This window comes from Pteropus vampyrus, unplaced genomic scaffold (genome assembly GCF_000151845.1).
Source record: "Pteropus vampyrus isolate Shadow unplaced genomic scaffold, Pvam_2.0 Scaffold357, whole genome shotgun sequence".
NCBI lineage: Eukaryota > Metazoa > Chordata > Mammalia > Chiroptera > Pteropodidae > Pteropus > Pteropus vampyrus.
The window spans coordinates 1,378,173-1,512,111 of NW_011889138.1; the positions used below are offsets into that span (position 1 = coordinate 1,378,173).

Consider the following 133,939-nt stretch of genomic DNA (forward strand, 5'->3'; position numbering starts at 1 on the left):
CTGGGGTTCCGGGGTCCCAACTAATCTGGCTGGGAAGTCGTTTTTCCTGGGCTGGGACCCCCGAGACTCAGAAACGAGGAGCACCCCCGACGGAGCCACAATCACTGACGAACCAGTGAGGCGCTGACATCAGCTCGGTGAGGACAGAATGGTGGGATCAGGGGCTGGGTTTCGGGGTAAGGGTCAGCAGCCGGGCGCTGATCCGAGCGAGGGGCATCCCCTGGGCCCCACGGAGGCCCTCCTCCCCGCAGGAACTGCCGCCTCAGAGGATGTTCGACAGTGAGAAATCCCCCAGGGGACGATGGCCCACACCGCCCTTCGACCCGCGTTTCCCCAACCAAAACCAGACCCGCAACTGCTACCAAAACTTCCTGGGTGAGCCCTCGCGGGCAGGGCAGGGGGAGTGGAGTGAGACGGTGGAGGCAAGGAAGGCCGCACCTCCAACTCTTGAGGACGCTTAGTGGGGACCGTTGGGGTGGAAGGCCGAGCGGGCTGGAATGGAAAGGGGCGGAGCCTTGCCTGGAGGGGGCGGGACAGGAGGGATAGGCCCGGGGTGGGCGGGACAGAGGCGGTAGAGATTAGCTAGTGAAGGAGAGATGGGGCCTGGCTGGAAGGAAAGTGGGACCTTTCACGGACAGGCGCGGCCCGGTCATCAGTGGGCGAGGACTGTGTCTAGAGGGACGTGATAGTCTTGGACGAAACGGGTGAGGGAGGGCGGGGGCGGGGCCTAGTCTGGAGAAGGAAGCGCCTACAGCGGAAAGGCGGGGCCTGGCCCAGGTCCGAGCCTGCCAGGGGCGGGCCTGGGACGAGACCACGCCCACCACCCGCCCCGCCCTGCAGACTACCACCGCTGCATGAAGAACATGAACCGCCGCGGGAAGAGCACGAATCCCTGCGACTATTACTTTCGCGTGTTCCACTCGCTGTGCCCCATGAGCTGGGTGAGCGGGCAAGAGGGCGCCGGCCGGCCGGATCGGCAAGGAGGGCGGGCTTGGCTGAGCTGAGCTGAGCTGGCGCACCTGCCTCCCTCCCGCCCCCTTCCAGGTGCAGCGCTGGACTGAGCAGATCAAGGACGGGACCTTCGCGGGCAAAATCTGACGGCCTGAGCGCTGCTCCTCCGGGGGACAGGCCTGAGTGGCCCCAATCCACTCGTTTCTCAGAGACCCGGCCCCGGGCTCCCACCCCCAGCCTCTAAGCCGCAGATAAAGCGATGTTGTTGCCGCTGTTTCTTCTTCTTTTTAAAATTAATTTATTTTAATTAGTTTCAAGTATTGCTGTTTTTTTCTTAATGCCTGTCAAGTGTGGCTTGGGGGCGCGAGTAGATCCTCCCTGTGTCTGCACCCTGGAGCAACACCACTGTTCTGCTGATGAGGGAGGGGCGGGGGAGGACTGTGCTCCATTAGGGCTGGGAGGAGGGAGGACTCTGGGATCTCCAGATTAGGAGCAAGCCAGCTCCTCCCCACCCTCCAGCAGGTAGCGGCTGCCAGCCCAAGGCCCCCTTTGGCTCTCTGGATGTGAACACTTGCCCACCAGGATGGCTCCAGGATGCTCCTGCCTCTCAGTCCCACACCTAGCTGTCACCTCAATCCTCCCTCCATCTTCTGCATCTGGATCCTCTTCCCCTCCTACCTGGACCACCTGCCACACTCTTCCTGGGCCTCCTGCCCCTCCCTCCCTGTCCAGACCATCTCGAGTCCTGAGGGTGATCACTGACTCCCATTTCTCCCTCCCTGCTAAGAACCCTTTCCCAGCTCTCTGCCACTCCCATACCCCCCTGTGACTGCACTCCCCTCCCTGTACAACCCCGCCCCACCTTGGGAGCCCTCCCAACAGTGCCCTCTGCACTCCACCCTTCGCCACCCCACCCTCAGCCTGGAGCAGCCTTCTCTGTTCTCTAAGGAAACATCCCCGTGCCTGGCCCGCCCGCAGACCACTCCCTGACTGAGCTTGTGGAGACTCAGAGGTCCATCTGAATTATTCTTTGCTCCCACCCCACCCCACCCAGCGCTGGGCCCGCCCCCAACCTGGCTCCAAGGCAGCGATGCTGAGATTTGTTTGATTCCAGAAAGATTTCGAAACGTCATCTCTCCAGCCACTTCCACCCCACTCCCTAGACTGAGGATGACCCTTGACAGAGTGTGGAGCCCTGGGACCTAGCGTGTTCCTGCCCCAAATGACCCTGGGCATAGGAGAGTTGGATTCACCATTTGTGCCTTGAGCCCCAGACTCTGCCTGAAGCTGTCTCCCCAGGCCCTGATCCACCCCAGGCTTAAAGGTGGCTGTCACTGATCATGACAGCATGCTGGGTGACCATGGATAAGCCTCTTGACCTGCCTACAACTCAGTTTCCCTAGCTGTAAACAAGACTGTGCACAGTCCCATGATGAGGTGGGGCCATGGGAGGGGCTGGGTGAGCTTAGGGAAGGGCTGGCTCCATTCCACTCACCCATGTGCCCTCATTACCCCACCCAAGGCACACCCAGAACCCAGACTGCCATCTTGGATGGCTTCACCCTGAGGTACCTTTCTTAGCTCCTGGGGTACCTTTCTCAGACTACTACCTGAGAGGCAAAGGAATGAATAAGGGAGGGCATAGGATATGCACTAGCCAATCAGTCCTGGAAGCTACTGGAGGGGACATCTCCAGCCTGGCCTGCACAGAGGCGGTTGCTGCAGGAAGAAAGCAATGGTGCCTTGTGGGCATGGCAGCTCTGAGTCACAGATGTGGACTGACAGCTCAGTGAGGTCACCCAGGTAGTGTCCGAGCACAAGGCCTGACACCTGTGCAGCCACGGCCAGCCTCGATTCACTGGCACAACAGCATTTTTGCCCCTTGGCCAGTAGCCTCTCTCAGCCTTCTTCCCTCCCCTCTTGGGCCTGAGGTCTACAGCCATCATCTTCGACCACTTCTGGGATATTCTTACACTGCCGGTCTCCCTGAAGCCATGAATGTCCTGTGGATTGCCATTTGCTCCATGAAACCTTGTGCACCCCTTCCCCACTCCTCCCGCCCCCCCCCACCCCACCCCCGCCCCATGGAAGCCACTGCTATACATTGGTCTCCAGGGAGCACAGCTCTGGCTTCTTCCCCACCCCCAAGGACCCCAGAGCCTGGATGAGCTCTGGGAGTGAGTTTGAGTCCCAGCCCAGCAGCCTATCAACCACACAGAGCTACAGTGCCCAAGCCCCAGTCCTGTGGTCCATTCATCTAAAATTCAGTGATAACAACTTCCAGGGGCTGGGGAAGACGTCTAGCCCCACAGGGTGTGTGCAGTATGTCTACATAAACAATTCAAGTCACTCAGCATCAGTAGGACCCCATTCTGGTGCCTGATGGCACACTGGACAGTGGCAGTGACCTGCATGGGCAGCCCCAGGGTGGCCAACCCCATCAATAGCATGCTGGGGCTCCTGGACCCCATGTTTAGTATGAAAGGGTCAGAGAGCACCCCCAAGGGGAAGAATGGGGTCCAGGCTTAGGGTGCCCCACCTGGACAGCACAGAGCACCCAGTTGCTGTTAATTATTTCCGTTTCTTTCAGCTCTCTTTCCCTTACCTCCCAGCCACCTTCCCCGTTTCCCTGGTTCTGGCCCCTACGTGTATGATGGGGTTCTCACCGGCCTTGACCTGAACCCCAGACATATACCTTGCCTTGGGCTTGAGCCCCCCCGCAAGTAGGGTCCTGATGACAAGCCCAGCGCCACCTGAATGTCCCCAGTTCATGAGTCCAACACAAACGCCTGGCACTTCCCTATAGTGCTTGGGGTGCCATCCCCCCAGTGGACACACCAGCTGTGTGGCTCTGGGAAGACATGCTTCCTGCCCTGGCTGTTTGTAAGAGGGGTGATCTTGGTCATACTGTCACGAAAGCTGATGCCAGGATGCACATGGCCAATGATTGCTGTCAGCTGTGACGACTGTCCTGGAGACCTTCCCTCCCATCATCCTGTCACTCTAGCCCAGTGCTGCTCAACTAGGGGCTGCTTTGGGTCTCCAGGGGGATATTGGGCAATGTCTGGAGACATTTTTGTCACAACTGAGAGAGTGCTACTGGGCACCAAGTGGATGGAAGCCAGGCCAGGCTGCTCCTCATCCCACGAGAATTAGCTGTTCAAGGAAAGGGTGACAGCAGTGCCGAGAGTGGGAGGCCCTCCCCGCTGATTTCTAACTTGTTTGGGGGATTCTAGACACTTTAGAGAATTGGATACAGGCTCTATACCCTCTCTTCCTGGAAGAACATGCATGTGAACATGCAGTTATTAGGATATTTAAATAGGATTTCAGGGGTTCTTGGAATCATCACCTCCATCTGGGCCAAGAATCCTCACTGTTATCCGTCTAGAAGCCATAGTGATGGCACTTGAATTTCAGTTTGTTCAGACAGACAAGTGACTTGTTCTTTAGTGATTGCCATGTCAGCCATCTTCCCTCTTGCTGACCAGAAAGCCCCCTCGCCTTTTTAACATGACGGGAGAAAATTAACAGGATTCAGTAGGATTTGCACAGAAGACACATTTTACCATTCTGAAAGGAATGAAAACAAGCTGTACGTAAATGAAACAAATTTTAAAGTGAAAAAAGGTACCAGCTGACCACCTGGGTCTCCCTGCCTGTTCACTCCCTGTCCTCAGGGCCCCCAGCCCCTTGTGCACATGGCCTGGCCTCTCAACCTCCAAGGTACACTTTTCCAAGGCTGCCAGCACGGAGATGGACAGGATCTGCAGCCACCCTCTCCCTCATCTGATTTCAGAAGACTTTGGCCCTCTGTGAGGCCTCAATGAACAAGGAGAAAATGTCTACCAGACGCTTGGCGGGTGGCTGGTAGCAGGAAGCCTCGCTAATTGTTAGCTATTAGTATTTCCTTCTGTAAAATGGGGTTGAGATGAGAATTAAGAGACAAGGGCAAATTCAAGATACTGAACTGGATCTGAAGACATTCAAGATGATTTGCCTGTCTTAGAGCCAAGCTGAGGAAAATGACACAGGTGAGGTGTGGGAGGGGCATCTAACTCAAAGGGTGACCCAGCCCACATGACTTGTCAGCTGGACTTGTCATTTCCAGACTGTTCTTCCTCAGCGTGATTTGCAGGATGATGTGATTCTGGTCTCTGTGCTCCGCCTTCCTGAGTCGTCCCCCTCCCCTCCCAAAGCTCTCAGGGCCCAGGGCCCAGGCTGCCACCTCTAGCTCTGGCCTCCTCAGCAAGGCTGAGTCTCACCCTTCTGACATCCTTCCCTCAAAAAGATCAATATAAATGAAAAGCTTCCAAGGGTGCTGCTCATAACAAGGTTTTAATAAAATAAAAAGTTCAAGTGCTTCCAATCCCCCAACATACCCCATTCTGGTGTGGGGGAGGGGAGGGTGCCCCCACACCCCAGTAGCACCAGGGATAGCACCATGAGAAAGACGAGGTCGCACCTGGCCTCCCTGAGACCCACAGGGGTGGTGGAGACATGCAGCCACCCCTACCTCAGACAGTCACAGAACTGAGAGCAAACCCCTCTCCTCCAAGGGGCAGTCTCCAGAAAGTGCCACCCCTACGTCAGTTCCCCTCCTCCTGAGGCCTGGGTTTTTGAGGAGATGCCAGGGGTGGCCCCCACCCCTTATGGCTTTGCTCCCTGGGCAGGAGAAGGTGGGCGGGGAGGGTATGCTCCTTTAATCCTGAGGCTTGGGGAAGGGGGCAGCAACGGCCAGGGCTCCCTGCTAGGTGGGGATGGCTCAGGGGTCAGCAGTCACAAAGGGTCAGGGGTCCAGTCCCTGGGGGTGTCTAGAGCACACCCACCCCCAGGTCAGCGCTGTGCTGGGGTGGAGGGCCAGCTCCCTCCCAGAGGTCCAGGAAGTCTTGGAGGGTCAGTGAGTACCCAAGAACTCGGGAACGGGGGACTAGGAGAGCTATGCTGCCTGGCCCATCACGACCCATCACTGTTGACATCCAGGTCAATGGAGCCGTGGCTGACCACCAGCCGCAGGCGCTTGGGTGGGGAGAAGGGTGCGAAGGCGAGGGCCTGCTTGGGGATGGGGATGGGACCTGGGGTCCCAGTGGGGATGGGGGTGGCAGTGGTGGGGGCAGTGGCAGTTGGGGCGGGGGCCACACGACTCAGGTCCACACGCACAACGTGAGGCAGCCCATAGCGCCGGGCCCAGTGCCAGTCCTGCTGGGGGGCCCAGCGAGCACGAGGGGCTGGGCTCAGGGCTACCCGGGCCTCCGCCTGCAGGCAGCAGTGGGGGCCACAGCCTCCCCACTGGTGCAGGGAAACGCGGGCAGTGCGGAGAGCTGGGGGCGCAGGGGCCTGGCGGAGCTGGGGGCGTCGTCGTCTGCGGGGGCGTACGCGGAGCTGGGGCTGTGGCAGCCACTGGAGCCAAAGGGGCACCGCATCAGGCCGGGGACCACAGGGCGGGGGCCTCAGGGGCTGGCAGGCAGCTGTAGGGCCGGGAGGTGAACAGGGTGACCACATGCTCTGGCCACCCCCACCCCACCCTACCCTAACCCACCCCGCCCAAGACAGAGGGCAGAGAAAGAAGAGTTGAGGTGGAGAAGGGCTGACAGGATGGGGTCCCCAACCATGCTCACCACAGAAGGGGTCCCTATGCAGAGAGGATGGGTGGGCACAGGCCCAGGGGCCCAGTGGGTGTTGTCGGCCACCGACCAGGCCCTGCATCAGCCTCCGCTTGGTCTCCCGGAGCTGGTACTTGTCCAGGGGCCTTGGGGGCAGGGGATCCCTGGGCCGCAGGCGGAAAGCTCCTTCCCCTTTCCTGGTGGGGAAAGGGCCCTGAGGTTGCACTTCCGGTTCATGGGATTTCCCACCTCCTGCCCCGTGTGCCCACCTCTCGCAGGTATAGCATTCACAGTGCTCGTTCTTTTCACCAAAGAAGCCTTCGCCATAGAAGCAGGTCACCTCATCCCCAGGCTCGATGTCCCGGAGCACCTTCACACAGGCTGCGTTCCCATCTGCAGGCACAAACTGGGGGCCAGACTGCTCAGTGTCCAGGCCTGCTGGCTACCTCTATCTAGCCTGGCCATCATCTGGGCCCCAAGGGCCCTCTCCCTTGGGAGGGGCAGTGGCTGAGAGCCTTGGGGAAGCACTACTGGGAGGCACCTGACCTGCCCAGGGCCCGCCCCCTCCTGCACTCCCTGACCACCCCTTTGGTGGCCTCCACACCTCCTATAGGAGGGTGCTCCAATCTGTCCTGGTGGTACACAGGGATGCTCCCTCCACACACTTCTCCAGCTTCTGTGGCCAAGTCTCCGCTCCTCAGGTGCCCTAACTGAATCCTCACTCCCTGCCAGCCTGTACCTTGGTAGCCACCCCTTCCTGGAGGCCTGTGTTCACTTCACAGCCCCAATCTGAAATTGCTGCCCCACAGTCCCTAACCTGCTTGCTCCTGCTTCCACAGTCCCTGACTGGGAGAGGAGACTCCCATCTGTTGGTCTCTCTGTCTGTCCGTCCATCCGTCCATCCATCCACTCTAGGCTGATACAAGCCTGGGAGTGGCCTTCACCACCAGCCTGATCCCAGACCAACTGGCTGGCACTTCCCGAGTGCACAGTACCTTGTGTCCCTGCCCTCTCCATCCCCAAGGCCCTATTTGGAGCCAGCCCCTTATCCTCTCACTTAGTTCCACGCCAGCCTCTTCGCCAGCCACCCTGCCTCGTCTCTTCCCTTCCTGCCAAGCATCCAGCACACCAGCCAGGGAATCTTGAAACCAAGCTCCCTTATGCACCAGCTGGGCATGCCCACAGGGCAGACCAGAACTTCTAGTGGCACCACATCTGTCACACACCTCCTGACCCTCCAGTGTGACGTGTCCCATCTGGGGCACCCTAACATGCCTCCGTTTTCCTTCAACACCGGGCTCCTGTGCCCCCGGTGGCTGTCACCTGCTTTGGCACACAGACTCTCATGGAGCCTAGCCTTGTTTTTTGTCCTACCAAGTATCTGCACACAGGGCCAGACCAGGGCTGCACTTAATCGCCCTGAAATCCACGTGAGGGGCATGCAGAATCACAGGAGCACCAACAGACATCAGTGTGTACTGTGCACCTGACCTTCACAACTGGCCCAGGTAGCAGGTTCTCACCATTTCCCAACTGAGAAACCAGGGCTGGACTGATAGAGCCAGGACTCAAACCCAGCTCTAACTCCAGAGCCTGGGACTCTGTCATGGCTCAGGGCTCCCGCAGATGCAGGACGAGGCCCATGGCTGGCACATGGCACTTACCAGCTGTCTCCCCTCCACTCCCCACTCTCATCCGGGCTCCACCACAGAACCTGTGGCCAGGTGGCCATCACTGCCACCTGGCTCCTTCTCTCAACCTCCCTACCAGGAGCCTTACCTCTCAGAGGTCCCTGGCCTCACCCCAGGGGCATGACCCTGCAGGCTCCTGCCACTCAGCCCCCTGCTGCCACTCACATCTCCACAGCTGTGGCCCATTGGCATCTCCCTGAAAGGTCAGAGCTACCTGCATAGGGTCACCTTCTGTTTCTCCATCACCACACACTCTCTCAAACCAGCTCTGCCCTCAGCTCAGTTCAGAGAAAAGAACTCCGCCAGGCCACCTGGGCTCCAGTGTGACTCTAGCCAAAGCCCTTTCTTCTGTCTTGTGCCTGAGAGCCACAAGCACAGACACCTCCTACAGTGAGGAAGACCCTTTGTCAAGGGGAGTGCAGTTTTAGGTATTCACTAACCACGAAGCCCTCCCCCACCCTCATTCTCCAGGTGCCAACTCCTCCGGGGGTCCCCAGGTCTCACCTTGCAGTTGGGTTTGCAGTCTGGAGCCAGTGGAAAGTGCGGATGAGGGAGAGAAGAGACTCATGTAAACCCAGGAGCTAGAAGGCAGCATGCCACCCCTCCCTTCCCCTTGCCCCTCCTCCCCCTACCTCCCGGGGCCCTTAGCACTGCACCGTGGTTGATGAAGGCAGCAGGGCCAAGCCACAGCTGGGCACTGCGCTTGCGGGTGGAGTACATGATGCTGAAGTCGTTCTCACCGGCCCTCAGCAGCCCCTCATCCGCCTCCCGCAGCTCTGCAATGCAGCCCACCAGCAGCTCCAGCTTCTCGTTCTTCTTCCTGCCAAGAGGTCAGGTCCAGGCCTATGAGCAGGTCCTCCCTGGACTACTGTCCCCTGGAAAGAGCCGGCACCGGGCTCCACTTACTAAGTCTCTCAAGCCCAACCCAAGTGCCTCTACCCCTGCCCCACCAGGCAAGCACACCATACCTCTGCCTGCTGAAAGCCATCTCAAAGGCACCCTACCCTGTGGACAGCACCCTGCATCCTCTCCCCTTGTATTTTGCTCCTCCAGGACCCCTCCTGCCTCAGGCCTCCCACAGCCTGGTCTTTCTGCTGGACTCAACTTCCACCGCCACGGACAGCCCCTTCACCAGGCCTTGGGGCTCATCCCATGGGTCGCAGCCAAGGCCTGGCTCCTCTAAACACTCAACACTCTCTGGCCAGCTCCTAAAGTTCGAGCAGCTGCGGTCAGTGCCTGTGTGTCCACTTGGCTACCTCCCACCGCCCCACCATGCTGCGTGCAAGAAGGGCCCATGGTGCTGGCTGTCCTGCCCCGCACCTGCCCAGCAGTGCCTGCTACCTGACAGGGCTTGGGTCAGGGTGAAGAAAGAATGGCACCATCCTGGGCCCAAGGCCAGGCTTTTGGGGGCCACTGCAGGAACTGTGGGGGGGTGGTCTCATCCCCCAGCAGAGCTGCGGTGAGCAAGGGTGAGGAAGATCTTCAGGAGCAGGCCACGGCTTCCTTCTCAGCAAGAAGGGACAGGTCTTGACCAGCAGACAGGGGTGGGGTGGGGTCATCAGGAGTCCTGACCTCTTACCAAGCTCGGGTAGACACAATCTTGGCTCCATTAGTCTCCATGGAATAGCGGGTACAGGGCAGGATGGTAAAGCCGCTTTCAGGCAGGAAGGCACGGAGGTAGCGATAGATCTGGGGGAGGTGAGGGGGTGGGCGGGGTGAGGTGGTAGGGCAGGGTCGTCCTCGGCCCTCTCTCTCCTGGGCTCTATTTCTGCTCTGCCACTGACTCGCTGTGTGGTCTCAGGGACTCACTTTCCCTCTCGGGGCCTCAGTTTCCTCATCTGTCAAATGAAGAGGTTGGACTCCATCTCAGAGGGCCCTCCAACTCTCCTCTCCTAGGATTCTCTGGGCCCCGCCTCATGGTCCCAGTGACTAGGAAGTCAGGGAGTCCCGGGGGCTGTGCTGAGGGGCACAGGGTCTGGGGCTCCGTGGTTACTGGGGAGAACAGGTGCGCAGGGCGGGTAGGGGGAGAGGGGTCGCCCTCACGTGGATCTTGAGGGCTGCCTCCTGCCGCGGGCCCCGGCTCTGGAAGTAGTGGGTCATCCAGCCTCCCAGCGTCAGGGCCCGGTATGCAGCCTCCAGGTCCCGCTGTCTCAGGAAAGCCTCCAGTGCTGAGCGCAGGTGGTGCTGTCGCCGCAGGGGGGGCACAGGGCTGGGGGAGAGGGCATGCCTGGGTCCCAGGGCCTTGGCCTATTCCCTCCTGGCCTTCCCGGGCCCCGCCCCCACCCCCACTGGGGCTGCTAGTGGAAGGGATCCGGTCCCCAGCCCTTAGTCTGTGTGCCTCCTGCAGGCTGCCTCACCTGACATTCATCTTATGGGTGCGGAAGCCCAGGTAGGGGTCCAGAACTAGGCTGGTGGCAAGGTCATCGTTCTCACATAGTTCTCTGGCTGTCACTCTGTCGGGCCCCATGGTGCCCCATGGACCATGCTGCCTCCGGTCCAGAGTGGGGAGCACAAAGCAGGGGCTGGGGCGGCGCCCCGGGCGTATGCTTGCTCCCCGCCACTTATAAGCTGTGAGGGACTTTGTTGGGCCCTTCCGTCTCATCTGTAAATGGGGAAGAAAAGCAACACTGACTTCACAGGGTCCTCAGTGCAGGTGAAATTCAACAAGTGGCTCTGACATTGGGGAAGCCCCCACACAAGTACCAATCTCCCTCATTAAGACCTCCTTCTGCTCTGGAGCAGACACAAAGCCCCCAGCACACACACAGACACACACAGACACACAGACACACACACAGATGTGTCCCAGGGAAGGCTGATTAACTGGCAGTCTGGAATGACCCTGAAGGCTTAGCCCTGCCAGAGCTGGGAGTCAGGGGGCCCAGCCTCACCTCTGTCCCTCACTAAGGAAAAAGCCAAGGCCTCCACCCCCCAGGACAAATAGTCCCTCCGCCCACTTGCAGTCTCCACCTCCCCTCCCCAGCAACCCAGGGAGTAGTTAGGAGGCCCTGGATGAAGCCCCAGGCAGCCTGGAGTGGGGTAGGGGAGGGTGAGCAGAGCACGGATCCTAGCACCTGCTCCCTCTCCAAGGATTCCCGGGGAGGAGGGCTCGGAGGACAAAGCGGGGGCGGGGAGGGGGGTGGGAGAGAAAAAGAACAGTAAGGAGAGGCAGAACAGGTCCACAAAAAGGGAAGAAGGGGATTCGCAAAACGAAACAAAAACAAGACCCCTAACTCTGCCCGTGCAGGACCTGCTGGGCACCCAAACCACAGGGCTTCGGGGAGAGTCGATGGGAGACGGCAAAGGGGTAACTGAAGAGGGCACGGGGGCCAGAGCGGCTGGGAAAGGGGATCTGGAAGACAGGAAGGCTGGGGATTAATAAAGAGGCGGCGCTGCGGGAGGGCGCTGGGACAGGGCGGAAGCTGCAGAAGGGAAAGTGAGTGAAGACAAAATAGAGGCCGCACGGAGGGGAGGTGGGGTAGAAAGAAGAGGGGACAGAGAGGGCTGCGGGAAGGCTTGGAGACCCAAGGAGGTGCCCAGGAAAGCCAGACCAGAGACCTGGGGTGCAAGGAAAGAAAGCAGAGAAGGGCCTGCGGGTCCAGGGAGGGTCTTGAGAAGATCTAAGCGGAACTAGAGCCCAGACGCGGCTTGGAGAGACAGAGGAGCAGAGCAAGTCCTGGGGACCCAAGGAGGCGCGTAGGAAAGCCGCGAGAGCCTGGGGTCTAGGGAGAGCCCCGGATAGGCAGGGAGGGTCCGGGAGGAAATTGCGGGAAGCAGAGAGCGGCCTGGGGATGCAGCGAGTGTAGGGGAAGGGCCTGGGGTCCAAAGAAGGGAGTGAGTCCCCGGGCACGCTGAGGGTGCAGGGAAGGGCCTGGAGAGAGGGGCCCCGAGGGAGGCCGGGTTTCGGGAGCGGCCTGGTGAGGAAGCACGGGGACGGCTGCACGCCGAGGGGCCAGGAGACGAGGTCGCCTGGACACGAGGAAGGGCCGCGAGCGGCAGGGGTCAGTCGGGGGTGGGGGCGACCGGGAGCCAAGGCGGCGTGGGGCGGGGGCCGAAGGGGCTTGGAGGTCAGACCCGCGCTGCCCCTCACCCGCTGCTCCTCCTCCTCCTCCTCCTTCTCAGGCGCCCGCAACGCCGCCGCCACTACCTCCCACTGCCTCTTCCAGCTCTCGTCAGACACCCGTCGCCACGCCTCCACCTGCTCCGCCCCGCCACGGCCACCGCGGCCTCCCGTTGGTTCACATTGCCGCCACTCCTCAGTTGCTGTGGCGCTCATGCTTCTCTTATTGGCCGAGCCCACTCTGCCCCGCCCCTCCAGCCTCCCGGCAGTGCCCCCACAAAGCCCCGCCACACCCGCGCTGCCCTCCCGCGCCGCCAACCGCTGCCATTGGCTTCCGCCACTGTCTTTCGGCCGCTGCCATGGAGACGTATCCCTGCCCACGACCCGAAGTCGGCGCCCTCATTGGCCAAAAGCGCGGTACCTTGGGTTCGGGTCGGGTTATTCCGGTCCAAGTGGAAAGAGGGCGGGCTCTGCCGGCTCCAGAACCTATGTGTGTTTGGCTGGACTTGGAGTAGCTCATCTTTCCATTGGCGAAGGTCTCCGCCTGTCACCACGGAGTCGCGACCTCCGTATTCCTTTTCTCCAGTGAAACCTTCAGTAGCCCGAGGGCGAAAGCGGGAGTGGGCGGGAGGGGTAGGTGCGCACGCACCTCCTCGCACCACCCCCCCCGAACTCCCGCCATGGGAGGCCTGCGGTTGCCTAGGCGACAAAACTTTTTTGACAACCTTGCCCAGGTACAAAGGGCTCTCACTCGCCCTCTTGGGTCACCTTCTCTCTCCCAAAGACCCCATTTAATTTTGGGAGGACTCAATTTGTGGGTGAACAGATCGAAAAGAGAAGTAAGGGCCTTGGAGAAAGCCCTGACTCATGGGACCCTCCATGAGGCACCCCCTCCCCAGTAGGCATCACCCCTCCCTCCAATCCTAGAAACAAACATAATTAGCAATTCGTCATATTATGCCCAGAATAATAAACTCCGCACTTGGTGCAGGCAGTCTTTGTTTGACTGCTATTTATCTTGCCCGGAGTAGGTGGTGTCTCTGTGACATCCCTCTGTGAGGGCTGGGGAAGGAGGTGACTCTGGGCCTCTCTGGGCCTCAGGCTTGCATCTGTAAAACAAGGACCACACTGCTCCTGCTCTGAGGGGTCCTCTTTAACACTCTCCCAGGTGTCCTCCATCCCCGCTTTCAGCCTCTTACCCTCTATTCATACTGTTTCTTCCCCAGATGGGACCGCCCCCCAGCTCTGAGACACTTTACCGCCACCCCCAGATAAGACGCCAGAGAAAGGGAGCCTGCAAGCAGAAAGGACGGTGCTTAGCTGTCTGGAAAAGTCCTATTGGCATGACTGAATCTTGAGATTACAACTTCCATTCATGGGTGTATATCCTAGAGAAGCTCTCACAAACGTGAACGAAAAGATAAGCACAAGAATGCTCGCGACAGCAGTGTCTGTAACGACGAAAAACTGGAACCGGGCTTAAACGTCCACCACATGAAGAATGGATCCATGGATTGTGGCATTCATAGGAGGGACAGGATGCTGCTATACAGCGGTGAAAGAGGCTGCACGAGCCACTCCATACAGCAAACTAGACAACTTACATCGTATGCTTCTAGTTGTAGAATGCAGCAAGTTTTAAAACATAGAAAACAAAGACTGTGTGGATACATGCAAATGTGCACAAATATGCAAGTGTGTGATAGGGGTCTGACAAGGGTGGGGGATACTAGTGGTGACCCCTCAGGGGTCGGGCAGAAGGCATGTGATCAGGAAAATGACATTGTTACTTGCCCTTTCTATTTTTTTAAGCTGGGAAAAAGAAACTTCACTATATTCACTATCTGTTCTTTTTCTACATGTCAGAAATGTTTCATCATACAGCTGAATGTTTGACCCACTAAAACTACTTCCAGGCTTTTATTCTAAAGAAATCACTGGAGAAGTGTTAAAATATTTATATATAAAGATGTGTGTCTTAGCATTGTTTAAAAAACAGAAAAATAGGAAAAGCCTGAATGCCAACAGTAATAATTGCTTGGATCAATTACAGCATATCCACCATGTGCAATCACAATAACTAACAGATACCGAGCTCTTCGCACACGCCTGTCACTTTGCAAACAGCCCTGCGAGGGAGGGGCTGTTACCCCCTTTTTACACAGGAGCAAAGAGAGGCTGACAGATAGAATGTGATTGGCCATCAGACTCACAACCTCTGGGCGACATCATCCATACAGGCTCCAGCTGGTTCTCAAGCTTCAAAGGCACCTCAGAGGAGTAAAGTGCTGATACATGCCACAACACGGGTGAGCCTAGAAGAGTTCACATTAAGTAAAAGGAGCCAAAAGTCACATACGAAATGATTCCATTTCTAAAAAATATCCAGAATAGGCAAATCCATAGAGACAGCAGATTTGTGATTGCCAGGGGCTGGGGGGGAGGCGAGAATGGGGAATGATGGATAATGGGTACAGGGTTTCCCTTCCGAATGAAGTTCTGGAGCTAGAGAGTGCATGTATACTTTAAAATGGTTAAAATGGTAAATGTAACATTACCACCAAAGAGAGAGAGAGAAATTGAAGAAACACCTTGGGAATGTATTGAAAATATAGATTCCAAGACTCAGCACTCAGAGAGCATGGTCAGAGATTTAATAATAAATCATTTCAGGATGATGCTACCTCAAGTGTGTCTGTGGACCGGCAGCATCTAGCAGGTCACATAGGTACTGGGTAGGAATGCAGAATCTCGGGCCACAGCCCAGACGTAAATCAGAATCACCCAGTCCGGTAACTGGAATGCCCTGGAATGTTTGAGAAGGATGCCTTAGCAGACGCCTTTGCAGGAGGCTTCCTCAGACCACACACACATTCACAAGCTGCAGGGACACTGTAGGCCCAGTAACTCTCAAGGTGGTGCGTGGCTTACTATTGAGAAGAAAAGCTTGTTATAAAACAGTAAATTCAGGATGGTCATATTTTGAGAGGAAAGGGATATCTATATATATATAAATTAAATGATGGGGGGGAAGATATCGAGAAAAGGGAATCTTTGAGCACTGTTGGTGGGAATGTAAATTGGTGTGGCCACTGTGGAAAACAGTATGCAGTGTCTTCAAAAAATTAAAACTAGAACAACCATATGATCCAGCAATCCCACTTCAGATATATATACTCAAAGGAAATGAACTCACTATCACAAAGAGATATCTGCACTCCCATATTGCAGCATTATTCACAGTAGCTAAAACATGGGAACAACCTAAGTATCCCTCAGTGGATGACTAGATGAAGGAGATGTGATGCAGATATACAGTGGAATATTATTCAGCTACGAGGAGGGGGGACATACTGCCATTTGCAACAACGTGGAGGAACCTGGAGGACATCATGCTAAGTGAGATAAGTCAGACTGAGAAAGACCAATACTGTATGATACCACTCATGTGTGGAATCTAAAAAATACTTTGAAATTGTAGAAACAAGGAGTGGAATGGTGGTGACCAGGGGCTGGGAATGGGGGACATGGGAGATGCTGGTCACAGGGCACAAACTTCCAGCCACAAGATGAATAAGTTCTGGGGGTATAATGTGCAGCACAGTGACATATTATTAGTTAATAATAATATGTATTTGAAATTTACTAAGAGAGTAGATCTCCAGGGTTCTCACCACACGCACAAAAAGGATAATTGTGTGAGGTGATGGATGTGTTAATTAACTGGATTGTGGTGATCATTTCACAGTGTATACATATATCAAAACACCACATTGTACAATATATACAATTTTTGCATGTCAATCATACCTCAAAAAAACTGGAAAAAAATCCAGCTTTGGGGGGAGTTGTCTCTCTGTTTTCATGTATTACTTGTGTAATAACCAAGTATATACAATAATTGAATAAAACATATAATCTATATTAATTGATATACGTACACCTACATGTATATATGCATATGCATACATACACATGTCTATCTGTCTGTCCATCCATCTGTCCATTCATCTATCTATCTGTCATCATCATCATGATACTCAAAATGCTGCATTGTATTTACACTTTAGTAGCCAGCCTCCAAGATGATGCCCAGCCACCACCTCCTGTCCTGGGATTCATACCCTCCTGTAGCTTCTTCCACTCTGAATGGGGCTGAGCTGTGCAACCAAAAAGATATTGCAAAAACGAGGGTGTGTCCAAGGCTGGTTCATCAAAGACACTGTGGCATCTGCCTTGCTCTCTCTGGGATCACTCCTCTGAGGGAACTGAGAGCTGCAATGAGAAGCCATTGAAGCCACCCCAAGGAGTAGTCCATGAGTCAAGGAACTGAGGCCCCTGTGCTAACAGCTAGAGAGGACCTGAAATTTCCTGCTAACAGTTTGACAGTCATATGAGTGAGCCAACCAACCTGGACACAATCCTCCTGTCTCTGCCAAGCCTTTGGAAGACTATGCCCCAATTGGTTACCCCAAGCCAGAACCACCCAGTTTCAGCCACTTCCAAATTTCTGACCCAAAAGCCCCAAGTGAGACATATATATTTATTGTTGTTTTAGGCTGCTAGAGTTAATCAAAAGTAGATTAAAATCTGATGTCCTTACAGCGGGCCCACTATTATTTCTCTGATCTTATCATTAACTACTCTCCTCTGATACAGTCCCACAGGCCTCCTTGCTGGAAGTCAAACTTTCCTCATCTCAAGGTCTTTTCCTGTTGTTATTTCTGCTGGGAAAGCCCCACCCACAGATCTCTGCAGGGCTCATCTTGTCACCAGCTTCAGTTCTCTGCTGGAATGTCACCTCCTTGGGGAAGACCTTCCCTGATAGCCCTGGGCAGGAGGAGAGCTCAACTGCCCCAGCCATCCCCCTACTCTGCTATTGTGTGGCGGCCCCAGGACTGGCTACATAATAATTTGTGGGTCCCAGAACAAAATGGAAATTCAAAGCCCCTTGGTCAAAAATTATTAAGAATTTCAAGATGGTGACAGCAGAGCATTAAACAAGTATGGGGCCCTTGTCGACTGCACAGGTCACATGCCTACAAGGCAGGCATCACACAGTATGTATCCCAGCCCGATGTCATATACCTCTTGGTTTATTTGTTCACTGTCCTCCCTAGCTAGACCATGCACTCTGGTAGGGCAGGGACCTTTGTTTTGTTCACAGCTGAGTCTCCAATATCAAGGGCAGTGCCTGGCACATCCTTGGAATTTGATAAAGATTTGCTGAATGATTGAATGAATAACAACAACTAAAGAAGTCTGATCCTGGAGCCTTGGGGGCCTAGGCAAAAAAGGTGAAGGGTTAAGAAGTACAAATTGCTAGTTATGAAAACAGTGACAGGGATGTGAAATACAGCACAGGGAATAGAGTCAATAATATTGTAATAACTATGTATGGTGCCAGGTGGGGACTAGACTTATCAAGGGGATCACTTCGTAAATTATATGTGCTGTACAACTGAAACTAACATAATATTATATGTCAACTGGAATTGGAAAAAAAAAGTTGCATACTAAAGAATGGGGAAAATTTTTGCAAAGCATATATCTGATATTTATCAAAGGACTGGTAATCCAAAAATATAAACAATACTTATATCTTAGTAACAAAAAGACAAACAACCCAATCAAAACATGGCCATTGGATCAGCATAGACATTTCTCCAAAGGAGATATATAAATAGCCAACAAGCACATGAAAAGATGCTCAATATCATCAGTCATTAAGGAAATGAAAATCGAAACCACAATGAGATATTGCTTCACACCGACTAAGATAGCTATAATCAAAAAGACATAATATCCAAGCCCTGTTGAGGATGTTGAGACATTGAATGTTCCTGAACTGCTGGTGGGATGTAAATCGGGGCAGGCACTGTGGAAAACAATCTGGCAGTCCCTGAAAACATTTCAATATGACCCAGCAATTCCCTTCCCAAGAGAAATGAAAACACATGTCCACACAAAATCTTGTACATGAGTGTTCATTGCAGCATTGTTTACAAGAGCCCAAAGGTCAGATTAACCCAAATATCCATCAACTTAACAGTGAATAAGCAAAATGTGGAAAGGAAATTCTAACACAGACTACAATATAGATGGACCTTGAAGACATTATGCTCAGTGAAATAATCCAGACTCAAAAAGACAAATACTATATGATTCCACATGTATGAGGTACCTAGAATAGTCAAATGCATAGAGAAACAAAGTAGAATGGTGGTTGCCAGGGGCTGAGAGGAAGGGGGAATGGGGAGTTATTATTTAACAGGCACATAGTTTCTGTTTAGGAAGATGAAAAAGTTCTGGAGGCGTATGGTGGTGATGGTTACACAATAATGTGAATGTGCTTAATGTCACTGCATTCTACACTTAAAAATGGTTAAAGGGGCAAAATTTATGTTATATGTATTTTACCACAATAAAAATTTGAGAAAAAAATTCATATTTAATGGTGAAAAATTGAAAGCTTTTCCTTTGAAACCTTGAACAAGACAGGGATGCCCCCTTACCACTGCTTTCAGCGCCATACTGAAGACATAGCCACTGCAGTAAGGCAAGAAAAATAAATGCAAGGCATAAAAAATTTAAAAGAAACAAAACCATCATGAGTCATAGATATGATTATGTATCTAGAAAATCCCAAAGAAGCTCCCGATAAAATATCAGAATTGATAGAATTCAGCAAAATTGCTGGATACAAAAATCAATATATGAATGTCAATTGTATTTCTTTTTATCTCTGTGTTAGGCATGTTTGCAAATTCTCTAGGAAGATGTATAGGACTCAGCACAGACTTGTATTCATGGCTAAGATTTACTGCAGTGCTGTAGGATCATAAGGCAGAGACCGAAGGAATCTATGTGCAGGTTTCCTTGTGCTTTCTCTCTCCCATGAGGGTCACACAGAACTCACTCTTTCCCTAGAGACAAAAATGCAGCGACATGTGTGTATGGTTTCTGCCCAAGTGAGACTCAGAGCCCTAAGTTTTTACTGGCAACTTATCACATAGGTCATGCTCTGCCTAGCACGTACCAAAATTCTAGACTGCAGGAAGAAAGGCAGGAATTCAGCATAAATCACATAGTTTGCACAAACAATCCAGGCACAGTGAGCTACTTGGAACGTTTGACAACCAAATCCCCAGACATCAACCAAAGTTCAATCTTGTATGTAGGATAGCAGACTCAGGTCGATTACATGAACACTTTCTGTACAACCATCAACAAAATTCTAAAACAAAAATATGAACAAATATGGATTACAATAACATTTATAAATATTCAGCACCAAGGAATAAATCTATCAAAATATGGGCAAGAGCTCTTCAAGAAAAACCTGTAAAATCTTGAGAGATCTTAACGCAGACCTTAAAAAAATAAATATATATATATTCATATATATATGTATATATACCATGTTCATGGATAGGGAGTGAGAAGGGTGGTGGTGGGATGGAAGATTTAAGGAGAATGAAAATGTTTGGGCCATTCTCTTCCCATCTTCCTTTCCTTCCCCAATGTGGAGGTGGTGGAGGGGAACACAGAGATGGTGGGTAGCAGAGAGAGCCAGCTCAATATATTTATTTATTTGGTCAATGTAACTGATCTCAACCATGCCAGCCGTAGTAACTGTCTCCTTACAGGTTTGCTTGCTCGAGATCGAAACCTCTTGAGGGCTCAATTGTGCATTTTTAGCTCCCAGAATTTGTATGGATGGAGACACACACACACACACACCCCTCTGTGTGTGTGTGTGTGTGTGTACAGTTGGGTGACATGGTAGACAGAACAAAATAACCCTCAAAGAGATGCTTTACAACCCCTGGACACATGACTATGACTTTATGTGGCAAAGTTGTGATTAAGGTAAGGACTTGGTAGGGGGACTTATCCTAGATTACCCCAGTGAGTCCTAAGTGGCATCACCTGTACCTTAGCAGAGAGAGGTAGAAGGCAACTGGACACTGGACACATAGGAGAATGAGGACAGACTGGAGTGATGTGGCCACAAGCCAAGAAATGCTGGCAGCCAACAGAAGCTGGAAGAGGCAGCAGGGACCTTCTCTTAGAGCCACCAGAGGGAGCAGGGCCCTGCCGCCATCTTGGTTTCAGCACAGCACAACCGATGTTGAAATATGGGTTGCCAGAACTGTAAGGGAACAAATTTCCATTGTTTTTCAGTCACAAGGTTTGCGGGAATTTGTCATAGCAGCTATAAGAAGCTAACACAGGTGGTCAATTATGTGGATTGGATCAATGGGGAAATGGAAGGTTGAACTGACAGACAAATAGATTGTAGGGTAAATGGGAAGAGGGAACTGATAGAATGGATTACACAATGAAGGAACATGGGTGGATGAGTGGATAGCTGAAAGGATGGCTAGAGCTTTGGAGAGCTAGAAGATCTGAACAAGTGATGGTTGGGTAGATAGGCAGATGGGTGAATGGGTAGATGGAAACTAGTCAGATGAATGCATCAGAGCGAGAACATATGCACAGATGAATGGATGGGTAGATGGGAGGTTGGGCAGGTGGATATATGGATGGCTATTTGAGGAGGAAGCATGGCACATTGGAAAGAACCAATGTTTTTTTTTTTTGACGGCTACAGCACTTGGTCTTCCTAGGTGGTCTCCCATCCAAGTACTAAACAGGCCTGATCCTGCTTAGCTTCCGAGATCAGACGAGATCAGGCATGTTCAAGGTGGCATGGCTGCAGTCAGAAAGAACCAAATTTTATAATCAGACAGACCTCAGCTTCTCCACTAAGTAACTGAGCCACACTGGCCAAGTATGGTTGCCCTGGGGCTATTTCTTTCAAGAAAGAACATCGATTAGGAAGACTGCGTTTGACCCACAGCCTTCTGCAACTATTTTTTTTTTTTTTTTTTGGATGGTCGTTTCCCACAGCCCCCAAACAATGACTAAGCATGGTGGTGGTGGTGTGGTTATGGCCTGGCCATTTCCACCCAATGTGAGACTCTTCTAAGGGTGATCATTTAAAAAATAATAATTGAGGTCAATTCACATAACACATACCATTTCAATCATTTGAAGGTGTATAATTTAGTAGCCTGTAGTACAGTCATACTGTTGTGCAACCATCATCGCTATCTAGTTCTAAAACATTTTCATCTCCCCAAAAGGAAGTGATTAAGCAATCACACCCCACCTCCCCCATCCCCTGGCAAACCACCAACCTACTTTCTGTTTCTGTGGATTTGCCAATATGGGAAACCTTTGCGCTTCATCTGCTTGTAGGGCTGGATGGGCTTTCTCAGTGCTGAGCCACAGTTTGAAGCTCTCTGTTGACCCATGCCTTCCTCCTCCATCTCCTGTCAGTTCCAGCCTGAAGGCTTTCACTGTCCACCCCTGTTCCCTCTTCCCTTTATCGTTCACTGGCATCACTCCCCCAAGATTCCTTGCATTTCTGACGCCATGACAGTACTTGCTTCCTGGAGGACCTAATGACACATCAAGATCGTGAGGCACAGGTATGTACTCTACAAAGCAGCGTGACCTCTAGGCCGGCAGGTGGCTCTTTAGAAATACTCTGCGTCACCTGGAGGAGTCCACGATGCCAATACCAAGCTTTACATGGCATTTCCTATGGTTCAGGCACTGTTCTAAGTCGTCATATGAACTCACTCTCAAACTCTGGCACCATTATGATCCTTGTTTTTACAGATGAGAAAACCAAGCTCCCTGGATGCCTACACCCCCTGCCTGGGCAGATTCCTCACTCCAAGGCAAAAAAACGGTCCCCACCCCCAACTGGAAGCGGTTTCCTAAACATGAAATTGCAACATCATCTCACACAGATGGAGACCACAAGCCTCTTCCCCTTGGCTGAGCCAGGCCAGTGGCCCCAGTTTCTGGAAGGATCCAGAAAATCCATGCCCTCAGCCTACAAGTGGATAGTGGGTGGAGCCTAATTCTCAAACTGAAAGTAGGGCATCAGTCTTGAGCCTCTCAGGAGGGGACAAGAAGGAAAAGCATTTGTGGCTGGAGGGGTGGGGTGAGGGTGAAAGGCGTGGGAGGGTAGAATAGTCGAGGGGAGAGGGATGAGAACTTACTAGAGCCTCACTCTATCAGGGCACTTCTTGTCTGCTTGTTCCCTGTTTTGTCTCCAGGATCTAGAACAATGTTGGCACGCAGTGGGTCCTTGGTCAATATTTTCTAAATGGAACACACATACACACGTAGCCCAAGAGCTCTAATCTCCCTCCTGTCACCAGCAGCTAACATACACCACCTAGAGAGAGACAGTCTCCTCTATTGAGCACTGACCATGTGCCAGGAATGCAACCAAGGTGGATGGTGATTGTTTTTTTTTTTTTTTCCCACTTGATTCTTTCCACAAACCCCCACGTAAAGGGATTGACTCATAAGTTCCATACCATGGCCTTCTGTGGTAGTTACTCTTCTCATCCTCATTTCACAGATGAGGAAACTGAGGTGCAGACAGATGAAGCTATTTGCCCCAGGTCACACAGCCAGCAAGAGGCAGAGGTGGACACACAAATTCATCAGCCTGTCCCCACAGTGACACTATGCACTGTTATCTACAGACTGAAGAAACCGATGCCCCCTACCCAAGGGGACTGTAGAGGCAGAATACTGGACCCCTGACGATGTCCACGTCCTAATATCCGGGACTGGTGATGATGGCACCTCACATGGCAAAAGAGACTTTCCAGATGTGATTAAATTAAGGATCTTTAGATGGGGAGGGCAATCTGGGTGAGGTTTAATGTCATTATAGGGTCTTTATGAGTGAAAGAAGGGGTCATCATCAGAGACAGAGGAGGGGGCGTGATGACAGAAGCAGACCTTGGAGTGAGGCACTCTGCACACGGAGGAAGGGGCCACACACCAAGGGACACAGGCGTTTCTGGAAGCTGGAAAAGGTGAGGGACAGATTCTCCCCTGGAGCCTCCAGAAGGAACCAGCCCCAGCGACATCTTCATTTCAGTCCCTAAGACCCATTTGGGACTCCAACTTCCAGAACTGTGAGATACTAAATGTGTGGTCTTAAGCCACTAAATTTGTGGTCTTTTGTTATAGCAGCCATAGGAAACTCATACAGGCACCTAGCTCTTGAGTGGCAGAGATGGGGTTCGAACTCAAGTCTCACTGAATTGAAAACGCCAAGCCTTCCGGGCTACCTCTTGCATGTATGAAGTTTGGAACTATTTCCAGGTGCTTTTTAGTCAAGAAACTAGGACTTTTACTTCTATAAGGATTAAGGAATCTAGTTCATAAAGATGCCGATGACACTTCAGGGCTGTCATGAGAATCAGTGAGTTAGCTCATGTGGAATACGTAGCACAGTGCCTGGCACTGCAGACGTCTTGGAGGTTATTGTCACTATGTCTCTTTCCTGTCTACATACCATTGGTGTCAGCTCCTGTCTGTCTTCTCTGCTCAAGAACCTTCCATGGCTCCCCAGTACCCTCAGGAGAACATCCAAACCCTTTGTGGCAATCGAGAGCTTTGAGTCCTGGCTCATTTCTCCTAGAGGGGCTATGCTTTGTAACCCACCAGACAAAGGCATTAGATCCTGACGAGCCAGATTTCAGGGACCATCAGGACTTCACTGAGAAAGCCTTCCTGCAGCTTGCAAATTCACACCCATTTTCCTTTCCTGATCATCCCCCACAACCACACACATGCTGGCTACCATTGCTAGTCAGCCACTTCCTCTTCTGGGGGTCACCATGCCCACTGCTGCATTCGTTATAACACTTGTATTCTAGTTTTCAGATATATGTGTGCTCTCCAGCCTGAAAACCCATTGAGGACAGGGACGACATCGCATTCTTGATTGATTGCTGGGCCTCAGACACTTGAGTGCCAAAAGGAGTGTGGCCCACGGAATATGATTCACCCACAAAAACAGATGGAGCCCCTATCCATGCTACCCCGTGAATGGAACTCAAAAACCTGATGCTCAGTGAGAGAAACTAGACACAAAAGGTCAGAGTGTGTGATTCAGTTTATATAAAATGTCTGGAATAGACAAATCCATAGTAACAGAAAGCAGATTGGTTGTGGCCCAGGACTGGGGGGTGGGGGAAGGAATGGGAAGGGTGCTTAATGGATATGAGGTTGCTTTCTGGGGTGATGAAATGTTTTGGAACTAGATAGAGGTGGCAGTTACACACATTGTAAGTGTGCTAAATGTCACTGAATTGTATATTTTAAAATGGTTAAATATACGTTTTGTGAGTTAACATCAATTAAAAAATAAGAGAGATACTGCAGGAGGAGGCTGGGGACCCGGACCTCCAGGTTTGAGGGAGAAGGCTGCGGGCCGGGAATCCTGAGTCCTGGGGAAGCAGGAGGAGGATGGGGCCCACACACCCAGATACCCTGAGGGGAAGCCATAAAGTGGAGGGCTACTGTGTAAAGAGGGCGGAAATGGTCCTGGCAGTGCAAGTCAAAGCTTTTGAGAGGAAGTGTCAGCACCAAGGTCTCCCTTTCACCCACACCCTGCCTGCTGGGGAACTCCAGCATGGTAGAGGAAGGGAGACGGGGAGGCAAGTTGCGGGGAGGAATCAGGGTCACGGGGGCCCCACACCCAGCAGGCTAAGGATAAAAGTGCACCCAGAAAGGATCTGGACCACAAGCCTGGATTCTGGGTGCTGAAGGAGGTAAGAACTAGAGGTTGGACCCCAGGGGCTCAAAAGCAATACAAGTGTTTTAGAAGGGCCTGGGGGCCTGACTGGGTCTCACAGGGAGAAAGGGCGGGGAGAGCCCGAGGCTCTGATTTCTGTGTCCTAGGGAGGATAAGCTAGGAGTTGGCCCATTGAACCTACAAAGCAGGTGGAAGGAAGGGGTGGGGCACCAGAAGTGGCAGTTTGGGGGTGAGGTCCCTAGAAAGCAGTGGGTCAGACTCCTGGCCCGACACTGAGCTGCAAGTGTTCCGGTGTGGACTTTGGCTCCGCGGAGCTGATGTTGGCCCAGCCCCACCCCACATCACAGCCCTTCTTCCCTGCACCTCTCATGTAGCCCCAGTCCTGAGATTGAGAGGGCTGGAGAGAAGGACAGGTGAGCATCCCCAGGGAGCCCAGAGGCTAGTAGTGTAGGGGAGGGATGGGGTGCGGGGATGGCAGCTGGAGAAAGTTCAAGATCAGGCTTGGCTTGAAGGTCAGTTGAAAAATAGGGAAAGTGCCCCAGGCTGACAACACCGGGACCCTTAGGGCTGGTTCCTCAACTCATACAGAGAGGGGAGGAGGGGAATTGGGGGGGAGAGAATGAGACTAGGGGGACAGAGACACATACAGATATTGGTGGCCCCACCCTTTCCTTGCAGAGCCCAAGCCCGGCATGTGGGGCTACCTGTCCCTGTTGCCTGTTTTCCTGGCCTTCTGGGCTGTCGCTAGCATCTGGACTGTGTGAGTGTTAGAAGAAAGAAATGCCTGGGTCTGAGGGAGGAGTCTGGGGGCCTGGACTCCTGGGTCTGAGGGAAGAGGTGGAGGGGCCTGGAGGGAGCTAGCAGTCCCCATTTCTGTGGGTTAAGTTGTCACTGAAAGCGGCTGCTCATTTGACGACTTCCCCTCCTTCAGTTTTGCCATTGCAGTGGCCAACAGGGCTGTGAACCTCACCGAGGGCATCCCCTATATCAGGTAGTTATGGCGCTTGGGGGGTCCAGAGGGAGGAAAGGGGGTCCTGGCTGTGAGGAGCCACAGGACAACCCTTCATCTTCCCCAGTCTCTGTGGATCGTACCCTCCTCAGAGCTGCATCTTCAGCCAGTTGCTCAACATGGGAGCTGCTATGGGTAACTACACCAACGCGTCTCCTTCAGTGCTGGCCCCCAGCTAAGGGGACCGCAGGCCCCAGCCCCTCTACCCTCAGACCAGGAGTCTAGGTCCCTCCTCTTCCCCTAAAACCAGGAGTTTGGCCCCTACCCCTGGACCCCAAGCCTCTTCCAGCCCATCGCCTCCCCATCCCGGGGCCTGGGTCTCTCGCCCACTTCCGTCTCCTCCCAGCCGCCTGGGTCTGCATTCTCCGTTACCACCAGCTCCGGGACTGGGGCGTCAGAAGGTGGCCTAACCAGCTGATCCTGTGGTCGGGGCTCCTCTGTGCCCTGGGAACCTCCGTGGTGGGCAACTTCCAGGTGAGACGTAGCAGCCTCGCGGAGCCTGCCCAGGGCCCTGGCCCGCCAGATCTGGACTACAATTCCCAGCATTCTCCAGGGCCGCCGGCTCTTGATTTTGGGGGCTGGACCACGCGTGGCCTCCTGGGACTTGTATTTCTCTGCGGTTCTCGGGCCGTGGCAGGTGGTGCCGAGTTTTTCTGCTCTTCAAATCGAGCGCCGCGTGGGAGGCTCTCTATAATGATTTAATTGCACCCTAAGAGGTTGAGGTGATTCCTTGCCACCGCCTCCCACAGTGAAGAAATGGCTGAGACTCACTCAATCTTAGCGTTTGCCACACTGGTTGAGTGTTTTTAGGTTTTACCTTCTGTACTATTTTACCCATCAGCACGAGAACTCCAGGTACGTCCTTCCTGGTCAAATCTCACCGATAACATTTTTTATCAGCTGGTCCGTGGTGGTCAGAAATGAACCCAGATTCATAGATTTTAGAACTCGTGTTCTCAGCCACGGAGCTCAGCAGATCTTTGTCGCATACATGAATGGAGAAATCTTACTGAGTTATTTTGTGTCATCATGCTCCTTTACTACGATGGCTCTGATTCCAAAGGCTGGCAAAACCACAGGGGTTCAGACTAGAGGTGAAGCAGCCTCCAGCTTGTTGATAAAAATCCCCCATCACCTTTGTGTAGGCATTCATTTGCTCATTCACTTATTCCTATGTTCCACAACCTATCTTTTTCTTCAGTTCTGACATCAGTCCCCTAAGGAGGCTTTTTAGACATTTTCCCCTAATCACCTCTTTTCCCCCATGAAATTTTTAATACTTAAAAACTTTAACGTAAAATATACCATAGATTGGGAAGTCAGAAACCATTGTGATACATAAGAAATTTTTGCCCTCCAAGAACCAGTTTTTACCTGCTTGGTGGCAATATCTGCTTTTCCCTACCCTGGTTGAGAATGAAAGATTTATTGCACTGATATTTAGGAGCATCTGCTATGTTCCAGGCAGTGTTTTGGGGACCGAGGCTAATCAATGAACCAATCACAGGGCATGGCAGTTGTCAGTCACATCTCGAGTTGGTCAGGGTCCCCTCCCCTCCTCATGGCCCTGGCCTCCCCACAGTTCTTCCCTCTTCCCCTCAACTCTACCCCTCCTCCTTCCAGCAAAAGAACCAGCGGGTCACACACCTGACCGGGGCCTTCTTCGCCTTTTTTGTGGGCCACCTCTACTTTTGGCTGCAGCTCCTTCTCTCCTGGAGGATGAAAGGCCTGCCCCAGCCCGGGCCTCCCTGGATCAGGCCACTCCGCCTGGTCCTCTGCAGCCTCTGCACCATCCTCATGGTGGCCAGTATCCTTCTGGGGGCCAGGGGCAGGGGTTGAGGTGGTTTTTCATTGGGGTAGTTCTGCTGTGCTAATGTAGTTGCCCCCCTCCTTTCTCGGCTCTGCTATGGCACAGTCGAGACTTCTGATCTGGGGTCACGCTGCCTGGGTTGTAAACCCACCATGTCCACATGCTAGCTGGCGGAAGGTCCGCTGCCTTCTTAACTTCTGCATAAAGTTTCCACGTCTATCAAATGTGGATGATAATAGGGCCATTCCGGGGTTGTAGTGAAGGTGATACAGGTGAGGTGCTTAGACTGGTGCCTGGCACACAGCGAGTGACCAATAAATATCGGGAGGATGATAAAACAATCGTTTTGGGTACCCGCAGTCCATTGGGGTATCTGCTGTGTGCCATGCATCATGCTGGCTAAGACTGGACACAGGTTCAGACAGGGGGAGTCACTTGGCCGAGACTTGCCATGAAGTTCAGCAGTGGACATAGTGGTGGGCTGCGGCCGCTCATGCCGGCTCTCAAGGGCAGGCTTTGTGTTTTTCTTCCCAACTCCATATTGGGTGACCTCCCGTTAGCAGCTTGAAACAGCCACGGTGGGAATATTTACACCACAGGAAGTGGCAAATACTACAAATTGGAGCTGGTTGTTAAATGTTTACCAGCACAACACTGAGTGGCACCTTGACTCTAACCCATTTCTGAGTCACCCCAGAACCCAGCTCAGCACACCTCTCTGGGCGAGTCAAATCACTCTCTGAGCCTCAGTTTCCATGTCTGCAAAATGGAGTTGCTTTTTATTATACTGATGGTTATCACTGCTAGGTAGAGTGCTCTGAGTGCTCTGAGAGAGTAAGGGCTGCAGACTCAGCTTTGGAGACCACCTGCTCCTGTGGGGAGGACGGAAGGGAGGCCAAGAGGACGCTGGCATTCCCAAGAGGCTGGAAGGAGCCCAGCCGAGGCCTGTGCTGGCCACATTTGGTAGACCTCGTTCACTTCCCAGAGTGGCAAACCGAACTGCATGAATGTGGCCAGAAGGGCTACGTCAGCTGTAAACCAGCACATCTTCACTGCTGGGTGCAGCTGCTGATCAGATCCAGCCCAGCCCCTTTCAAAGTCTCCACTGGGCTGATTATCAGTTTGGTTACAGGGTCCTTATTCTGTGGGGCTCAAATATCCCTTGGATGCAGGGAGAGGGGGGAGGGACCATAGAGATGGCCATTTGAGTGTAGTAGGCCTGGATGTCTGCAAAGATGGGTCTTAGACCTGGTAGATTCTAAACTTGTCCTGCAGAACCAGCTGCTTTGGGCCTGGCTTGGGAGGTTGGGGGACAGTGCAGGTGCATGCGTAAAGAGGGTGAAATGATGAGCTGGGGGAGGAGATAAGGCTGCAGGCAAGGCCAGAATACTTTTGGGTGCTCAGGTGAGAGGTTAGAGGCTCAGGCTCCTGCCTGGGGCAGTAGGGAGCCATGGAAAGCTTGTGAGCAAGCAAGGAACAAGGTCAGTCCTGAGAGCAAGCGGATTGTTTGGGTGCTCACACCTCTCGCTCAAAGATCCATGGAGCCAGGGATGGCGTCGGATTTATTGACAGCCTCAAAATCCTTAAATGAATGAAATAATATCTAGTATGGTCTAGGAGGAGGGAGTCAAAGCTAATTTGGCAGAGAGGAGGAGGAAGGGTGCTCAAGTGAGGGGGTCCCAAAAAACAAGAGGGGTCTCAGCTAAGCTGGAGCTTGGAGTATGTGTGCACCATGGTCATAAAAAGATTTTAAGGAGCTGGGACTGGGGAGCCAGAGAAGGGACAGGGCAGACTAGTAGAGAGATGCAAGGCCAGAGACAGTAAGGCAGATAGGATAAGTGTTGGGGTGACCAGCCGGACACTGGGCATGAGGAGGGAAGTGGTGAGGGTGATTTTGGGCACATGAGTGGATAGTGGGACTATTATGGAGGTGGGGGCACCTAGAAAGAGGAAGATATTTTGGGAGAAGATTCAATTATGTTTGGGAGTGAGCAGGAGGGACTTGTGGGCCTTGGGTGAACAGGCACCTTTAGGAAGCCTGGGTATTTGGAGGTAGAAGCAAGGTGTGTGGTTGTCTGGGGAGATGGCGGAACCTTCACAGGATCTGGAGAGGCTGATGGGAGGCTAAGAACCTTGTTCTCAGATATTGGGAATGAGATACGAACAGGAGGGATGTGTAGGGGAAACAATGTGGGAAACAGGCTGAGATGGAGACAGGGTTGGAGAGAGTGTCCTGGAGCTGCCAAGGAGGGTGGCCAGCCAGAGGGGTTATTTTAGCCAGGGCAGGGCGAGCATGTCACAGGATGGTACCAAGATAGACTTACCTGTCCACAGTTATAGGGCAACCCGGTTGGGCTCCCGGGTAGTTAGTTCTCTGGTGGTGTGCCCTTGACCTGGTGTAAAGTGGTTGTCCTCTACACCTGGCCGCTGCGCTCCGCCTCTGCTGCCTGCGAGTGGGCTGTTGCCATGCTGCTCTTCACACTCTTTGGCCTCTTGGCTGTCGACTTCTCCAGCCTGAACAGCTGCACTTTGTGTCTCCAGCCAGGCCCAGCCTCAACCTTCAGCCCACCGCCAGCCTCCCCGATCTCTTTGCAGGCCCAGGCGCTCTGACCCAGGCCTTGTCCTCACTGGCACAGGAAAAAGAGGCCAATGCCCGGACCCTACCACGCTCCCAGATGAACTGCTAGGGACGAACTGTCAGAGGTTAAGTTTCGACAGTATGCCATCTATGTTCCATCTGACACCTAGTAGGTACACGTGTGGCAGAGCTGTAAACGACTGGTCAGCTGGCATCTTTGCATACCCTTCTGTCCCTGCCATCTGTCCCACCCCTGCAATCAGGGCCACCCAGGAAGTGAGAGGCCAAGGCCAGCCAGCCATCCCTGATCAAGGCTATTTATTATTGTTATTATTTTTGTTTTTTGCCGCTGGCGGAATCAGAGACACAGACGCAGGCAGGATCACGCAAAACCAGAATTCCTTCCAGAGAGCAAATCCGTACAGAAGGTTGTGGGGGGAGGGGGCGGATCAGGGGACTGGAGTCCAGGAAGTGGGGGTGGGGGGGTTGGGGATGACATAAGGACAGATGGCCCTGTTGTCCGGATCTGCTAAGCCACCCCAACCAGCCCCTGTTCCTCCCCCACCCCACCCCGCAGAGAGATCGATCAATAAATAAAATAATAAATTAATCAATAAATAAAATAGAAACAGCTCCCCACCCCCAGTCCCCCCTAGAACCAACCCCCACTGGGCACGGCCGTTGAGCCCCATCCCTGCAGGGCAAGGCCAGGTTTGTGTCCCCCCCTCCCTATGTACTCCATGGGCCCTATTTACAGATTCACAGTTGGGGGGCAGGGAAGGGGGGTGGAGGGGGCTCCCCTCCTTCCCTGGCCCCCTGGGGTCAGGGCAGAGGAGTCCCATTGGTGGCCAGGAGCTTCTTGTCCTTGGGGGGACCTCGGCGTGGGGAGCTGGTCAGCTCTGGGTCTGGGCGGCCAGGCGGGGGCTGCAGGCTCCGGGGTGGGGTGCTGGCAGGCTGGATCTGGGCCCCGTTCTTCTCATCTGTGGGGAGGAAGTGGTTTGTCACAGGCCCTAGGGAGTTTGGCGTGGAGGCTCCTGCTATCAACTGCCCTCAGTGACCCCAAAGCTGCCAAACCCCAGGGAACATGCTCCAATGACACCGTGCTGAGGCCCGAGCCCCCAACACAGGGTTGGGGGCCTGGGGAGATGGTTGCCAGAGGGTTACATGCCAGCAACCAGGCCTGGCAACCCTAGGACAACAGGCCGTGCTTCCTAGGCCCCCTCTGATCCTTGTGGCCTTTGGAAATCAGGTCAAGTTTGTCCAAGTGAGACCCAGTTGCCCAACTAGGGGAGACATTCTCAGAGCCTCTGGTTATAGCGCTATTTGCTAAGGGACCGCTTATGTGGCAGCAAGTAAGATCTGAATCTCCCAGATTACAGCAAGAGGGTCCCCCTTACCTCCCACTACCCTTGCTGTGGAGCTGGGGTCCCCGCCCTCCCAGTTGGGTCTGCCTGACTGGGATCACCTTTTTGTAGGGTCTCAATCCCCCAGACTAGGGAACTGTGGTAGCAGCAATGGTTGCCAGTGGTCACCTAGCAATTTCTATGGGGCCCAAAACAGCACCTAAGGTCCTCTGGCAGAGAATGGCCCCCTTAGGAGACACTGATTGCTGGAGACCTCGTTTTCATGACAACCAATAAGGCGCTCCCTGTTCCTGGGTCAGACTGGAGGTTGCCCCCTGCCCTATTCCCCTTTATAAGACATGTGGCTAAGGCCCCAAGGGTGCCCGTTGATCCTACATCTTTGAGGGTGTCCCCTTTTGGGAACCCTGGTTGCTAAGGCCAGCTTTCCTTGGCAACTGGGTCTAGAAAGGTTCAGGGAGCCTAGCTCGCTTTCTTGTTGCCCCAGGCAACTAGGCCCAGTGGAGACTAATAAAGCAGGGTTTCCCCACTCCCCACTAGTGGCGCTTGGGGCCAGGTAACTCCTTGCTGTGAGGGCATCCTGTGCACTATGGGATATTCTGTAGCATCCTTAGCCTCCACCCATGAGATGCCAGGAGCACCCCTTTCCCCCCAAATTAAGACAATCAAAAATGTCTCCAGACGTCCCCTGGGGGGCTGAGGTAGGCCAAATCATGCCCCGCTCCAAAGATGTCTCCCTCCGAAAACTGAGAGCTGTGACTGGGTTACTTTATAAGGCAAAAAGGACTCTGCAGTTGTGACCAAGGTTAGAACCCCGAAGTGGGACAATTGTTTTGGATTATCTGGGTGGGTCCTTAAAAGAACTTTTCTCAGCTGAGGTCAGGGTCACAAGGAAATGTGACCACAGGATGACCTTCAAGGAGATGAAATGTCACCAGCTGTGAAGATAAGTGATAAGCAAAGGAATGTGGGCCTGTGGCCTCTGAGGACAGAACCAGATCCCTGTCCCCAGCCTGAAAGGAGGGAGTGTAGTCTGGGACACCTTGATGTCAGCCCTGTCAATTCTGACCTTGTCAAAATGGGCCCCCAGTCTGGAACCACTGCTCCCAAGCAGATCTGACCCTGGGACTTGGCGTTCTCCCGTGACAAGGCCACCCAGGCTCCTGCCCTCCTGGATGGGGTCCTGTTTGCCTGCTCCCTTTCACTGTGGTGCCTAGGGAACCCCTATGCCAAGGGGAGGAGCCTTCGTATCTCAAGAGTGGGGCTGAGCCAACAAGTCACCCCCTGGGGCACAGAGCGCATGCTCCCAGATGAGGCTGAGTCTTTGAAAGGCAACTCAACAGGGCCAGAAAGGTCCCAGTTTCTGCAAGAACCTGCTCACAGCTCTGCAGGTGAGGCCTTGACAAAATAAAATAATAGTGACAACGCAAGAACAGGTAAGCCTTGCGTCCCCACAGCTAGAGCCTCGCCTGCAGACCCCTCCACCTCACGGGACAGAAAAAGGAGACAGCCCCTCATCCCCTGCCTCCCACCTGCCAGGGCCTGCACAGAAGGCTGGTCATGAGTGCTTAGAAGCTGTGCCTGGATCGTCTCCACAACTCGCTTGAACCGACGGCTGGGACCTGGAAAAAGCAGGTAAACATACTGACTTGGGGACAGGTGGGGACAAGGAAGGCCCTCCCACCCTCTGCCCAGCAAAGGGGTCACAATTTCTTCCCCTGTTAGGGCTAGGCATAAATCCATGGAGCTAAGAAACATTGGATTTAAAATAACAATGGTTATTGTTTTCTATATAAATGGGTTTTATTGCTTGTTATTTTCTAGTGGAGACCATGAAAAGCCAGATATGTAAGAAAAATCAATAGAAGGAAAAAAATGTTAAAACTAAGAACATTCTGCATATTAGTCTTTAAGGAAGAAAAAAAGAGCCATAATTCATTGAAGTGATGTAACACCCCAGTGTTTCTTAACAGCCTGGTTTAGAAACTCTGGGAGAAAGCTCATCTCCTAGTCGTGACATATTAACGTTGGTGACAAGGAGAGCAAATAGGTATCCCTCATTCCCCAAACTCTTCTTATCAGGACTCAGGGAAAAAGTATAATTGGAAACAAGGCATTTCTGTGGTTGTCATCTCTTGTGCCAGCTCTTGATTGGTTGTGGCTGCCTGGAGTTTGAGGCTGTCCTGAGCTCAGCAGGAAGAAGTGCTGTGATTGATAGATTGGTAATGTCTGCTCTGGGTGCAGGAATGGCCTGAAAAAAAGAAGCACCCCATGTCTTTGCTCTTCTGATGAACGGTCTTAAAGTAGAGCTTTGCACTGCAAGGTCAGGAGGCCTAGGTTGAGCCCCAGCTCGGTCACAGAGTGCAGTTTGACTCTGGTTGAGTCAGTTTAGGACTCAGTTTTTTTCTCTGTCAAGCAGGCGATTACTAACACCTCAAAGGCTGCTGGGAAGCTTTGAGAAACTAGTACGTATAAAGCACTAGGCATGTTGTAAGTAAATATGACATTACATTAAATGCTGATGAGAAAAGGGGGAAAGAGAGAATGTGGGGGTCTGAGTGAGGAAGGGAGCACACGGTCAGTACCAGCTGAGCACTATGTCCTCTTCCCTGGTGGTGCTGCCCTCCTGGGCGGCTATCCTACCTCAGCTGTCTTGAGCATCCCAAACACTGGGCTGGGGGCAGTCCACTTGAGGGAAACTTACCGGAGATGAGCGTAAAGGTGACAGAGTAGATACCGCCACCACCACCACTGCCATCCCTTCGAGGGGAGGGCTCTGGCCCCTCAGAGGAGCTGATGTCCACCTGGAAGCGAACGGGCTTCTGGAAGACGGAGGGGCCACCACTGGCCTTATATTCAGCCCTGAAGCTGGTCTGTGACAGCACACTGTGACTCAGGCTGGGGATCTGAGGGAGGTGGGGGACACATGGAGGATTGATTCCAGTGACCTGATTCTAGGGAAAGGATAACTAACCCAACTACCATGGCTATCCAAGGAACTACAAGTCCCATCAGCCACAGGTGCAAAATAACAGAAAAGCCATTGGGAGGCCCCATTGCCTGTTGTGACTTGTAGTTTTCTCTGTCCTACGAAAAACAAGGTATAGGAGGAAGGGCTGAGCAACTGAAGCCCAATGTAATGGTAGGGAAATGGCAAATCATCAATCCTTAAGGGACACTAATTTGTGGTAACTGTAATTCAGGATCCTATTTACCACTTCCAGGCCCCAGGGCACAATAAACCTCTCCTGCCTCCTTGTTCCCACAATGACTAAACCCAATTCTGACTGAAAAACTACAAATCCCATGAGGCACAGGAGGAAGGCAGGCCAGTCTTAAGGGGGTAAACCCCAGGGGCTGCTGGGATTTGTAGTTCTATGGTGGCCAGGATACTAGGGACCCAGGCCCCTCACCGATAGGAAGGCATGGACAATGTCCGCTTTGATGCTGCTGAGAGGTTTGTCCTTTAGCACGAGAAATATTTGTTCTTCTTTGTCCAAAGAGATGAAGTTACCGAACCAGGAGCGTTTTGCCAGCCTGAGTGGGAGGGGATGGTTGGAAGAGGTTCAGGAAGGGGCTGAGGGAATGAATTTCCCCTCCCCGCCTCCACCCGGTCTCTTCTCTTCCCCGTCACACTCACTCTGGAGAGGACTCTGGCGTCAAACTGGACATCTCCTCAGCGGTGGGGACTGGGGGAGAGTGGGGAGAAGGGGTGAGCATGGTCAACACTCGTTCACCATCTTCGTGTCCAGCAGTTCCCTTTAACTAGGGGGTCCAGACCCAGTGCCTCTTCATCTCCCGGTAACTAAACCTCAAATAGCATGCTGACCCGTTAGGCCATGCCCCCTATGGGTGGGGCTTGCTTGCCATGAGCCAATGGGAAGGTGAACCAGAGCTCCAAGGGCCGCATCCTTCGGAGGCGGAGGCCGAGGCCCCATCTCCTCCTCCTCTCCCTACCACCTGCAACTGTGCTCGCAACCCGCTCTTCTAGGATGTGGGAATCTGGGTCCCCAGCCCCCTCCTGAGCGGACTAGGATGTTAGCCCCCAGCCCCTGTTCTCCTAGGGACCCCGTACCCTGCATCTTGCGCCGGTGAAAACGAGGGGAACCCAGGAAGCTGTTGCGGATAGAGTTAAGACGACTCCTCCAGGCGGCTCCCCCGACGCCACCACCGGGGCTTGGGGGTGGTGTCGTTCCTGGGGTCCCGGTGGGGCTGGCCCGGGGCGTGTGCAGGGGCGAGTGCAAGGGGGTCCCCCCAGAGGAGCGCGGGGAGCCTGGGGGACCAGGCAGGGGAGTGGAGCGAGCACTGGGGGGCGGGGGCTGCTCCCCGGCGCCTCCACCCCTGGGGCCCCGAGAAGGCAGAGTCTGCGTTTTGGAAGTCGGGGAGCCCCCGCCCCGAGCCTCATCTCCAGCTCCGGGCTCCGGTGAGAAGGAAAATACCGGACTCTGCGGAGGAGTGGAGGTGGGTGAGAGGATGAACTACAACTGCCGGGAGGCTCTAGGGGTCCCCCACACGCACTTGGGCAAGCGGACCCCAATGCATTCTGGAACTTGTAGTCCAACTAGTCCCCTACTTCCCCAAAACAAAACAAAACAAAACAAAACAAAACAAAACAAAACAAAACAAAACAAAACAAAAAACCATTGTCGGGGCAGGAAGTAAACCCAGCAGTGACTGGCATACAGTAACCACTCAATTAGTTAATGTTAGATGAGTAAATGAACCCCTCAGACACACTGAGAACCCAGCCCTATGGAGGTGGAAATGGCCAGTGGCCTAAAATACTACCAAGGCCTTGGGTCCTAGGCCCTTTAAGGTCAAGGAGGCAATGTCTCTAGACTTTACGGGAACTGTAGTTTCTGCTGTTCAATCTCTGCTCCACAGTGTCTTTACCCGCCTTACCCCTTCTCCATTCACTGGAGACTTGGCCTTACCCTGGGGCTGCTCAGAGGGCTGGAGGACAGACCGGTGGAGGCTCCACTGACACTACGGGATCTGTTTCCAGGATAGATTAAGAAAATCAGGAGGGAGGGTTCCAAAAGGCTCAGCTGTCCTCTCCCTTCTACACTCCTTCAAGATGGAGATATTGGGCCCACAGAGGGCAGGTGACTTGTCCCAATCACACAGTACCTTGGAGGTGGGGATGGGGTTAGAATTCTGAACTCCCTCCCCACCCAGGACTAGGTATCCCGTCCAAGGAGCAGGGTCCCCACCTCTGGCTGTGTTGGGCCATTTCCAGGGCCCGTCGGGTGGGCACCGGGGAGCCGCCACCTCCGGCATCTGTGATGCTGAGGACTTCCATGGACTTCCGCTCTGGCCGCCGCTTCCCGTGACGGCTCAGCATAGGGGAGTCCACACGCTTCCGAGGGGGGTCTGAGGGCCAGTCAAGAGACTGATTTGTCCAGCTGTACATGGTGCTCAGACAGATGGGGAAACTGAGGCCCAGAGTGGGGAGGGTTTTGACAAAGCAAGTCAAGGAGTCTGCACCCTGAGGCTCAGGTCCTGTAGCTCTATCCTCCCTCAGGAACCTGGGGCCTGGACTCCCAGCCCTGCCTGCTCACCAACATCATTCCGGGGAGGCAGGTCCTGGTCCTCACAGCTGGGATACCGCTCTTTCCGATCCAAAAGCAGATAATATATCATCTTTTCTTGGTTTTCCCTGTGGGTGGGTAGCAGAGGATTGAGGCTAGAGGTCAAGTCCCAGAGGTGGTCTTGTCCCGTCCCTGCAGCTGTGGCTCTCTGGGGGCTCAGTCCACCCAGTATCTCTGTATATGGTTCCAATTTCCTGGTATCAAAGTGGTTCATTCCTTTGTCTTGGTGTACATCTCAGCCTACCTCAATAATAACAATAATAATAATAGTGATAATAATATTTAAAATTTGATCACTTACTCTACGTAAATGTTTTAGGAGGCACACTGTCTAAGTCAGCCTCAGTATCTATTCATATTTTTTGTAATTGTTTATCTTTTTCCCGTTGGTCCCAAGGCCCATTGTAGTCATGGTTCCTCTAGGAACAGGTCCCCGGGGAAGTTTTAAGCCATGCCCCATCTGGAGGCCTGGCTTGTCCCTGCCAGTGGTCTTGAGAACCTAGACCCCAATCACCACCTCTCAGAGGGATACACTTCTGGCAATTTTGATTATGGACAATTTCAAATATGCCCCTGCTGTCTACATGTATTTCCGCGGGGGTCTTACTCATCACTGCGCAGCTCACGGTGCAGCCGCTCCCGGTCCCTGAAGCAGCCCAGTGAAGCCATGCTCTCCAGGACGTCGGGGTCCAGCTCTCCATTTGATGGCAGGCTCCGCATGGCCACCCGGCGGCCTGGGGCTGGCTCCAGGCATGGGTCTGGCTCGTGTTTCCCACCTCTGGGGAGAGAGAGAAACATCACAGAGAACCTGGCATTTGGGACTCTAGCCCTCTCTTTCATCTCCGACTCAGGGGTCCTGGGTCTCAGCCTGTCCCTCTCTTAGGAACCCAAGAGTCCAGGCCCCATCCTCTCCTCCACCTGTGCCCTCTTCCCCTAGAACTCAGAAGTCTGAGTCCTTAGCCCCTCCTCACTCAGGGACCTGGGCCTCCCAGCCCCTAGCCGGCTCTCCTGCTTTGGAAGCCCTTGATATTTGAGCCCCTGTCCCTTTTCCCCCAGGGGACCCCTGTGTCCAGTTCCCCCATACTCACAGGTACCAGGGATGTTTTTGAATTTGCTCCAGCTGTGAGGGGAGTGGGTCATAGAGAAGCAGAAGTGAGGTCGTATGATTCACAATTGGCCGTAAGGAAAGCTGATGAGGTGGTGTTAGGGGTCCCTAACTGCGCCCCCTACCCTCCCTGTAAACACATGCAGGACGACGGCTAAGGTCTCCCCCTAGTGGCGGCCGTGTGCATTGCCCTGCGTACGCGCAGCAGTCTGACTACTCTGGACCGGCCTGGCTACATTTTCCACACGCTCAGTGGCATCCAGCCCCTGCCCGCGCTGCCTCCGGAGGGCCGGTTTGTGCATGATCCCTCCGCTTAAGGGGTCCCCCGTCCCCTTTTGGAGTGGCATGTTTGCAGGACTTGGGGCTGAGACTCAGGCAGCGACTCCCCCATGACTCCCCTCGGGATTTTACCTCATCACCCACTGTCCCCATCCTTGTCCTGGTCCCTCCAACTCACACTAAGCCTCTTCTCGGGCTCTACTTCAATCATCCCCCTCAGGAGGCTCTGGCAGTCTGGAGGAATGAAGTGGGGCATGTGGAAGACGCCCCGTTTCACCTTCTCCAGCAGCTGGCGGAGGTTGTCATCATCGAAGGGTAGAGCCCCCTGGTGACAAATGACCAGCCACTGTCCCAAGTCCTCCAAGGGCTCCTGGCAGCCTCATTCCTTTCAGGGATCCCCCCTATCCCTGGGGACTATCCCACAATTGTGTGACTGAATGCTCACCTCCAGGATCACCCCCCACCTTCCTGTTACCAGTTAAATATTTGGCAGACAATTTTTGGAGTGAGGATGGAACTTCACATTCCAGGCTCCTACCAGGCAGGATTGTTCTAGAAATGGAGCAGGAGGGGTGAGGGGCACCTTACCACAAGCAGGGCAAAGAGGATGACACCACAGCTCCACATGTCAGCCCGGCGGCCATCATACTTTTCCCCCTACAAGGATGTAGGGCCAGCCATGAAGCTCCCCGCTCAGCCAGGCTCTCTCCACTCCTTTCCCCTCCACCTGCTCCTCACTCACCTTAATCACCTCTGGACACGCATAGTGGGGGGACCTGGGGGAGAGATGTGGCATGAGCCTCTGACCAGCTTCTGGCCCTCTCCCTGAGACTCAGGAGGCTAGGCCCCCGACTCACCCACAGCTGGTCTCCAGCAGGCTGTCCCCCACCTGCAGGGATGCCATGCCAAAGTCTGCAATGCGAATGTTGTTCTTCTCATCCAGAAGCAGGTTCTCGGGCTTCAGGTCTCTGTGGCTGAGACAGATAGCTGGGGCTCAGGCCTCTGCCCTTCTCCTAGAGGCCTAGACCCCATTCACCATCTCTCAGAGGGGACACTTCTGGCAACTTTGATTATGGACAATTTCAAACACGCCCCAAAGTAGAGAGAAGAATATAGGGAAGTACTCGGTACCCATCTCCCGGCTTGATCGATTATCAGCCCAGGGCACATCTTCTCTCACTGATGCTCCTACATATGCTCTCTCTCCCCCACTAAATTATTTTGCAGGAGACCCCAGACGTTGTATCATTTTATCCACAAACATTTGAACATGGAGGAAATGAGATATTTTGGGGTGAGCAGGGCTGATATTGATCAGGCTCTTTAAATACTGAAATATTTCTATACTGAATAATAAAAATAATATTGCCACCACCCCAAGCTTGCTACTGGTCCCTCCCTCAGGAACCCCTTCCCCTGGGGCCAAACTCCTCATGGAGAGTGGGAAGTGGAGCCAGGAGATTCTATAGTTTCTGTTGAAAGTGGTCAGAACCAGGTTGCACCGGTTGTTAAATATGTTGACTATCGCCCCCTGGAGGTCAGTATTTTTAATGTCAGGGGTTTGACACTGTCTTTCCAATACGGGGGTGCTGACGATTTAAAGGGGCTGCCTTTTTATCACCCAGTTTTAGTCCCAAGTCTGAGTGCTTCCACCCTGATCCCTACCCACCCCCAATCCCCATCCCAGAGAGAGAGGGGTGCAAATTGATGAGGTTGGAAGATGAACCAAAGGCATCTATTTTGCACTGTACTCATAAAAATGCTGCCTATTTAATAGCTTTCTTTGAGAGCTGAAGGCAATTCAGAGAGCAAAAGACAATGTTTTCCTATGGGCGTTCAAATGCAAAAAATGAACCTCAAACCACACATCCCACCAAATACAAACATTAATTTGAAATGGATCCTAGGCCTAAATGCAAGAACTGGGCAAAGATTTCTTAAATGGGACAGATAAAGCATGGACTGTAAAAGCAAAAAAAATCAACAAAATGGAGTTAATTAAAATGTAAACTTCTGCTTGTCACAAGACATTGTCATAAAAATGCAAAAGCATGTCACAGACTGGAAAAAAAATACTTGAAAAATATACATCTGATGAAAGATTTGTTCCTAGAATAAATAACTCTTGCAACTTAATAAAGTAAACAACTAATTCAATTAAAAATGGGTAGAAGATCTGCATAGACATTTCTCCAAAAAAGATATATAAATGGTCAGTAAGCACATGAAAAGATCTTCTGTGTCATTAGCCATCAGGGAAGTGTAAGTCAAAACTGCAATTAGATCCCACTTCACACCCAAAGATGGCTATAATCAAAAAGTCAGATAATAACAAGTGCTGACGAGGATGTAGAGAGATCTGGACCCTCACAGAGTGCTGGTGAGGATGTCCAATGATACAGCCACTTTGAAAAATGGTCCAATACTTCCTCAAAAGGCTAAACATAGAGCTCCCATTGGACCCAACAATTCCACTCCTAGGTATGTACCTAAGAGAACTGAAAACAAAGATACACACCAAAACCTGTACAGGGATGATCATATTTCCACATTATCCATAATAACCAAAAGGAGAAAGAACTAAAATGTCCATCAACTGGTGAATGGATTAACAAACATTGTCCATCCATACGATGGAGTATTACTCAGCCATGAAGAAGAATGAAGCACTGACACCGGATAAACCCTAAAAACGTTCTGCTAAAGTGAAAGAAGCCAGTCATGAGAGACCACATATAGTTAGGTTCTATGTCTAAGAAATGTCCATATTGGTAAATTCACACAGACAGGAAGCCGATCAGTGGTTATGCCCTCACCAGATAGAGTAGCTGTGGCAGAAGTCCAGTGCCGATACGATCTGGCGGAAGAACTTCCGGGCCTCCTTGGGAGTCAGTCTTCCCTTCTTTACTAGGTAGTCGAACAGTTCACCTCCAGAGACATGCTCCAGAACCAGGTACCTAAGGGACATGGAGGGGGCAGAGGGCTGGACGGGGCATGTGGGGGCCCAAAGACCTGGTCTCCCTCTTCCATCCGTGCCTCGACCCTAGCACAAGATCTCAATCCCACTGGCTCTGGAGGCAGAGAATCCTAATTCCCATGAGTCCCTGGGAAGAGGAGACTCCAATTCCCATGACTCTCCTGGAGGAAGAGATTCCAATACCCATCATTCTCTGGTAGAGACTCCAATTCCTATCAGCCATTGGGAAGTGGAAACTTAATCCCCATCAGCCCTGGGCAGAGACACCCCTGTCAACTTCAGGGGTCAGCATTTTGACTAATAGTTGTCATCAGGACATAAGGTAACTTCATTAGAAGCTGGAGGACAGAGATCCCAATTCTCCTAGGCCCCTAGGAGGTAAAGCCGCCCGTTTCCATCGGCTTCTGGAAAGCCATAGTTTCTGAGCTGCAGATAATGGAATTCTCATCTGTTCTTAGGCAATGACATTGCAGTGTACACTACTTCAACTTCAGGGAAATAGACTCCAATCCCCATCAGCCCCTGAGAGGGAGAGACCCTAATTCCCTTCAGCCTTCGAGAAGCCAAAATTCAACTCCCATCAGCCCTGGGCAGCAGAGACTTGTAGGCCAACTTCAGGAGTATTAACACTTCGACTCTTAGTTGTTTCAGGAGATAAGGCAACTCCTTTAGCACCTGGAGGACAGACACTCCCAATTGTCACAGGATTCTGGGAAATAAAGATAACCCATAAACATACACCCAATGGCCCCTGGAAAGCCAAGCCTCTTATTCCTATAAGCCTTTAAGATGAATAAACACAAATCCCACTAATTCTTGGCAATAATGAAGGCTACGTGCACCAATCTAAGCCAACATCTGTGAAGCAAAGGACTACAACTCCCATCAGCCACCTGGATTTTTTCTTTTTAGGACTCTAAATCCCATGAAGCTCTGGGAGGTTAAAATTCTCACTCCCAGAAGCCCCCAGGGCCCCTGGCGTGGGAGCTGTAGCTACTGCCACCACACCTGGGAGCTCTTGGGGACTACAATTCCCACTAGCTCCTGGGTCTAGGGCAGCTTCCCGCCTGGGGACACCTGCCTGAGCATCTGATAGGTGTTGGAGTCAGTTAATCCTGGGGACTGTGTGGTGGGGGCAGCAAGGCCATCGCCTCTCCTGCTGGCCAGCCCAGCTGTCCCTTGGGTCACCAGAGTGCAGACAAAAGCCTATTGTCTGAAGCCTGGACAGCTGGACCCCACCCCCGGCCTTCATGGGGGGTAACTGACTCTGAGATAGGGACTCAGAACTCCTAAGGAGTCTCATTGTTGGGGTGTCCAGTCATAACGCCCAGAGTTATATTGGGGGAGCAGGCGGTCCCTAGTGCTTCAGATTGGGGGTGTGGTAGGAGGCAGGAGTCCCTGGGCCTTGGGCTTGGCTAGGCCCCATTGTCTTAGCAAACAGGGACAGGGCAGATGGGGGAGTTGGGTCTGGCCGAGGCACCCAGATTATCCAGTACAGAGTGTTCCTTTGGTGTAGTGGGGTGCACGACTGGGGCTAGGGAGTAAGGGGAAGGATCAGCCTCTGCTCACTCTTGGGGAGGCTCAGGCTTGGCCATCCTGTTGCTGGGGCACGTTCAACCATCAGCATCAGGTCAGGTCAGGGTAATGTGTGTGTAAGGGGTGTCCCTGTGCGGTAGGGAGGGGACCGGGCCTTCGGTGGCCTAGCAGGGAGACATCAAGTTTTCCCACAACCCCCCACCCCCCACCTTGTTTCCGGAAAGGTCCCGCTCTAGGAAGTTTGGGAGGGCACATGGAGGGGCTGGGTGTCTATAAATACCTACAAATATTTCTTGTTCTCGTAGACGTCATGGAGCTTGAGGACGTGGGGGTGCTCGATGAGCTTCAGGATGGCGATCTCCCGCTCCACCTGGGGCAGTGAGGTGACAAAGGAAGGCAGGGCAGCACCGCCTCTCCCCCCCATTCCCAAAGGTCCCCCTTCCCCTGAAACACACACACACACACACACACACACACACCTTCATCAGTACCGATTCTGACAGCTTCTCCCGGTTCACGATCTTGATGGCGACTTTCTGGCCCGTGATGCAGTGTACCCCGAGTTTTACCAGCCCTGGGGGAGCACGATTGAAAGGTGGGGTGTGCTGTCAGACCACCCTTCCCCACTCTGGCCAACTCTCCCTTGCCACCTTGTTTCCTCCTCCTTCTGGTGGCTGTTTCACAGGGGCCTGAATCACCCTGACCTGAACTCCTGGGGGCCAACAGCTGCCATGCCCACAAGACACAGTTCTCTCCCTGCTCCCTATTGCCTGATTCTGCCCCTCTCGATTGTCCATCTACCCACTAGTCTTTGTCTCCACTGCCACCCTGATTCTCACCCTAATTCTGTCCTTCCCCGGTGGCTGTGTAGGTTCATCTCCCCACAGTCTTTCCTCACTGTCTCTCCATGGTTTTGTCTCCCCCAAGATGCCTCCTTCAAACCTCTCTCTGTCCTTCAATCCATCACTTCCTTGAGTTTTTTGCACTTCAATCTTCTGGAGACTCCATGTCTCCCAAGGAATATAATGCCATGTTTGCCCCCTTCCCAGACCATCCCATCCGTCTCCTCCCAAACCCTGACCTTCCAATCCCTTTCTTTGATTGGCTTTTAATACCAGCTGTAGCTCAGAGCATGCAAACCGCAAATATATGCCGACTCTCCAAGAGAAACCCCAAAGCCACAGATCCAGGAGTCCAGGCCCCCAGCCTCCTCCCTCAGACTCCAGCTCCTCCTCCCTCAGACTCGGGGTTCAGCCCCTCCTCCCTCAGACTCGGGGTTCAGGCCTCGTCCTCCCCATAACTCAGGAATTCAGGCCAGCAACACCTGCACATCTGGAGGTCTGACTCTCTCCCCTCCTACCTCAGGCCCTGGCCCTCAGTTTCATAGAGACCCTGGGTCTGTCCCTGGACCTCTTGCTCAGGACACCCCTCACCCGGCAGGAAAGAGGCCATGTCTGGTGGCAAGTGTTTAGCAACAGCAAAGGATGATCCCCTCCACAGCCACTGCTGGGGGATTTGCCTCTTGCATCTTCCACCTCTCTGTTCCTAGTACCCACACTGAGCGAGCATGCTTGGAAGGGGGAAAATGCTACAGACCCCATTGCCCCGGCCTCACTCCCTGTCACCCCAACAGACAACCCTCCAAGGCCTGAGGACAGTGCAGAGGGAAGCCGCTCCCTGGGCTCACCCCTGTTTGTCCGGCGCCTCACCTCAGCCTGCGGCTGTACTGCACCAAGGACCTCTGTTCCCCTGCCACCATCCCATGCCACTGTCTCCGCTGCAGGCTGGCCTCCCTTCCCCACTGCTGCCAAGCCCCTCCAACCTCTGCCAGGAACCAGGTGGCAGCCCTTGGCCCCAGCATTCTCCAGGAGTCCAGGCCCCCAGCCTCCTCATCTCAAGGACCTCAGAGTCTGAGCCTTCTCCCCCTTCCATTCTGGAGATGGGGCAGTCTAGACCCCAAGTCCCTTTTCCAGTGCCAGATCCAGGGCTCTGGGCAGCCAGCCCCTGCCCTTTGAATACCTGTGAGTTCCGCCCTCTGCCCCCAGCTCCCCCTGCCCACGCCCCAAGTGTCCCCTCCTCTGGCTCACCTGTCTGTCCTTTGCCCAGCGTCTTCTCCAGCCGATAGGGGCCCACATACTGGGCGTGTTGGGGTGGGTGTGGGTGCGGGTGCGGGAGGTGGTAGGCCGGGGAGCCCCCGCCTCCCTCCTTGGCCCCAGACGACATGGTGCCCTTGGTCCCGGCCCGACCGGTCCCTCGGCCGGCCCCCCTGCGGCCGGTCGCCCCGTCTCTCCGGTGGGGGCCGGCGACTGCTCCGTCCCGGCCCCCCCGGCTGCCCCCCACCTCTCCGGGGGTCCCCAGGGGGCTGGGCTGGGCCCCCCAGTCGGCGGGCCGCGGAGCTGGGGAGGGGGGGCGGGCCCGGGGGGGGTGTCAAGCCCCGGGAGTCAGCATGGCCCAGGGGGGCTGCGCGGCCCCCCCTCCCCAGCCTGTCCCTGGCCGGCCCCCCCTTCCTGCGCCTCCCCCCGCCGGGGGGGTCCGAGGTGCAGGCTAGCGGATGCTGCAGGCCGAGGTCCCCCCCGCCCCCCCCACGCGCCCTCTCTCCTCCGCCTCCTCCTCCTCTCCGCCTCCCCCCGCCACCTCGTCCTTTCTCTTCGGCACGCTGACATCACCATCCGGGGACTCCCGGCCCTTCCCCAAAGTTAACCCTTTCAGAGGGAGGGGGAGTGGGGCAGGGGGCGGGCCTGCGAGCTGGAGGGATGGCGAGGAGGTGGGAGGATGCCGGGAGGGAGGGATGCAGGACGCGAGAGGATGGAGGGAGAAGGATGAGGAGCAGACAGACCCGGCAAGGATGGAGCTGCACAAAGGGAGATGGAGTCCCACACAGAGATGGAGGTGGCAACAAGAGAGGTGGAGGCGACCAGATCCGGGGCTGGGGCAGGTAGGAGAGGCAGAGGCAGGATACGGAGACGATGGAGATGGGCAGAGACAGAGGGAAGGAAGGAATGGAGAGCAGAGAAACAGGAGATGGGGAAGGAATTGCAGGAAAACAGAAAAGGAGAGGAAGTGGAAAGACGGAGAGGTGGGAAAGGAGCAAAGAGCCAGTCTGAGAAGGGGCAGAAAAATGGACAAGTGACGGGGGGAGGTTCAGAAAACAGCTGGAGAGAAACAGGGAAGTGTAGAGAAAGCTACAGAGAGAGAGGGGCAGAGACAGGGATAGAAGGGGAGTACACATAGGTGGAAGGCTAGATGCTGAGGAAGATGGGGACAGATTGGAGGGGCACAGAAAGATGGAGACAGAGGCAGAGGGAAGGAAGGAAGTTTGGGATTGCCGACCCTGCTCACCTGTTTCCTCTGGCCCCCAAGCCCACCCACCTGGGACTTCTTTCTCTACCAGCATCCTTTCTCTACCCATATCCACCCACAGCCTAGGACACATGTTTTCAGATCAGCTTGGTTCCATATCTCCATTTAGGGTCCTCAGTGCTCTTATGGAGAAACTTCCAAAACCCCTTGAGGTCCCTGGACATTTTATTAGACCCCTGTGTATTCTCTGTGCCTAGATCCACACGTGGGCCTCGATATAATTATATGTACCCACTATAGCACATTCATGGATCTGTGCTCAGCTAGATTTTCACACCATCCAGGACTCAACTATATCAGGTACTCAAAGGTGTGAGGCATCAGTCTAACCCCCAAATCCCCTACAGAGTGTACACATGAGCCTCTAGTCTCTTGGTCAGCCACCTTCATTCCATGAACCTCTATTGAGTGCCAAGTCTGACCTAGGCACTGCTGCAAGTGGTAAGGGCATAGAGGTGAACCAAACCAACAAAGATTCCTGCACTATGGAGCTCCCATCCTAGTGGATGAAGCAAATGATCAAACAAGATAAACAGGCAAAATGTGTGGTCTATTATATAGTTGTAATCAATGTTAAAGAGGAGACAAGCAGGGAAGGGGGACAGGAAGTGTTTGTTGAGCAAAGTATTTTAGATACAGTGCCAAGAGGGAACAGGAAGCATGAAGTCTCTGTGTGGGAGGGTGACTGGTAGGTTTTAGGAACACTGAAGGGGTCATTGTGGCTGGTGGGGAGTTAGGATGTAGACTGAGATGAAAAGAGGTGATGAAGCAGATTTCACTGGGCCTTAGAAGTCTTGGTTTATGCCTGGTATTCGTAATTATTAATAGGGTCCGTTTTCACTCTCAAGTGTCTTGCTCTAAATGGAAAATATGTGATTACCCTACATACAGATCATTGTAAAGGTTATGGTTTTTGTAGAGTACCTGGGACCACCATGTAGGCTACTATCATATTACACATATGTTCACAAACACTATGTGATATACGGTTACATGTTATATGTACATATATTATATGGTATTATGTATAATTAAGTATGTATATATTAGACAGATAAAATAGACTTGTGCCTACATGTGCATAGATATAATAGGCTGAACAAGAGGCCCCAAAGATGTCACATCTTAATTCCCGGAACCTGTGAATTTGACATCTTACATGGCAAAAAGGTCTTTGCAGATGTGATTGAGTTAAGGATCTTGAGATGGAGAGATGATCTTCGGTTGTGTGGGTGGGTCCTAGATGTAATCACCAGGGTCCTTGAGAGAGGGAAGTAGGAGGTTCAGAGTCAGAGGAGATGGGACGATAGAGGCTGAAGTCAAAGTGATGTGGCCACAATCTAAGGAATGCAAGTGGTCTCTACAAGCTGGACATGGCAAGGAAACAGATTCTCTGCTGTAGCCTTCAGAAGGAACGTAGTCCTACTGGCACCTTGATTCTAGTCCAGCACAAGTCCACAAGTCCGCAACCCATTTTGGACTTCTGACCTCCAGAACCATAAGATAATAAATCTGTGTTGTTTTAAGCCACTAAGTTTTTTTTTTTGTAATATGTTAAATGCAGACATAGGAAACATACAATAGAGTACCAATGGGCCCAGACCCCTATCTGATAGCTATCCTCCACAGTACTACAAACACCACACACTCACACACTCGCACATATAGCCTGTTTGTCTTTCCATCTCTGCCCAAAATATCACCTTGCACATCCAGGCCTAGCAGCTCAATACATCTGAGACTGTGGGCCCCACCTGAAGCTCACTACCTTTTTCTAGAGGGGGACAGCCTTTAATGGAAGACTAGAGCCAGGATATCCTTAAGCCCAGCCCAAAGCAAACACCTCTGCAGACCAAGTCTGCAGAGGCTCATCCCAGCCCTGAGCCCCAAATCTGGTGCATGGAGGCAGCAAACTTCCCAAACAACATCACCTGTGCATTTTGCTTCAAGAATCCCTTCCCTAAGCCTGGCAAGACTGAGGGAAGTTTCCACGAGGAAGAAGGGAGTGATAAGAGAGGTCTGCACAGAAACTGCAGGGTGGAGAACAGGAAGCCCCTGTTGACGAATGTGGAAACTGAGGCCAAGAGGAGGGGTGGGGTGGGTCAAAGGTTGCTCAGGCCATATATTAGGGGTGAAAACCCTGGGCTCGTGTAAAAGATGGGGTGGGGGCTCAGGTGGAGGGTAAAAGGTCTGGAGGTGAGGGACCCGCACAACCCACGACGACGGAGTGTGACCAAGAAGGGGTGTGGTGACATAAAGGGCGGGGCCATGTTAGGGGCGGGGTCTAACCGGGAGCGGCTGGCGCACCGGCACAGAGGCGGATTTAATAGGGAGAGGCCGAAAGCCCAGGGGCAGAGCCTGAAGTGGCGGGGTGGGGCAGAGTTTATAGGGGGCAGGTAACATGGATGTGGGTGGGGCCCACCTGAGGCGGAGTCAGACCTGGGAGGAGCAGGGCGTACACCAGGAAGGGTGGAGCTTGCAAGGTGAATTAGGAGGCGGGGCTCATTGAGGTGTAGGACCCGGAAAAGGGGCGGGGCCTAGACTGAGCAGCCGTCGGGGGCGGAGCCTACGTGATGGGCGTGACCGAGGGCCGTATACGGACAGGTGGGAAGGGCTTAAGTGCAAGGCAAGAGCCTCAGCCCAAGCTACGGCCCGAAATCGGAACTTCCGGGCGAGACCCTGCGTATTTCCGGTCAAGATGGCGGCGCCCACCAGAGGCAGGTGCGGGCGACTCTGTCTTTAGTATCGGCGGCGACTCGAGGTCTGGAGAGGTGAGGTTCGCCCCGTCTGACTCCTCTCTTAGGAGTGGAGGGAGGAGATTCGTTGGTTAGACGACCTAAGGCGGGCTAGTTGCCCTGGAGGCAGGGCAATGGGGTTGCTAAGAAACGGGGAGGCATGCAGTGGAGATGGGGGGGTGCAAGGTTGCTACGGAGAGTGGGTGGGGCCTGTTGCTAGCGAGGAAGGCGGGGCTTGTGACTTTGGGCAAGGGTTCGGTTGGTATGAAGGAAGGAAAGGGGACCGTGGTTAGGGAGGGTATGGGCAAAGCGGTTCGGTGTCACGGGGGACCGCTGAGCTCCCCTAAAACGCCACCTTCCCAGCAGACCCCCCCAGGAGTCTATCCACCAGCACGCCAGAGCTACCTCAGCGGTGGCCACCCTTACCCCAACATATTCTTCTCTTCACAAACAGCTCATGGCGGACCAAGGCTCGGGGGGCAGTCGCCTCCCGCTGGCGCTGCCCCCAGCCTCCCAGGGTTGCTCATCAGGCGGCAGCGGCTCCTCGGCGGCGGGCACGGGCAATCACCCGCCCCCACGCAGCCTCCAAGGCCTGCTGCAGATGGCTATCACGGCGGGCTCTGAGGAGCCAGATCCCCCTCCAGAACCCATGAGTGAGGAGGTAAAAGGTGGGGGCTCAAGAAGCTAGGGTGAGGGTTGTGGGGACAGATATATCTTGGGAAGTGTGGCTTGGGGAGCTAGAAGCTGGAGTTTTTCTATCTGGGTGGGAGGGAGTTGGGGTGTGAAGGCACAGTAGGCTATATTTGTGCTAGACGGGGTTATTGTAGACTGAATGAAGGTCACATCTCAGAAGTATCTGGAGGGCCAGATCCCTGGGTCCCAGCACTGTGCTGGGAAGCAGAATGGCCTCGTGGTCAAAAGCAGGAGCTCTCTAGAGTCAGCATCATCCAGATGCGTGACCTTGGGTATATCAGTGTCTCTGAGCCTCAAGTTCTTCATTTGCAAATTGGTGATGATATTAAGAATAATAACTGTACTTCCTAGGGTAGATCTGAGGTTACAGTTGAGGTAGACCTCCACACAGCGCCAGGCACATAGGCAGCGCTCGTGAAGATGGCAGCATGTTCTCATTAGGAGCACAGGCTCTGTGGAAAGACTGCTTTGTTTAGACTTCAGGCTTTGCAGATGGCCGACTGTGTGATCTTGGGCAAGTCACGACCTTTCTGTGCCTCAATTTTCTCATCTGTGAAGTGGGGAAAATAATGCTTCCTTCATAGCATTGCTTTGGAGATTAATAGCAATATTTATTATATATGACATTTAGTTGGTAGTGGTGATGACCACAGGCATACCTAGTTTTATTGTGCTTCATGGGTGTTGCATTATTTACAAATTGAAGACCCCCCTCACCCCCAATCAGCAAAAAGATCATGACTTGCTTTATTGTGAGACTCGCTTTATTGCGGTGGTCTAGAGCTGAACCTGCAGTACCTCCAAGGTCTGCCTGTATAAGAAACTTTATACTAATCCAGTTACATCCATGATATCTTTGAAACTTTAGGATAATGAGGTAGGAAACAGGCACAGAAATATTAGCATCTTGCCCACATCTATCCATGACTGTGACTACAGAGACCTCATACGAGCACTAAACATGGGGCCTGGCAAAAAAAAGAATTCTGGTGGCCAGTTCTCAGCTCTCACCTTATTTGACTGAATAGCAGCATTGATTACTGCCCTCTCTTTGATCTCTTTTTTCATTTGGCTTCTAGAATGACATAGTGTCCTGGTTTTCATCCTACTCACTGGCTGTTCTTCCCCATCTCCTCTGTTGGTTCTTCCTCATTCCCCAGTTTCTTAGTGATGGAGGTCCCTGGGCTCTTATCTGCGCTCACTTTCTGTGTGACCTCATGTGTTGAGGCTTTACTCTGATGACTCTCAAATGTATATCTCTAGGCCAGTGGTTCTCTACTGGGGGAGATTTTATCTGCCAGGGGACATTTGGCAATGTGTGAAGACATTCTTGGTTGTCACAAATAGGGGGGCCAGTGCTACTGGCATCTAATGGGTGAAGGCTGGGGATGCTGCTGTGCACAGGACGGCACCCACCCCAGAACTATCAGCTCAAAGTGTTAGTAGAGCCAAGGCTGAGAAACCTAAGTCCAGGCTGGACCTCCTCCCTGAACCATAGGAAGCCTATTTAATACTTTACTGTGGATGTTTAATAGATCCCTCAAACTTAACATGTTCAAAAATGAGCTCTAATCTACTTCTGCCCCACATCTGCTTCTCCCACTGTCTTCCCCATCTCCTTCTAGTTGCTCAGGACAAAACCTAGGAGTCATGCCCTCTCTGTCTTCCACCCCATAGTCCATCTCTCCGTAGATCTGGTGTCAGGAAAAGAAGCTTGGTAGATATCTGTTGATTGAAGAACAGTCAGCTCTCAGACGTTGGCAGTTATTATTAACGACTGTTATTCATGAATTATTGATAGAGGTTTGCCTCTTTCCTTCACCCTCCTGCTCTACCTCATCCCCCACCCCAGAGGCGCCAGTGGTTGCAGGAGGCCATGTCGGCCGCCTGCCGGGGCCAGAGGGAGGAGGTGGAGCAAATGAAGAACTGCCTCCGAGTGCTATCCCAGCCCATGCCTCCCTCGGCTGGGGAGGCTGAACTGGCCACTGACCAGCAGGAACGCGAGGGGGCCCTAGAGCTGCTGGCCGACCTGTGTGAAAACATGGACAACGCTGCAGGTACACCCCGGCCTGCCCCTCAGCCACCAGGGTCTTTCCACTTCCGCCTCCTGGTCTCCCTCTGTGTCTTGCCTCTTCAGCACGTCCTGAGGTGGCTCAGCCCTTGTCCTTTGTCTTGGCCTCCTCCCTGACTTCCTGGCCTCCAGGCTTCCTTCCTCCAAGCTGGCTCTGACTCCGGCCCCTCATGCCCTGTCCCTTGCTGCTTGGTCCCCTTGCCATCAAGAACAATGATGGTACTTTCTCTCACCCCACACACAGCTAGCCTGGTAGCAGGGTCAATCCACTACCTCCCTGATATACCCACAAACTGGCCATTTTGCCTTAGTCTGGTGGGATTTCACTATCACTCCCTAGAGTAACAGAGGAAGCAGTTCTGGGGAGGGTGGTCACAGAAGACCTCCCTGAGGGGCAGTATTTGATCAGAGACCTGAAGCAAGTGTATGTCTTGGGATTCGCTCTGGAAGAAGCATTCCAGGGTGAGGGAATGGCCAGTGCAAAGGTCGAGGCAGGAAACATGCCTGGCCTGCGCAGGAGCAGCATTAAGGCAGCACGGAGTGAGTGAGGGCAGTGATGCTGGGTGTGCAGGGCCTCGCAGGGTGAGGTGAGTGCCGCGGGGCTTATTCTAAATGCTGTGGAGCTGATAGGAAGGCTGAATGAGCGAGTGACAATATGCCACTTCCATCTGTAGGGGTGCGGATTTGTGTGTCTGTGTCCTGGTCTCTTCTATAAGGACACCAATCAGATTGAATTGGAACCTGTCATATGACATCGTTTCACCTTAATTACCTATTAAAGGCCCCATCTCCAGATACAGCACATTCTGAAGCACTGGGGGTTTAATGTGTAACTTCTGGGGAGACACAGCTCAGCAGATAACACTTGGCCTCTCTCCTCTCCTCTCTGTGCACAGACTTCTGCCAGCTGTCGGGCATGCACCTGCTGGTGGGCCGGTACCTGGAGGCAGGGCCCGCGGGGCTGCGGTGGCGGGCAGCACAGCTTATCGGCACGTGCAGCCAGAACATGGCAGCCATCCAGGAGCAGGTGTTGGGCCTGGGTGCCCTGCGCAAGCTGCTGCGGCTGCTGGACCGAGACCCCTGTGATTCGGTGCGCGTTAAGGCCCTCTTCGCCATTTCCTGTGAGTGTCCCGGGGTCTGCCGGGAAGGGCCACGGTCCCCAAGGACAGGAGCTGGTAGTAGAGATGGGCCTGCAGGGATCTGCTTGGGGGCAGAGGGAGAGGGGCCTCATTTGTTCATCTCTTCCCTGTACCTGTCAGGATCCTGTGCTAGGGACAGGGTGGTGAGCTTGCCAACCCCCTGCCAGTCATGGCCATGTCCTAATGACACAGGAACATCATAAGGTTAAGTGCTTTGTGCCCATCAGGGTTCTCAGCCTCGGCCCTGTTGACAAGCATGATGCTGACTTCTGTGGGCGCTTGCCTGTGCCCGGCCCAGCATGCTGTTAACTTGTTTTGTCCTCATGCCCACCCTCTGAGATAGGGATGATTGAATCCACGTTTTGGAGAGGCCAGGTCAGGGAGCCTAAGTGACAGCCCAGGGCCCCCTGTGAGAACACATGGAGCTGGAGTTCGAGCCAAGGCCACGCCAGCCATGTGCTGGGCCGTCTGTCTGCGTGCACCATGCTGAGGGCCCCCATTCGACTGTATCCTTTTCTTTTAAAAAACAGCTTTATAGAGATATAATTCACAGGCCATATCATTCATCCTTGTTGAGTATACAATATAATGCTTTTAGTATATCTACAAGGTTATGCATCTGCCACCACTGCCTAACTCCAGGACACTTTCATCACCCTCAGAAGAAACCTTGTACGATTAGCAGTCTCTCCCCGTTCCCCTTCTTCCCAACCCCTGGCAACCACCAGTCTACTTATTGTCTCTGGATTTGCCCATTCTGGACACTTCTTGTAAATGGAATCATATACGTGGCCTTTGTGTCTGGCTTCTTTCACTTAGCCCCATGTTTTCATCCATGTTTATAGCATGTATCAGTGCTTCATTCCTTTTTATGGCCCAAGTAATATTCCATATATGGATAGACCACATTTTGTTTATCCTTTCACCAGTTAGACATCAGGGCTGTTTCTACCCTTTGGTTACTGTGATTAATACTGCTGTGAACATGTGTGGACAAGTTTTTTTGTGGACATTTGTTTTGATTTCTTTTGGGTAGTTAGTTATATCTAGAGGTGTGATTGCTAGGTCACATGACAGCTCTGTGTTTCTTTGAAGTTAGATGAAAACCCATTTCCTTTACTCACAATACTGCAACACTAATCATGGAGGCAGTTTCCACAACAATCAATTCTCTAGTCTCTGGACAGCCACTGGGTGTCTTGCTATTCCATTCTGACACTAACTACCCCAAGGGAGTCCACACCCCTCAGGTGAAGGGCTCAGTCCCATGAGACTTCAGATGGCAGTTGAAAGTCGGGGTCTCCCACACGTCTGAGTGACTGGCTATAAATTCCCACAACCCTTCTCCTCAGGTTTTATAATTTGCTAGAATGGCTCCCAGAACTCTGGAAAATATTGACTTAATGTTTAGTGGTTTATTATAAAGTATGTGATAAAGGACACAGATGAACAGCCAGATGAAGAGGTACATAGAGCAAGGTCTGGAAGAGTCCTGAGCACAGGAACTTCTGTCCCTGTGGAGTTGGGGCGCACCACCCTTCTCGTACATGGATGTGTTCACCAACCTGGAAGCTATCTGATCTCCATACTCTGGGGATTTTATGTAGGGTTCATGTAGGCATGATGGATCATTAACTCCATTTCCAGCCCCTCCCCTCTCTGGAGGATAGAGGGTGGGGCTGAAAAGTTCAAGCTTCTAATCAGGGTGTAGGCTTTCTGGTCATCAGCCCCCATCCAGGAACCACCCAGAGTGGCCTCATTAGGACAAAAGATGCTTCTATTACCCAGAAAATTCCAAGGGTGTTAGGAGCTTGGTGTCAGAAATCAGGGACAGAGACCTATATGTTATGTCACAATGGCCCCAGGAGAACAATAGAGAGGGTTTGGATAGGAGATTAGGTGAAGGAGGAATGAATTCTGGCAAGGGTGAGAGAAGGAGTTTTGGAGAAGGTGGCATTTGGAAAGTCACGTCCAAAATTGGGGAGACAGGTGGACGAACAGACAAGGGGTGACTTGGCCACAAAGGGCAGACAGAGGAACTTGGTGCCCCAGTGGTATCAAGAGCCAGAGCAGAGTGAGGGAGGGATGGGGCCAGTTTTCTTCTAATAGCTTGCATTAATTGTATCTCAATTAAAAAAACTCGAAAAAGGTAATGCTTGTGAAGTGCAGGCCCATAAAAATTGATGATGATGATGGTAATGATGGTGGTGATGATATTGATGGTGATGGTGATATGATGGTGATGATGGTGATGAAGATGATGATGAAGATGATGGTTATGATAGTGATGATGGTGATGGTGACGATGGTGACCATGACTTTTGAGGCCTATCCTTTCTCCTCTCCCCCTAGGCTTGGTCCGGGAGCAGGAGGCTGGGCTGCTGCAGTTCCTCCGCCTGGATGGCTTCTCTGTGTTGATGCGGGCCATGCAGCAGCATGTGCAAAAGCTCAAGGTCAAGTCGGCATTTCTGCTGCAGAACCTGCTGGTGGGCCACCCGGAGCACAAAGGTGGGGTGGCTGGGGCAGGGGACCTGGGGTGGTCCCTGTGGGAGGTTGGGTGGGAGGTGGGGTGGTCCCTGTGGGAGGTTGGGTGAGGAGGGGTGGGGACTGCCCTTCTGACCCTAAGGCCCTTCCCTCAGGGACCCTGTGCTCCATGGGGATGGTCCAGCAGCTGGTGGCCCTCATCCGGACAGAACACAGCCCCTTCCATGAGCACGTGCTTGGAGCCCTGTGCAGGTGTGCTGGGTCCCTGAGGGAGTGTGGCCTGGCATGGGCACCCCCACCTCCCAGGATGGCAATAATGGGCTCTGGCCTACCAGCCCGCGGAGGCGGAAGCAGCTTTCTTAAACCTCTTCCATCCCTTGCAACACAGTACAAGCAGATTAATATCTAAAGAGATAACAGGGTGGAGCAGCTGAGCAATCGGGGAGCAGCTCCCATATGTGGAGTTGGCTTCAGGCCACTATGTTTTGTACAGGTGCCTGGGGTGGGGTGGGGGCAGAATGAGGTCCATGGTACAGATGGGGGAACTGAGGCCCAATGTGGGGAACTGTCTTGCCCAGGCTCCTGTGGGAGTGCTCTACAGAGGGAGGTCCCAAGGACTGCTTTCTTGTTCCCACAGCCTGGTGACAGACTTCCCCCAGGGTGTGCGGGAGTGTCGGGAGCCGGAGCTGGGCCTGGAGGAGCTGCTCCGCCACCGCTGTCAGCTGCTGCAGCAGCATGAGGAGTACCAGGTGGGGCTAGCTGAGGGGATCCGTGCTGGAGTTAGCAGCGGGGAGCCCTGTTCCTGCCCTTGGGGCCTCTGCGGCCTGTTCTCCATGTTTTCTTTATGTTCCATTCATGTGTTTCTCTTGTCACCCATTTAGCAAACATTACTGCTACCTCCCATGTACCCTGTGCTGTGTTAGTACCGGGGACAGAAGGGAGAACAAGAAGCTGAGTTTCTTAAAGGGTTAATGACGTCTTTTAATTATTAACATAATTAAATATTTATTAGATAGATAAATAACAAGTAAATGATAAATAGGAACCAATTAAATATTTAATTAATAGATAAGTAACAAATACATGATAAATAACTCATTAGATATTATATAAGTGGTAAAATTTCCTAGTCAAATAGATAAGTAACAAATTAGTGATAACTCATTAGATATTTATATAGATATTAAGAAAGAAGTTATAAATCACAGATATTTAAATAGATGACAAACAACAAATAAGTGATAAAAGAACAACCTGACTTTAGCCACCCAGTACCTCTCCCAGTTCGTGTAGCCTTCCTGAGATAATCTGCACAAACAAACAACTGTGCGTGCACGTGCTTTTCCTCTTCTTTCCATTCTGTGCCAAATCAGCCTATCCTAACCTCTGTCCTGCTCCTCGCTTCACTCCTTTTCACAACATCTCTGGGAGTGTGTTAGGTTCAGGCTCTTTCTTCTTTCCTTGTACAGCTGCGTGGTAGGGTCACCTCTCTCATGCCCCTCTTGAGGGACATGGATGTTGTTCCCACTCCCTCTCTACTGCCAACTCTGCTAAAAGAATAACAGTTTACTTATGTTACTTTATATGTGTTAGTATGTCTACAGAACAAATTTCTAGAAAGAGAAAGACCCGGTTATGGTGAGTTAAAGGTGAGGTTACAGAGTTGTAGGCCATTTTGTTACCTATTGCCAAGTTGTGCTTTGTAGAGGTTGAACTGGTCCACACGCCAGTCATGAGGGTGTCCAGCCTCCGACATCCTGGCTAGAACAGTGTGGCTCAAACCATTTGACCTTCTTTCAAGCCGATTGGCGAATCCAGTTTACACTTGCATTTATTCCATGGGTGAAGTTGGGCATCTTTTTCCTTTCTTGTGAACAACTCATTCGTCTTCTTTGCCCATTTAACCACTGGGTGGTGGTTTCTGCAGCTGATTTTTGAAAGCTCTTTAATGATTAACTGTGTTAGCCTTTGTGATGAGTTGCAGTTTTTTCCCCATCAACTTTTCTTTCATTTTTGTTTTGAGCATCTTTTTGCCATGCAGATCCCTTTTATGTTTATGTAGTCCAACTGGTCAGTGCTTTTATTCTTGGTTTCTGGGGTTTGTATCCATGGAAGGGGTTTTAAGTAGGGATAAGTAGGGGTCAGTTGTAGCTGGGAGTTAGAAAGAGCCCAAGGGGGCGGATGTGAGGACAGATCAGTGGGGTGTGACCAGAGGCTGGGAGACTCTGGAGTCTTGTAAAGTAGTCCAGACATGGGTGAGAATAGAAACAATGAGTCATGGATTTAAGCAGAGATCAGAGAATCCTGGGAAGGTTCTGGGGCAGGCAGGTATTGGGGAGGGAAGAGGAGCTGTCCCTGGGTGCAGGGTGTGCTGCTGTAGGCAGCAACTGGCCTCTGCATTCAGGGCTCCAGCTCTTGTTCCCCACCCCCAAATCTAGGAGGAGCTGGAGTTCTGTGAAAAGCTGCTACAGACCTGCTTCTCCAGCCCAACGGATGACAGCATGGATCGGTGAAATCTGCTTGCTTCTGGCCCCTCTGTGGGAACTCCAGGCCTCCTGCCTCCCTCCCACCCATAAGGCCCTCTCCCAAGGGAGAGCAGGGCCTTGTTGGTGCTGGGCCAGGGCGTGCCAGCCTGTTTCTGCTCAGCCTCTAGGAGTGGAGCTGAGAAAGGCACCAGCTCCTGGACCCCACCTCACGTTCTCACTCCATTCCCCCTTCTGTGTCCACCCTGTCTTCAATAAAGGCGTTTCTCCTCCTCCTTCACTGCCGTCTTTGTCACCTTCTCTGTAGATTGCCGGGGGTGGGGGGGGTGGGCTCAGTCTTATGGAACATGGGGAACCACTGGAGGGGCAGCAGTAGGCGGAACCTGGTAATAAAAGTGCTCTCAAATCTAGAGCTGTTGTCTCCTTTCACCTTCCTGGTCTCTCAAGAGGGAGTCTGGTGGACATTCATTTTTGGCCACCCATCGTCTCGTTTCTGCTCCATTTGTAGAATCCCCCCCCCTCCAGCCCACCCCCGTTAGATGTCCTCACCCACCTCCCCCAGACAGGAGCCATGTACTTTTCCAGCATTCTGTGTGGGAGCGGGGACACCATGTGACTTCAGCCCTACCAATCAGAGCCCGCTGCACTGCCTGCTGGGGAGCTAGTGTCTGAAAGGCAGAATGTAGGTACCTTGAGGTCTGGTGGGGCTCTCTGCTCCGGTGTTGTAGGTCGGTCTGGGTGCATGGGACAGGCCTGTGGTTGGGCGCGGGGTTCATTCCGAACTGCAAAGCACCAAGCCTTCTCACTGGTCTTCTCAGAGATTTGGGGGGAGGGGGAGAGAGACTGCCTCACCTCCTTTAATGAGTTGCTTTTCAGTTTAGCTAAAGTAGGTTTCGTCATTTGCATCCAAGAGCCCTGACCATTGTCGTTTTCCAGACGAGAAGCTGAGCCCAATGTGGTTAATGCGTGGCTAAATTCATACAGTCAGGATTCAGACCTGGCCTAATTCCAAAGCTGTGCTCCTCTTCCCCGTATCCTTGTGTTCTAGCTCAGTGATGCCAGACTAATTCCTCTTGTGTGGAATTTACTCATACTCTTGGAATTTTTGAGGGACCAATTATTTTCACTCCTCTCAAATTCAGGATAACTCAAAAGGTAGCTACAGGATCAGAGAATTGGAGATCAACTGCCACCCTTATTATTAGAGCCAATCAGAGAAAGTGGCTTCAGGCTTGCTGCTATTTCATCCCAGCATTAGACACTCTTGCTCATCTGGTCCCAGACAGTCCTGGGCAAACACAGGCGTCCACTTCCCAGGCTTCACACCTGCAGCTCCAAATTGCGAACGTGACACATGCCACTGAGGTGGTATGTCATCACCTGATACAAGGATCAAAAAGTGTCACATGCAACAAATATACTAGAAATAGCAAGGACCAGAAGAGACATGGCCGAAAAATCAAATTACGGACATATAGTAATCAGTGAATGCTGGAGGAAATGAGAAAGATTAAAGCAATTAGAAGCTAAGAGATGTAAAGGACAAATGCATAATTGGCATCCCCGAAATAGAGAACATCTATAACAGGAAAATGTATTCAAACATGATTCGAGTGTCCCTGAAATGAAGAAGGTAACAACACTGCAGGTTGAAAATACAAGTTGAATCTTTACATCCATTTACTTGTATCCTTACAGTGAGTGGGGCTGTAACATGGGCAAAGGGAGCTATGAGCCAGATGGGACTTTAATGAATATTGATACAAGGTCTGGCAGAACCCTTCCAGTCGATGTTGTTAGAGGCGTCTTTGTGCAGCAAATGGCAACAGTAAAGACACTGCCTGGGCAAAGGCCTGGTGGGACTGAAGCCACCCCGAGGCACAGAGCTGTCGCGAAGAAACCAAATTGGACCTAGCGCCTTGCCCTAGAGAGGAACCCGGCACAGATTATCCAGGAGCTCGACCCTGGAGAGAGCTTGAATACGATTGGAGGAGACAAATAGCGATTGATTCCACAAGAAGCGAGTGGGAGGAGAAATCCTGGAGCAAGGTTTCCTCTGGAGTTTGGAACGGAGTAGTAGAGAAAAGCCCCTGGGTGTGCAGTGGCGCCTGCGTACTGGGTTGTCTGGGTTTATTCCGGGAGAGACCGTTGGCACCAACGGGCGCAAGCGCGTCGGAGGTGGAGGTAGTTTCAGTGGGCGGGATGGGGGGCGCCCGGGTTCCTGTGCACGCGCACTTCCGGGAGGGAGAGCAGCCTCCGCGCAGAGAGTCGCGGCTGGAGGGCGGGGCCTCCTGCGTGCCTCTGGCTAGGGGGTTGTGGGATAGTGGCGGACGGATCCGGGCGTAGGAGGCTCTGAGCCGACTGCAAAGCCGGGAGGCGAAACGAACTGCAAAGCCGGGAGAACGAGCCGGCGTGGGGAAGGGGCGGTGCAGGAAGTGAGCCTCAGCCTCCGTCGGCTGCCTCTTACCACTGCGGCCCGTTTGGACAGTGGAGGACGTCTTACCCGACCGGCCTGAGCTTTGCCGCAGGGCGGGGGAAACCGGGGCGGCTTCCCCACTGAAGGCCTGCGCGAGCCTCGTGACCCCGCTGACTTCCCCCAGTCCCCGGTCCGGACTCGCGTCCACCTCGCCGGCGACCCCAGCGCCCTCCCCGCACCCAGCCGGCGCTGAGCCCCCGAACTCCGGAACTCGGCGTGCGAGGGCCCCCCGTAGGCCCGAGGGCGCGTGCACGAGCCCGGACCCCAGCGCCTGCGCCCGCGCGAGACCCGGTCGCCCCCCGCCCCCACGTACCGGGTCCCTGAGCAGGGCCGGAGCCGCCGGCGGCGGGGCGGGGGGTGGGGGCGCCCCGATGAGCCCCGAGTGCGAGGAGCCGCCGCCCCCCAGCGCAGGTGAGCGGCCTCCCCGGTGCTCCTCCAGGCTTGGCTCCCCGAGTCCCCGGCAGCGCCGCCTCAGTACTCGTCAGTCTCCTCAGCCCTTCTCCTTCGGACCTTTTCCCTCCCTCCTGGGGCTCCCAGGATCTCTCCCTCAGCCCCCAAGTCTTAGTCTCCTCTTCAGCCCCCCAAGTCTATTAAGTCTTCCCCCTGAGTCCCCCAAATCTTTTAGTCTCCTTAGCTCCCCCAAGTCTCTTACTCTCTTCCCTCAGCCCCCCAAGTCTCTTACTCTCTACTCTCAGCTCCCTAAGTCTCTTAGTCTTTTCCCCTGTCCCCTCAGCCCCGCAAGTCTCTTAGTCTCTTCCCTCAGTGCCCCGTTAGTCCCAGGGCATTGTACTTGGCCTGCCCCTCTCCCTCACCTCCCCCTGCCCCTTGGACTCAACCCCACTCTCTTACTCTTCCCTCGCCCCACACACCCTCATCTTTTCCTCCTCAGGCCCAGTCCCTTGGACACCCCTTCCCCTCCGCCCCTGTCACCTGCCATCATAGATCCATGGCCTCAGACTTACGTTGGCCTCAGGACGACTGGAGGAGGGGAACTTCTCCTCACCCTGACAGGCTCTCTTGCCCCGTGGCCCTGGCTTCTTGTGAGCTGTCTCCGGGAGGTACTTCTGTAGAGTAGTCACCACTGGGTCCCATCCTATGAGATGAGGCTGAGGGCAGGGCAGGCAGACTGGTGCTGGGCACGAGGGAGGGAGGGACCAGGCCTGGGAGACAAAGGCAGAGCCGGACAGTCACAATTACTGCTGGTCCCACAGAGTTAACTCAGGATGCTGGAGGCCCAGAGCCAGGGACTGGTGAGACTGGCTTGGCGGGTGGCGCTTTCTGTCTAGGAAGGATGAGGAGGTGACTGATGGACGGTGGGAAGAAGGGCCTCCCAGCTGGAAGGAACAGCACATGCAGATATGTGAAGGTGGGGGACCAGAGTGGTCTGTGCCTGGCTTGCAGATGTGTTGGGAGGAAGTGGTTGCAGTTCCCCAGAGGGCCCCTTGTCCAGGCCCTGAAGGGTAACCTTCTGGTTGGGTCTTTTCTTGCTTGCTCTTTGACATGTCTGTGCTGAGGATGCAGATGTCACCATTAACATCACCCTAAAAGGTGAGGTGTTTCTGCATAGGAAGATGAGTTGTCAGGTGTGGTACAGGGCTCAGAGTTGTAAAGAAACATCAGGGGTGTGTAAGGTGGCGCCGATGTCAGGGCTCCCCTCATAGGCTGGTTCTGGGAGTTCTGTGTACTGTTTACAGAAGCCTGGAGCATAATGCCGGGTGCAGGAAGTGCTTCAGAATCAGTAGCTTTTAGGGTTACTTTTGGTTGGGAATTCTCCCTTGTAGAGTATTTCAACTGGGAGTGATTGTGTCCCCCAGGGGAAACTCAACAATGGCTGGAGACGTTTTTTTGTCACAACTTGGGTATGCTACTGGCATTTGTTGGGTAGAGGCCAGGGATGCTGCTCAGCATCCTCCAGTGCACGGGACAGTCCTCACACAGTGTCAGATTGTGTCAGGGCTGCAGTGGGCACGCCCTCCCCTCTTGCTTGGGTGTGGTACAGTTTGGGCTCATCTCTGTTGCTACCTGCTAGTGGCCAGTGTTGTGTGTTTTGATGTGCTTGCGTGTTTGTGGTACTCTTCGTTGGGTCCTTTATGGTTTCCATAGCAAAAGAATGCTCATTCCCTCCCACAACTTTTTGTCAGGGCCTGTGTCCAAGTGGCCTTCAGTTTCATTCATTCAGCAAGCACCTCTAGCTGTGGGCTTGGCCTTGTGCTAGGTCCTGGGAATTGGGGATCTGGTGAGGGAGGCAGGTGACAAACAGGCAAATGCTATCACAGAGCCCTTAGGTGCTGTCACAGGGTGACCACGGAAGCTGTGGAGCAGGCCCCTAACACAGTCAAGGGAGGCTTCCTGGAGGAAGTGGTGTCTGTGCAGATGCCTGAAGGACCCAAGAGGAGCTAGTCAGGCTCCTTGAGCTGGAGGAAGGCAGAGGGAGCAGCTGAGCCAGGGCAGAGGAGCAGTCAGGTGTGGCAGGAGTGTTGAGCACCATGCGGGTGGCAGCAAGAGATGAGGTGAGAGAGTCCTAGAAGAAATGGTGAGAATGAGAAGCTCTCCTGGCATCCGGGCTTCTGGGCAGGCTCGGCACTGGTGGTGGGGACACACCCTCCTTTTGAGGCCAAGCTGTGGTTTTCTCTTTGAAGGCTGGTCTTATGGATCTTACCATGGGAAGTGTGGTCTTACCGTTACTGTGAGGTGTCTCACGGGTGAGGAGTGTAGGGGCTAAGGCCACCGAGATTTCACTTTGGACAGGCAGGACTGGAGCCCAGGCCTTGTGACTCCATCACCTGTAACACTGACTGTGCCCCTCTCTGTTTCCAAGGGTTGTTTCAAAATCTACTCATTATTCTTTTCCTTTGAACCTATGACCCATCTAGGAGACCATCCTGAACGTGAGCTTTTGGGTCCCTCCTCAATCCTCGGCCAGGTGTCTCTGATCTCTTGTTTCCTGATTACTCCATTCCCTGGGGTTGGACCAACCTGGTCACTTCCCTTAGGAGAGGGTGGTCTGGGGTTAGAGGGAGAGGCACCTGGGGTGCCTCTAATAGGGGACCCCCCCCAGGCTTTCCCGAGCCACAGTGAGGTCCCAGCCCATCTTTCTGTGTGGCCTTGGCCAGGCCCCTCTATGGCCTCAGTGGCCCCCTTTTCCAAATAGGTGTCCCGCCACCTACCTTGCTGGGTCTGTGTTGGGTTTTATGGCAGCACACATACACAGGGTCCTACTGGTGGTACCTAGTCTTCCCATCCTTGGAATCAAAAGTCCCCCACCCACTTTCCAGATTTGGCTAAGAGCTGACAGTGAGTTGGAGGGACGTGGTCTCAACATCCTCTGGCCCGCTGGGTCCTGCAAGGGACTGGGAGTTGGCCACCAGCAGTGGGTTCTCTCTCTTCCAGGAGTTCACCTTGCCTGTGTCTCATTAGAGTGGCTGGTGGCCTGTGATGGCTGAGGGTGGCAGCAGTCAGCAGGCTCCAGATGGCCTCTCCCACTGCAAGAGCCTCTGCTGAGCCTTAAGGCAGCTCAGGTGCCTGCGCTGGAAGCCCTCCCAGAGGCCTCCGCGCCCTTGACCTCCACTTCCTGGTGCTTTGGGGCCAAGGCAGGCAAGGAAGGGGTGGCAGATAAAGGACCTGACCCAGGGCTCCCTGGCAGGCAGAGCTGTTTGGACGGATGGTAGCAGCAGCAGCAACAGTGGGGGGGACAGCTGCGTGGGAGCTGTAGTCAGGCTGGCTGAGCCCAGGCAGGAGGCCTGAGAACAACACAGCAGCGCCAGAACCTGAGGCAATGGTGCGGAGCTGGCAAGGGACAGGTGCTTTTCTTTTTAATGGCTTCCTTTCTCATTTAGTTTCCCCTTCCGTTGGCAGCCAGAATCTTGGTTTTCAAACGGTTGCTAAAAACCAGTGGTAGTCACTTCCGTTTTCTTGAAGTTTACTAAAAGTTGCAAAGAGTGGGGGTGGCGGGTGTGTGGCGCCCGCCAGAGTGTTTTATGACCTGGGTCACTCAGGCAAACAAGCTGTCTTTCTCCCACATTGCTCTTCTGTTTTTAGCGCCATCACCTCTGAGGGTATGGGGTTACCTTCTCTCCTCCTAAAAGTGTCCCAGCTTCAGCATGGTTTCAGGGACAGACAGGAAGGGGCCAACACCGCTGAGCACGCTCCTTTCACCTGCCTGACTTGGCTGTCCTCACAGCATGGGCCTTTCTGGCGCCTGTGCCCCCATTTCACAGACTGGAAACTAGGTGCCTGGCCCAGGCTCGTGCCGTTAGAGAGTGAGAAAGGAACCCACCTCTCCTGCCCGATTCCCGGGGCTTCCAGCAAATTCCATTAAGAGAAGATGGGGTGACAGGCAGGACTTGGAGCTCGAGTGAATTGAGAATTTGTGGCGGAGGAAGTCTTTTTCTCTTTTCCTCTTTTCCGTGTGTTCTCTTTTCTAGATCTACATGTGCATCTTCGTTCAGTGCAGAGCTGGGGAATGATGTGTGTAGGGTACCGACGACCACTTAGTTACATCTGAGCCTTGTAGCCTCCTGCTTTTCGGAGGGGCAACCTGAGGTTCTGAGAGTTTAAGGGGTCACGTGGGTTGTGAGGTCCCTGGAATCCACGCTCTATGCCACCTAGCCCCCTCCTGTCTTGTTGTGGCGGCCCCCATCCTGGGTCTCTGGAAAGCCAGCTTTGGGAGAGAAGTCTGTCCTGTCTGAATTAGGTGCGGATCTTGTAAGGGAGAGGGTGTGGGGATTTGGGGCTGGGGCCATAGCCTGCATCCTCTGACCACATGCTTCAGAAATGAGTGGGCCTCTGGTCAGGAGAGCAGGATACTTTGCTGAGTCCTGTGGGCTCCCACCCATGCGTCTGTCAAATGGGAATAAGAACCATGCTTCGCCTTGTCATCTCAATGAGACATATGAGGCACCCGATATGGTGCATGGGTTTTCTGCACATGTTGGCTGGGCCTTGCCCTCCACCTGGGGGTGCATATACTTAGCTCAGGGACAATAATGTTGTGTAGTGGGGAGGGGAACCTGGGCAGGCTCCCCAGGGTGGAGCCTACACGTGCTTCAGCTCTGCAGGCAGCTGGCATCTTGTCAGCTCGGGGTGACTGGGACATGGAGTGAGGCCTGAGCCTGGCCCTCGCACTCGGGCAGCCTCGTTTTGTTTGTTTTGGTAACGGTATTTGTCAAGATATAATTCATACGTGTACGATTCTCCCATTCACAGCGCACGAGTCAGTGGTTTCTAGTATTGTCACAGAGCTGTACAGCCATCACCACAAAGGATTTTTTAGTTGAGGTATAACTGACAAGCAAAATTGTGTATAACCGATTTTAGAGCTTTTTTTTTGTGGGGGGGCTTTCTTAGAATATCCTTTTCCCAAAAGGAAACCTTTCATCCCCAGCCCCCCACCTAAATCTCTCCCAGCTCCTGAAAACTACTAATCTACTTTCTGTGGATTTGCCTCTCCTGGACATTCCATGTAAATAATGTCACATGGCATGTGATCCTTGATGACTACTTCGCTCACGCCACTTGGGTGGCCTTTTTGCCCCTCTGGTCTCTTTACTGCTGCCAGAAAGTGATGTAGAAACAGGTGGTATTCTCACCACATCGAGATCCCTGCCTCTTGATGATTCTGGTCCTAGGTCCTCCCAGCTCAGGAAGTCTGCCTACACACCCCCAACCCCCACCTATTAGTGCCCATCTGTGGAGCCTTAGTTTTCTCACCTGTGACGTGGGCCTTGTTGCAGACTCTCATCAAGTGAGATAGGATGGTGAAAGAGTGCCTCAAGGAGGTCTAGGCTCTGGGCACAAGTGGGGTTGTCTGTGTCCAAGGAAGGTGGCCAAGCACTCCCAGAGTTGGCACTGGTTGGTTTCTGTCTAAAGCAGTAGTTTCCACTCTGCCCCTGGTGCAGCCTTTTCAAGCCTACTACTCTGATGGTCCAACCCCACCCCTGCCTTATGGTTGTGGTTTAGGGGGCCCCTAAGTGGGGGATGAGGTGGGCGCCACTCCCCTTTTCCCTGACAGGTGAATGCAGAGGGGTCATGCCCTGAGACATGTGAGACATGTTCTGCAGACAGGGGTTTCTCTCATAATATTTCTGAGCCAGCGTGAGTCTGGTCAGGGTGGTTGTGGAATTAGAGCCCCTTGCACCTGGCCACAGCCAGGAGGCCACATGGCTGAGGTGAAAGTCCCCTGTGCATGCTGAAAAGGGGAGCTGGGTGCCATGATGTCTTAGAGGGACCCAGGCTCAGAAGGCTAGTCACCTGTGCTTGCTGGCTCCACCTTGGCTCAGCCCTGCTGCTTCCTGAGTCAGCCTCTCTTCTCAGGCTGGGGCTGCATCTGCTTCCTGTGGCTGGAGCAGTGTGGGGCAGAGAGGACCCAGAGGGCTTCACAGGAGAGGGTCTGGCATCTGCTGACCTAGGAAGTGCCCAGGAGGGTATGGTGATCTCTCAGTCTGCCGGTGCGGGGCTCTGCCTCAGGTAGTCTGCATGAGGCAGGTGGCAAGCCTGAGCTCTGGTCGGTGCCCGCGCAGTGCTGCTGAGTCCCAGCAGGTTGCCTGCTGTGTGATGGAGTGACAAGAGCCCCTTGGAGGGGGCCGTGGGCATAGCACCAGTGCATAGTGGATGCACAGGGTGGGGACCAGTGGCCTGGGTGCCTGGCGTGAGCACAGGGCAGGTCTGCAGCTGGCAGTCTGGCCTGGGGGACCTGCAGGCTCCTGAGAGGGGCAGCCAAGTCTGTGCAGCTCGGGCCCTACTGGCCCCTAGCGAGCATTCCATCGAGATGCTGCTGATGCTGGGCACCTACTCGTGTTGGGCAGGCTGGGCCGCAGCCAGGCATGCAAGGTCTTCAGAGTCAGCCTCAGAGCCAGGACGCCATCTGGAGCCAGCCTGTCCTCCCCGCTGAACCGGTTACCCTGTCTGTCCTGGTTCTTTGGGACCTGGTCAGTGACTGTTCTGAGAGCCACCCCCATTTCCCTCTTCCCTATCCTCGGCCTTGGGTGGTTGAGGGGGTTGGGTGTGTTTGTGTGTGTGTATATGTGCGGCATCCAGGCAACGGCAGACTTCCCTCTACTTGCCACTGCCCCACACCCTGCACCACATGGTGACTTGCTGGGCTGGATGGCAGTCGCGTGCTGCCCATCATGGGGCACTTGAATTTGTTCAGCAAATATAGATTGAAGTGAGTTTGTTGGAGGTTCCAGGATGAGCTTGGCTCCAGCCTTGCCCTGGGCGGGGGTCCCTGCCCAGGTGTGGGGACAGATGAGTGGTGGCAGGGGAGGGGACCATGGTAACTTTGTGCATAGCATTGGGGCTCTCCCTCTCAGGCCCTGAGCCCAGTTCATACCCAAGGGCCTTTTCTGGACCTTGGGGCCAAGGGTTGGGCAGGGCAGTTGGCCTCAGGTATGAAATGGCCCCCTGGACCTCAGGGGTCTGGATGAGAGGTGGCTAGGGAAGACACTGGGGTCTGCTACTTGCTGGGTAGGGCTGGTGGGGCCAGTGTATGACAGCTCCTTGCCCACAGGGCGCCATGTTTTGGAAGTTTGACCTTCACACGAGCTCACACCTCGACACGCTGCTGGAACGGGAGGACCTGAGCCTGCCTGAGCTGCTGGACGAGGAGGACGTGCTGCAGGAGTGCAAGGTTGTTAACCGCAAGCTGCTGGACTTCCTGCTGCAGCCACCGCACCTGCAGGCCATGGTGGCCTGGGTGACCCAGGAGCCACCAGCCAGCGGGGAGGAACGGCTGCGCTACAAGTGAGCCTCCCCTGTTCTGTCCTAGCTCCGACCTGACTCCCTCTTGTCACCATTGGTGCCTTTGTAGGGAGGAGGCAACCCAGGCAGGCAGAGAGGACCCCTGGGTGCAGACCTACAGCTTGCACTCCAAACCACTTCTGATATAGCTTTTTAACAGCATCTTTGTCACTATGGGGTTTCCCAGACAACATCCAGTGGAAGGGTGGGAGGATGAGCCCCGTGGGCCTTCCACCCGGCCCTAAAGGAGCAGCACCTGGGTAGTCTTGTTTTAGTGCCTACACCCCACCCCCACTTTCTTTTTCTTGGTGTTTTTTTCAATTGGATATTTGTTGAGAGAACTGTAGAATCACATGCAATTGTGAGAGTTCCCTGTACATTGCCTGGTTTCCCCCAGTGGTGACATTTTGCAAGGTATAGTACAGTGTCATAGCCAGGATGATACCATGGGATGGTCTGCAGGCCCTGGTGTGGACTGAAGCAAGTCCCACAATTACAGTGTTTCTTATAAGTTTCTCTTTTTGGAGAATGAGTGGTGAGCGGTCCACCTGTTCCCAGCGGTCCGAAGTGCACAGGGCAGGGCAGCCCTCAGGAGAAAGAGGCAAGGGGCGAGGGAGAGGTTTAGAGAGAGTACGCAGGTGGACGGACTGAGAAGGGGAAGCTCTGATGGTGACCTGGGTGGGAGGCAAGGCCATAGGAATAGGCAGGTGATGTCCTGGTGATAGAGGAACTGGCTTGGTGGTGGGCGTCTAGGCTCAGAAGGGTGGACATTGCTGTGGGCATGGTTCTGATAAAGCGTAAGGGGATGTGAGGATGGCCCTGGAGCTGAGAGCCGCCCCCCACCCTCTCCCTCAGGTACCCCAGTGTGGCTTGTGAGATCCTGACTTCAGACGTGCCCCAGATCAACGATGCCTTGGGAGCGGATGAGTCCCTGCTGAACCGGCTCTATGGCTTCCTGCAGAGCAATGGCTGCCTCAACCCTTTGCTGGCCAGCTTCTTCAGCAAGGTCATGGGCATCCTCATCAACCGCAAGACAGACCAGGTGCCTGCCACCCCAGGCTCTCGGGCGGGTGGGAGGGCACAGCCGGGTCCTGCCTCCTGACGCACTAGTGCCCCCAGCTCGTGTCCTTCCTGCGGAAGAAGGATGACTTTGTGGACCTGCTGCTGCAGCACATCGGCACCTCGGCCATCATGGACCTGCTGCTGCGCCTCCTCACTTGTGTGGAGCGGCCCCAGCTGAGGCAGGACGTGGTCAATGTGAGTCTGCGCGGGTGGGCCAAGGTGGGCCAGAGTGGGGCAGGCCGGGCTGGGCGGCGGCCAGTGAGCAGAGTCCTGCTGCCTTTCTTACCCCTAGTGGCTCAACGAGGAGAAAATAGTCCAGCGGCTCATAGAGCAGATCCACCCGCTGAAAGATGACAATGTGAGTATCCCTACCACCTGCTGCTCCCAGCCACACTGGGCCTCCTCCCTGCAAAGAGGAACTGATGAGAAAAGGAGGCATTAGGTGGAGTTTTTACACACATGAGCCAGGAAGTTGGCCCACCCTCCCTTGAAGGGTCGGGGTCTGGTGAGCATTTTCTGATACCAGGTTCTTCCTGATGCCCTTGCTGACACCTTTCCTGGGCTTCTAGCCCTCTTTCCCTCCCGTGTTGGCTCTGTGGCCTGCGGTGCCTTCCATCTCTTGTGCCTGGACAAGCCCTGTTTGTCCTTCAGAGAACCCACCTGGAGGCCCCGCTTCTTCACCAACAGCTCATGGGGCCTCGGCTGTCCTCCAGCCACAGGCACAGGTCATCAGCGCCCAGCCAGCACCCGTCCCGGATTGGTGATGACCATCTAGGCCTTTGTGGCAGAGGGGCAAGAGCACCCACCTGTGACGAGCTCTGAAATGAAGCCACGGCCTGGATGGGTTCTATGTCTGTGTGGGGGCCCTTGGCAGCTGCCTCTTGGGTTAGGCTCAGCACCCTGCTCCTCCTCTGTTTTTCTTTTTTGGTTAATAGATTTATTGAAGTTAAATCACGTACCACGTAGTCCACCCATTTATAATGTAGGATTCAGTGGTTTTTACTATATATATAGAGTTGTGCAGCCATTACCGCATCACTTTTGGGCTATTTTCCATCTCTCTGGAAAGGAAACCCTGTGCCCGTTAGTTGTCTCTCTGCTTTCCTCAGGGCCCTGCAGCCCCTGGCAGCCACCAGTCTGCTTTCTGTCTTTGGGTTTGCCTCTTCTGGGCATTTTGTTTACATGTACATGGTTCTGGGGCTGGTCTCTGCCTTAGCGCTGTATCCTGTGTACATCCATGTTGTGGTTTGTGGGTGCCCCATTCTTCTAAGGCTGGGAAACGTTCTGCTTGTGGTCAAAACGTGGTTGCTTGTCTGTTTATCAGTGACTGGATGTCCCTTCTTTGGCTGCTGTGAATGCACCAAATGCATGATTTCTGTGGGTCTTTTACAGGGAGCCTGCCTTCGTTTTCCCTTTCTGTCTTCCATCTTTCTTCTCCCAGTGTTTGGTACCTTGAGCTCCCTCCTTTGGCATTTGTGTCCCTGTGTCTCTTGACCCTCTGCGCCTGTCCTTAAGGGCTGGGGCCAGGTGCTTAGTTTATGGGACGAGTCCCTATACCAAGCTGTGGAGGACCCAGCTGCTGGCCTGGGGTCCTCAGCTTGCTCTCCACCTCCGCAGCAACATTCCAACGCGTCCCAGTCCCTGTGCGACATCATCCGCCTGAGCCGGGAGCAGATGATCCAAGTTCAGGACAGCCCGGAGCCTGACCAGCTGTTGGCAACCCTGGAGAAGTGGGTTTGTGGGTGGCACCCCAGTCCAGGGTGGGCAGCTGTCCTGGGGGCCCCAGGTCCCAGGCTCTTCACCCTAATGCCCTTTGTCCCAGGCAGGAGACGATCGAGCAGCTCCTGAGCAACATGCTGGAAGGGGATCCCAGCCCATCTGTTCTTGTCAGCGGGATCCAGGTGCTGCTGACTCTGCTGGAGCCCAGGAGGCCACGGTGAGGGGCCGCCTCCCTGGGCGCCTCTGTTCAGTTCAGGGGGTGGAAGTTACAGGGATTTGGCCTCCACAAGTGGTGTCTCCTTCATGGTGGTCGTCATGGTCCTGGAGAGAAGTTCTGTTCCTGACAGCCAAGGCAACGGAGGCCAAGTCAGCCACCCAAAGCTGTCGGAATCTGGGGCCCCTGAGGCAGGTTACTGCCCACAGCACAGTGGGGCCACTACCCCAGGGTCCCCAGGCTCCCACCCTGCCTAGATGCTTCCCGTCTCATTCCCTACCCCTGATGTTTTGCCTGGAAGGGTTCCCTCTGGGAGCAGCTTCTCACTCCCTTCCAGGTGTCCCCCACACATGCATGTGTGTACATGCAGGCCATCTGGGCAGCTCACCCTGCTCTCCATCCTGCCTCTGCTGCAGATCCGAATCTGCGACCATGAACAACTTCTTCAGCAGTGTGGATGGGCAGCTGGAGCTCCTGGCCCAGGCAACCTTGGACAGTACCGTGTCTAGCATGGGCGCCCTGCACGCCCTGCGTCCTCGGCTCAGCCACTTCCACCAGATCCTGCTCACACCACCCGAGGTAGGCCAGGGGGGATGTGGCCAGTGGGGTGTGGGGGTGTTGGTCCTTGGTTCCCAGCAGTGCTGGGTTGGGAATCAAGCTTCTCCTGTGCCTGCAGCTGGAGCCACTGTGCACAACGTGGGGCAGCCTGTCCCCGCCTCTGGGCAACACACGGCTGCATGTGGTCAAGCTGCTGGCCAGTGCCCTGAGTGCCAACGATGCGGCCCTGACACAGGAGCTCCTGGCGCTGGATGTGCCCAACACCATGCTGGTGCGGTGGGCGGGATGGGGTGGGGTGGGGGAGGGCCAGTGGGACAGGTCTCTCAGTGCCAGCCTGCGTCCCCTTCCAGGACCTCTTTTTCCACTACGTGTTCAACAACTTCCTTCACACTCAAGTGGAGGTATGTGTGAGCGCCATGCTGAGCGCTGGGCCCCCTTCTGATGGCAGCCTTGAGATGCCCACCCCGAACCCCGGCGTGAAACACGTGAGCTGTGGCTCCCGGGTCTCCCCTCCATTTATTTGGGGGTGGGCTCTTCCCTAGCTATTTCTGTCACCTGTCCTGCTGACCAGTACTTGGTGGGTGACTTCATATCTTGGGAGCTTGGGGCTTGGCCTTGTTCTTAGGTTATGTGTGGGAGAAATAGATATGGGTGATGTGTGGGGAGGTGAGTGGACACAGTGATTTCAGGAGGTAGCATGTGTCCCTAGGGCACAGAGGAAAGGACTCTCCTGGGGTGACAGCCACTACGGGAGGTGGAACACTACCTGGGAATAGCCTAAGGCTTCAGGGAGGAACTGTTCAGTGGGGAGGGTCAGCTTTGGAGTGGGCGACAGGCAGGGTACCTTTGGGGTTTGTTGTTTCGACTGAGCAGATCAGACAGGCTGAGGACTTTTCTCGGGGAGCAGAGTGGGAAGCACAGTGGGGGCTGGCATGTGTGAGTATACAGCTGTGTGTGTGTGAGGGTATTGCATGCTCGTGGAAAGACCAGAGGTTTGGGTGCCAGGCCAAGATGGTGGGGCCCCATCATTCTCTCACCTGTAGGTGACTGAGTCTGGGGCCTGGCTAGTTGTAGCAGTGACACCCTGGCTGGCCCCCGTGCCCATGCATCCCCCTTCTCCCACAGCTGCTGCAGCAGTGCCGCCTGGTGGAGCGCATCCTGACGTCTTGGGAGGAGAATGATCGTGTGCAGTGAGTGTGCCCTGGCCTTCCTGCCTGGGCAGCGGGGAGGGAGACACGGTGTCCGCCTGTGTCCGCCTGTGTCCAGCCGTGGCCTCCACTTTCACCCAGGTCTGCCGGGGGCCCTCGGAAAGGCTACATGGGCCACCTGACCAGAGTGGCCAACGCCCTGGTGCAGAACACAGAGAAGGGGCCCAACGCTGAGCAGCTAGGGCAGCTGCTGAAGGGTGAGGCAGAGGCTTGCCGGATGGTGGGGTGATGGAGGCAGAGTTGGGGGGTATCTCATATCCTCGTCCCCTCCCGCTGAGCAGAGCTGCCAGGTGAGCAGCAGGAACAGTGGGAAGCCTTCGTGTCGGGACCCTTGGCTGAGACCAACAGGAAGAACATGGTGGACCTGGTGAGCCCCGGCTGCTGTACCTCTGCTGCCTCATTCCTCTTCATCGAGCCTTGGCCTTTCTGTCCCCACATCCCGTCCTTGCCCCCATCCTTGCCTGGGGGCCCCGCAGGCCCTGATGCCCTGCCACCTGCCCACCCAGGTGAGCAGCCACCACCTGCACTCCTCCAGTGACGACGAGGACGACAGGCTAAAGGAGCTCAGCTTCCCTGAGGAGGCTGTGCTGCAGCAGGTAGGCTACGCTGGTGGGTCCTGCCCCACCTGGCCTCACCCACCACCCTGACTGCACACTCTCCTCCCCGTAGGCCTTCATGGACTTCCAGATGCAGCGCATGACCTCGGCCTTCATTGACCACTTCGGCTTCAATGATGAGGAGTTTGGGGAGCAGGAAGAAAGCGTGAAGTGAGTGTGTGCCTGTGCGAGGCCGTCTGTCATATGGCTCCTCCTGCCCTCCTTCCTGTGTCCTCCCTGGTGTCCCCTCTACCCTGCCCCGAGACCCAGTCGGGCTCATGAGATGAGCTCTCACAGAGTCAGGATGGCTCCAGAGGCCGGGGTCACCTCTCGCCCCTTGACAGGCTGTGGGGAGATGAGATCTCTTTTCCAGTGACCAGTTCTGTACCCTTGTATTTGTTGGGTGACAGTATTTTAGCATCACCATCCCTGGTGTTGTAGTCACGGGCTTCTTTCTTTATTTTATGAATTTTCTGTCACAAGCGTCTGTTGCGTTTGTGGTCAGAAAAAAATTAAAATTTACTAACGTTTTGTAGATTGTACAAGTAACCTTGTGACAGACAGTACCAGGTAGACAGTGAAGAGAAGGGCAGGTGGCCAAGTGAGTGCAGGGGATACTGTAGCAGGGGCAGGAGTGGAGTGGCTGGCTACGGCCTGTGGAGGGCAGTGAGTGGCTCATCACCCACCTGCCCAGGGGCCTCCTTTCTGAGCCAGGTTGTGCCTCCACTGGTCCTGGGTCTCGTGTGTACCTCAGGGCTTCCGGAGCCTGCCCTCGGGGCCCCTGAGAGAAGCGCTATGAACAGCAAGGTGTGCCGCTGCCCCATGGGCGGAAGAGGCTCCTTTTGAGGAACGAGCCCATGATGCTCTGAGGTGGACCGTAGGGAAGCAGATGGAGAGAGGTCCGCTGGGGTCCAGGGACACGCAGGAGGGGCCATAGCTGTGCCTGGGTTTTTGGGAAACAACTGAGACGGGGTCACTACCCTTGTCCTTTTTGTCACCTGGCAGCATGCCAGGCACCTTTCAGTGTTACCCACGACTACTCTCTGCTTAGGGTTTGAGAGCCACTTTACAGCTGGGGAGACTGGGGCACCTGCTGGTCAGCGACCCTGTGCAGCAACAGTGTGAGGGTCAGCTTTGGTCTGTAGTGCCCACAGCCGGACAGTGGTCCCTTGGATGCAGGTGTGAGAGCGTGTTTGCTGCTGCTCTCCCTGCACAGTACCGGGCACTAGGAGTCCTCAGGAGCGCCCATCACTTTGAGAGGCCTAGGACACCTGGGGAAGACACTGCCCAAGGGAGGACCCAGCCCTATCCTGCTCAGTGAATGGCGTTAGGCTGGCCAGCTGTCCTTTTGGACAAAACTGTTACTCCGTCAAGATAAATTCCCGTGGGGTCAAAAACTAAAAGAGCAAAGTCATGGAATGTTCTGGAATGAAAAACAGTGGATATCTTGATACCTTCTGCTGAAGATGCTGCCCTGTAGGAGAGATAACCCCTGACCCACTGTGCCAGTGCTCAGCCTGGCCCCGCCCGGCCCTGCCTCACTTCTGCGTGTTTCAGAGGAGAGAGGAATGCCTGTCGTACGAGGGGTGGTGAGAAGAAAGCATAGGAAGAGTGGTGCCCAGTCAGCACTCAGGAGCTGCTGACTCACATGAGTCCACTGACCTTTGTGGCAGAATGTTTGCTGACTTGGAGAGAGAGCTTCCCAGATAACCTAGGAGGTCTCCCTGCCACAGGGGCAGAGCGTGGGCCCTTGGGTAGACAGTGCTTTCACCACAAACAGGACTGACACTTAGAAGGATGCCAACGAAACAAGTACAAGGCTCTTGAAATTGCTTATTTCGCTGATAGCAGAAGTAACAAACCGTTTTTAGCAGTTTGTGTCAGTATTTGAAATGCATGGTTTTAATTCCTTCAGGAATTACACTTCTGTGAGGCTTTCTGAAAGTGCAGAGAATGGAGCAAAAGTGGGTATAGGAGGAAGATGTTGACTCGGCCTTGACAGCAGTGACACACTGCAGATGGGGCTAGGTTAGCTGTGTCCTTAGGAAAATTAGCTTCAGCTGGGTCCCACATTCCATTTTCACTTCTTGCTGTGGCTGCATTAAGGTCGCTGTGAACGCGAACTGCACTCCTGGGGAAGTTCAGGCCTGTCACCCAGGTTACAATCTTAAATCCTCAGCTGCTGCCTGTGTGCCTCCCCTCACTGCTCTTGTGCTCTCTCCTAGTGCCCCTTTTGACAAGACGGCCAACATCACCTTCTCCCTCAATGCCGATGACGAGAACGTGAGTACTGCCCCATCCTCTGGTGGTAGCAGGGGGCCATGGGCAGTGCAGCCCAGCCCACTCTCCCGCCGCTACACCCTGCAGCCCAATGCCAACCTGCTCGAGATCTGCTACAAAGACCGGATCCAGCAGTTCGATGATGACGAGGAGGAGGAGGATGGCCAGGGTTCCGGGGAGTCTGACGGGGAGGATGGCGCCTGGCAGGGCAGCTCATTGGCCAGGGGACCCCGCTTGGGTGTGCCCCCAGGCATGCGGTGAGTCCCCTCCCACCTCCTTTCCCAGGCTACTCAGCATGGGGTCTGTAGGTCCCACATGAAATAGTTTTTGTCATCTGAGTAAAGGGGAACCACACAGAGGATGCAGTTTGTGTGTGTTGGGCTGCTTGCAGTTTTGAGTGATGGAAACCCCGTTCAGACAAGTTAAAGAGAACAAGGTAACTGCCTATGTATGGCTGGAAAACTCAGCGGCTCCTTCAGGTGCGGCCTGTTCCAGCATGCCTATGATCGGTATGGCGCCTACCCCTGACTGCACTCCCTGGTTTGATAGTCCTGTCAGCTCTCTTTCCCCTGATTTCAGTAAGATGAGAGGTGACCATTGTCCCTTTTTCTCTTTATGAATGTCAATACTGTCTGGCCCCAGCATCACTGACCAAATGAGTTTGTGTAGCATTGGTTTGCCAAGGCCGACTACAGCTCAGGGCCTACAGCTCTGAGCCTTTGCCTTGTGGCTTCTGATTTGAGAATTAGTATTTTAACTTTCTGAGTGACATGTAACAAACATACAGATGAGATTTGGACTCCTGAGTATACGGCCATGTGGACACTCCTTTGCCAGGTGAAGAGTGGAACATCCCTGCTAGCCACTGTCCCCTCCCAACCACTGTCCGCCCTCCTGGGGCTGATATTGCCCCGACATTTTGCCCCAGAGATGGGTTTCGCCTCTTCGGCTTGAGAGGTGCAGCCTTCTGGTGTGTATGGGTGTGTTCACTTGCCATCTGTGAGTGTACCCAAAGAATGAACTAGCCAAGTTCATTTGCGCTTAGTGTGCCATTGCCAAGTTCAAGGTCATGACTCACCCCTGTGTTTTCTTCTAAGAGTTTATGGTGTTAGCTTTTATATTAGGTTTTGGTTCATTCTGAGATAATTTTGTGTATGAGATATGAGGCGGAGTCCAGCTTCATTTTTGGACTGTCCTTTCCTCACTATCCCAGCATCATTTGTGGACTGTCCTTTCCTCACTGAATGGGCATGGCACCCTTGTCGGTTGTGTGTGTGTGGAGCATTTATTTCTGTCTTCTCTCTCCTGGTCCTCTGGTCCGATGTCTATTCTGAGACCACTCGGTCTGGACCACTATTGCATTACAGTAAGTTTTAAAATTGGGAAGTGCGAGTCCTGACACTTCGTTAAAGATTGCGTTGACTTTTTGGGGTCCCTTGAGATTCTGCATGAATTTTAGGATCAGCTTGTCGGTTTCACCAAGGAAGCATCTGGGATTGTGAGAAGGTTGTCTTTGAACCTGTAGGTCAGGTTGGGGAATGTTGCTGCTTTAACAATATCCCATTTCCTGATCTGTGAATGCAGGATATGTTTTCATGAATTTAGGTCTTTCTCCTTCTCATCGCTGTGTCAACAATGGACGTTGGGGGTCTTGGCCACTGAGTGTGGTGTCGGTAGTGGTTCTGGAGCATGGGTTTGAGGAGTGACCCCTCCGTTTCCCTTTTATCGAATGTCTTAGTTTATTTTCAATGATAAGCAGAGGTATTCCTTCCCACTCTGGAGATGGTAGTGTGCATTCAGGACTTGTTCAAGCGTCCCCTAGCGGTGGACATGTAGGCCAATCAGACTTTGTCCAAGGTCTCTAGTCGCGTGTCAGTGCTCAGCAGTGTTTTGGAGCAGCTGCATGTACCAGTGTTGCTCTCAGTCGAGGACATAGTGGTGACAGAAGTCCCCCTGAGTTTGTAGTTGAGAAGAGCGTCAAGTTGGCCTCCCCGAGTGAGCAGTCAGGTGTTGGGAGGGTCTGTGAGGGAGACAAGAATCTTTCTGCCCTTGATACCAGTGCTGGCGCTCTTGTCCCCACCTGCCTGCCCCTTGTGGAACGCAGGACTCGCTCCTGGTGTCTTGGCACATCCCAGGCCTAGGGAGGCCCTGACCTGTCCTCCCGGGGCTGTCTGTGGCCCCACCCCACCATCCCTTTTTGACTGTTGATTCCTTCACAGCTGGTACTCTGGGGCCAGCGCTAAGGGGTCTGGAGGTGGGACCAGGGGGCCTCCCCACTCAGTCCCTGCCTCAGCATGGTGGCTGATGGCTGGCTTCTGGGGCAGGAGTGGAGGCAGCACAGATAGCGAAGAGGACGAGGAGGACGAGGAGGACGTCGAAGAGGAAGGCCGGGCAGTCTGCGGAGGGGCCGGGCCCCCCTCTCACTCTGGCATCAGCCCTCAGTCTCTGGGTGGGTGAGCATGCTGGTGGGCGTGGTTGGGGTGGGCAGGGGTCTGCCTGCCATGCTCACTGCTGCCCCTACCCCAGGCCCCAACTGGACAGCCACCTTTGACCCAGTGCCTACTGACTTCCCGACCAGCCTCCAAGACTCCAGGGAGAAGGATCTGTGCCCTGAGCATCCTGCCCCACAGGGACCCCTTGGCTTGTGCCAGGACCTCCCCACCCCAAGCCTGGCCAGCCCTGTGGCCCCTGACGCCATGCAGCTCAGGTGAGGCTGGGAGGTGTGGCCAGGCAGTGGTGCCAGGTCCTGGTTCCCTTAGGCTCCAGGGTCAACCCCGGCCGCCCCCTTGGGCTACTCCTCTTGCCTCCCAGGTCTCAGGACCCCACACCCCCTTCAGCACCTCAGGAAGCCACAGATGGCGGCAAAGTAGCGGAGCCTTTGGGTGAGCCACTGCCCACTGCCTGCCTAACACTGCCCATCTACCTGCCCACTGTGCCCCGCGGCCCTGCTTCTGCTGTCCCCTGGCCTTCCAGTTTGGAGCAACTTGCTGTTTCATGTGTCTGGGCTTCTCTCCTTCGCACAGCCCCCTGTCAGGTTTTGGTCAGTGTCGGGGACTTCCAGGCCACCCTCAGAGGGACAAGCTGTGCCCCCAACTCTTTGGACAGGTGACCAACTGGGGAGCAACTTCTGGGCGGCTGTGTGGGGGAGATGAATAGAGCCTGGCCCTTGGGTTGTTCCTGCCCCAGAGCTGCTGCGAGGGGCCCTTGCGAGACCCCCCCAGGGCTGTGCATGTGTTGTCCATACATGGGTGCCCTACAGAGTCCTGGACCCTAGGGACCCCTACCTAGCCCCAGAGGTGAAAAGGAGGCTTTCAGAAGGGCCAGGAGTGTGCAGAGCCCATGTCCCAGCTGACCTTGAGCTCCTGCTGGTGACAGCTTCCAGAGGTCTTTGGCCAGGAGGCCCTGGGCTATGTGCTCCTTCTGTGGTCACATTAGCCCCTGGAGGCAACAGCGTCCAGCAGGGCGGTACTGATGGTAACCCTCCTGACTCTACCACCGCCAGTGCAACCAGAGACCCTGCTACCTCTGTCCCAGCCCCTGTGGCCCACCGGCCCCCCCAGACCACGGAGGAGGAGAAGAGCTCAGAGCTTGCAGGGCTATCCCAAAGCCAGAGGTGAGCACAGCGTGGCCTCATGCTGGTGGGTGGTGGTGGTGTGGGCTGAGGCACTGACCCGTCCCATCCCTTCCTCTGGACAGTGCCCAGGCCCTGGAGCCGCTTCCAGTGCCCAATGGCTCTGCCCTGGGAGGGCCCGCATCCCCAGGCTCCCAGTGAGTGGCAGAGGCCGGGGGGCAGGGGCTAGGGGTGGCGAGTGGGTAGGCTGGCTCCTCACCCAGATTTTCCTCTCGGTTCCCAGGTAACTGCCTGGTCCCGGTGGTGGCAGCCAAATCCTCAACCTGCGCATGGACCCTGCCCGGGTGGGAGCAGGGTGGGTCCCACGGTGGCCCGTTGCCCCATCACTCCATCCCCATCCCACCGCCCACGCTCTCTCCTCTGGAGTCCCAGGAGGCTGCTGCCAGGGAGACAGCCCCCGCCATTTGCACTGAGGAAAGAAATGATGGAGTTTTGTCTCCTAGAATAAAAATATAGAGAGTTGAGTAGAGAGAAGAGAGAGAGAAACATATATTATATATTATATATATATTGAGGGAGGAGAGTGGGTGGGAAGAGAGCGGAAGAAAACCAGGTCTCAGGAGGGGTGGCAGGGTGGGTTGGACCTTTATCCCCTCCCAGCGGGGGCTGTGTTGGGATTCTCAAGGCACCGTCCACCCTCCCCTCCCACCATCCCCCACTTCGGTGCAGACGTCCACACCCACACTTGGCCTTTTAGCTCAGGCCCACCTAGAGGGGCCGAGTGGGGGCTGTGCCTTTGCCCAGCCCCTTGCCCCGGGCTGGGAGCTGAAGGGCCTTCTGCCTGGCCTGGTGGCTCTCTAGGGGCTGGGGGCTCATGGTCCAAGGGGGCCTTCCTGGTGACATTCCCATGGGGCCCTGACACTCATGAGACCCCTGTGCCTCCCATGGACCCCAGGGTGGGGGTTTGGCAGGGGTCTGGCTGGGGTCCCCTCCCACACCTGAGGGTCTGGGGTCCAGCCCAGCTGCCAAGTGACCTTGTCCCAGCTCCCTCTCCCCAGGCTGGCGTGAGTGCGTGTGTGTTTGTGCTGAGCTTCTATTTCATATCGCAGATATAAATAAAGGAAGACAGTTTAAGACTTCTGCCGCTCAGACCTTGAGTTCTGGGACTCAGGGTCGGGGTCCTGTGCTGTCCCTGTTCTTCCCTCCACCTCAGGTGTGCCGCTCAGAGTGGCATCAGGCTCTTAAACCTCTGTGTTCTGCTGGGGGTGGGGTAACTTCTGCTTTACCAGGAAGGGGTCCGAGGAGGAGGAACCGGGTGTTGCTCAGTCTTCTGTGGGACCTGGTCTCAAGAGCTGTCTGCTGGGGTCCCCTTAATGTCCACTGTTCACCCCTCATCCACCCAGTCGTGGAGGGGACCTTACAGAAGCCACATCCCCTGAGCCTGCTCCACCAGAGGACACCCTGTGGGCTCACACCTCTCAGAGAGGAAGCTGGAGAGAAGATGGGCACACATGCAAGACCTATACAGGAAGCTTGTCTGGTGCCAGCCAGAGTTCTGGACCGTAGGCTGATGATCAATGCCTTGGGCCACCCATTCTGGGTATTTGTTCCATCAGGACATGTTTCTGGTGGAGGCCACCAGGGTGGTGCAGGCTCCCAAGGGGAACTCGGAGGCCCAAGTGCAGGAAGGACCCCTGGGCCACTGTGAGGGGCAGCGGAGTTTCCGTCTGCTTGTTTCTTACTCTGGCAGGATGGTCCCCGCAACGTGGTGGAGAGGTGTTGATTGTCTGGGCATCTGCTCCCACAGCCTCCCAGGCAGAGAGGGAAGAAACCAGGTTCCTGGGGGCTGGGGCTATGGGGCAGGAGGGACATCCTGTGTCCTGATGCCACTTTATCAGCAGGTGCCAGGCAGGGACCTCCATGGGTGGGGCCAGCATCTCCCTGGGCCATTATCAGTCCGAGAGTCCACAGGACACTCCTTAGGTTAACGTATAACCATGCATGTCTCTTCCACCCCTCAAAGCCATTGGTGCCCACATACAGGTCACTCTTGGGGGGTCACTGGCCGATATGGTTGCCTGGAAAGGGGGTATGCCCCCAAATCCTCACTTCTTAGCCCAAGTGAGAGCCCCTGATTGTGGAAGCGGGGTGGTGGCTGGGCCTGGGCTCCTAGAGACCAGAGCAGCCCAGAGGAATTGGGGGAGTCTTGGCCTCCTGGGAGCCTGTGTTTTGTGGGGCTAGGCAGCCTGGGGTCCCTGGGTGGGGGTGAGATGGAAGCCCTGAGACCTGGGTCTTGGCCTCCAAGGGCTGGGGGCTGGCTGGGATCCCCAGGTCAGTTGGGTTCTCCTGGGGGCTCATCCCAGGAGCTGGGGGTTGGCTGAGCTCCAGTGGCTCAGTGGCCCCCTTGTTCCCGAAGCAGCTGTACCTGGGCAGGTCCCTGAGCCCATTTTTCCTCACCTGCGCTGCCTACTTCATCCTCTGGATTCCTGAGGACCCACCGTCCTGGGTTGGCGCCCTGGTCAAGTGCCTGCCTGTGCTGTGCCTGGCGGGGTTTCTGCGGGCATGCGCTAGTGGGCACTACAGCTCTCTCCTACAGGTGGCCCTGTTGTTTTCAGCCTTCGGAGATGGCTTTCTTATCTGGCCTGAGACTTTCCTCTACGGTGAGCGCTTTGAGCAGGGCTGTGTCATCCTTTTTGGACTTCCACTTGGAGGGGTCTGGGGTGTAGGGGCGACTTCCCGATGGCATCTGCCATGAGCCTTCATGGGGCCTTCCAAGGCACTGGGATATGGCAGTGACCGACACACACCCAGATCCCTGCCCTCACAGAGCTTGGACAACTGAGGGGCTGGGCAGTCTTACCTTAGAAGATGTGAGTGTCAGGCATGGGGGAAGTAGAGATGGGGTCCAGGTGTTGTAGTCTTTAGTAGACTAGCTGAGGACAGCCTTGCTGAGAAGGGGACGTATTGGAGGTGTTATGGGAAGGGCAGTCCAGGCAAAGAGACCAGCAAGCACAGAGCCCGGGTGGGAGTGTGCCCAACGTGTGTGCTCAGACAGCCCCAGGTAGGAAGCAGAGCAGCCTGGGGACTCAGTGGACAGTCTCGAACAGAGTAAAGATGGATACCACGTGGCCCAAGGGTCGGGGGAGGCAAGAAAAGTGGCATTGCCGCAGTGGGAGCTCCTATCCCTCGGGGGCAGTCCTATCCCTCAGGCGCTGGGTGGCAAGGCGATTTGGAGAAGCAGGCCTCACCAGGCGCCCCAACCTCATGTCCTCCAGGTGTGGCTGCCTTCACCGAGGCCCAGCTCCTGTACGTCTGGGCTTTCGGCCTTACGCCCCTGCAGCCAGGCCTCCTGCTGCCCATCGTCCTGGCCTCCCTCCCATTCGGTGGCCTCCTGCTGCTACACCTCTCGCCTGACAAGGCGCTGCCCTTAACAGCCTACATCCTGGCCCTGGCCACCATGCTGTGGCGCGGCCTAGCCAGGGGCGGGAGCGCCCACTGGGGTGCCCTGTTCTTTGCAATCTCAGATGCTGTGCTGGCCTACCACACCTTCATCCAGCCCCTGCCCTACAGCCGCCTGGCGGTCATGGCCACCTACTATGCTGCCCAGTTTCTCATCTCCCTGTCGGCATTCCAGAGCCCCAGGCTCAAGACCAGCTGACTAGAAGCCCAGACAGGCAGGCATCAGCAGATCCTGTCTGCAGGGACCTGGACCTCCGAAACATGCCCAGCAGGGGAAACGCCCTCAGGGGAGGGAGCCAGGCTCCTGGATGCCCATCTGCAGGTGCCTGTCAATCTCAAGAAGTGTGGGAACCATTTGCAGAATTCCAAATCTATCACCGAGTTCTGAACACCTTTCTGTTCTGATCTTGGATCCCAGGCCCCTCAATGAGCGCTACGCTAGGCTCTCCCCAGGACCCCGTCAGCTCCCCTGACCCAAGGCGACCTCCTGTGCCCGCCTGCCCCCTTCCCTCTGGCCCTAATCTATTTTTTTGTTGTTGTTGCCTGAGTAAAGCTGACATTGAAATAACATCTCCTTTATTTGGGGGTGGTGGTGAATTACAATAACAGCAAAGGTATCTTTTTTTTTTCCCTTACAACAGAATTTGTCATTTTTAAGCGAATGATTCAGTGACGTTAAATATATTCATAGTGGCATGCACTGTCTTTTAAAAAAAAACTTGTGGCGAGAACATTTACTGTGAGATTCCCCCCTCAGAACACATTTTTATGTGTGTAAGTCAGTATTGTTGAGTATACTCATAGCACACTCGCAGTGACCAGGCCTGAGGCCCAGGACTTAGGGGACATGGAATCCCCCCGAGGGGCTTCGATGGTGGCGGGATTCATATGCTTATTATACAGATGATTGTACAGATCTGAAGCCAGGAGGAGACTTTGGTCCATGTGTTAGTTTCCTATGGCTGTTGTCACAAATTACCACAAACTGGGTAGCTTAAAACAGAAATTTAATCTCACAAGTGCTGGAGTCCAGAAGTCCAAAGTCAAGGTGTCAGTCAGCAGGGCTGCGCTCCTTCCAAGGCTCTAGGGGAGGGTCCTTCTGCCTCTTCCAGTTTGTGGTGGCCCCAGCCGTCCCTGGCGTCCGTGTGATCTCTGCCTCTGTTTTCACCTTCTCCTGTGTATCTTCCTTTCCTAAGGACACCAGTTACTGGATTTAGGTCCCACCCGAAATCCAGGATGGTCTCATCTTGAGACCCTTAATTATATTTCTAAAGAACCTGTTTCTAAGTAATTGTCACAAACACAGGGACCAGGGTTTAGGACTTGGACATCTTTCTTTAGGGGGACACATTTCAACCCACTACAGTCACATAACAATATCAGGAGGAAAGGGAAGAGGAGGTGAAGGGACTCAAAGATGAGGGGACCTTAGAGGAAAGGGTGGATAGCAGTGGGGTAGGAATATACTACTAGGAAGAAAAAACCCAGGAGTGGCCATCATCCTGGCTTTGACCTTGTTAGCCCACTTCCCTTCTCTGGGCCTCAAGGTCTGCATCTGAGGACATGAAGCAGTCAGAGCTGCTCTCCAAACTCTGCTTCACTTCTACATCTATGATATGTTTTGAGGGGACTCTTACGGCCAAGAGAAGACTTTTACATCCATGATATGCTTTAAGGTAGTGTTATGGCAGAGAGGAGACTTCTATATCTATGACGTGTTTTGAGGGACTCACAGCAGAGAGGAGATGTACATCCATGATGTACTTTAAGGGATTCTTATGGCAGAGAGGGGACTTATATCCATGATGTGTTCGTAGAGACCCCCAGAGCCCATCCTTGTTTCTTAGTCCCTGCCCATCTTCAGGCCAGGGTCCCTGCTCACCACAGAGGAAGACTTTGGGCTGGGTGAGGAACGTGCTATGGCGTGGCCTGGGCAGGGACAGGTGTCCAGGTGGGGTATCCTGCTTTTGTAATCTCAGATGCCATGTTGGTGTGTGAGGCCTTCGTCAAGCCCCTGCCCCATGCCTGCCTGGTGGTCATGGTCACCTGCTTCACTGCCCAGTCCCCATCGCTCTGTCTGTTATCAAGGGTGGGGGCTCAGGACAGACTAACGGGGAATAAAGCGAGCACCTGCCTTCCGGCGTAAAGGAGCCCCAGAGCAGCCTCCCAGCACAGTGAAGAGTGCTTGGGAGCAACATTTCAGCATCTATCTGTCTGAAGACCATATTCTTTTTTTTTTTTTTTAAACATACAGGCCACTACTGAAGCCAGAAGTCCAAGAGGAAGGTGTCAGCAGGGCTGGTTCTCTCTGAGGCCTGTGAGAAAAACCCACTCCTTGCCTCTCCCCCAGGTCTATTGGCCATCTTTGGCAGTCCCTGGCTTTACTGGGGTCCATCCCTGCAGAGAACCTACCACTTCCTGTCAGTCACAGCCCATTAAGAACAGGAGTCAGTGAAATGTTATTTGGCCATAAAAAGGAGCAAAGTCCTTTTGCACGCTACAAAATGCACGGACCTTGAAAAACATTACAGTGAGTAAAAGATGCCCGTTCCAGAAAACCGTTATTATAGGATTCCATTTATATGAAATATCCAGAATAGATAAATCAACAGAAGTAAATTAGTGATTGTCAAAGGTTGGGGGGGCGGTGTGGATGGCAGAACTGAATGTGGGGGTAAAAGCTAAAAGCAGAGACTCTGGAATCTGGTGGCCCCTCCCTAGTGAAGATGTAGATTAAAAGAACCCTTAAACATCATATAGGACTTGAGAAAAAGCCCATTTTGCTATTCAGGGCGAGCTTGGCCTGGCTCGTGGGGCAGACAGATCTGGCTCTCGGAGGACTGGAGAAGAAACCTTCATCTTCCTGCCCGGTGAAATCCATCCATCTCCTCTAAGTCTTCAGAGGGCATCCTGGCTGAGTATTTTTGCTGATGACATCAGAAGAAAGACAATTATAACTTTGCCAAGGACTTTTGGGTGTGGTGGCAACTTTGGGAACTGAGCTGGAGGTCTTCAATGCCCTCAGGAACCTCCTTTCCCCAGGCTTCCCCAAGATCTGCTTCATTTCTTGCTTTGGTTGGTGAGAGAAGGGAGCCAGGACATTCGAGTCTTCCTACAACACTAGGAGGTCTGCTCCCATTATTTCTTGGGTCCTCCAGTCCTGGCTGCCCACTATGTGGCTGGGAAGAAAACCAAGACCGAGTCGTATGGGAGAGTGAGCAGTGAGTTGGAAGTCTGGGCTGGTTCACCAGCATGAGATCGAGGAAGAGCCGATCCCACATTAGAGCACGTGGGAATGAAATGAGCTTGCACGCACACAAAGCGAGACTGATCATGGATGGTGGACTTGGATAACTTGACACAGGTTCAGTGATATGTCCTGAGCTGTCATCAGTGCTCAGTTGTCGAGGTGGCCCTGTGGCTGCAGAAAGAAATAGATTTGTCTGTACCCTCAAAAGGACACACAGACATAGCCACATGCAACATCACACATGTTTAATAAGAGATTTGCTTAGGTAAGCTCACACAGAAGGGAGTGGTCGGCTGTGTCGGGTCAACCAGAAGGAGGAGCCAAAGGCAAGAAAGAACTAGCCAGACAGAGAGAAGGATTAGCATGTGCAGAGACCCTGCTGTTGGAAACAGCCTGGGGTACCTATGAAAAAAATATTGGAAACTTCTGTGTAGCTGGAGTAAAACTAGGAGACCCTCTGGGACCTGTGTTGTGCACTTACACAGTGGCAGGGAAACGGTGCCTCACCCTGGCATTTTTCTTGGCACAAAGGAGGCAAGGAGGCCACTGGAGGGGAGACCCCATGGCCAGGGGGAACAGGAGGGCACTTAGGCCAGGACAGAGGCAGAGGGACAGGATGGGGCGGGGCTGAGAGCTCACGCTGCAGCCTTTACTTGCTCCTCCTCCCTTCTCGACCTGACCTGACCTGGGGCCTCGCCTTCGGGCAGGGAAAGGAAAAATCTTTGCATTGAAAGTCCAGTAGGTGGAAGGTTGGGGCTGGGACACCTTGGTCAGTCACGGTGTCTGCAGACATGACAGGGTCTGGTGGGGACCTCAGGACCTGGAGGAGCCTGGTGCTGCTGGTGAGTGCTCTGTTAGGTCTCAAGGAGGGACAGGGGTGGGTGGGGTGAGGGGCAGAGGCCACTCCCGGGTCTGAGCTGGGGGAAGTGGGGTCTCCGAACTCAGGTATTGAGGGAGTAAAGGCTGATGACAGGACAAGGAAGCAAGCATCTAGGTTGGGGAGTTTGTCGGGGAGTCTTACACCTGGGCTCTTAGATATTATAGTGTCTGGGGTGACACTAAACTCTGGTTTACAGAGACCCAGGGATCTGGGCCTCCTGCCTCCTCCCTCAGACCCAGGAGTCCAGGCCTGTAGCCCCTCCTCCCTCAGACCTGGGACTCCGGGCCCCCAGCCTCCTCCTTCACACCTAGAATCCTTCTCCCACAGAGCAAGTGTTCAGGTCCTGGCTCCATCCATCAGAGGAGGAGGCTGTGGTCCCAGCCTCAGTCTCCCCGCAACCCCAATTTGTTGATTGCTTTCTGCCTGTTGTCTTCCAACGCCATACTTTTCAGGAAGTGAAACCATTGAGTTTATCTCCCAGCCTTATCAGTGGCACCAACTTCAGCTTCTGTGTCCCTGGAGCCCTCCCTGCCCCAAACACACACACTCAGAAAGGACTGTTAGATACTTTATCAGAGCCCAGCCTGGGGGCAGAGAAAATGTGCCACGTCCTTCCTGTCCTTCAGGCAACGATGAGGGCAGAGGATGCGCCCCCAGCCCCGCAGTCTCACTTGGGTCCCCAAGAGGTGAGGCTCTGACTCTGATTCTTCCCCTCTGGGCTCTCTCCAGGGCCTGTGCAGTGGCCAGGGCAGCTTGTGAGTGCCCCGTGCTGAATTTCACTACCCTCAATGTCCATGAGCTTCTGGGAGGGTCTCTATGGAGGGCACGGTGATCCAGGGTAGGCACTGATGGGAGTGGTATTTCTGGACTCTGTACTCAGGGCAGGAGCTTGGGGGAGTGGGACAATAGTGACCTGCTCGTCTGCTAACACCAGACCCTCCTTCCCCATTCTCAGCCCCCAACCCTGTCAAGAACCTGAGTGTGGAGGCTCAGACCACTAGCTCAGTCACCCTGTGCTGGGATGTCCTTGAGGGCCTGAATGTGCAGAACTACACCCGCTGGGTCCGATGGAATGGGCAGGATGATAAAAGTGGGACCCAAAACATGACAGACACTTGTTTTATGGCAGATGGACTTGACTCTGGGTCTTCGTATGACTTTTCCGTGTGGGTCGAGGAAAGTGGAGTCAACAGCTCTGAAGTGCCCCTCAATGCTGCCACAGGTGAGAGGCAGCCATTGTTTAATGCTTTTGTTGTTTGTTTGCCTTTTTAAAGGGAGGTGGCTGGCAGTGCCTGAGAGCCCACACGAGGGTGTGGCAGGTTTCATAGACCAGCAGAAATAAAGTGGAAGCTGCATGTGTAAATTCAAGTTCTCTATCAGCCATGTTAAAATCAGCAGAAGGAAAAGGGTGAAAGTCATTATAAAGAGATATTTTATTTAGCCCGATAGATCCAAAGTATTATTTTGCCATGCAGTCCATATGAGAGAGGACAGATGAGATGTTCTACATGCTTAATTTCACACCAGTTCCTTGGAACTCAGTGTGTATTTCACACAGCACATCTGGGAACAAGTCACATTTCCAGGGCTCTGTAGTCACGTGGAATGGCGGGTCTAGCTGCTGCCCCACACCTGCGGGGTCCGGTGGTAAGGGAGGGCTTGAAAACATGGGAACCAGAAACCATAGCTGATTCCCCCCGTCCTGATAGCTCCCAACCCTATTAGAAAACTGAGGGCGGAAGTGTTGACCAACAGCTCCATCACCCTACACTGGGAGGTTCCTGATGGCCCGAATCCTCACAACTATACCTACTGGGTCCAGTGGACAGGAGACGGTGACAAAACTGAGACCCAAAACACGACGATTACCAGTTACGCAGTGGAAGGACTTAAATCAGTGTCCTCGTATGAGTTTTCTGTGTGGGTGAAGAAGGATGGAATACCTGGCTCCAGGGAGACCCTCGAGAGTTTCATAGGTCGGAAGTGCCCACGTCCACTGGCTGATTTGTTCCTCTTGTTTGGCATGGTGGGGAGTAGGAGACGGTTGGGATCCTATAGGAGGAGGTGTCAGCAAATGGCAGCCAACATGTCCTAGGCCTCGTTGGGCCAGATCTTGAGTGAGTCTGCAGGAGAGACTGGCCATATCCCAGGGACTGTCCATGGTCCCTCCTGCCCCTGAGTGAGGGGCTGGGGGAGCTTTCTAGAATATAACACTAGCAGGTATCTCTTCTTAGCAGCCAGGCTGCTAGTAGTAGGGGCAAAGGTATATCATCGCTGCTGGGGTCCTGTGGGGAAGCCCAGTCTAGGTCCAGCTGCTCCAAGTGTGGCTGCAGATGAGCAGCCCAGTCCCCCAAGGGCTGACTGGAATGCTGGCTCTCGGCCTCGGGCAAATGTGCTGTGTCAAGACCTGCATCTTGGCGGGATCCATGTTATGTGTGCATGACAAACATTGGGCTAGACCCTCACCTATGCCTCCTGGGAATAGTAGTTGAGGCAGGACTGGAAATTAAGGGTTAGAGATGCCCACCGAGGGTCCCTCTGACTTGCTCTTCTGCTGACACCAGACCCTCCTTTCCCATTCTCAGCCCCCAACCCCATCAGGAACCTGAGTGTGGAGGCTGAGACCAGCAGCTCTATCACCCTGCACTGGGAGGCCCCCAAGGGCCCTGACCTCCAGAATTGCACCTACTGGGTCCAGTGGACAGGAGATGGTAACAAAACTGAGACCCAAAACACAACAAATACCAGTGTCACCGTGGAGGGCCTTGAACACGGGACCTTGTACAAATGCTCTGTGTGGGCAGAAGAGAATAGAGTATTTGGCTCCAGGCAGAACCTCAGCATCTCCACAGGTAAGAGGCACCAGTGTTCATGCTGTCTTGGTGAGAGGCTCAGAACTGGCAGAGATGGTGCCTCCTCCAGACTCTGGGCCTCAGCCCTTGTCTCTTGGGGCTCACCGAGCCAGACCTAGCCACCTAAAGTCTACAGGAGAGCTGTGACCATGCTGGGACTGGCCTGTCCAGAAATCTGCTACTGAGCAGGGATGCAAGGGCCCAGATGTGTTTAGGTCCCATCACTAGGAAGTGTTTGTCATCAAGCCGGGCTACACAGGGACTGGGCACATGGCTGTGTTCTGGATGCTTGTGGATGAGGGACGTAGAAACCCTGACTGTCCATTCCTCCCTCCAGTCCCCAAGGCAGTGACAAGTCTCAGAATACAGCACCAGACCAACAGCTCTATCACCTTGAGCTGGACAGCTCCCCTGGGCCCAAGTCGCCCTCCCCTACACCTACTGGATCTCATGGGTTGACCAGGGCAGTACTACCACTGGTACCCTCAACACTCTGGATACTGGCATCATGCTAAGGGAACTGGAGGTGGGAAGCCAGTACACCTTCACCATCCAGGCAGAGAGGAACAGGGCTAGCAGTGACAACGGGACCCTCACTGGGGCCACTGGTGAGATGCAGCGTGATTGGGATGGGGTTGGAGCACGATAGGGAGACGTTGGGAGCTTCCTGGGAGATGAACTGTGCTTGGTGACCTTCTCCAGTCTCATCCAACCTTGAGTTTGTAGCTCTGCTTCCTAGGAGGTGTCTTGCCTCAGCAACCAGTTTTGGGGTCTTTCTCTGGGGACAAAGAGAGCCCCTGACTGTCCAGCACCACCTCTGAGGAACCGACAAAGTCATCAGTTAAACAGTTGTCCACAGCTTGTGCTGGTGAATAAGCTGAACCAACAGAGCCCAACCTCTAAGCCTACACAGGAGGGCACCAAGCTGGGGCGGCCAGAATTACCCCCAGGGACTAGGTTCACTATTGATGGACAGCATCTGGAACTCTTTAGTCTTTGGCCACTTGGGCTGAGGAGACTGAAGTCAGCAGCTCCATCTAGGAATGTGGCGTGAATAGAAAGGAGAAAGGATGCTGCCTCGGGCTGCCCATGGAGGAATGCGGTGGGTGGGACACAAGGCTACAGACTCAGGACAGAGAGGGCCAGGCAGTGCTGGTCTACACCTCTTTTCTGGGGTCTACACTCCCTAGGAAATAGGTTCATTCAATGACTGGGCTCCTAGACTTTGCCGTGCAGGGGAGCTGAGTAGACTTGGGTATGAGGGTCTTTGAGGACTCAGCCCCTTGAGTGTTCATCTCAATTGTCAGCTCCCAGTGAGGTCACAAATCTGCAGAAGGAAACTCAGACCAACAACTCAATCACCCTGCGGTGGGAGGCCCCTGCAGACCCCTACTCTCACTTGTACGTGTACTGGGTCCAGTGGGCCAGTGGGGGACAACCCCAGAAGAAGCAGGCATCCCAAAGATATCAGACCTCCCAGACAGGCACGACCAGTGAGACTTTTTATGTGGCAGAGGTCCTGGGACCTGGGACTCTGTACAACTTCAGTGTGTGGGCAGAGAGGAAGGATGTGGCCAGTTCCATGCAGAGCCTCCAGGCATCCACAGGTGAGATGGCCCCTTTTACCTGGCGGGGCACTTAAGTTAGACCTGGGGGTGGTGAGTGAGTGGACTACAAATCCCATTAGGCCAGGAGGCCATGACTTCAGAAGTTGCATTGATAGTTGGGTTCTTGTAGGAGTTGTGGTTTGAGAGGACCTGTTGTGTGTCCATTTGGGGAAGACAAAATGAGGGAAAAAGTTGTTTTGATTTTGGGAAGGAAGGGGTGGGCTTTTTGTCAGAGGGTCCACATCATTGGTGGTGGACTGGGGTGGGGGATGGAAAGCCACCTTAGGTGGCACCTGCTGACTCCTCTTGTCCCCTCCACCCAGACCTGGACTCGGTCACCATCATCTCCTGCATCAGCACCCCTGGGGGCTACGGGGTCATCCTGACCTGGTCCTGCCCTAAGTGGGGCTACGAAGCCTTCGAGCTGCAGGTGGGCAGGCAGCGGGGCTCCTGGGATGGACCTTCTTGCGGGACGGGCGTGTCTGTGTCTGGCCTCCAGCCAGCTCAGTCCTATTCCACCACTGTCACCACTGTCTGGGACACAATGAGGGCTCCATCTGCCTCTGTCACCTGCCACACTGAGAGCGCAGGTGAGCAGAGCCCCAGGGGACAGAGAGAGTCTCTCTAGATGCCATCGGGCCCTGCTGTGAGGGCGACTCACCTACCCATGGCATTTTTCTGTTCGTTTGTGTATATGTTTTGTTTCCTGCTTTCTTTAAAACAACTTTATTGAGATAGAACTCATTTCACATACAACTCACCCATTTAATATGTACTTTTAGTGTACCCATGGTATTGTGCCCAATCATTACTATCATCACTATCAATTTTACAATACTTTAATTACCCCATAAAGGAAAACTGCCTCCTTAAGCCATTGCCCCCCTATTTTCTCCAATTCCCCTGCAACCAGGCCTAGGGAATCTGTAATTTATTTTCTATCTCTATAGATTTACCTATTATGGACATTTCCTAAAAACATGATCATATAATATGTGGCCCTCTGTAACTGGCTTCTTTCACTTAGCACACTGTTTTTAAGGTTGACCCATATTACAGTGTGTGTCAGTGCTTCATCACCAAGTAACATTCCATTGCATGGGTAGACTCCTTTTTTATCTGTTCTCCTGTGGGTGGTCACTTGGGTGGTTTCCACTTTCTGACTGTTACAAGTACTGCTGCTACGAACATTCATGTTGATGTTTTTGTGTGGACATGTGTCTTCATTTCTTTTGGGTATGTACCCAAGAGTGGAATTGCTGGATCATATGGCAACTCTGTTTAGAGTTATCATTTGAAGAACTGCCAATTTTTTTTCCACCATGGTTGCTCAATTTTTAGCTCATCAATGAGAGTATTTGAAGAAATTTGAATCTCATATTCAGGAAGTCTCTGACCACGTACACTGGCTGTGGTCATAGACTTCCGTGGGCCCCGTTGGTCACTCTCTAGGAAGCAGGGCCTCTTATAAGATTGGGCTTGCGATCTAGAGGGACACTGGAGGTTGGTGCAATGATAAATGGCTTTCGCTGGATCTCACTGCCCAGCAGTGTCTCTAGCTCAGCAAGAAGGGTCCTTGGAAGGATAGACCCTCTTGTCCAATTCCACAGACCAGGCTCATAAGGGGAACAGGCCTCCCCCCAGGCTGTGTAAGACACCACTAAAGACTGTTGACAAGTCCTGGTACAGGACAGTTGAGAAGCTCTAGCTGGGGCCACTGTGGCTGATGGAGATGGGCCGTGGGTGTGAGTCTAGCCTAAGACCAGATGTCTGAGGACAGACCCAGGAGCTCTGTGCCCATGAGAGCCTGGGAACAAGGCCTTAGGCACTGCTGGCCTTGGTGGGCTCCCTCACAGTAGATGTCTGAGATGAGCCTCAGTTCCAGGGAGAGCCACCAGTGCCACCAATGCCAGGGAGTGGGTTCTCAGCCTTGGCACTGTTGACATGTGGGTCACTGTGCTGTGGGGGCTGTCTGGTGCAAGATAGGATGTTGAGCCACATCCCTGTCACTCATGGCTCTGTCACTCCATGCGAATGGCACTACCACCCTAATTGCAGCAAACCAAAATGTCTCCAGACTTTACCCAGTGTAGTTGACGGGGCAAAATTGCCCTGAGAACTATTAGTCTAGGCCAAGGAGGACAGTGTCATTGTAGTAGCCAGGCGACCTGAGAAAGTGAAGCACTTAGACCAGGCTCCTGGGGAACTGAGAGACTGAAAGGAAAGGCTGGGTGGGGGTGGAGCTTCACCCAGAAGGTTCTCCTTTCCCTTCTCTGCCCCCAAATTTACCCCGTAAGCTCTCTGATCACCTCCTGGGTCAGAACAGAGACGAGAGGCGGGACATAAGCAGATAGGACACAACTCTAACGGCCCCCATGCCTCCTTCCCCCAAGGGTCATCGCCAGGGCCATTGTTGGTGTTCTTCTGTTCCTCATCTTCATGGGCCTGCTGACTTTTTTCCTGAGGAAGAAGTGAGACAGCACAGAACTGACCGACTGCGTGGAGGTGGTGGCCGGGGACAGGATCAGGATCCCTGGTTCCAGACTCACTCCCTGAGCCTTTCATGCCAGCATCCTTTCTCCAGATATAAGGAGAGCCAGAAGAAGTCAGCACCCGGGGACATGGTCTTCAGGTGAGCAGAGGGTTTGGGGAGCATCCAAAAAAGTCACCATCAGTTCAGAACAAGGGGCGTGTGCTGGTCGCTGGATGGGTCAGAGAGCACAGCCAGTGAATCTACCCACACTGGTTTCAGAAGGTCCTCATGCCCTCTGCAACAGGGGTCATGACCTTCTCATTGCTCCCCGCCCCCAAGCAGCCTGGGCCAGTGACTTTGGTATCAGTTCCAGTTTCAACTCTGGGACTTGCATTCAGCCAACGAAATAGTAACCGAATACCTATTATGTGTCAGGCACTGTCCTAGATGCTGAAGAAACAGTGACTTAAAGATTCCTGTCCTTGTGGGGCTTCCATTCCACCCCAGGAAAACAGTGATAAGCAAGATACCAAAGAATGTGATACTTACTTGGAGACAAATAAAGCAAGAAGTAGGGCTAGGAAGGATAGAGGGACATTTTAGATAGAGTGTTAAAATTAGAGGAAATGGCAAATAGGGTGTCTGGGAAAAGCCTCACTGAGAAGACAACTAAGAGGAAGTCGCTTGAGCACAGACCTGAACCAAGCGAGGGAGGAGCTGTGTGCACGTCTAGAGGAAAGGTATTCCAGGTAGAGAGACCAGCAAGTGCAAAGGCTCTGGGGCAAGGGCGTGCTTCGTGGGTGTGTAGAACATTGCACATCTCGGAGACTGAGCAGAGTGGGTGAAGAGGAAGGTAGTAGGAAATGAGGTCTGACAGGTGGGACTAGATCAGGTAGGACCTCATAAATGAAAGCAAGGACTTTGTTTTTATCCTGAGATGGGAGTTTTTGGAGTGTTTTGAATATGTCAGTGACACAATCTCACCTATTTAGGAAGCAAAGGCGAGAATAGGGAGATAGAGGAAGAGCTGTCTTATAATTCAAGCAAGAGGTGATTATGTCTTGGACCAGGAAATGGTCAGAGGTAGTCAGAATCTACATGCAGTATGAGTGTTTGAACAGAAGATCTGGTTAAAGAATGGGTGTGTGGTGTGAGAGTCAGAGAGGGCTCAAGGGGGGCCCCAAGGAATGTCACCTGAGCACCAGGAAGACTGGCATCGTCATTGCTTGAGATTGAGTGACTATAGGGACTATAGGGTTTGGGCGGGTTGGGGCTCAGTTGTAGACACATCATGTCTGAGATGCTTGTTGGACATGCAAGTGGAGGTGTTGGGGGTGGTGGTGGGATAAACAGCCCAGTAGTTCAGGAGACACTGTGCAAATGTCTTCATCACTCTGAATCCTCCTCAAGCTGGGTCATAGTCATCAGATCTTGTTGGAATGATCCCCAGGGATGGGTAGAGGAGAGATGGGACAAGGAGAGAAGGGGAGTTGGGAGACCAGCTGTAATGGCCTGGGTGCAAAGGAATGAGGTATAAACAAAGGTGGTGGCCATCAGATGCAGATGCATGAGGTAGAATGAGTACAAGTGTGGGGGAAGGTGATGTCCAGTCTCTTCTCTGCCATAGAACCTGTCCTGGCCAGCGTCCCACCCTAGTGAAATTGACCTCTCCCCACCTTACTGCATGCTACCTGCCTTACACAGCATCTGTAACAAATCACCACAGTCATTGGATTCCCAGTCTAGCCTTCTCTTTATGTTGAGCATTCTGTCGCCCCCAATCTCAGCGTGTATGGCTGGACGTCCCAGTCATAGCCCTTGAGGACATCTAGGTGGAGCTTCCAGGGGTCAGGTGGGGAAGTGGATCTGAAGCTTAGGAGAGCAAGAAGCAGGGACTAGGGACAGAAGTTCCAGAATCACAGATGTGGAGATTGAAAGTGAAGTGGCAGGAGTGGACAAACCCCCACATGGAGTGTGTGTCCGGTGAGGAAAGAGGACAGACTCCTGGGAACGCCCACCTTTTAGGATGGCCAGAAGGAGGGGCCCACGGAGGAGATGGAGGAGCAGCGGCCAGGGAGGTGGTGGTGCCAGGTGGGAGAGGGTAGACCCGGGGAAAATGAAGGAGCATCAGTAGAGCTAAGTGCTGCCGAGCGGTCACTGAGGATAGATTGAGAGGTGGCCCTTGGAACTGGAGATAAGGGGGAAAATGAGACGAGAGGACTTTGGAATAGGACATTGTTCCCTTGGAGGAGGGGCGTGGACACCAGGCCATGGTGAAGTGTGGGAAGGAAGAAGAGAAAACTGGTCCACCTGAGAAGTGAGTGTGAAGCAGTGTTTACATAGGCCCACTTACCCTTTGGGTGTAATGCCAGTGCCACTGGGGGGACTGCGCCACTGAAAAGACAGTTAATTGTACTCACAGAGCCCAAGAGAAGGGCCGTGTGGGGAAGTACCCGGGTGTGTTGGGAGGTAGGGGAGACAAGTGCAAGAACCTGCATTGTGGTTTCTTCAGGAAGGGACGAGAATTGCAAGGCAAGCAGGCTTCATTTGGATCATTTCATGGGCTCTGGGGCATGGGGGCTATCCCTGGTTGTCTGGTACCTGCCTTTGTGGCCCAGACTATGCCCCATAAAAGAGGCAGTGAGGTGTGTCTTTAATCAGCTGCTCAAGAAAGGGAATGGACTGGCCCCTAACCAAGGGTTCCAAAGCTATGTCCAGACAGCAGTAATAAGGCTGTATTGCACAGGGTGAGAGAGAGCTAGAGCTGGAGCAACATGAAATCTAAGGCTTTTTCTTTTCTTTTCTTTTCTTTTCTTTCTTTCTTTCTTTCTTTCTTTCTTTCTTTCTTTCTTTCTTTCTTTCTTTCTTTCTTTCTTTCTTTCTTTCTTTCTTTCTTTCTTTCTTTCTTCTTTCTTTCTTTCTTTCTTTCTTTCTTTCTTTAATATAGAAAAGAGATTAGCATGTTTCTAAGTAAGGGAAAGAGGAGTGGGTACAGATGTGGAAGACATGGAAGAACTGATGGCTGGTGAAGGTGGGAAGGGGCTGGAGCCAAGGAGAAGAGAACTGGCCCCAAATGGAGAAGAAACACCTTCTCCTTTTTTGAACTAAAAAAATACCTTATTGCGGTGAGGTACACATAACATAACACTGTCTTGACCATTTTCAGTGCACAGTTCAGTAGTGTTAATAAGTACAAGCATATTGTTGTGCAGCCATCACCACCAGCATCTCAGAATGCTTATTCTGCAAAACTGAAACTCTGTCCCATCAAACAACAACTCCCTGGCCTGCCCTTCAACCCCTGACACCCACATTCTCCTCTCCATTTCCATGGATTTGACAGTTCTGGGTACATCATATAAGTGGAGCCATATTGTTCTCTTGTGACTGGCTTATTTCACTGAGCACAATGTCCTCAGTGTTCATCCATGCTGTGGCAGGGGTCAGAATCTCCTTCTCCACCCCTTTATTTTTGACTGTCCTAAATTGTTTATTAGGTAAGAATTTTACGAACATTATATTAGCGGTAACGGTGTAGCTGGAGAGTATTGGGCCTTCTCCAAGCTGCATGGTGAGAACCACCAATAATAGTATGGTAGAACTTGTAGCCCTTTCCGAGGCCACAGCTCCTGCGGTCTGCAGACGTCAGCCCTCGCATCTCCCTGTGCTTGTGGACTGGTTTGGTGATCCACTGGGTATCAGGATTCCGTATGATAGCTGTATGGAATGGATCAATGAGGATAACCTTAAAGAATATGTATGTGGAATCTTCACCAACCCAGTAAGAATTCAGGACTCTCAGAGCCCCACAGTGGCATCCAGCTCGCTCCTTGGTAACAGACTGAAGGCTTTGAGCAAACTTTACCGTGATGGACAGGCTTCCCATAGGTCACACCCTTAGGAACTGGGCGTTTGCGGCCACCACGGCACACACAAATCTGATATGTGACATAACCTTGCTTGGCCTTGTATCCCAGCTTGCACACTTTATTGGGCTAGGTGGGGTGGGGCCCTATGGAGCTCAGATTGCTAATGGTACTGCTAGTAGCACATCCTGAGAAGAAAACGCATTACATCAGACTACTTCTTCCTCCATAGCTCCTGGATGTACTTGTAAGTGCCCATCATTGCTTATGTGATGACTGCGGCCAGACAAAAAGGCTGTCCTTCCTTTTTAAGGCTGAGTAATGCCCCAGTGTGTGGATAGACCACATTTTACTTATATCCATTGATGGACACTTGGGTGCTTCCACTTTTTGGCCATTGTACATAATGCTGTTACAAACATCACTGTGCAAACATCTCTTCAAGACACTGCTTTCAGTTCTTTTGACTATATACCCAGAAGTAGAATTAATGAATGAAAAACATCTTTTTTTTTTTTTTTGATCTAGCAATTCCATTTGCGGGTATTTATCCAAAGCAAACAAAATCATTATCTTGAAAAGACATATGCACCCACATGTTCATTGCAGCATTATTCATAGTAGCCAAGACATAGAAACAACCTAGGTGTCCATTAATGGACGACTGGGTAAAGGAAATGTGGTTATATGTATATGTATGATGGAATATTACTCAGCCATAAAAAGAAGGGAATCCAGGTACTTGCAACAACATGAATGGATCTTGAGGTCATAATGCTAAGCGAGATAAGTCAGACAGAAAAACAAATACTATATAATCTCACTTATATGTGGAATCTAAAAATAATTTAGAAAAATACAAACTCATAGATATAGAGAGTAGATTGATGATTGCCAAAGGCTGGGAGATGAAGGGGTGGGTGAAGCAGGTGAAGGTAGAAAGGTAGAAACTTCTAGTTATAAAATAAATACGTTCTGAGGATGTACACAACAACAAAAACACCTTTTCTTTTATCCCAAGAGCACAGGATTAAAGGAGTTAAAATTTTTATCCCCTTACCCTCAGCTTCTCTGGGGACATCCCAGCAGATGACTTTGCTGACCATGTCAGGAGGAATGAGAAGGACAGCAACTGTGGCTTTGCGGAGGAGTACCAGGTGGAGTGAGGACAGAGTGGCTCAGCTAAGCTCCATGGACCCACCAGACCTCTCCACAGCCTTTGGAATTGAACAGAAGTAGCAACATGTGTCTGCAAAAGTTCTCAGACACAATTCTGTTTCGACTCATTGAAATCTTACACTATAACAGGTCCTTAGGTCAGTCCTAGAGAAGCACCTTGGTTTTCCCCTGACATCCCTCTCTCTAGCCTACCCCTCCAGTCCACACCATCCCCAAAATCCTCCCGAATGCTCCACAGGGATGGTGGTGCACACATATTTTCATTTCCATGGGTGCTACAGAACTCCAGAGTGAGGGTAAATGGGCGGCACTGAAGAAGGCAAAGGGAGCAATAGGGGTGCCCTCCAGCGAGGGTGGAGGGGTTCTAAGCTCTGCCTACCTCTCCTCTGCCTCTGCTTCCAGCATTTGGCCCTGGGGGCCCACAGCCAGTCTCAGATGGTGGCCTCAGCTTCAGAAAACAGTGCCAAGAACCGGTACAGAAATGTGCTGCCCTGTGAGTCTAAAGTTTTGCTGACTTGTTCCCAGTGTGACTTTGTCCATGCCCTATCCTAGCTTGTCCCTTGTCCCTTGTCCCGGGGACATGAGTGTCCCCAACTCACTCTTCCCAGCGGAGGTCCCCCACCCCCATCAGAGCTCCCAGTGTGTCTGCGGCCCAGCATGACTTCGGCTCTTGGGGCCCAGTCTGGTCTGAGCCTTTCTGAGCCTCTTGCCATTCTCTGCACCCCTGGTGCTGGCCTCTTCCCCCAGATGACTGGTCCCATGTGCCTCTGAAGTCCCTTCATGGGGAGCCAGGGTCCAACTACATCAACGCCAGCTTTGTGCCTGTAGGTTGTGGCCGGGAGCCGGGAGGGTACTCAAGGGGCCCAAGGATGGCCACAGGGGTCATTGCTTTCTGTTTCTTTGGCCAGGGTCTCTGGAGCCCCCAGGAGTTCATTGCAGCCCAGGGTCCCCTGCCCCAGATGGTGGGTGACTTCTGGCACCTGGTGTGGGAGCAGCAGAGCCATAGCCTTGTCATGCTGACCAACTGTGTGGAATTGGGTCGGGTGAGAAGTCTGGGGCTGACCCTCATCCAGACCCTGGCCCAGACCTTGCCGGCTCCCTCTCATAGGACCCCAGGCTCCTGCATCCCCCTTGGGCCATGCAGCAGTCCACGTGTTGGGTGAAGCTGATCTATTGACCTTGGGATAGAGGGTCTTCCTGGCTGGCGCACGTGTACACCTGGCCACCTGTGGCTCCTGCCTGGTCACCAGGGCAGGGGGTGCCCTGGCTCTGAATATGAGACACCACGCAGAGGTGCCCTGGGTAGGTTCTCAGGGCTTCCTGTTCTCTGATGTCCTCTTGTCCCCGCCAGGTGAAGTGTGAGTATTATTGGCCTCTAGACGCCCAGCCCTGCACCCACAGGCACCTGCAGGTGACCCTGGAGGGTGAGCAGGTGATGGAGGACTGGACCGTACGAGACCCGAAGCTCTGGCATGTGCGTCCAACCTTCTGTCATTCCCCCAGGGACTCCAATGTGCCCCAGGAATGTCCCCACCCATCAAACACCATCCCCCTCCCCCCAACCTGGTTTTGAGCTCTCTCTCCCCAACCCCCTCGATCTAGACACATGAGCAGAGGATTCTCCATGTGCGTCAGTTCCACTCTGTGGCCTGGCCAGACTATGGCATGCCCCACTCCCCCGACCCCTTGCTGGCCTTCTGGAAGGTGCTCAGGCAGTGGCTGGACCGGACCCCAAGGGGAGGCCCCCCAAGTGTGCACTGCAGGTGAGGATACCCTGAGGCCTCCCCTTGTGAAAGCAATGCCCCCTCAGGACTCAGGGACCCAGAAAGCAGGTTACTTGGGTCCTTGGGAACTTCTAGATGAGGTAGCAATGGAGGCAGAAGGCAAAGAGGCAGTGATGCAGCTTGGGAGCAAAGTTATGAGGACATGGATGAAAAGATGGGAAAGAAAGTCGGAAAGGCAGAGGAGGAAGAGGGAGAAACAGCAAGAGGTTCTGAGAAGCATCGAAACACTCCTTAGGCCCCTGTGCAGGGTTTCATCCCTCAGTCGCTTTGCTTTCCGGTTTATGCCACAGAAGATGAGGTTTCACTAAATGCAAATACAGGGGAGATGAAGAAAGGGCGTGCTCCAGAGTGACGCCCAGCCTCTGAGTGGGGGCTCCCAACCTCTCTGCCAAACCACGTCCTAACACCTGCACTGTCCCAGAGCGGTCCCTGTGGTGGCATCCCCAGCAGCAGACTGTTTCCCCCACCAGTATAAAAGGAAGTCACCTACTGTAGCTTAGACTCATAGGTTGAGCCATAAAGAGAAGTGAAGCACTGATTCATGTGATGATGTGGGTAAACCTCAGAAACAGGGGCTGAGTAAAAGAAACTGGCCACAGAAAGTCACATAGTGTATAATTCCATTTACATGAAATGTCTAGAACAGGCAAATCCACCGGGAAACAGTGGGGGTTGCCAGGGGCTAGAGGGAGAGCAGAATGGGGAGTGGCTGCTTCATGAGTGAAGGGTCTCTCCTTTCAGGGAGATGAAAGTGTTCACAAACTAAATGGAGAAGACAGTTGCACAACACTGAATGTACTAAATGCCACTGAGTGTTCACTTTAAAATGACTAATTTTTTGTTTAAAAATTTTTAAAAAGTTATCATCTTGGAAGTTCATCTTCCCGTGTGTGAACCCCAGGTCTATCACCTACTAGCTGAGTCACCTGGGACAAGCAACTTCACCTGGCACAGCATCCACTTCCCTATCTGTATCATGGGTCTACTGACCGTCCCTATTTCTCGGGCATGGGAGGAGTGGGGCAGGCACGTGCAGCATTTGGAGCAGGGCCTGGCAGGTATAAAGGACTCCAGAGAGTCACATGTAACGGTGTTCCCCTTTATTAAGTGCCCCCACTTACACTGTGGCCCCCAGAACCGTGTCTCACTGAATAATACGCCAATCCCTGGGCACTCCGAAAACAGATCTTTCCAGTCTGTCTTAAGATCCCCCTCCAGTGGCCTGACGTCATCTTGTCCCTGCCTAGTTCTGGCGTGGGCCGCACGGGCACCTTCATTGCCCTGGATGTCCTACTATGGCAGCTGGAGAATGAGGGTCTCATGGGGCCCTTCAGCTACATGAGGAAGATGCGGGAAAGCCGGCCGATGATGGTGCAGACTGAGGTGACGGGGCTCCTGAGGGGACAGGGTAGGTGGGTGTGGGGCTCCAGGGGAAAGTGGGCCAAAGCTCACCTCTCCCTTTGTCCCCTCCCCAGGCTCAGTACGTGTTCCTACACCAGTGCATCCTGCGGTTTCTCCAGCATCGTCCCTAGCGCCAGCCGAGAAGGGGGCCACATATGAGAATCTGCTCTTTGTGAATGAGGCTGCCATCCAGGCCCACCAGGGGAAGCTGAGCTTGGGGTGCTGAGACCCCAGCTCAGCCAGACTCAAACTCTGCATCCAGACTTCAGCCCAAATTCCTCGACCCCTGGAAGAGCAGAGGGCTGGAGTCCCAGAGTCCTGGGTCTTGCAGGAGGGGCTGGCAGCCTGCACAGCTTCCCTGTGGGAGGGAGGTTAGGTAGGATCTGGGATCCCACCAGAAGATGATGGGAGGAGGATGCTAGGGTCTCCCAGAAACAAGCTGGGTTCTGAGGAAGGAAGGAAGGAAGGAAGGAAGGAAGGAAGGAAGGAAGGAAGGTCGGTCAAGGATTCTGGCTACCCAAGGAGCCAGGGCAGCCAGGATCCCACCCGTCTTTTACTCCAGAAACCGAATCAGTTTTCTAGGATCTCAGGTTTCCCAGCACCCCCTGTCTATACATATCTTTTTCTTTTATTTCATAATTTATTGAATTACTATCCTCCTCAGAGACACTTGCCCCAATGGATTTCTGGGTCTGGAAATAATATTGGGGGGTGGGAGTGTTCCTGGGGATGGGACGTTTAGGTACTGAGGCAAATGTCCTAGGGAGGAAACTAGATGGGCCTACAATTTTGCCACTGAAAAATGTAGATTTGAAAGGTTGAGTCTTAGAGAAGGCTGGAGGTACAGAGTTCGGTGTCCAGGGTCTGGGCGGTATGAATACGGTTCCCTAAAGCAAAGAACGTGGGGGCTTTGCCTCTTGGGCCTGGCAATGGCGGGTAGACTTAGTGGGATGGTATCTGCAGCTAATATGCTGGAGACTCACATTGAGTCTCTTGTCTGGATATCTGAATTCTAGGGTCTCCGGAGAGGGTCTCCTGGGTCCTAGGACCGAGTACCCTGGCTCCTGGTTCTTTGGGCAGTACAGGGGGTGCGAAGTGGTTGGGGCTAGATGCCAGAGGGCTAGACTAGAAGGCAGAAAATCCTGGGAGACCAGGATGAATATCAGTCAGCGCCCTGTGTTTCCTGGCTGGAGGAGGGACAAGGGGCGGGTCGGGGCTCTCCACTATCTGAGACCGAACACGCAGGCGCGCGCGCGCGCACACACACACACACACACACACACACACACTCCCTCACCAGGCCCCCCCCACCACACACACACCGGCCCGGCTCCGCCCAGCTGCGCCCCCGCCCCACCGCACTTCGCGATCAGCACCCAGGACAGCGCCACCCTTCCGCGTCAGTGTTGGCGCCGGCGCCTCAGCGTCTCCCGGGAGGGTCCGGTCCAGCTGGTAAGGAGCTGTTGGGATCCCCTCCCTAAACACCATCCTTCCTCCCATCCCTAGAGGGAAGGGGTGTGTGCGTGTGTGGGAGACCCTGTGTGGAACCAACAGAGGTTGTGGGAGGACTAGACCCTGAAACATTGAGACTGGGATTTATTGAGACAGATGTGGGGACAAAGAGCCAGAGGAGAGGGAGGAGTGAGCAGGGGGAGAAAGTGGGAGACCCCGGGAGACCGAGACTAGATAACAGGCAGAGGGCAAGCAAGACGCGGGGGAGCGGCAAGGGTCCAATGGGGGTACAGACAGAAGTAGGGAGTCAAGAGCTAGGAGTAGGGACCGAGGCGGTCGTGAGAATAGGTGTGAACACAGAGCTCAAGATGCGCGGGAGAGACCAGCAGGCCGAGAAGGATGGGAGCCCAGCAGAGGCAGCAGACAGCCCCTCGCCCCCACATTTCTGGAAAGAGTGGAAGAGGAGGGACGCCCGAGTCAGCTCCCAGATGTGGGCGCCTGGATCGACGGGAAGGTCGCCCCTCCTCACCCTCGCTCATCCAGGGATCCGGGTCTGGGATCCCAGGCACGACAGGGCAGAGAGCCAGCCAGCCCCGCGGGGACTTGGCTTCCGTGCGTAAGCTCCGCCCGTTGTCGTGGAAACGGGCTATTGCCAGCGCAACAAGCGTGGCTCCCACCCCACCCAAAGCGGAGCCAGGCGTTGCTCTGGGCAACCCGGGGTGCTGGTTCCCAGGCTCTCCTTCGCCCACTTGCAGAGGGGCAAGAAAAGGGCAAAAGTGAGCGGAGATCCTTGCGGAGGTCCCGGAAGGAGAGGACATCCCTTCAGGACGGGACTAGGTCCGGGAACGCACACACAGCGTGCGCCCTCCGTCGTGGGAGGATGAAACGACATCCCCGGCATGCCACCGTGCGGCCGGTCGCCCAGGGTGCAGATGTGGGTTCTTTGCTGTTGGGAAGACTCAATGGTGGCATGGGGTGGGCGTGGGGCGCTAGGGCGCTTGGCTGCCTCCGCAGAAAGGACCGTAGGACCCCGCCGCCATGTTCCCGGAGCCCCCAACCCCCGGGCCTCCTGCGTCCGACTCGCCTCCAGACTCAAGTCGCATCAGCGAGGGCCCAGGTGAGCCAGACCCGAGGCAGCAGCCGAGGGAAAGCCCGGCCAGGATTCCTGGGGGCGGGATTCGGACGGGCATACTGGGCTGGCGGGCTGGAAAATCTGGGTGGTATCGTGGTGGAATCTAAATGAAATCGAAAATGAACAGATTTGCCACAAAAATGAGAACTAGATCAAGGGGTGTGGAACAGATTGGAATCCTGGCTTGGTGAACTGTAAGGTCCACCTCTCCCCTTTTAAAGATAGAGAAACTGAGGCCCGATGAGGGGTTAAGGATTCTAAGAGCATCAGGACTTGAGCAGAAATTAGAATAGGGGTTGGAAGTACTAGGCAAGAAAAGCCAGATAGTGTCAGCCTGGATTAGGGTGTCAAATCACTTTATAGGTGAGATCAGTTGGAAGAAAAGCATGGGAGTACAGCGGAATGGATATGGCTGGAGGGAAAACAAAGCCAGGATTCCAACTTCCACATGTCATCCAGACTGAACTACCCAGCTTGCTTCCTAAGGCCTCAATGTCTGTTGTGTCCATTCCCTCTGCAGTGCCCCCCTGGGCCCTGGCCACAATCGTCCTGGTCTCAGGCCTCCTCATCTTCAGCTGCTGTTTCTGTCTCTACCGGAAGCGTTGTCGGAGGCGGATGAGCAAGAAGAGCCAGGCCCAAGCCCAGGTCCATCTACAGGAAGTGAAGGAGTTGGGCCAGAGTTATATAGACAAGGTCTGGCCTGGCCCAGCCCCTCAGCCCTGCCCCTTTCTTTACCCCTGCTCTCCTCCATAGTCCAGCAACCTCAGTCCCTGCTCCCTTCCCCCCATGCCCACCTTATTTGCCCATCTTTCCTGTGTGTCTAGCCCCAAATTGGATCCTGGGGACCTGGAGATTGACCAGACCTACTCACTGTTCACAAGAACCTTCCAGCTTGGTGGAGAAGTCAGACATGCACGCAGACATTCACAATTCAGGGTTGTCCATGGCATGTTAGTGGCAGTACAGGGCATATGGAGGTGCAGAGAAACTACCTGACGGTCTAGAGGGTCCCAGAGGCTTCCTGGAGGAGGTGACACATAGAGTTAACCAAGAATAGAGAGGATATTCTAGCTCAAAGGAAGCATATGTGCAGAGGCTTGGAATCCAGGTTCTGACATGTATTTGGAAAACAAAGAGTCATTTCCACACTGGCTGGGGCGTAGAACACAGATCCACTGTGCTCTAGAGTGAAGTGGCTAGAGAGCCAGCAGTGTCCATGTAATGAGGGTGGCTGGGAGCTGTGGAGAGTTTTGAGCAGGAGAAGACAGGTTCAGATGGGTGTTAGGATGAACACCCTGGAACTCATGTGGGGCACTGACCTGGGGCAAGGAGACCAGGGAGGAGGGCTCATGGCAGCCCTGAGAAGAGAAAGGAACCATGAGCTGGAAGAGGCCATTGGGGTGGAAAGTGAAAAGTTACAGGTTAAAGGACCTGAGTATTAGGTCTCCGAATGCAGAGTGAAATGATGCTCACCTGGAGCCGAGGAGCCCTGGGTTTCCAACCCAGAGAAACCAGCTGTGTGACCTTGGAAAATTCACTGTTCCTCTCTGAGCCTCAAGTTCATGGTTCATAACTAGTATTTCCCCTCCTTCCTTCTCAACAAATAGCTATTATAATTCTTACCCATAAGGGAGGCCCTTTAGGGTTCTGGTATCCAGTCTCCATCCCTACCCTTTAGCCAGTGACAGTCAAAGACCATCTACATCAGAATCACCTTCGGTACTTGTTGACATGTAAATTCTGGACCTTGCGCCAAACCTACTGAGTGAGAATCTCCGAAGTGAAGGCTTTTTACCACACTACTCACGGGAATTCTGATTTACATTGAATTTTGAAAATTGGTGACTTAGGTTAAGAAGCCTTCTGGTTTTCTTGTTCTTATTTAGAATGGAAAATACACAGTAAATATGCCATTTCTCCTCCATATTGTGCTGTGAAAAGATCATTAAGCAACATAGCAATTTGCACAACCGCCCCAATATATCCATCAGCTATGCAATAAAATCTCCTACCTCTATCCTGAAGGCCATGAGACACTATCGTGCTTGTTTTTCTAGTTTAGGCATGGTTACCTGTTACAACGTGTGTTCCTCAACCATAGCAGACATCACTAATCAAACATTGACATACTGTATATGTGTTGCTATGGCTATTCCCTGCCTCTGGCAGACATCACTAGTCAAACACTGACTCTCCTTAGCCTACCAGTGCTCAAGGTGTAGCTGAGGGGATGTATGAGTCTCCCTTGGCTTCTGGGTCTGGAGGATAACAGGAGGGAAGATTCACCAGCCCTTGCCCTGCACCTCCCTAAGGTGCAGCCAGAAGTGGAGGAGCTGGAGCCGGCACTGTCCGGGCCTGGGCAGCAGGTGGCAGAGAAGCATGAGCTAGGACGACTGCAGTACTCACTGGATTACGATTTCCAGAGTGGCCAGGTGGGTGTGGACCATGGGGAGGTTTTGGCAGGGGGTGGAGGGGGAATCCCAGGAGGGTCCAGAAAAAAAGTTAAGTCTAGGGGCCCCTCATCACTGTACAGCTGCTGGTAGGCATCCTGCAAGCCAAGGGGTTGGCGGCTTTGGACTTGGGTGGCTCTTCAGACCCCTATGTGCGGGTTTACCTGCTGCCAGACAAGCGGAGGCGGCATGAGACCAAGGTACACCGGCAGACGCTGAACCCACACTTTGAGGAGAACTTTGCCTTCAAGGTAAGCACCTGGCCGCAGTGCCCCACACTTGGAAGCCTGCCCCCAGTCCCTAGAACACTGGGGACCAATCTATTCTGCTCTTTCTGGAGGTAGCCACAGCTCAAGTGGCAGCTACCAGCTCTGGGGACTATTCCACTGGCTCCTTTGGGGCACTACAGACCCCTAGGCTGTTCCCTTGGTTCTTGGGTTGTTCCATTTGGGTTCCACGAACTGCCCCCCAACTGTCCCCTGTGCCCTTCGCTGCCCCACTTGTCTCCTTTGCCCTGATGTGCGGTGCCCCGCTTCCTCTCTGATTGCCTTCTCTCCACCTTGTGCTCTCTGGGCGCACCCCCTCCAGGTTCCCTACGTGGAGCTGGGGGGCAGGGTACTGGTCATGGCAGTGTACGACTTCGACCGCTTCTCCCGCAATGATGCCATTGGGGAAGTGCGGGTCCCCATGAGCTCCGTGGACTTGGGGCGGCCAGTGCTGGCCTGGCGCGAGTTGCAGGCGGCTCCGCGGGAGGAGGTGAGCACACTTGGCCCCGCCCTCGCAACTGGGCCCGACGCCCCCCCACCGTTTCCAGATGTTCTACCTGCTGCAGGGGGGTACCCCCAAGGGCGCTCCTGATAGGTTGCCGCCTCCCCCCTCGGATCGTACCACTGGAGTCTTAGCTCTGGACCATTCCACTCCAGGACAAGGGGGAGCGATGTGCAGTGGGTACTCTAGAGATGGGTTCCTCTCTGTCTTTTATCAGGATAAGCTGGGAGACATCTGCTTCTCCCTCCGCTATGTTCCCACTGCCGGGAAGCTCACGGTCATCGTCCTGGAGGCTAAAAACCTGAAGAAGATGGACGTTGGAGGGCTTTCAGGTGTGTGGGAAGCAAGGAGAGGTGGGGGGGGCAGGGGGAGTCCTCTGGCTGAGGTTGACAGTTTCTCCGCTGGAGGGTCCCTAGGGGAGAGGAGAGGGAAGTTCAGGCTACAATGAGAGGATGTAGATTCAATTCGGGCACAGACAGAAGAGACCTGAGGGGTGCATGGGGTATCTCTTCCAAAGAAGAGTCTCATGCCATCCCCTGTATCTGACACCCTTGGACTCAGCAGCGGAGGGGCTGAGACTCGTGCTTCCTCTCTCCAGATCCATATGTCAAGGTCCACCTGCTGCAGGGTGGCAAAAAGGTGCGGAAGAAGAAAACGACCATCAAGAAGAACACCCTGAACCCCTATTACAACGAGGCCTTCAGCTTCGAGGTGCCCTGTGACCAAGTCCAGGTGAGTTCAGATCAGATCCAGGTCCAGATATTCCCTCCTCTTGAGCCCCAGGCCCCTAGAAACCCCCATTGCTAGGGGAAAGAGACTCCTTAGCTATCCCATGAAGCCAGGGCCTGGGTTCTGAGCTTGTGTTTTCAGTTTCACTCTATGAGAACCAGGTGGCCCCAAGTGGGACCTGGATGCTGCCCCCCCCACCCCCCACCCCCCACCAGGAGCCATGGCTACTTAAAAAAAAGAGACTTCCCTACAGCCCTTTAGGGGCAGGCCCCTCCAGCCACCTAAGAGTCCTGGAGGTTGGTCCCCCTTAGGAGGCTGCTTCCTAAGAAGGCCCCTAACCATCCTTTGCAAACGGGGTCCTGAGGGTTTCTTGCCTGTGGAATCTGATCCTGCAGAAAGAAATATTTCAGAGCATTCCCCAGCCCCTTCTGGTGCCTCCACCCCCAACTCCCCTTATTCCTCTTCCTCCCCTGCCCACCCAGAATGTCCAGGTGGAGCTGACCGTGTTGGACTACGATAAGCTGGGCAAGAATGAGGCCATTGGGAGGGTGGCTGTAGGGGCAGCGGCTGGCGGGGCTGGCCTGCGGCACTGGGCAGATATGCTGGCCAACCCCCGACGGCCCATTGCCCAGTGGCACTCATTGCGGCCCCCTGACCGGGTGAGGCCACTGCCTGCGCCTTGACCCCACCTTCAAGCCCCTGACCCCAGACTCCTGGCCAAAGCCACGCTCAGGCCTACCTTTAAGCCTCCTCTGACTGCTAGCTGCCCCACCCCCCGCCCCAGTCATCTGACCTGTTCCTGCCTTCTCACCCCCATTATGCCAATCGTGATAACTTGCCAACTCTCCCACAGCACATACCCAGCAACCCCAGGGACTTCTGTGGGGAGGGGAGCAGTTTGGTTCTCCACCTACCCACCCACCCACCCATGGTCCGACCCTCTGCTTTGACGATCAGTGATCCCATCCTGCTGTCTCCTTCACTCTACACAGGACCTCCCACTCCTGTCCCAACCTAATTCCTGAACTCCCCCTGGGGCCAAATAAATACTCAGCAACTTTGGTGGCCTGGCTGGGTGCTTATTGTTGGGGATGGGGAGGGGTGGGGGCAGGGGCCCAAGAGGGAGCCTCACCTCCAGGAGTGGGATCACATGCGTGGGATTAGGGCTGCCTATCCTGGCAACACACTGAGGGAAACTCACCCGTGCACACACCCATCCAGCCTCTCACCCACTTGCTCATCTATTCATTCCTTCATTTATTCATTCACTTGCCCCTCTGAGTGCTGTGAGGAGTCAATGAAAATTCACTTACTCATTTGTGAGTTTATCATGACTTTTCCAAGGTTGTGTAGCTGGGCGAGGGGAAGAGGCAGAGAGCCAAGGCTCTTTGGGTACTGCTTTCTGTGCTGGATGCTAGAACTGATCTGGAGATGTGTCTCACTCAAGTCCCTGCTCTTGTGGAATTCAGGTTGTCACCTGGCCAAGACCTCTCAGCAGCAAGTGACAGGGCAAGATGTAAACTCAGGCATGTCTGACACCAAAAGCCACGTTATCAAGAATCTTGCTGTCTGGTTGCCCCAATATGAAGTATTGGGAATCACAGAGTAGACAGCTGTGGCCATTTGGCTGGGGAGGTAGGAGCAGAACTCAGAGGATGATTCCCAGCTGGGGATTGGAAGGATGAACTGATTTTTTTAGAGGGAGAATGGGGAGGATGTTAGCAGGAACAATGTAGAAAATACACACCTGCAGACAAGAGAGGACTTGCTTGCTTCTCGTGTGTGCTGTTACGAAGTTTCTGAAACCCTGGTGTGTGGTTTGCCCATTTATGTGGTGCAAATACTCTCACTTTGGTTGATTTCAAGCCAGGAATGTGAAATCACTGAATATGGAGTTGGGAAGAGATGTCTACTAGTGCACCAACATTAAATATTTCTCAGGGTCAGGATGAGGGTCCCCAAATTTAAGGCAAAGCCAAGGCCCCCTCCCGCCACCCCTTCCCCTCGCCAAAAAGGAAACATTCATTAATCAAGATAAATAGTATTTTAGTGCAATGTTTTTAAAAATAAAAATACAGAAAAAAAAAACCCCACAATGAACAAAATGTGAACATTTTAAAGACAGGATCTGACCCTACGCTTGGACCACTGTTCCTCATCCTAATCCTGGCCCTAGTTCTAATAAAACTTCATGTGTAGACAGTCTGTGGTTGCAATTTACCAATTTGATGTTTTTAAAAAAACCATTGCATTAAAATAGTATTTTCTTCATATAGATACAATAGATGTAAATAACCATAAGACCATCAAAAATAGTAAAATATAGTAAAATAAGAAGTATGAGTTTCAAGTATGTATTATCTTTATTTTAATGCAATGTATTTAATTGGAACTTAATTTTCAGTAGTTAATTTAGTAAGAAAATTCATTTTTAGTAATGACTGAGTATAATAGCCAGGTCACAAAATTCCTGATAATTTAACAACCAGGGGCCAGTGCTGGTGGGCCCCAGGGTTTCCCTGCGTTTCCCACCTGGTGAGAAGTCCTGTGTGGTAGCGTCAGAGTATGAGAGATAAAGGGACACAGAGGTCTATTGTTTAAGGTCTAGGCCATCTCACTTAATTTGGATTAATCAAAATTCTTTTCAGTTCTAGTTTTGAATCAGCCCAGACCTTCCTCATCCCAGAAATTTGGACTTCCCCCGACTCCTCCCCAATCTCTAACGACCCCGCCCCTTCTCGTCCAGCACCGTCGTCATGACAACCGCGTCCACGCGTCTGACTCTGACACGTTCCCAATTGGCCAAAAGTTCGAAGCAGGCGGGTCCCTCTTGCTCTCGTTGGTTAGTTTATCATGGGCAAATTCTCACTGGCTGGTTGATCGAAGAGGGCGGGAGCTATAAGCTGTAGTTGTGGAGGGGCGCGGAATCGCAGCGCAGCACCTCGCAAGGAGAAGGGGTCCGCCACAGGATATCTGGAAGGATAGAGGTGAGGAGGGTGTCACCTGGAGGAAAGGGGCGAGAAATCCGGGACGGTGAGAGGGGAATGGGTGGTAGACACAGAGACGATGTTCGCGGATTCCTTGGATGTCTGTCCCGCAGGGCGATGACCACACCAGCAGGCTCTGGCACGGGCTTCGGCTCCGTGTCCTGGTGGGGCCTGTCCCCAGCGTTGGACCTGCAGGCCGAGAGTGAGTCCCCCAGTCCAGGACCTCATCTGTCACACAGGCTGCCTTCACAGCCTGGCAGATGATGCGCTAACGTTCTCTGAGGCTCCAACGGCAGGGGGCGTCCCCGGGTGAAACTTCCCAGGTGGTCTCTCTGCAGACTACGAGTCCCAGAATGCTTAGAGGCACAGTTCCCTTCCAAACCTAGGCCAGAGTTGTAAATCCTGCTGGGAGTCGTAGTTCATCGTGTTGGGGCGGCTGCCGGGGGCGCTCTCCAGGCTAATCCCGAGCCCGCTGTCGCCTTGCCAGGTCCTCTTGTGGACCCAGACTCGCAGGCCGATACAGAGCACGGAACCCCACAGCTAGATGTGCTGCTGCTGGGCTCCGTGGATGGGCGGCACCTGCTGCGGACCCTGGCCCGAGCGGCACTCTGGCCTCGCAGAAGGTTCCAAGTGAGCTAGGATTCTGGGTCCTGTGGAAAGAGGGGGCTGAGGTCTCTCACGCCTGGGTTCCCCAGGAGCCAGAGACACAGATCTCAGAATCATTCTACCCTGTCCATCCTTCCAGTTCTACGTACTGGAGAATAATCTGGAAGCTGTGGCCCGACACATGCTGGTCTTCAGCCTAGTCCTGGAGAACCCTGCGAAGATGGGGCTGCAAGGTCAGTTGCAAGGACCTGGGCATTTTGGCCCCCAGTCCCTCTCCCCTCCCTTCAGGAATTCTGGCATTTCGATGATACAGTTAAACATTTTAGACATTGTTCCCCATTTCATCACTTGCTCACTCGTTTGAGAGAATTTTGGGAAAAAAATCCACAATAAACTTTCAGGTGTTCAAAACCTCCTACAGTGAGGTAAGTCCAAATGAGATTAGGAAACTTCCTGAGAGCTAATGAGTCCCCAGATGCGGAGAGAGTTTGGCTGAGTGGAGCTCAGTCCTTCCCAGGCCTCTTTCAGTGAGAGGTGTGAATCACAGGGTGTCAGCCTGGAGGAGGCAGCCTTGGAAGTGAGACTAAAAGAAGGAGAGAGAGGAGAGTTTGGGCAGGAAGGCAGAAAGTGATTATTTCTCAGTAACAACAACTTCAGCTCAGTAACTAGAGCAAAGTCTGGACTCAGGCTCTGTTCAAATTCTGGCTCTGCTTGCTGTGTGACCTTGGGCTAGCGTCAGCCCCTTTCTAGACCTCGGTTTCTACATTTATAAGATAGGAAATCTAAAAGCTTTTGCCCCACAGTGTACTTTTGAGGATTCAATGAAAACAAACAAACAAACAAACAAACAAACAAACAAACCATATAGCTCCTGGCTATACAGATAGAGTCAGTGCATCTTAGTGATTATTGTTGCGATTATGAATGGTAGCTGTCAGCAGTAGCCCGGGGTCTTCGTAATACACTGCACACACTTCACAGTGTACTGTGTATAAAGTTCTTAAACAACTAGAACTAAACTAATCTTATCTACACCTAACCAAAGGTATAGAGGTCTCTTGATAAGGGTCTTAAATAATCAAAATGAAACCATTTATATATGGATATATAAATTTACTGACATAAATATATGTATATACAACTAAAAGTATATAGTTATCTCAGATTCTTAATTACAATGAAACAACTTATATTGTAAAATTTTAACATACATATTATCTCCATCTCCCTCTGTAACCTTTATTTTTTAAGGCAAGGAAAACAAACATGAAATACAGGTTTGGGGTTATCTAGGGAGGGGGAACAGATAAGGAGATCTAGAGGTGTAAGTCATTCTTCACATTCTAGCTGTTGGGGTGGGTGGGAAGTTTGCCAGGGTCTGTTGTACTCATCATATGACTAGGAAATAAGATTCTATAAGGATGGTCTGCGTCATACAGAAGCCGCTGTTCTATAAAGCTAATTATAGCTTTAAGACACGGGTCTTATTTCTGGACTCACACCATCCTCCCCGCACCACTTTTCTCCGTCCTCCCGCAGAGAAAAGCGAAACCTTCCTGGAAGTGTGGGGGAACACGCTACTGCGCCCCCCGGTGGCCGCCTTCGTGCGTGCTCAGGCTGACCGCCTGGCACACTTGGTCCCAGAGCCTGACCGCATGGCGGAGCAGCTGCCCTGGCTCCGCCTGGGCACCCTGAAGGTGCCGCTGCCTGGCCTCGTCCGTCACCGCCTGGGATCCGGGTGGCCACGAAAAGAATGGAGATGGGCGGCCCCAAAGGATTTGCGGTGATGGAGCGGGATGGGGGCTTGGGAGTTCGACCCGTAGCTCCGCGGCTTGTGCTGTGGAATTTGGTCTAGGGGGTGGCTTCTACTTTCTGAGCCTCATTTTTTTCATCTGAGAAACGGGAGAATCGTGCCCTGGGGTGGAAAGGAAGGTCAAACAGGAGAGGCCGCTCTCCCTGCAGCCTCTCTCCTTCGCTCTTTCCCCACGCGTGCCGGCGGTGCAGTTCCGAGAGCGGGATGCCCTGGAGGCCGTGTTCCGCTTCTGGGCTGGCGGGGAGAAGGGGCCCGAGTCCTTCCCCATTCGCTGTCTCTGGGACACGAGGCTGCGCCACTACCTGGGTTCCCGCTACGACGCCCGGCGCGGTGTCAGCGACTGGGACCTACACATGAAGTTGCATGACCGCGGGGTGAGGGGTCTGGGGTCCCCAAGTCCTGGGTGTGAAAGAGGAGGGACCCGAAGCCCGGACTCCTGGGTCTTTGGGAGGAGAGCCTGGGGCCCACACACCGGATTCGCTGAGGCCCCTCTTCTTCCCTCCCCTTTCCTCAGGCCCGAGTCATCCACATCCACGAGTTCCGGCGCTGGAGGGACACAGGCATTGCCTTTGAACTCAGAGACTCCAGTGCCTACCATGTGCCCAATCGGACCCTGGCGTCGGGTCATCTCATGAGCCACGTGCGTGTCCACTCCCTGCCCTGGCCCGCTCCTTCTTTTGGAGGACCTAGGAGCCGAAATCCCCAACATCGACCTCACCCACCTTCTTTCTCCCTAATTTCCCAGCGCGGGGAGCGTGTGGCAGTGCGAGGGTACTGGGGAGACATCGCTACGGGGCCCTTCGTGGCCTTTGGAATCGAAGCTGACGACGAGAGCCTCCTGCGGACTAGCAACGGGAAGCCGATCAAGGTGTGCAGCACTAGGTGCTGGTGCCGGGGAGGTGTTTGCGAGCCCCACCCCTTGCATCCCAGGCCCCGCCCACAAAGCTCTGGGCTCCGCCTCCTTGGGCTCCATCTCCTTCCCTCTTTGCTTACTAAAACAGCCCGGAGAACCCAAGCTCGTCCTGCAGATGCTAACTCTGGGGGTGGAGTGGTCGGAGGGTGGCATACTGTAAGCCCTGCCCTCGCTGTCCTATCTGAGCTTCTGGCCACGCCTATTCTCCCCCACAGACAGCCGGCGAGATCACACAGCACAATGTGACAGAGCTGTTCAGAGCAATGGCGGCCTGGGAGTGTGGGAAAGTTGCGCAGCAAGACCCCGTGGAGGTGCTGGGCCAAGCGGATGGAACCCAGGAGCCTGGTAATCGGTGGACTCAGCTCTTCCCCTGAGATGGGAGGCGGCTCAGATGATAAAGTGGATACATCATCCTTCCCGAGCGAGTGGGACCCGGGCCCCCTTTTGGAGCTTCAGGCTCCAGGGCTTTCAAGGGCTAGCGTGGACAGATATGGTTCCCAATGCTTGGACAAGCGAGTGCCCCTTTCTGACAGTCCATCCCTTTTCTTTTTTTTTTTTTTAGGCAAGGCAACCCTTGGTTGACCTCACAGATTGCAAGGACCTTGTCAGCTTAACAATCTTTTATTTATTTATTTATTTATTTATTTATTTAATTTCTTATGCCTACAGCACTTGGTCTTCCTAGGTGATCTCCCATCCAAGTACTAACCAGGCCCTACCCTGCTTAGCATCCAAGATTAGAAGGGATAGGGCTTGTTCAGGGTAGCATGGCTGTAGACCGTTTTCTCCTCTTTGTATTTCTCTCCCTTTTCTAAATCCTGACACCATTTTTAGCATTCTGAATTCCAGTAGTAGATTCTACGCCTTCCTATAGAAGTTTAAGGGGCTGAGAATATTGTAAGGAGGCGCTGGTCTCTCCCAGCTCACCTTTGGAGAGAACCCCCCCCCCCCAAATCTGGTCATGCTCCTTCTAACCATTCCCCAACCTGGCCCTCCCAGTTGCCTGGACACCCTATGTGACCGGAGTCAACATTCCAAAATTTCCCACGAATCCACCCAAGAGAAAGGATGAAAAAGATATTCAAGACATCCAAGCTTTGTGTGTCTGCCTAACTGCCAGTCTTCTCCAGCAGCCCCCAGCCCGGAATCCTTCACTGTCCACTTCCTGCCCCTCGGCTCTGCTCAGACCCTCCACCACAAGAGCTGCTACAAGGGACGGTTCCATCTTCTCTACATGGCCTGTGGGTAAGAGGGCCTGGGGTTGTCCAGGCTTCCATCTCCCAGCCCCTCCTCCTTCAGACCCAGAGTCCAGGCCCCAGGCCCTCCTCCCTCAAGACCTGAAAGTCTGGCCTCAGCCCTCTCCGTTTCTCTACACAGGATGGTCCATCTTCTCAGCCCTGAGCTCGGGGCCTGTGTAGCCCCTGGAGGACGCTTGATTGTGGAATTAGCCCGGTGAGCCAGCAGTGTGAAGGGCAGGGAACCAGGCTGGGGCCCGAAAGCCAGGTCCCTTAACACACTGCCTCTGGATTTCAGGTACCTGGTGGACCTGCGGCATGAGCAGCTTCAGGGGTTTACCACCCGGGTTGCGGAGCTAGCTCAGGCAGCTGGATTTGCCCCAGAGCCCGGAGCCAGGCCCTCAGAGACCTTCGCGCGCTTCTACAGGTCAGAAGACTCTGCTACCGACTGCATTAACCCAGCAGTGGAGTCCAGGCCTTCAGCCCCTGAAGTCCTGGCTCCACACCCTGAAGTGCTGGATCAGCCCCCTGAAGTCCTGGACCCATCCCCTGAGGCAATGAACCCGCCCTCTGAGGACCTGATGCAGTCCCTCCAAGGCTGAACCCCACCCTCTGAACCTCTCCAATTGCCCTCAGAGTCTTGAGGTTAACTCTCTGAGGCTTTAGCTCCAACCCAAAACCTGACTAGATCCCCAGAAACCAAGTCCCCATCTCTAACTTCTAAAGTCAGGTCCTGGAATTAGAGCTTGCCTCCAGAACACTCAGTTATACCTTTATAGGTTTCACTCCACCCCAGAGGTTGCTGGAATTTCAGATTCTATTCCTGGGATTCTATGTTCTATTCCTAGAATTTAAGATTGTTCTCTCAGAGTTCTACACTCCACCCCCAGAGACTCTAAACACAGCCTAGAGATTGGGCCTTGGGTCTCCGACCATCTACGTTGTCCCCAAGTGTCCCATTCCTAACTGGGGATTGGGATGTCTCCTCTCCTGGAGCTGATCTTTACCCACGTGGTCCAAGTAAAGAGAGCCTGGTCTTCTTCTCCATGTGTCTGTGTGTCTTTCCTGTCCTCTGTCTCCAGGGCTGGGGCAGGGGAGGGGCCAGAAGTGGTCAAGAGAAGAGAGCCAAGATCCAATTTCTGGGTTTCCAAGTGGACTCGGAGTGGATTTCCTGGTGCTGTCGCCTGAGTCCCTGGGCATCCCACACCTCAAATCAACAAAATTTGTCTATTGCCATGCCACCCTGAACAAGCCCGATCCAGTCTGATCTCAGGAAGCTAAGCAGGGTCAGGCCTGGATAGTACTTGGATAAGAGACCACCTAGGAAGACCAGGTGCTGTAGGTGTAAAAAACAATAAATAAATAAGGGATCGTAAGCTGACAAGGTCCTTGCAATCTGTGAGGTCAACCAAGGGTTGCCTCGCCTAAAAAAATAAAATTTTATTGAGTAGTTAGCAGGTTTGGGGCCCTGAGGCTGACCATAAGATGAATAAGAAAGACAAAGCTCCAGTTCCCCCAGACTGCAGTTTAATGCAGGGATGGGGCCTGGACTCCTGAGTCTGAGGGAGGACCACCTAAAGGTCTGGACTCCTGGGTCAGAGCGAAGGGACCAGATTCCTAGGCTGCCAATGTGGAGGGTTGATCCAGCTGGAGCACGGCCCACTCCACCCCTCACGCGCCCCGTTATCTCTCATCCTGGGCAGGGAAAGGAGGGGGCAGCAGTATATTTAGTCTCTGCCCTTGCCCTTTATCAGTGTCCTCGGCAAGGCTTGAGCAGCCTGGACGAGACCGAAGTCCCAGGGGTCTTCAAGGTCATCCCGGACACTCCCTCACTGACCCTCCAAGAGCCTCTTGCCCCTTCTCTGCCTCCTGTAACTCCTGGCAGGAGTATCAGCATGGCGGACGAGTGAGTGAAGCTAGTAACTTGGTCTCCTGAGGCCTGAGGCAGTGGGAGGTGGGGCGATTTTCCAGGTTCCTGGTAGAGGTGAGAGCTGCGAGGCGGCACCCATGGTCTGAGAAGGGAGATGGGAACAGGACTTCTGAGAAACGGAATGGGCTTTAAGTTTGGGAATCAGACTCCTAGGACCCGAGACGCGGGACCTAGATCTCCTGGTCAGAGGAGGATCTGGGGTCCCTTAGGAGACGGACTGGACAGGACACAGGCACAGCATTAATCCTCTTTCCTGGTTTCTCTCCCTCCAGGAGCAGCGATGCGGTGAGAGCGCGCGTGGGCCGGCCCCTCCGGGCCGGGGAGGGCGCTGTAGGGAGGGCTCTGAGGCGGGAGGCTGGAGCCCTAGGAGAAGCCTGGAGAGGGGCTGAGGGTCCAGGTGGTAACGCGGCTTCATTCCCCAACCCAGGCCGGGGACCCGCGCCCCGCGTCTGCTCCGGTCCGCCGCCGCTCCTCTGTCAACTACCGCGCCTACGCCACGGAACCTCACGCCAAGGTGAGGGCGGGGCCAGCGAGGTGGGCGGGGCCGGAGTGGGGGGGCCTCGTAGGGGTCCAAATTCCTGCTCTGGTGGGGGTGGGGCAGGGTCCTCAATGGAAGTGGGACTACCGTCATGGGCAGAGCCCTAGGGGATGAGGGGCATCAGGGGCGGAGTTCTGCACGAGGCAGGGCAAGGATTGGTCAGAGATGCCTATGGGCAGAATCCTGTTGCCCGTGAGAACTGCTATTGCTAAGGGGATAGTGAGTCCAGATGGTGGATGGTGCTGGGTAGCGTAGCCTCGGTATACCAGGGGCTCGAGTTGAAGGCGGGCCCAAATCTGGACCTGACTTGAGGGGGCGGGTTCTGAAGCCCTTCCCACCGCCCACCTTCGGATCGCCCCTGATCTTTCCTCTCTCCATTTCACCCCGGCAGAAAAAGTCTAAGATCTCCGCCTCGAGAAAACTGCAGCTGAAGGTGTGGACCGGCCTGGAGAAGGCGCCTAGGTGTTCTGAGGGGCGGAGCTTGAAACTCAGAGCGGGGCTTCGGATTGTCCTGGGTGGGAGAGGCTTAGAGTGGTGTGTGTTGGGGCGTGGCTTTGCAGCGAGGAGGCCCCGCTATGGTAGGAATGATGGACGTTGAGGGGGCGAGTCTCTGGAAGACTGAAGACTTGGCCTGGGATTAGAGGGAGCGCCGGGCTGAGGTGGCCTCCTTGCGCGGTCTGCACCATGCTCACCCATCCATTGGGTGGGCTGCTGTCCTGGCGTCCTATCCGCAGACCCTGATGCTGCAGATAGCGAAGCAGGAGCTGGAGCGGGAGGCGGAAGAGCGGCGTGGAGAGAAGGGTCGCGCTCTGAGCACGCGGTGCCAGCCTCTGGAGTTGGCTGGGCTGAGCTTCGAGGAGCTGCAGGTACCGACTCCAGTCAGGGACTCCCGTCCAGCCTGGGGTCCGAGGCTCCCAGCATCCCGTCCTGCATCCTTGGGGCTCCGGTACAGTCAATATCCATCCTCTTCTGCTAGGGACCTTGGAATCCAACCTCCCAATTCTTACCCTCATGAGTTCAGAAATATGGCCTGTAGCTGCCTACAGTCTCAAAACCCAGAGGTCGGTTCCATCAGCTCTAATTCTGTCATAGTCTCAGGACTCCTGGCTCTGGAGTTCTGTTTTGTTCGCAGTTCCCCAGAGTCCTGCTTCAATCTGTTCCTTCAGTACCAGAGGCCCAGGTCCCCAGTTCTCTTCTCCCTCAGACCCAGGAGTCCAGGTCCCCAGCTTCTCTTCCCTTAGACCTAGGAGTCCAGGCCCTGAACCTATCCTCCCTCAGACCCTGGAGTCCAGGCCCCCAGACTTAACCCAACAACACATCCCACTTTCCTCTATCAGGACTTGTGCCGACAGCTCCACGCCCGTGTGGACAAGGTGGATGAGGAGAGATATGATGTGGAGGCAAAAGTCACCAAGAACATCACAGAGGTGGGAGGCAGTCTGGTCCCTTCAGGGTGGGGTGCAATGCCTGGGGCTGTTGTCTCAGCCTGACTCATTACAGCTACTTGTGGTTGAGGACACTAGGAGACCCAGGACAACTCCGTGAGTGGCAAGGAGGGGGCAGAAAGATGACTACACTATGGCCAGGCAGAGGGGGCAGCACATGCAAAAGCCAGGGATTGGGACAGCAGAAAATATGTTTGTGAAGATATGTGGCTGGAGCATTGAGTGTTGGTAAATGAGCTCAGGCATAGATAGGGAACCGTGAGACATAGGTAGCTGGATGGGGACGTGCTGGTGGTTTTCAGAGGGATGAGGCTGGGGCAGATTGGACAGGATGTCTAGTTCCGGGATGAGGAACTTACATTTTGTTCTGAAGGTGGTGGGAGCCTGAGCTAGGGAGACCCTGGATGAGGCCTGGAGGGTGGAAGGAGAAGTGGAGGGAGGGGTCTCTACCTCCCCTTATGGCTGCCCACAGATCGCAGATCTGACCCAGAAAATCTTTGATCTTCGGGGCAAGTTCAAGCGGCCCACCCTGCGGAGGGTGCGGATCTCTGCGGATGCCATGATGCAGGCGCTGCTGGGAACCAGGGCTAAGGAGTCCTTAGACCTGCGGGCCCACCTCAAGCAGGTGAAGAAGGAGGACACGGAGAAGGTGAGTGTCACTAGGGACAGGAAAGGGGATGCTTAGAGGAGAGGGTGTAGGGGCAACAATCCCATTATGAGGGCAGATAGAGCTTGGAGTTGTGGGGAGCAGTATCTGGTAAGTGGTCCTCAACAGGAAGTATAGGAGGGGCCCAGGAAATGCAAGAGGGAGACAGGGAGTGCAGGAGGGAGACAGGAAATGTATGTGGGAGACAGGAAGTGCAGGAGTAGGGAGATAAGAAGTTTATGGGGCAAACTTGATGAGAGGACAAGAAGTATTCCAGATCCAGATCCTTGGGTAGGTGTCCAGAACAGAGCATCCTGCAGGTTGGAGGGCAGGCGGGGGATATTTGAGAGGCCATAGACCAGGAAGACACCTTGACCTCTGACTCTATCTCCCCAGGAAAACCGGGAGGTGGGAGACTGGCGCAAGAACATCGACGCACTGAGTGGAATGGAGGGCCGCAAGAAAAAGTTTGAGGGCTGAGCTTCCTGCCCCTGCCCTGGCCCTGGGGATGGCCCTGAGGAATAAAGCTTCTCTCTGAGCTGGGAGTGGCTGTGTGTGTCTACTGGGGTCGGGGAGGCTCCCGGAAGCCATGCTCCACATCAAGAACAGAGCTGGGTCTCCAATACGGGACATTCTGAACTTCTCTGCACCTCATGAGGGACACAGATAGGGAGAGGAAGGCTCAAAGAGACACACAGAGACTAAAGGAGAGAAAAAAAGATGGATTCATGGGAAGAAGGGCAAAGAAAGGGAAAACAGAGAGAGAAATACATACAGTGAGACACAAAGACAACGGAGCCCTGGAAGAGACAGTAATGAAGACCCATGAAGGCAGAACTGTAGAGACATAAAGAGAGACACCAGAAAGAGCAAGAAAGGCAGAGACATGGACACAGACCCAGAGAGACAGAAACGGGGTCGTAGACATTCATGGAGAGACCTGGAGACACAGACACAGAGAGGCAGATACTAGGGACACACAGAAATGCAGAGACAAAAATGTGCGGAGAGGGAGAGAGTCAAAGTGAAGAACAACTGAGAGACAGAGATGCAGAGAGCCCAAGAAAGAGACCCAGAGAGAACCCTCCGAAAAATGCATAGAAACAGAAATAGAAATTGGCAGACGGTAAGAGACAGAGACAGTGAGACAGAGACACCAAGAGGCTCAGAGGGGTGAGGAGTCCTGTTCTCCAGGGTCGGCTCCTTTAGAGGTCAGTGTCATGGCTTGGCAGGGAAGGAGGAAGAGGAATACCAAAAAAGGTCCCCGTCAGATGGAGGTGGGGGTGGTGAGGTCGTGCAGGCCTGACGCCCCACCCTCTCTCCTCCTCTGATGCACACCTGCTTCCCTGCTTTAGCGCCTGTTGTCACCAGGGTGGAATCCTGGTGGCAGACAAAGGAGTGGGGGTGGGGGTAGGGAGGGGGAGACAGAAAGATGGACAGAGACAGACGCAGAGACACTCAGATGAAGAGTCAGAGAGAAAGGAGAGACAGAGACAGAAACAGGGTATGAGAGATGGACATCCAGAAAGACACAGAAAAGGGGACCAGAGCCTTGGAAAGAGAAAAAAACAACCCAAGGATTGCTGTGTGCTGAGCTCAGGGGGTCAAAGCACTGAGTGCTGTGTGCTGTAGGTTGGGGACCATGGAGTGCTTAGAGCCATCCAGGGTCCATGGGAGGTGCTGAGGGGGTGGAGGAGGGGTCTCAGAGCAGCCAGGAGGCGCCTGGATCCTGAACCTGGAGCCAGAGTGGGGGCAAGGGAGCCTCTGCGCCTGGCTAGTATTTGGGGAAAGGAATTCTCTCCCCCTCCCGCTCCCTCGGGGTGGGGCGGGGCTGAACTACAGTATAAACCCAGGGTGCTTCAGCCTCCCAGCAAGGCTCGGCTTCTGCCCTGCGGTTTAGTGCCTCTGCAGACCCAGACTTAGGTAACTGTGTAATGGCCCTGCGGTATCCCGGTGGGAGGGTGGGGGGAGGGAGGTGTGTGAAGAGGGATGGAGGCGGAGGGGAACAGATGTGGACATCTGGGAATTTGGGAGACCAAGGCCTTAGAGGGATTGAGGATGGAAGGGAAACTTAGATTTTGGGGGTTACAGAATCAGGATTTGCTGGGATTTGGGTGTCCCAGAGGTCTCAGAGTCAAGGAATCTCAGAAATTGGGGGTATCTGGGCTTGGATGTCAGTCTAGGCTTCAGGATCTGGCGTTCTAGGAATTGAGGTCTCAGGATCTGCCGTCCTCGGATTGCAGGTGTCGGATCTCATAGTGCCATAATTCAGTGGTCTCATGAATTGGGCCTCTGAGTCTGGGCATCCTGATTTTGGGGGTCTCATGATCTTGAGGTTTCAGAATTTAGGAGGGGTCAAGAACTGGGGCCTTAGTGGAGTCTCAATCTGGAGATATGAGGACTTGCTGGAGCATCATAAATTGGGGGTCTCAGGATCTGTGGGTATCCAGATTTTGGGGGAGTCACATGACACATTGGGGCCTGGGAGTGTCAAATATTGGGGGCTCTAAATATTGTGGGGTCAGGATGAGGTCTGTGGACAGACCCTGCTCCTGCTCCTGCTCCTGCTCCTGCTCCTGTGGGTGAAGGTGAAAGGAGACAAGTGGGGAGATAACCAGCCAAAGGCTGAGGGCAGCATCTGTGGTGGGAGAGGGGACCGGGTGTGACTGAATCCTCCAGAAGCCCCCACTCCCCCGAATCCCTTTTTAGGATGTGTCCTCTATTTCACATTTATAACATCCCCCCAAAATAGCCCCTGGGGGTGGGGCAGCTATTGTCTTCAGGCCACTGTCCCTTCCCAAATACCTTCTCCTAATCCCAACTCAGATCGGGTTCCCATGGACCTGTCATAAGACAAAAGAGGACAGCTGGGAGCGGGGGCACGAGCTGCACCTTTGGGGCTGTGCCCTGAATACACCTCCCAAAGCTCTACCCTCACATGGTTTAGGAATCAGCTTCCAGCCCCTCCTCCCTCAGACCCAGGAGTCTAGACCCCCAGACCCTCCTGCCTCAGACCTGGGAGTCCAGACCCCCAGCCCCTCCTCCTTCGGGACCCCACCCCACTCCGCCTGTTCTCTGTGGTCTTTAGGTCGTACCAGGATGTCGGATACCGAAGAACAGGAATATGAGGAGTGAGTGATGCTGGCGGGAGGACTGAAGCCCTGGAGAGGTGGGGACACTCCACCCTCCAACATGTCTAACTCTCCCCTCTGTCTTTCCCTCGCACCTGTCCTCAGGGAGCAGCCAGAAGGTGAGTGGAGACTATGCTGGCCTGGGGGGCTTGGGGACACTATTCGGATCTCAGCCAATGGGAGGTGAGGAGAGGTGTGGCGCCCTCCTGGGAAGGCTCCTGGGAAGGGGCCAGTGCAGAGAAGCGGGTGAGCCCATCCTGCCCAGACGCCCCCACCCCTGGTTTTTCTGTTCAGTCTCCCTACGGTCAGTGAAAAAAGCTCATTGTACACACGTGCAGCTGAGACCCAGGAGGTCCCTAGCCCAGCAGAGACTCGTACTGGGTCCCCAGTCCCCGTCTCTCCCACCCCCCCCCTTCCCGGCTCCTGACGTCCCCTCTCCTCTGTCCTACCCCTTCCAGAAGAGGAGGCTGCTGAGGAGGACGGCGAGGCCCTGGACTCCGCAGGTCTGGAGTTGGACGCGGGGGTCCGGCCGGGGGCTGGGTGGAGTGAGGACGCTTGTCCAGGGGTGGAGACGGCGGTGGGGGTATGGGGGCTCCGAGGGTTTCTGCTTCAGTTCCTTTAACAGCCTGTCCCCTCTTTCCCTTCTCTCTCCTCCGGCATCTGGGTGTGGCCGCTCCCCCACCCCCAAACCCTGCTCCCCAAATCCTCGCTTCGCCCCTGCCTCTCCCCAGCCCCCGAGGAGCCGGAGCCGGTGGCAGAGCGAGGTAACCGCAGCTGCTTCGCTTCCCTAGGACGATTTCGGGGCCCGGGAGCCCCCAGATAACTTCAGGACTCAGACCTCCACGAGGGCTCCCTCTCGCCCCCCTAACCCGCCACAGGCCGGGTCCTTTAAGATCCGAAGAGCCCGCGCGCCCTCTTGTGGCCATGAAAGGAAATCGCCTCGCAGCGGCTTTAACCCTTTCCTTTCGTTCTTAAAGGGACCGACACCCAAGGCTTCTTCCCCAGCCTGGAGAAATACTTACGGAAGGGTTGGGTGTTTGTGGAGAGGCGCCCTCCGCCCCCATCTTCACTCCCAACCCTGTCTGTTATTTTTCTCCTCCATATACATTCAAAGGTTGGGGCCTGGATTGTAGAAGGGGCTGGCACTGGGAGGCGGGATTCTTCTGTCCCCAAGGGGGAGGGGCCTGGGGACACAACTCCTGGGTCACCGAAAGAAGAGAGGGCTTATCCCCCCTCCCCACTTCACTGCTGGGTCTTGATGGAGGAGGGCAGGAGCTCTGGGTACGTAAGAGGGGGGGTCTGGGTTTGGACCCCTGGGCTCTCAGAAGAGTGGGAGGGGGAAACCCACACCGGTTCTGAATGTATATCTGATGCGTGTGACCCTCTTCCTCTTTTACGGCCACCCTGGTTTCCCTTCTCCCGTTGTCTTGTCCCAATCCCTCCCCCACCCTGGAGAGCAGCAGGAGTGAACGGGGCCGGGGGTGGGGGGACGCATCTTGGGGGCTGCCTCCTCTGGGTGTGTCAGGCCCAATCCATGAACTCTGGCTAATTATGTCTTTGTATCCCCCCACCAGAAGAGGAGCGCCCCAAACCAAGGTGAGATCCTAAGGGAGTGGGTGTTCCCAATCGTATCCTTCTGAGTATCCCCCGCCTCCAGAGATAGAGTGCGAGGCAGGCAGAGGAGAAGAGTGGGGGGAATTATAGCAGAGGAAAGGTTGGTCAGTGATGCCGTCCTTCGGCAAATGTATCCGGAGAACCTCCCATTGTATCTGGCGCCTCAGACCCTGACTGCCCAGGTGATGAACAAGACTCAGACACAGCAGTGGCAGCCAGGGTACCAGAGCAACACAGACGAGGGCTCTACATGTGCCCTGGCCAATCATGAAAGGCTTCCCAGGGCAGGTGAAGCCCACTTGGCTGAAGGAGGTAGAAGGGAAATTGCAGACGCGAAAACGGTGTGGTGCGTGCAAGGTCCCATGGTAGGACCTAGGTCAGTCTCTCAAGGAGCAGATGCAGATGCAGGTCCCTTTGATGAGAAAGGCCCTAAACTAGGGGAGGACATGAGACCTCACAGAGTGGAACGGGTCCTGGAGGGGGCGACACTGGGGCCTGAGCATGAGAAAAGACCTGTAAGCAGTAATTCTCTGGGTCTCTGGACAGTGGTGGGAATTTCACTGTGGCTCGAGTGCAGGGTGGGGACATGAAGGCCAGGGTACTGGGGGGCTATGAAAGAGTTTTGAGCCAAGGAGGCATAGGGTCAACATAGGGTCAGAATAGGGTCAGATCTGGGTAAGAGAAGACAGATGTGCCCTAGGCTCAGGGAAGGCTTGTTAGAGGAGAAAAGGCCTCAGGGGGATGGAGTGTATCAGGGGAAGGACATTGCAGGCAGCAGTAACAGCATGTGCAAAGGCTTTGGGGCACAAGGGCACAGCACAAGGCCAGGGCACTGTGCAATGTGTCTGTGAGTGAGGAGCGGAGATTCTGGAGAAGTTGTCTGGGGCTTAGGAGAGAGTCTGGGCTGCAGACAGCGTCGGCCAATCTTCAGGAATTAATGATAATCACAGTTGATTAAAGTCACGGGGGTGAATGACACTGATCATGAAAGTGTACTACAAATGAATAAAAGGGCAAAACTCCTTAAAGGGCTCGCGGACCAAAGAAAGAGAGAGAGGCAGAGGGCTGACCCCCCTCCAGCAGCCCTTCACTGAAAATGGAGTAGAAAACATTGAATTTTTTTTTCTAGCTGCAGGTTAAAAAGTAAAATAAAACACGTAGGATTCAATATATTTTATTCAACCCGCAACATTCCAAATTTCATCATTGCAACAGGTCGTTCACATAAAATGTGAGATATTTTAGATTATTTCGTTTGTACCACGTTTGTACCACGTCTTTGATATCAGGTATGGGTTTCACCGACAGTCCCCCTCGACTGGGACAAGTCACATCTCAGGTGTTCAGAGCCACGCGTGGCTGGTGGCCGCCATGCTAAGACAGCATAGTGGGCAGTGTCAGGGAGGTCACACTGTTCAGTCTGTCCTCTTCTGTCCACTCAGCCGCCCGGTACCTCCGTTGATTCCCCCAAAGATCCCGGAAGGGGAACGTGTGGACTTTGATGTGAGTAGCACAGAGGGCGTCCCCAGGCGCCGCTGCTAGCCCTTAGGGTGCCTTCGTGCAAATGAGGAAAAGGTGGCCCGTTCGGTCTCTTTTGGAATTAAGTCCCGAAAGCCAAGGAGGGTCAGAACGCAGTGCTTTGCTGCCATCTGCTGGACATTTTGTAAACTGCCAAACTTATCGCCTCCTGCTGGGAAGGGCTCCCTTCCCGACATCGCAGAAGGGCTGCCGGGGAATGACAGGGCTCCCACACGCTGTCCTGTAGGACATCCACCGGAAGCGCATGGAAAAAGACCTGCTGGAGCTGCAGACGCTCATTGACGTGCACTTTGAGCAGCGCAAGAAGGAAGAAGAGGAGCTTATTGCTCTGAAAGACCGCATTGTGAGTGGGGCGAGGTGGGGCTCCCTAAATCCTCCACTCGCTCCACGCCGTCCTTTGGGTCCTGGGCGACAACGGAGAGTGGTCCCCGCCCAGTGCAGACCCGAGGCTGAAACTTTGGGGAGTATACCCAAGTGTGGCCACACTCAAACTTGCACATCTCCACTGTTAATCTCCTCTGGGTAGGGGTGACTTGTAGGTGATGGTCCCTGCACCCCGCTCCCCAAATTCTTCTCTGTCCCCAGGAGCGGCGCCGGGCGGAGAGAGCTGAACAACAGCGCTTCAGAACCGAGAAGGAGCGGGAGCGACAGGCCAAGCTGGCGGTGGGTGACCTACCCTGAGATCCCAGATACTGTTCTTCCACTGGATGCTCCATTTTCCATTCATGATATTCTCTGGGATCCTGAGAAAGCCCTCATGCTTTATATTCCAGGATCTTTCTGGAATTCAGCAGAAAGAGAATTTTATTGGCTCTAAAGTCTAAGGCGAGGCTTGCTTCAAGCATGGCTGAATCAAGGGCCTCAAATAATGTCACAAAGACCTAGCCTTTCTCTTCCCACCCCTTGGGCCATCTTTATGTGGACACTGGGGTGACTGGCTCATCTCGATTAGCCTAGGACTTCCCTGGTCTGAGCCTGACAATTCTGCATCCTGTCTGTCCCAGGCAAACTGGAGTTTTTCATCTATCCCTAGTTGGGGACAGTGGTGAGAACGTGCCCATTGGTTTAGGGCTTGGAAACATGACCTGCCTTGGCATCAAGGAGGGGCCACTTGGACCACTTTTAAGGAGTAGGAGTAGGAGTAGGGTGATGCGGTAGGCAGAGTGATAGTCTCCCAAAGGTGTTCGCATGCCAATTCCTAGAGTCTGATGATGGCACCTAACACAGCAAAAGGGATTTTGCAGATATGGGTGAGAGTCCTGAGATAGGGATTATGTGGGTGGGCCTGATGCCCTTATAAGAGGGGGGTTGGACATCAGAGTCAGGTCCTCGAAGATGGAGGAAGGGCTCACTCACCATGGGGTACAGGTAGTCCCTGGAAGCTGGAGAGGGCAGGGGACTGGAGCTTCCTTGGAGCTTCCAGAAGGAACAGCCCCTCTCACACCTTGATTTTAACCCAGTGAGACCCCATGTCTGGCTCCCGACCTGCACAACCATGAGATAATGAATTCGTGTTGTGTTAAGCCACTAAGTTTGCAAATTATAGCTGTGATAGGAAGCTGACTCGGGTAGAGAGTGCCGGACATACGAAAATCATCGAATCCACCTCATGGCCCTTCCAGTGCGGAGGAGGTTTGGTTTGGACAAGCCACTATTTCTGGAACATGCAATGCACGCACATTCTAGATGTAGTAATGTTTTCACTAGACATTCTAGAACCCCTTCCTCAGGCTCGAGGCCATCAGCCTCTTTACTGTCCCAAGCCCTCCACTGCCATCACCAGTTATCTTCCTTGACCCTCTGAGGATGGTCATTCTCATCTTATGAAACTAAGGGAGACTAAGGCCCACAGAGGGTGAGTATCTGTACTGAGGTCACTGAGCCAAGTTCTCTTTGTCCACCTCAGGCTGGAGAAATGCAGGGAAAGCAAGCACGTCCCTCCCCATTTTAAGTGTCACTGGAAGGATACTGGAGCCTAGAGAGGAGGAGGGACTTGCAGGCTGTCACACAGCCAGGCCTGAAAGGGACAGGGGAGAACTCACCATCTCTGACTGTTCCCACCCTGACTTTGTCTCTTATCATTGGGTCTGAGGCCCCGCCCACATCTCCATTTCAGTGCCCTGTCCCCTCAGTGAGGGTTCATCCCCGCTTCTCCACAGGAGGAGAAGATGCGGAAGGAAGAGGAGGAGGCCAAGAAGCGGGCTGAGGATGATGCCAAAAAGAAGAAGGTTCTGTCCAACATGGGGGCCCATTTTGGGGGTTACCTGGTCAAGGTGAGTTCAGCCTGCTGGGGCCTGAGGTCCATGATCCCAGGGAGGAGGCAACTAAAGGGCTTGGGGTCCTAGGGGAGATGGTGGACAGGAGTGCAGACCCCAGGATCCTCACATGGGGAACCATCTGGAGGCTCCATCCACCAGCTCAGGATGTCCCCTTTCTAACTCTCAGGCAGAACAAAAGCGGGGTAAGCGCCAGACGGGCCGGGAGATGAAACAGCGCATCCTATCTGAACGTAGAAAGCCTCTAAACATTGACCACATGGGAGAGGACCAGCTCCGGTAGGTGGTGGCGGAGGGGGTTGCGGGGTATGAGACAGAGAGATAAGGGGACCCTCATCCAGATCCGGGTGGTGGAAGCCCCAGGGCTGTGAGACTTTGGGTAACTGTTCCTCCCTCTCTGGGTCCCTGTAGCCTCCTCTGTGAAATGTGTCACTGATATAGGACCCACTTTTTGTGGGTGACAAGACCTGTGAATCTTGGAGGTAATATGGTAGGAAGCCAGACAACACTGCTCAATGATATTTATGAAATTATGTTGCCTTAATGGTGTTATTTAATGTCTCTGGGCCTCACTTTCCTCGTTGGTAAAATGAGGATGTAACAAGAAACTCTATCTCACAGAGCTGTGAAAGGTCAATGACATAACAACAACAACAACAACAACAACAACAACAACAATAACAACAGCACCAGCTCACTGTGGAGTGCTTACAACCCTCTAAAGTCAACATTGTTATTATCCACATATTAAAGGTGAACAACCTGAGGCACAGAGAGGTTAAGTAACCTTTCCAGCATTGCACAGCTTGCAGTGGAAGAGCTGGGATTGGAACCCAGACGGTCATTTGGTGTAGTCGCCTGTGCTCCTCATGACAGTGTTATAAAACCGTGTGATGGTAAATGTTTAACAGCTGGATCTCCAGGGGCAAAAATCCAGATTTGAGCATTTACTCATTTCCATAGTGTAAATATTCTCGCTATGCTGATTTCAAGCTAACTGTGGGAGGATACTGCATGCGGAGAAGATGCGAGAGTGAGCTCTTGGAAGGTGCGTGAGCTGCTCCAGCCCACCGCCGGCTATGCGCCTGCCCTCCCGAGCACACTAGGCATAAAATAACATAGTTAATACTCACTTTCCCTATTTTTTCCTGTCCCCCACTACACATCCACTCATAATTAGGGTCCACTAATATTTTTGGAAGGATCTCCACTTACTTAAATTTTATTTATTACAAAGAGGTCATATGAAAGTCTATAAAATTTTTAAATAAAATATACCATGGAGGAGAGGGCTTTTGAAAACCATTAGCTGGCAAAAGAAAACGAGGAATGCTAGTAATAAAATGAGTAGTAACAACTAGCTGTGTTGAGTGTTGAGTATGTGCCAGGCACTCTACATCCATGATCTCATCCTACAGCATGTCAATGCAGTAGGTTTTTATCAGTTAATAAGTTTGGCTTCCAAGTAACAGATATGACTACAGCATCCTAAAATGCAGAGCTTTATTATTTTTTCCACATAGAAAATGTCTATGGTCCACAGGTGGTATGACAGCTCTACAAAATCATTAGAGACCCCAGGCTCCTACTCTTCAACTCTACCACTTTAGTTCAGTATTTCCATCTTCAAAATGGTCCAATATAGCTGCTGGAGCTCCAGCCATCACATCTAAGCAGCAGAAAGACGTTGCATGGGAAGCAGCACAAAACCTTTCTTGGAAGTCCTATCCGGTGACCTCCCACTGGCCACCTCTACCTGCAAAAGAGATTGAGGAGAGTGGCTTGTTAACTAGGCCTATTGCAAAAAGTTCTGTTTCTGAGGAAGAAAGAGAGAAGGGATATTGGGTGGACAACTAGCTATCTCTTTCAGTTTTGTTTCTACTTTTTTTTGGAGAGGGAAATGGGTTCCTAGGGGAAGTCACTTGGCCTTAGCCACTGCCCCCCTCCACCCCCCCGCCCCAAAGAATGGTAGAGCTGGGATTCGAACCAGGGCTTTCTAACCCTAGAACCTGGGTCCATGACTGTGACCTCATTCTCCCTTAAGGAAATACAAATCTGCCTTCTGGAAAGGGGGAAAGTGGGCAGAGATTTTAAAACCCTTTGCTTCAATTCACGTTGAATATTTGGGCCTCAATTATTAATAAAATGGCACCAATAACACCAAACTCAGAGGTGCACTGTGTGGCTTAGGATGATTCCTCAACCCCTCTGAGCCCAGGGTGTGGCCTAGCACCCCCTATGACAGCCCGTCTGCCCACCAGGGACAAGGCCCAGGAACTGTCAGACTGGATCCACCAGCTGGAGTCTGAGAAGTTTGATCTGATGGCGAAGCTGAAGCAGCAGAGATACGAGGTGAGACGTGTCTCTGTTGGGGCCTAGGCCAGAACAGGATAGGACGGGGCAAGGGTGGGCCGGCCTGTCCCCCACTGTCCCAGCATCTCCTTCCCGCCTCCCTCCACAGATCAACGTGCTGTATAACCGCATCAGCCATGCACAGAAGTTGTAAGTGTGAACTGGCCTGCGCCCCACAACCTCCCTCAGGGGGTCTCCTTCTTTCTCTATCCTCCTCACTCTGAGTTTCAGCCCCTCACCCCCTCTTGGCATCTGTGCCTTTCTCTATCTTTGTCCCTCATTCTCTGTCATTTTCTCTGTCCTCTGTCTCTCTTCTGGGGTCTCGATCCGTTTCCATGTTCCTCTGAATCACTGGTTCTCAAAGAAGGGAGCCGATGTTGCCTCCCAGGGAACATTGGGCAGTGTCCAGAACATTTTTGGTTGTCACAACTGCATGGGGGGAGGCCAGGGTTGCTACTCAACACCCTACACTGCACAGGACAGCACCCCAGGGCAGAGTGGTCAGGCCCCACAGGTCAGGAGTGCCAGCCCCTTCATCACACACATGTATTAGCACCCATACAGATATCTCAGCTCACCGTAGGTGCCCAGTCCCACACGTCAGCGGGATTGGCCTTTGACCATGAACCGCTTCACCCGTCGATGAACCTTAATGAGAACACATTTGCCCACCTCGTCCTCTGGGCAGGGAGGGCAGGTATTTTGGGGGGCCCATCTCAGATGTCAGGGCAGCCCTCCTTCCTGACACCCTGTTCTTCTCCTGCAGCCGGAAGGGGGCAGGGAAGGGCCGCGTCGGAGGCCGCTGGAAGTGAGCACCTTGGCGGTGGCCCACCCTGAAGCACTTGGGAGCCGCTGCAGTGTTGTCCCATCTGTATCTTGAAATAAATGCTCCACCTGCTGAGTTCCTTGATTATTATTAACATGCAGCCGGCCTTTCACAGTTAGCTGACTTATCACCAACCCGCTGCTGCTTGGAGAATCCTCAACTATCATTACGATGCTACGTGGCATTGAACCCTCACACGCAGCTGGTAGGAAAGAAAAATGGGGTAGCTGCTTTGGAAAACGGTTTGGTGGTTCCCCAAAATGTTAGACATAGAGTTACCTTAAGGCCCAGCAGTTCCACTCCTGGGTATCTGAGAGAACTGAAACATAGGTCCACGTGAGACCTTGTGCACAAATGTGGCAGCAGCATTGTTCACAGTAGCCAAGGTGGAAACAACCCAAGTGTCCCTCACTGATGAATGGGTATGATGGAATATTACTCAGCCATAAACAGGAATGATGCACTGACACACACTACAATGTGGATGGACGTTGAAGACATGATGCTCAGTGGGTGGGAGAAGCCAGACACAAAAAGCCACATAGTATATGATCCCATTTATATCAAGTTTCCAGAAGGCAAATCCATAGAGACACAAAGTTAGATTAGTGGTTTCCAGGGATTGTGGAGAGGAAGGGAAGGGGTGGAGGTGAGGGCTAAAGGGGATGGTGTTTCTTTTTGGGTGGTGAAAATGTTCTGGACTTAAATGGTGGTGGCACAATCTTGTGAATACATTAACAAGTACTCAGTTGTACACTTTGAAATGGTAAACATTTCAGCATGTGAAGTATATCTGAATTGAGAAATGCAAAGCCAAACAAAAAAAATTGCAAAGTTGCCCATGGGAGGATCAGTTCAGTGACAAATTAATGCCCATACTTTGTCGCTCTGCTCTTGTGACTTTCAGAATGGGGCCTACATTAGTGAGCACATAGGTCTGGCTACTGGGCCCGAAACCCCAAATGACCTTGGCTCAAGCAAGTGCGTTGAATTCTCTCACTCCTGAGAGTCTGAGTTGAGATGGGGGTCTCTGTTTCATGACACTGTCCTGGTGCAGGCTCCGTCAGTTGTGTGGCTACTGTCCTAGGGTCTTGCTTTTGTTCAAGGGGTGAGTGCTCTGGACTGAAGTTTTGTGTCCCCCTAAATCCATAGTGGAAGCCTGAACCCCCAATTTGATGGTGTTCAGAGGTGGCCTTTGGGAGGTGGTCAGGGTTTGCTGAGGT

General features: G+C 53.6%; 12 protein-coding genes, 1 long non-coding RNA gene and 3 pseudogenes across 28 annotated transcripts; 11 read left to right on the top strand and 5 right to left on the bottom strand.

The window, feature by feature from the left end:
- The first annotated feature begins 42 nt into the window (after window positions 1–42).
- LOC105304910 (cytochrome c oxidase subunit 6B2) lies at window positions 43–1,263 on the top strand. Of its 2 annotated transcripts, XM_011379267.2 has the most exons (3): window positions 43–375; window positions 841–941; window positions 1,045–1,263. In XM_011379267.2, exons 1-3 carry the CDS (start codon window positions 270–272, stop codon window positions 1,096–1,098), a joined length of 261 nt encoding a protein of 86 aa, XP_011377569.1. In that variant the 5' UTR covers window positions 43–269; the 3' UTR covers window positions 1,099–1,263. The 2 variants fall into 2 exon arrangements, with proteins under 2 accessions (XP_011377569.1, XP_023378591.1); XM_023522823.1 differs by having other exon boundaries at window positions 841–1,136.
- Window positions 1,264–5,270: 4,007 nt separating this feature from the next.
- On the bottom strand, window positions 5,271–12,492 carry KMT5C (lysine methyltransferase 5C). 6 transcript variants are annotated; one of them, XM_011379272.2, is made up of 9 exons: window positions 12,336–12,438; window positions 10,603–10,847; window positions 10,289–10,454; window positions 9,825–9,934; window positions 8,902–9,065; window positions 8,750–8,769; window positions 6,824–6,960; window positions 6,570–6,751; window positions 5,271–6,419 (listed from the first exon to the last, which is right to left on the bottom strand). In XM_011379272.2, the coding sequence occupies exons 2-9, from the start codon at window positions 10,845–10,847 to the stop codon at window positions 5,908–5,910; spliced, it is 1,536 nt and encodes a 511-aa protein (XP_011377574.1). In that variant the 5' UTR covers window positions 12,336–12,438; the 3' UTR covers window positions 5,271–5,907. The 6 variants fall into 6 exon arrangements, with proteins under 6 accessions (XP_011377574.1, XP_011377573.1, XP_023378512.1 ...); XM_011379271.2 differs by having other exon boundaries at window positions 8,878–9,065; XM_023522744.1 differs by having other exon boundaries at window positions 6,570–6,960; window positions 8,878–9,065; window positions 12,393–12,492.
- Window positions 12,493–12,732: 240 nt separating this feature from the next.
- Window positions 12,733–14,988, top strand: LOC111731243. Its single transcript, XR_002777023.1, has 2 exons — window positions 12,733–13,039; window positions 13,532–14,988. It is a non-coding gene; the product is annotated as an uncharacterized LOC111731243 (long non-coding RNA).
- Window positions 14,989–20,913: 5,925 nt separating this feature from the next.
- Window positions 20,914–21,032, bottom strand: LOC111731251 (annotated as a pseudogene).
- Window positions 21,033–23,728: 2,696 nt separating this feature from the next.
- On the top strand, window positions 23,729–30,553 carry TMEM150B (transmembrane protein 150B). Its single transcript, XM_011379277.2, has 7 exons — window positions 23,729–24,967; window positions 25,630–25,711; window positions 25,883–25,942; window positions 26,028–26,095; window positions 26,307–26,434; window positions 27,584–27,767; window positions 30,175–30,553. Exons 2-7 carry the CDS (start codon window positions 25,644–25,646, stop codon window positions 30,378–30,380), a joined length of 714 nt encoding a protein of 237 aa, XP_011377579.1. The 5' UTR covers window positions 23,729–24,967; window positions 25,630–25,643; the 3' UTR covers window positions 30,381–30,553.
- Window positions 30,554–30,651: 98 nt separating this feature from the next.
- On the bottom strand, window positions 30,652–45,699 carry BRSK1 (BR serine/threonine kinase 1). 2 transcript variants are annotated; one of them, XM_011379278.2, is made up of 19 exons: window positions 45,285–45,699; window positions 43,677–43,771; window positions 43,482–43,567; window positions 41,501–41,641; window positions 39,542–39,658; window positions 39,427–39,460; window positions 39,273–39,341; window positions 38,863–39,009; window positions 38,389–38,420; window positions 37,908–38,078; window positions 37,271–37,368; window positions 36,923–37,082; window positions 36,644–36,704; window positions 35,785–36,154; window positions 35,350–35,398; window positions 35,123–35,246; window positions 34,414–34,615; window positions 33,242–33,331; window positions 30,652–31,328 (listed from the first exon to the last, which is right to left on the bottom strand). In XM_011379278.2, the coding sequence occupies exons 1-19, from the start codon at window positions 45,418–45,420 to the stop codon at window positions 31,171–31,173; spliced, it is 2,340 nt and encodes a 779-aa protein (XP_011377580.1). In that variant the 5' UTR covers window positions 45,421–45,699; the 3' UTR covers window positions 30,652–31,170. The 2 variants fall into 2 exon arrangements, with proteins under 2 accessions (XP_011377580.1, XP_023378593.1); XM_023522825.1 differs by lacking the exons at window positions 30,652–31,328; window positions 33,242–33,331 and adding an exon at window positions 33,359–33,960 and having other exon boundaries at window positions 45,285–45,569.
- Window positions 45,700–49,170: 3,471 nt separating this feature from the next.
- Window positions 49,171–58,442, top strand: HSPBP1 (HSPA (Hsp70) binding protein 1). 2 transcript variants are annotated; one of them, XM_011379279.2, is made up of 8 exons: window positions 49,171–49,328; window positions 49,747–49,953; window positions 51,838–52,042; window positions 52,953–53,177; window positions 55,548–55,703; window positions 55,835–55,931; window positions 56,317–56,428; window positions 58,118–58,442. In XM_011379279.2, the coding sequence occupies exons 2-8, from the start codon at window positions 49,750–49,752 to the stop codon at window positions 58,190–58,192; spliced, it is 1,074 nt and encodes a 357-aa protein (XP_011377581.1). In that variant the 5' UTR covers window positions 49,171–49,328; window positions 49,747–49,749; the 3' UTR covers window positions 58,193–58,442. The 2 variants fall into 2 exon arrangements, with proteins under 2 accessions (XP_011377581.1, XP_023378595.1); XM_023522827.1 differs by lacking the exon at window positions 49,171–49,328 and adding an exon at window positions 49,516–49,554.
- A 1,993-nt stretch (window positions 58,443–60,435) lies between these two features.
- Window positions 60,436–80,722, top strand: PPP6R1 (protein phosphatase 6 regulatory subunit 1). 3 transcript variants are annotated; one of them, XM_011379284.2, is made up of 24 exons: window positions 60,436–61,049; window positions 68,146–68,378; window positions 69,231–69,417; window positions 69,495–69,632; window positions 69,730–69,795; window positions 71,055–71,167; window positions 71,260–71,373; window positions 71,787–71,949; window positions 72,047–72,199; window positions 72,279–72,413; window positions 73,054–73,118; window positions 73,218–73,333; window positions 73,418–73,503; window positions 73,643–73,732; window positions 73,806–73,903; window positions 75,958–76,015; window positions 76,100–76,269; window positions 78,337–78,461; window positions 78,539–78,719; window positions 78,824–78,894; window positions 79,036–79,117; window positions 79,515–79,625; window positions 79,709–79,780; window positions 79,867–80,722. In XM_011379284.2, exons 2-24 carry the CDS (start codon window positions 68,152–68,154, stop codon window positions 79,868–79,870), a joined length of 2,625 nt encoding a protein of 874 aa, XP_011377586.1. In that variant the 5' UTR covers window positions 60,436–61,049; window positions 68,146–68,151; the 3' UTR covers window positions 79,871–80,722. The 3 variants fall into 3 exon arrangements, with proteins under 3 accessions (XP_011377586.1, XP_011377584.1, XP_023378594.1); XM_011379282.2 differs by lacking the exon at window positions 60,436–61,049 and adding an exon at window positions 63,115–63,148; XM_023522826.1 differs by lacking the exons at window positions 60,436–61,049; window positions 79,867–80,722 and having other exon boundaries at window positions 79,709–79,784.
- A 142-nt stretch (window positions 80,723–80,864) lies between these two features.
- TMEM86B (transmembrane protein 86B) lies at window positions 80,865–83,608 on the top strand. Of its 4 annotated transcripts, none has more exons than XM_011379280.2 (4): window positions 80,865–81,183; window positions 81,627–81,704; window positions 82,000–82,243; window positions 82,859–83,608. In XM_011379280.2, exons 1-4 carry the CDS (start codon window positions 81,085–81,087, stop codon window positions 83,239–83,241), a joined length of 804 nt encoding a protein of 267 aa, XP_011377582.1. In that variant the 5' UTR covers window positions 80,865–81,084; the 3' UTR covers window positions 83,242–83,608. The 4 variants fall into 4 exon arrangements, with proteins under 4 accessions (XP_011377582.1, XP_023378596.1, XP_023378597.1 ...); XM_023522828.1 differs by having other exon boundaries at window positions 82,003–82,243; XM_023522829.1 differs by lacking the exon at window positions 81,627–81,704.
- A 126-nt stretch (window positions 83,609–83,734) lies between these two features.
- PTPRH (protein tyrosine phosphatase, receptor type H) lies at window positions 83,735–102,560 on the top strand. The gene is given in 20 exon segments (XM_023522733.1): window positions 83,735–87,169; window positions 87,902–87,927; window positions 88,107–88,394; window positions 88,882–89,148; window positions 89,758–90,024; window positions 90,362–90,453; window positions 90,455–90,632; window positions 91,332–91,631; window positions 91,955–92,225; window positions 94,025–94,102; window positions 94,216–94,263; window positions 99,037–99,127; window positions 99,552–99,642; window positions 99,897–99,973; window positions 100,058–100,192; window positions 100,501–100,623; window positions 100,752–100,912; window positions 102,181–102,316; window positions 102,409–102,451; window positions 102,454–102,560. Coding segments are annotated over 20 exon segments (2,865 nt in total). The 5' UTR covers window positions 83,735–87,083.
- On the bottom strand, window positions 97,625–98,229 carry LOC105304918 (annotated as a pseudogene).
- Window positions 102,561–104,824: 2,264 nt separating the features above from the next.
- On the top strand, window positions 104,825–109,548 carry SYT5 (synaptotagmin 5). The gene is made up of 8 exons (XM_011379287.1): window positions 104,825–104,903; window positions 105,439–105,611; window positions 107,231–107,350; window positions 107,452–107,619; window positions 107,957–108,124; window positions 108,354–108,468; window positions 108,735–108,868; window positions 109,348–109,548. Exons 1-8 carry the CDS (start codon window positions 104,825–104,827, stop codon window positions 109,546–109,548), a joined length of 1,158 nt encoding a protein of 385 aa, XP_011377589.1.
- A 2,176-nt stretch (window positions 109,549–111,724) lies between these two features.
- DNAAF3 (dynein axonemal assembly factor 3) lies at window positions 111,725–118,295 on the top strand. 3 transcript variants are annotated; one of them, XM_011379289.2, is made up of 13 exons: window positions 111,725–111,852; window positions 111,966–112,054; window positions 112,340–112,482; window positions 112,598–112,691; window positions 113,998–114,155; window positions 114,463–114,645; window positions 114,786–114,911; window positions 115,017–115,139; window positions 115,400–115,529; window positions 116,315–116,429; window positions 116,562–116,636; window positions 116,718–116,846; window positions 118,174–118,295. In XM_011379289.2, the coding sequence occupies exons 2-13, from the start codon at window positions 111,970–111,972 to the stop codon at window positions 118,190–118,192; spliced, it is 1,380 nt and encodes a 459-aa protein (XP_011377591.1). In that variant the 5' UTR covers window positions 111,725–111,852; window positions 111,966–111,969; the 3' UTR covers window positions 118,193–118,295. The 3 variants fall into 3 exon arrangements, with proteins under 3 accessions (XP_011377591.1, XP_023378516.1, XP_023378517.1); XM_023522748.1 differs by lacking the exon at window positions 118,174–118,295 and having other exon boundaries at window positions 116,718–117,466; XM_023522749.1 differs by lacking the exon at window positions 118,174–118,295 and having other exon boundaries at window positions 116,184–116,429; window positions 116,718–116,967.
- Window positions 115,845–115,963, bottom strand: LOC111731253 (annotated as a pseudogene).
- Window positions 118,203–121,523, top strand: TNNI3 (troponin I3, cardiac type). Its single transcript, XM_011379288.2, has 8 exons — window positions 118,203–118,325; window positions 118,622–118,634; window positions 118,777–118,863; window positions 119,279–119,320; window positions 119,622–119,753; window positions 120,225–120,314; window positions 120,805–120,981; window positions 121,375–121,523. Exons 1-8 carry the CDS (start codon window positions 118,315–118,317, stop codon window positions 121,456–121,458), a joined length of 636 nt encoding a protein of 211 aa, XP_011377590.1. The 5' UTR covers window positions 118,203–118,314; the 3' UTR covers window positions 121,459–121,523.
- Window positions 121,524–124,282: 2,759 nt separating this feature from the next.
- TNNT1 (troponin T1, slow skeletal type) lies at window positions 124,283–132,791 on the top strand. Its single transcript, XM_023522824.1, has 12 exons — window positions 124,283–124,355; window positions 124,568–124,612; window positions 124,841–124,873; window positions 125,684–125,705; window positions 127,166–127,226; window positions 127,489–127,605; window positions 127,848–127,925; window positions 129,422–129,535; window positions 129,708–129,817; window positions 131,800–131,890; window positions 132,000–132,040; window positions 132,657–132,791. The coding sequence occupies exons 1-12, from the start codon at window positions 124,286–124,288 to the stop codon at window positions 132,700–132,702; spliced, it is 828 nt and encodes a 275-aa protein (XP_023378592.1). The 5' UTR covers window positions 124,283–124,285; the 3' UTR covers window positions 132,703–132,791.
- Window positions 132,792–133,939: the final 1,148 nt, after the last annotated feature.

Coding starts and splice junctions, on each gene's coding strand:
- LOC105304910 (XM_023522823.1), top strand. CDS start 270: ATGTTCGACAGTGAGAAATCCCCCAGGGGACGATGGCCCACACCGCCC. Junction 376..840: donor CTGCTACCAAAACTTCCTGG/GTGAGCCCTCGC, acceptor CCCGCCCTGCAG/ACTACCACCGCTGCATGAAG.
- KMT5C (XM_023522744.1), bottom strand. CDS start 10,847: ATGAGACGGAAGGGCCCAACAAAGTCCCTCACAGCTTATAAGTGGCGG. Junction 10,455..10,602: donor ACCCATAAGATGAATGTCAG/GTGAGGCAGCCT, acceptor CCTCTCCCCCAG/CCCTGTGCCCCCCCTGCGGC. Junction 6,420..6,569: donor GCATAGGGACCCCTTCTGTG/GTGAGCATGGTT, acceptor CCGGCCCTACAG/CTGCCTGCCAGCCCCTGAGG.
- TMEM150B (XM_011379277.2), top strand. CDS start 25,644: ATGTGGGGCTACCTGTCCCTGTTGCCTGTTTTCCTGGCCTTCTGGGCT. Junction 26,096..26,306: donor CAACATGGGAGCTGCTATGG/GTAACTACACCA, acceptor GTCTCCTCCCAG/CCGCCTGGGTCTGCATTCTC. Junction 27,768..30,174: donor CACCATCCTCATGGTGGCCA/GTATCCTTCTGG, acceptor CCTGGTGTAAAG/TGGTTGTCCTCTACACCTGG.
- BRSK1 (XM_011379278.2), bottom strand. CDS start 45,420: ATGTCGTCTGGGGCCAAGGAGGGAGGCGGGGGCTCCCCGGCCTACCAC. Junction 39,461..39,541: donor CTGCTGGAGACCAGCTGTGG/GTGAGTCGGGGG, acceptor TCTCTCCCCCAG/GTCCCCCCACTATGCGTGTC. Junction 31,329..33,241: donor TTCTGTGCAGGCCCTGGCAG/GTGGGAGGCAGG, acceptor TCCTCCCCACAG/ATGAGAAGAACGGGGCCCAG.
- HSPBP1 (XM_011379279.2), top strand. CDS start 49,750: ATGGCGGACCAAGGCTCGGGGGGCAGTCGCCTCCCGCTGGCGCTGCCC. Junction 55,704..55,834: donor GGGCCACCCGGAGCACAAAG/GTGGGGTGGCTG, acceptor CCCTTCCCTCAG/GGACCCTGTGCTCCATGGGG. Junction 55,932..56,316: donor GTGCTTGGAGCCCTGTGCAG/GTGTGCTGGGTC, acceptor TTGTTCCCACAG/CCTGGTGACAGACTTCCCCC.
- PPP6R1 (XM_011379282.2), top strand. CDS start 63,125: ATGCGGGTGGCAGCAAGAGATGAG. Junction 63,149..68,145: donor GGGTGGCAGCAAGAGATGAG/GTGAGAGAGTCC, acceptor CCTTGCCCACAG/GGCGCCATGTTTTGGAAGTT. Junction 73,334..73,417: donor GCTAGGGCAGCTGCTGAAGG/GTGAGGCAGAGG, acceptor CCCGCTGAGCAG/AGCTGCCAGGTGAGCAGCAG.
- TMEM86B (XM_011379280.2), top strand. CDS start 81,085: ATGGGCACACATGCAAGACCTATACAGGAAGCTTGTCTGGTGCCAGCC. Junction 81,184..81,626: donor CCTTGGGCCACCCATTCTGG/GTATTTGTTCCA, acceptor GCCCACATACAG/GTCACTCTTGGGGGGTCACT. Junction 82,244..82,858: donor GCCTGAGACTTTCCTCTACG/GTGAGCGCTTTG, acceptor CATGTCCTCCAG/GTGTGGCTGCCTTCACCGAG.
- SYT5 (XM_011379287.1), top strand. CDS start 104,825: ATGTTCCCGGAGCCCCCAACCCCCGGGCCTCCTGCGTCCGACTCGCCT. Junction 107,351..107,451: donor ACGATTTCCAGAGTGGCCAG/GTGGGTGTGGAC, acceptor ATCACTGTACAG/CTGCTGGTAGGCATCCTGCA. Junction 108,469..108,734: donor GGACGTTGGAGGGCTTTCAG/GTGTGTGGGAAG, acceptor TCCTCTCTCCAG/ATCCATATGTCAAGGTCCAC.
- DNAAF3 (XM_023522748.1), top strand. CDS start 111,970: ATGACCACACCAGCAGGCTCTGGCACGGGCTTCGGCTCCGTGTCCTGG. Junction 114,912..115,016: donor CGGGTCATCTCATGAGCCAC/GTGCGTGTCCAC, acceptor CTAATTTCCCAG/CGCGGGGAGCGTGTGGCAGT. Junction 116,430..116,561: donor CTTCTCTACATGGCCTGTGG/GTAAGAGGGCCT, acceptor TTCTCTACACAG/GATGGTCCATCTTCTCAGCC.
- TNNI3 (XM_011379288.2), top strand. Junction 118,864..119,278: donor CCACGGAACCTCACGCCAAG/GTGAGGGCGGGG, acceptor TCACCCCGGCAG/AAAAAGTCTAAGATCTCCGC. Junction 120,315..120,804: donor TCACCAAGAACATCACAGAG/GTGGGAGGCAGT, acceptor GGCTGCCCACAG/ATCGCAGATCTGACCCAGAA.
- TNNT1 (XM_023522824.1), top strand. CDS start 124,286: ATGGGAGGTGAGGAGAGGTGTGGCGCCCTCCTGGGAAGGCTCCTGGGA. Junction 124,874..125,683: donor GGAGCCGGTGGCAGAGCGAG/GTAACCGCAGCT, acceptor TCCCCCCACCAG/AAGAGGAGCGCCCCAAACCA. Junction 127,926..129,421: donor AGCGACAGGCCAAGCTGGCG/GTGGGTGACCTA, acceptor GCTTCTCCACAG/GAGGAGAAGATGCGGAAGGA.